Source organism: Cupressus sempervirens, chromosome 7, assembly GCF_028749045.1.
Source record: "Cupressus sempervirens isolate cs-2001-9-10 chromosome 7, ASM2874904v1, whole genome shotgun sequence".
Taxonomy (NCBI): Eukaryota; Viridiplantae; Streptophyta; class Pinopsida; order Cupressales; family Cupressaceae; genus Cupressus; species Cupressus sempervirens.
This window is the reverse complement of record NC_143124.1, coordinates 13,070,077-13,214,255: the sequence shown is the minus strand read 5'-3', so window position 1 is coordinate 13,214,255 and position 144,179 is coordinate 13,070,077. Positions and strand designations below refer to the sequence as shown.

Here is a 144,179-nt window from a genome sequence, read left to right as displayed (position 1 = left end):
TGGAGATTTTTGAGGTTATGGGATATGGGGAATGTTAATAAAATATTAATATGTCATTCCTGTGAGAACATAAAGGGAGATGGAAGTGAAGGAATTAAGGATATTAATTAATATTAAAATATTAATTAATTTAAAATATCTCAGATATTTCAGAGCCAATCAAGTTGCGACAAGTGGCAGGGGTAGAGAGGGATAAATTCAAAAGTGAAAATTTAGAAAGCTTTGATGCACATATTGAAAGTTTTGAATAAATTTAAAAGTTTTATATAGTCTTGACTATATAAATTTTAAATTTTTGAATTTTAATGCTCTGATCAGTAATGGAGGCCAAATTTTTAGAGTGATCTCAGGGGGGCAATTTTTGTCCAAAATGTGTAGTGTAATATACCGTTGGAACCGGGAGAGAGTGAACTCTCCATTTCTGCACTCAATTTTTGTACAGGTATCAGCTAGTGGCAGCTACAGGAGCTTTTTTGATTTTGGGGACATCATGGTGAAATGTGAAATTTAATGCTGTAGATGAAATTGCAACCAATTTTAGAGATATTTTCATCATTCTTAGCTTCTCCAACAAGTTTCAAGTTGATTAGATGGCTCTAAATGCAGTTGGAGCAATTATTGTTTTTGGTAACAACAGCAATATTTGAGTTTCACGGCAAAACAGGTTGAGACATGATGGAAATCAGATTTCTTGGGGCCTCAATACAGATTTGTAATGATTATGATATTTTCTTAAAAGAGATATTTGCATATTTTATGTGGAGATATACCGGATATTTTGCATCATTCATGGTTTTTCAAGTGTAGGTAGATGAAGGATGATCAATTTCAGCAACTCCATATTGAAGACATTCTCAGTGGGACAGATGTCAATTGCAGATTACATTTCCTGAGATATCTTCTTTCCTATATATCTCCTTTTTTTGCTCATTGTAAGGGTTCCAATTTTTATGACTTGTGAGACCACAAGGTTGGCTCCAGTCTTAAGTTGTGATACAATCTTCTTAGTATTTTTCCTATTATGAATAACATGCTATCTCTTTTGAAGCATAGTTATTTCACAATCATTCTTTGTGTATTTCCTGAGTTCTTGTATGCAGATGATGTATTTTTTTCAATGAAATTAATACAAAGAATTTCACCTTCTTAGTTTCATTCTGATTCTTGTCTCCTACTTTTGTTACTTCCAGTCTTCTGTGTTTGAGAACAAAGAGCTTAGACTCAGTTGCAATAAAGTTGTATATCAGAATAGATTTTCTATTGGATCAAGGATCCAAGTAAATGCTTGTTTATGCTGATAGGATTGTGGGTTACATTAGAAGGATTTTCATAAGCACGAGAGTTTGATGAATATTGATGTCTATTTGCAAGTCAAGTAGATAGATCATATGCCTGAAAATATGAGTTTGTTTCAGGTATCCTTCTGTATTTGAAGATTCAGTTAGTGCCCAATGGATAAGGGACTAGTCAGCTTGAAGGATACATGTCTTCTGTTGTTGCATACCTGGTTATGCTGAGAAACCAAATCAATTTTAAATGAATATCTTTCCTTTTGTGTTTAAAATTAAAAGAGTTTTCCCCCACTTTGTTTATCAGGTTCATGTGCTCTGTTATTAGCTATTTCATCCATGAATGCTTGTATAAACCTAGAAGATTAAGGGATTTTATCTATTTTTCTAGATTCAGTTGTATGCCTTTACACTGGTACCATATAAATAATCTGAGGTCCACCTGCCTAGGTCTAATAGAGCCTGAAGAAGAAGAAGGATTTATCCTTATAGTTGGCCAGAGACTGTAGTCAATTGCACCCATCATAGGAATTTTCTAACCTTAGGTGTATTGGTCTGGTTTCTTGGTTATTTCAAAAACTATTAAATCAGGAGCCAATAGGCTCTTGACTTAACAGTTTTGGAAATAACCAAGAAACCACACCAAAACATCTAAGGTTAGAAAATTACTATGATGGATGCACTTGGCTGCAGTCTTGGGCCAACTATAAGGATAAATCCTTCTTCTTCTTCAAGCTCTGTTAGACCTCGATGGGTGGACCTCAAACTCTTTATATGGTACCAGTGTAAAGGCATACAATTGAATCTAGAAAATAGATCAAATCCCTTAATCTTATATGTTTATGCAAGCATCCATGGATGAAATAGCTACTTAACAGAGCACATGAATGTGATAAATTAAGTGAGGGAAAACTCTTAATTCTTAAACACAAAGGAAATATATTCGATTAAGATTTGTATTTCAGCATAACTCGGGTATGCAACAACAGAGAACATGCATCCTTTAAGCTGACCAATCCCTTATCCATTGGGCATCAACTAAACCTTAACATGCAAATGGATACCTAAATTATACTCATACATTCAAGCATGTGATCTATCTATTTGACTTGCAAATAGACACCAGTCTTCATAACAACTCTCTTACTAATTGTAAAATCCTTCTGGTGTAACTTGCAACCCTATCAGTATAAACAAGCATTTACTTGGCTTCTCTGTTCCAACAGAAAATTCATCTGGATATACAACCTTAAGGGGTTGCAACTGAGTTCAAGACCTTAGTTCTTAAGCATAGAACATTGCAAGTAATAGAAGCAGGAGATGAGAATCAAAATGAAACTAAGAAGGTTAAACTCTTTGCATTAATTTCATTGAAAATAATACACCATTTGTATATCAAAATTTAGAAGAGAACACCAAGAATGATTGTATAATATGGAATGCTTCAAAAGAGATATAATATGTTGTTCATAACTTGCAAAGACTTGCTAAAGAATGCAATAGGCTGCTCATAACCTTCTTCATTTTTCTGTAACAATACTACAACAATAGTGTGAAATGAGGAAAAAGAAAATATATGCATTGGTTTGTCATAAATTGGAGCTCTAAGAACAAAGGCATCTTTAATAGCTTTCTTAATTTTTTGAAATGCAATACTAGGTTCACCATCCCATTTTATCTCAAATCCCTTCTTTAGAATTCTTGATATAGGCCTACTAATCTCTGCAAAATTTGTCACAAATCTCCTAAGAAAATTGATCTGTCCAAAGAATGACTAAATGCCTTTAACACTCTTGGGTTTTTGAATCTTATCTATTGCTTCTACCCTTTCAGGGTCAATCCTTACTTCATGTTTGCCAACTAGATGTCCTAACAATTTTCCTTTAGTGACACAAAAGATACATTTCCTTAGATTTAAATATATTCCATATTTAAGGGCTCTAATAAATACCTTTTCTAGGTGCATGCAATGATCATTTTCATCCTTGGAGTAAGCAGTAAGGTCATCTTGATACACAGCCATAAATTTGTCAATAATGTCAGCAAAAGCCACATCCATAGCCCTTTTAAAAGTAGCTCCAACATTAGTAAGCCCAAAAGGCATCCTGACATAAACATAAACACCCCATGGAGTAGTGAAAGTAGTTTTAAACTGTTTTGATTCTTTAACAACTACTTGATTATAACCCAAAAACCCATCCATCATTGATATAAGCTCTGAACCAATGACCCTTTGCAACATGGCTTCCATAATTGGAAATCCATAATTATCTTTTAAGGAAGATATATTGAGATTTCTGAAGTCAACACATAACCTTATGTCTCTGTTTTTCTTCCTAACAGGAACTAAATTGGATACCCAAGAAGAATGTCTAATAGGCTTTATGATCCCAACAACTCTTAACTTGATCAATTCTTCTTGCATTTTGGGAGCCAAGGTTGGGTTTATTAGCCTTTATTTTTGTCTAAAAGGTATAGCATCTGTTAGAAGTTGTAATCTTTCCTTGGTGTATCTATAAACCAAGGTTAGAACTCCTTTCTTTATTATTATAATATATTAGGATATAAGCCAAGGTCTCCTAATATATTTCTTTTTTGTCCTTTTTCCACTACATCTTATTTTGTCATCTAGTGGAATATGTAAGGACAAATATATATTGTAATTTCTAATTTTAGATTATTCCTCCTTAAGAGGAATCTCACACTTGGCCTCACACACTTATGAATGGTGGCATTCATAGACATGGGAGTTACATTCCAACTCCTCTCTCTCATCTCTATTTAAGAGATGACCCTCCTCTCTCATTCAACAACAATGAGGTTTCTTCCTCTTCTCAATTATTGTATGAGCATTGCTCTCTCTCTCTTTCTCTCTTCCTTCTTAGGCTTTTCATGCCTCATTCATAATGTCACAAGGGGTTTTCTTTGCTTTTCCCTTTCCAAATATCTTGTCTCATGGTGTTGGAGCTTGAAGCTTTCTCTCTCCTATTTTATGGTAATATCTTATCATGCATTTACTCACTTAGATTCTTTCCTGGTTTTGCTTATTTACATATTTCTTTTTCCATTTCTAACATGGTATCAGAGCAGTTTAATCTTTTTTTTGAGTGTTTGCATGAAGGTACGATTCGAAAGAGACTCTTGAGAGATATTTCAGTAATTTCTTTTTTAATCTTCTTAAGATGGAAGAAATTGATTTTTTTTTGAGTTTGGCTGGTTTACCGCCAAACCCGATTAACTTCTATTTGCTCTAATTTGTGCAGGTTACTTCTTATTTTCTATTTTTTTCATCTAACCCCCTTTGGAAGGCTTGCCGCCAAAGGGTTTTCCTCTAAAAAATTTAAATTTTTTTTTCTTACAAGCCTGGTGTTCTCTTGCTATATCTTATTATTCGGTGTTACTGACTCTAGAAAGTTTACATAATCTGCTAAGTGAAATGCTAGCATATCACTGTTTCCTGCAAGGCAAGGCTTGCAAACCCCATATGTGTTGATTTCATAGATCTCCGTAGCACTTTATTATTCAAATTCTACCATGCAGAACTCAACTTTTGTGATTATGAGCTTTTGTGTACCATAATTTTAGTACATTCATTTTCTCAAATTATTGTTGTATTAGAGAATGTGGACAGTTTTTTCTTGACCATTTGTAGGTCTTTTCAGCTCTATCTCGTGCACAGCTTCTCTTGATTGGCTTTTGTTTCCTTAAAACATCGGGGTTGTTCCTGAAATGATAGCCATGCAAATGGGCCATCTCCACAATCCCCATCAAGAGAAATATCTGTTGACGTAGTAGCTTGTTAAACCAGAAATGACATAGCATCTAGAAATTCATAGCAATCCTCACGTAAACTCTCTTTCACCCTACAGAGATGTCATGTCCATTCTCTTAACCGCAAACTTCTTCCATTTACATTATCTTCAACGATTTACTGAATGGGTTTCAACCACATCTGCCTATTTCGTCATCTTAAAATCGCTCTCCTTAATGCTAGACCATTGCTTTGTGATTCAAACTTTGGGGGTCTTTCTTGCCTCTCATTTAAATTTGAATCCCACTCTGTGCCGTAAATATGAGGCGGCAGATTCTTTGTGGTGAGCCAAATTCTACCGCCCAGAATGGGAATTGAGAGCAGAAATGTCACAAAGTTCAGCAACCCCACTATGTTGTTTGTCGCGTGGAACATGGCTACTGCTGTGAGTTTTCCCCCTTGGTTTTTGGTCTTGCCGAGTTTCAAACCGATGACCTTTAGTTTTTTTATGTTCTCAGATTCTGCTTGTGTTTGCTGGGATTCGAACTGAAGACCTGAACTAATTAATCTGCTGCTGATGATTCTGCCCATCACTTGTTCATTCATTTTTTTTTTTAAAAATAATAAGCGGCAAGATGAAGGAAATCTTGCAGGTTGCGACTCCCGCAGACAAGATTGTGGAGGAAGCCACTAACATGCAACTTGCAGGCGTCCTTAATAACACAAAATTCTATCCTCCATTTTAAAACCAGTAATTAAATCTAGGTTTAACACCATGGTCGTGCACAGGTTACATTCGCAGGAATATGAGTAATCTTAAGAATTTAATGGGGGATGCTAAATTTAGGTAGCCTGTCTTTTCATGCAAGATTCTTTTTCTTTTTTTAGCTCTTGACAGGAGTATCATTTACTTTTATTATTGCCTCTTGTCAACCTATTTTTGGCAGGTAATCATTCATTGTCAAGCTTTTATTCAAATTTTTTTAGAAAAGTTTTTTAACTTTTTTTAGTATATTTTTATCTGCCAGATCTAACCTCTATCATTAATTACTAAGTTTTTTTTAGTTATATTTCAAAAAAAAAAATTCTTTTTGAATCACTTCCAATCTTGAAGGCATAATATGAAAAAAATGGGGAGATCTTCTTGCCCCATGACTTTATGTTCTTATTACTTTAAGGTTATATTTTTGAACCAAGGTAAATATTGTGACTTTTTATAACTTGTGACTTTCCAAAATATTAAGTATGGAAAGGTGATTATTTTCTTTAACCAATTTATTTTCGTATATTTATTTGAGTATATATGGGGGCCCACATATATGCCCAGATAAATATATAAATTATGATTATAATGCTTTAGAAATTAATATATACCTTTGAAATTAATACTCATGTTTACCCTCAATGGAGTTTTATACTTGATATCTATATTTAGTTGATTTTCCTTAAATCTATGCATTTATCCTAATTCTGGTCGGATTATGAGTAATCTTACACATTTGCCTTCATTTTGATATTTTGATGTGCCCATAGTTGCACTTTTATGCTTTTATAGCATTTTTCTATGCCCATGTTGGCACTTTATGGTTTTATACCATTGATATACATGATTTATATGATATTTGTTTTGAGTTGCATAGGGAGCCAATTTTTTCAAGGTTAACTATGTAGGTCCCCTCAGTATAACTGATACATAGTTTCCTTATCTGGCCCATGGAGTATCCCTCCATCCTATATTGGTATGCACTCATTTTATATGGAGTTTCCCTCCATTTGGTCCTATCTGTTCCATTTTGATAGGATAATATTTTTATGGAATTTCCTTCCATGATTTTGTTCCTCAATGAAGAGGATGTTATTATTGGAGTTTTCTCTCCAAATTCAGATGATTTGATCCAATTTGAAGGCAATATGTTGTTATATCCTCATAATCCATTCTTTTGTTTATCTTAACAAATCATGATAATTCTATTTTGATCAGCATGTCTCTCCTTTATGTTATTTTCCTATACAATGTGATAATGTTCTGCATTCTTTATTGCCTAGATCATGGGTCATGTAGGTGATGGAGTCGCGACCCATTCACTTGTAGTGGGATGACTCATTAATGGACTATCTATATCCATGTGATTGACGCAATATTAATGCAGATTTCATTAGTTGGCCTTGTCTGTGGTCATTAGTGCATTAGTATGTTTCTTTCATGAGAGACTTATTGCATAAAGATTGGTCATTTTGACCCATATTATGCTCATTTTTGAGCTTATGACTTATTTTAGATATCATGTTAACTCCATTGCATGTTGGTGAACACATTCATTTATTTTTACTCAATTTGTCCTTGTTGACAATTTTTGAGCAGATACTTTATCTTGATATCAGGTTATCTCCATTGTTTTGTGGTAAAATGTTTTACTCATTATTTCTCTATGAGAATTTTATCCTTATTCAAAAGGATTTCGAATTTGCATATATGATGGCATTCTACTTGTGGATATTTGTCTTGTTGTTCCTTTTTTTTTTCAGGTGATCCATCAAGGAACCTTCTCGAAGATGTGTCTATGCTTCCACTTGATCACATTCAAAGGACTCATGTACTTCTCTTGGATCTACAAATGTTACATATGGCTTGAAGACAATCAAATTACTTCATATTGAAGATTAAGTTGCAGATTTTTGTAAATTATGGGTTTAATACCCTTTGATGTCATTACCCCAAGTAAAGATTAAAGGGGGGTGTTAGAAGTTGTAATCTTTCCTTGGTGTATCTATAAACCAAGGTTAGAACTCTTTTCTTTATTATTATAATATATTAGGATATAAGCCAAGGTATCCTAATATATTTCTTTTTTGTCCTTTTTCCACTACATCTTATTTTGTCATCTAGTGGAATATGTAAGGACAAATATATATTGTAATTTCTAATTTTAGATTATTCCTCCTTAAGAGGAATCTCACACTTGGCCTCACACACTTATGAATGGTGGCATTCATAGACATGGGAGTTACATTCCAACTCCTCTCTCTCATCCCTATTTAAGAGATGACCCTCCTCTCTCATTCAACAACAATGAGGTTTCTTCCTCTTCTCAATTATTGTATGAGCATTGCTCTCTCTCTCTCTCTTTCTCTCTTCCTTCTTAGGCTTTTCATGCCTCATTCATAATGTCACAAGGGGTTTTCTTTTCTTTTCCCTTTCCAAATATCTTGTCTCATGGTGTTGGAGCTTGAAGCTTTCTCTCTCCTATTTTATGGTAATATCTTATCATGCATTTACTCACTTAGATTCTTTCCTGGTTTTGCTTATTTACATATTTCTTTTTCCATTTCTAACAGCATCTGGTTTCAAAGGGACTTCATGTTGAAAAATATCTTCCCTATAGGCCTTTAGATCATCATATGACAATGCAAACACATGTCTATATTTCATTAGCAGGTTTATTAAATCTTTCCTAATTTTAGGAGGTAATTTCTTACCAATATATACCTTTTTAGGTGTTTCCTAAGTTCCCAAGTTCACCTCCTCTAAATCCTTGGAACTATATCCATTAGTGTCCATTTGTGACCTATCTTGGTTGTCAAAAATGGTTTCTAAAACAACCAGACCCTTTGGAATTTTATTTTTCTTCAATTGCACAACTTCCTACCCAAAAAAAGTATCTTCTCCATCTACATTTTTGACATAGGCTGCACAATCAATTTCTTGTCCTGACAACATATGCTCACAATTCAAAAATCTCAGAATATCCTTATCATCTTCAAACACTTGGCAATTTTGAACATTATCAGGGATAGAAGGTCTAGTTTGAATCTCAATTTTAGACACACCAGTAAATGTGATATCATCAGGTTTTATTGCTATATTTGCTAGTAAATCTTCCATGAACTCAGTGTGCAAATTGAAGAAAAGTTTATATGGCTTGAAGTAAGCACCTCGACAATGGTATTTGAAATTCGATAGTTTTATGATTAAGCATGGATATAATAGGTGGCATTCAGATCATTGTGTTTATTTTAAGAAGTTGGATGATGACAGCTACATTATTTTATGTTTGTATGTTGATGATATGCTTCTAGCTAGGTCTAACATGGATCACATTAATGGCTAAAATGCCAATTAGCACATGCATTTTCTATGAAGGATTTGGGGGCAGCAAAAAAAATCCTTGGTATGAAGATTTGCAAAGATGGGAAGAAAAAAACATTAATGCTATCTTAAGCTGATCATGTTGAGAAGGGGTTGGAACATTTCTCTATGGAGAATGCCAAAGCTGTCAGCACCCCTTTACTTGGTCATTTGAAGTTGACTAAGGAGATGTGTCCAATGACACATGAAGAGGAGGATAAGATATCCAAGGTACCCTATGCTTCAGCTGTATGAAGCTTGATGTATGCTATGGTATGTACTAGGCTAGATATTGCACATGCAATGGGAGTCATTAGCAGGTATATGAGTCATCTAAGAATTGAGCATTGGAATGTAGTCAAATGGATTCTCAGATATTTGATAGGAACATCCTAAAAGTGTTTACACTTTGGGGGCTCTACTACTAATTTACAGGGCTATGTTGACTCAGATTTGGTAGGGGATATTGATACTAGACGGAGTACTATAGGTTATGTCTTTACTGTTGGTGGGGCAACCATGAGCTGGGTTTCTAGGTTACAGAAGGTTAATGTTTTATCCACTACAGAGGCAGATTATGTAGCTTCTATATAGGTAGCCAAGGAGATGGTATGGCTTTAGTTCTTCTTGGAAGAATTGGGACACCCTCAAAAGGATAATTATTTGTTTACAGATAGTCAAAGTGTCATTCATCTTGCAAAGAATTCATCTGTGCATTCAAAGAACAAACACATACAAGTGTGGTACCATTTCATTCGACTTGTTTCAGAGGATGGATAGTTAAAGCTAGAGAAGATACATAAAAATGACAATCCAACATATATGTTGACAAAGGTAGTAACAAGGGAGAAGTTAAACTCCTCTTCAGCTTCGATTGGTCTTCTAGACTAAACATGAATAAAATAATAATAGAGTCTAAGGTGATTTGATCCAGTGGGAGCCTCATGGAGTAGTGGCATAGCTACAAGATCAGTCTCCAAGTGGGAGATTGTTGTTTAGTGTGGAGCCTGATCAGTCCCCAAGTGGGAGATTGTTAGATTGTGGTGACCGATTAGGAAAGTATTGTACATTCTAAAAAATTCTTTGGGGCTCAGGGCATCACCCTAAAAAAAAATTGGGCCCTATTTTATTGAGATTTTGGTCCAACATGTAATTATTAATTATAACCCTAAAGCGGTAAAAATACTTGTATAAAAGAGGTTAGGGTTAGGGATTGTTTTAGAGTTGTGATGCAAAATTGGTTCTTGCTACAGTATTGAGTTGTAAGGGATTACAGATTGTAATCAGGTTATAATCACTAGATCATAATAATATCAGACTTGTTTTTTGGTGGACGTAGTCTAGGGATTGGGTGAACGACGCTAAATCTTGGCATCTTGTGTGCTTTTCTGTGTGATCTATTATTTTTCTAATATTGGTTATATTTTCATGCAATTGTTATTTATGTCTATGGTTTAATCCTAATAGGTAGGATTATTTCCTACCAAGCATTTCAACAAGTTACCCAAGATTCTATTTAAAACTTCAGTTTGTCCATTAGTTTGAGGGTGAAATATAGAACTAAAATTAAGTTTAGTATTCAATATCTCCCAAAGTGTCTTCTAAAGTAACTAGTAAACTAAGATGCAATCCATTCATGATCTCAAAAGGTGTTTTCTTAGTACTTATGTTCATAGAGTTGTTATATGCAAATTCATCTTTTACCAAGATAGAATCCTAGTAGGTAGGATTATTTCCTACCAAGCATTTCAACAAGTTACCCAAGATTCTATTCAAAACTTCAGTTTATCCATTATTTTGAGGGTGAAATATAGAACTAAAATTAAGCTTACTATTCAATTTCTCCCAAAGTGTCTTCCAAAGTAACTAGTAAACTTAGTGAATCTATCTTAAAAAATTGTCTTTGGTAATCCATGCAACCATACTATCTCTTTGAAAAATCGTTCTTCTATATGTACTATATCATATGTTTTATTTTAAGGTATAAAATGTGCCATTTTAGAAAAAATATCCACTACTACAAGGATAGAATCAAAACCTTTCTGAGTTCTAGGAAAACCAAGTATAAATCCATGCTTATATCTTCCCAAGATCTGCTACGAATAGGTAAAGGTGAATACAATCCCAAATTATGACTAGTTCCTTTAGCTACTTGAAAACTCTACAACTTTTTATAGATTTCTAAACATCCTTATAAATCTATCACCAATAGTATCTTATTATGTCGTCGATTTCAAAATATCCAGCAAGTCCACCACTATGCTTCTCCTTAATGATATTTCTTCTCATAGATCCTCTAGGTATGAAATTTGAATTCCTTTAAACAACCTATTATCCTAAATAAAATAATCAATCCACTTATCTTTTTTATTTATCAAATGATACTTACAAGATTTCCAAGGTTCTACAAAATCAGGGTCAGTTTCATACATAGTCTTCAAATTATCAAAACCAAGCACTTCAACATTTATTTCTATTAGAAAAATTTGTGTCCTACTCAAAGCACCAAAAAAATTGTTTGATTTTCCACTTATATATTTCAACACAAAGGTGAAATTCTAAAAATATTCTATCTACTTCATCTATATCTGCTTCAACTTGTTCTTACTTCCAATTTACTACAAAGCTTTATGATATGTATGCAAGAAAAATCCTTAGGAAACAAATAGTGTCTCTATTTCTTCAAATCATGAACAATAACCTATAATTATTGATAATAAATTGAGTATTTCCTCTTAGCATCATTCAATTTCTCACTAAATAAAGCTATAAGTCTTCTTTCTTGACCCAAAACAACTCCAATTGCATTCCCACTAGCATCACACTCTACTTTCTTGGCAACCTTTTTTTTCAATGTTTCAAAACTTGTATTTGGTCCTTGTGTCCATTTAAAATCCTTTTTATCTCCTCTCATAGTCTTGGTCATAGAATTACATACTAAACTAATTTTTTTGATAAAGTTCCTATAAAAGCTTGCCAATCCATGAAATGATCTAACTTCTCCAACAGTCTCAGGTGTAGCCCAACCAAATATAGCTTGTACCTTTTCAAAATCCATCTTCAAACCTATTGGTGTTTTAAAACATCATGTTTCAAAAATCCCAATGAGAATAGAATACATCTAAGGGTAGCTACTTCCCATCTACAACATAACCGTTCAAACATCGGGGCCATCTATAAGGCTAGACCCTTCTTCTACTTTAGGCTCTATAAAACCTAGTCAGGTGTACCTCATATTCATTTATATGGTACCAGTGTTAAAGCATACACTTGAATCTAGCAAAGAAGATAGCCTTAATCTTCTAAAACTTATGCAAACAACATAGACATGAAATAGCTAGAATCATGACATATGAACTAGATAAGCTAAGTGAGGGAAACACTTTTCAGCTCTTCAACAAAAAGGAAAAAGGATTTTGACTATAAAGATTGATTTCAACATAAACTAGACATGAACAACATAACATGTTGATCCTGAAGATGATCACTGCCTTGTCTATTGGGAAATCCCACAAATCACTGACATACATCCTTGAAAATTGATACATTTCATATATCATGACTTCCTAATCTATCTGTTCACCTTGTAAATCAGAACTCTACATCTTTCTAAATCTCATACTCAACCTATTCCTTCATGAAATCTGGAGCCCTATGATGATAGACTAAGCATTTACATGACTCATTAAATCACAAGCAAACAATATCAACACATATAACCTAGAACAAATTGCAACTGAGTTTTATGCTCTTTGTTCACAAACCATAAAATATCATAGACAACATGAATAGGAAACAAGATTCAAACTGAAGATTAACTTGTTGCTACACTTTTATTTATTTCCTTGAAACAAATACAATAAGATGCATGAAATTGAATTATAAAACTGCCTAATAGACCATAACTATCTATATTCATTACTTGTTGTTCATTACATGAGAGAAATGTTGGGCATGAATGGTGGGATCACAACTAGAGCTCTGCTCGATAGTCTAGAAACAACCAAAAATCAAAAACCTTAGATAAAGAGAAGAGAAGATAAGAGATTAAGACATGAAGAATTCTTGAATTAGATAAGATGTTGTCATTTGTCCACTCAAAACTTCTCCATTTGCAGATGCAAAACATCTCTCTACTCTCTTTCTGTAACTGAAAATCAAATCTTTTCTTTTGCTACTCAAGAATACTTGAAAATATCTTCAGAATGAAGAAAAGTGTAACTGATTAACATGCCATATTTGATTTTACAAGGGAAAAAACACCTATAAAATGACTTCTAGAGGCAAAATAAAACTCCCAGAATCATTTTTCTCCAAATTCTAAAGCCAAAGAACTTTCATATCTATCTTTCAACTTATTTTGATGCTTAATGATAAATTTTTCCCATTTGACTAAGAATGCCCCAGAAATCATAAAACTACTTATAGCCTATACCAGTGAATACATGTGCATTTTCTGTCCCCATATTCAAATATTTCATCTTCTCTTGGTTCCGACGATATATTGCAGTGCATATTTTTTAATGAAAATTGCCCCTTAGGTGCTCATTTGAAAATTCAACCCCCATTTCATAGTTTTTTCATTAAATGAAAAATTTTAAATTTTGTATAGTTGAAACTATAAAAAAATTTAAAACATTCAAAAAAATTCATTTCCCATTCAAAAATTCAAATGAACTCAAAATTTTGGATCAAGAACAAAAAGAATTTTTTATTATTATTTCACATTTTGTCCCCTTTTTTGGAATTTGAGTCAACCCTCTATTGACTTCCATTTGGTAGCTCTTGATTTGTCTGATCTCCTACATAGTCATCACTACTCTATTACTGCCCTTGTCACGTGTCACCTTAGCATACCTTCACATCCATAACCCCTAATTTCACATTAACTCCAGTGACCATGCAAAAGTAAGCTTTTTGCAATGTTGCAACTCATCTCTGCTAACCATGGTTAACTTTGGCGACCATGAGAAATAGACCATTTCACATGGTCGCACCACTTTTCCCAACTTAACATTTTTTGCTCTAAAATCATGCCTAGTAGTTAGCTAACTACATGGCTCCATCACACGGTTAGTCTTTAACGATACGGTTATCACCACGATTTGCGATTGAATGTCACGTGTCCATTTTCTAACATCATCACCTATTTTCTTCTAACTACACCTTGCTTCAAAATTTTGTCTTATGTCATCCTTACATCACATCACAACTATTTGTCTACCATAGTTGGGGCCCCTTGTGCTAGCATGTGGCTTCAAAAGCATGTGTCTTTGTAGAAAACTTGAGGGTGAGTGCTAGGGCTTATAAACAAGAAACATTTCACCCACCTAAGCAATGTGGGGTAATAGATTATCCACAAAGGTTAGTTCCTACAACTCCATCTAAACCAAATCCTATAGCGACTAATCTCCTAGACCGGCTTAAACAAATGACCATCCAGATTCCCTTGATGCACTTAAGGAGAATTCCCTTTACAACAAATCTTTAAAAGAAGCATGTGTCAAGTAGTCTGATAGAAAGAAAAGGGATCCTCCTACTATCCATGTGTTGGGACAACTTTCTAATTTAATATTGTGCAAAGCCCTGACACCTAAGTATTCTGACCCAGGAAGTCCTATGGTTACCATACACATAAATGACATCCAAATTCAAAATGTTTTGATTGATATAGGAGCGTCAATTAATGTCATGACTAGAGAAGTCTTGTTAAGACTTAGCATTATTGGATTAAGGGACAATCCTCAATACTTCAGTTAACAGACAACTCAGTTGTCAAGCCTAATTGTATGACAAAAGATATCATTGTAACCTTGGATTCCCTAGAATTTCCTTTAGACTTTGTTATGATGTTACCTAGAGGCACCTTTGGAGGATATCCATTAATCTTAGGAAGACCTTGGTTGGAGGTTTGCATGTCGAGCAAGAAAAATGACAATATCAGATGGTGCCAAAACTAAAAAGTTAACTTTGTACTCTCCTACACAACCACAACTAAATCTTGACCAAGTTTCTTGGCCAAACCTTGGTGTTGATCATTCAGAAGTTAATTCTATTCAACAGCTCATGATGCTTGACATAAACCCATTTGTTGTATCCTAGGAAGAAGAAGATGTGCTGGCTGCAATCCTTACTAATCAATATGATTATGAGGAGTCCACTTTTGAAAATCCTACTTGATCTTTACAAACTATATTGCCTAAATGTGATGCATCTCAATCTCCTATAGCACCTAATTACCTTCATACATTATTACCCCATGAAATTAAATCTCCATCAATAGTAGAGGTTTTAAAGAGGGATAAGGTAAAGAGAGATGAGATTGCTACAAGAAAAGAGCTAAATATCAATAATGACCTTACTGCATCTTAGATGAGAAGTCTCATTAAATTATTGCAAGATAGTCAGCAAGCCTTTGCATGGGACTATATTGACATGAAGGACTTAGATCCTAGTCTTTGTACACATGGAATATTTATTAACTCAAAGTTTAAGCTAGTGAGACAACCCAAAGGAGAGTAAACCCAGCATTAAAAGATATAGTCAAAGTAGAGTTACAAAAACTTCTTAGTGTTGGATTTATCTATCCTATTTCTGATAGTCAGTGGGTGTCACCTCTAGTTATTGTTTCAAAGAAGGGAGGAAAATGGAGAGTATGTGTAGAATACAAGAAGCTTAATAAAGCCGCTAAAAAGGATCATTTTCCTCTGTCATTTATTCATCAAGTACTGGATAACCTAGTAGGAAGGAGATATTTCTTATTTTTAGATGGTTTTAGTGGCTATAATCAAATCCAAATCTCTCCATAAGATCAGGATAAGACAACGTTCACCTATCCATGGGGAACATTTTCTTACTCTGTCTTACCATTTGGATTATGTAATGCACCTACAAATTTTCAACATGTGGTACTTAGCATATTTTCTAACATAGTTGTTGATTGTGTTAAAATCTATATGGATTATTTCACCATTGACGACACATTTGAAAAAGCTCATTCCAACTTGGAGAAGTTGTTAAAAAGGTGTCAAGAATATAACCTTTCTCTTAATAGTGAGAAGTGTTATTTCATGATGGAAGAAGGAGTTGTTCTTGGCCACTACCTTTCCTCTTGTGCAATTCAAGTGGACCTATAAAGATCATTGTAATTAGAAATCTACCAACACAAACCAAACAAATAGATGTTAGAAGCTTTCTTGGACATGTCAATTACTACAAGCGGTTCATCAAAAACTTTAGTAAGCTTGCTGCCCCTTTGTACAACTTACTCAAGAAGATAGCTGAATTTGAGTGAACAAAAGACTGTGAAGCAGCATTCCAGCAATTAAAGTATGTTTTGACTACAACACCTATTCTTAGAGGACCTAATTAGAAGCTACCTTTTCACATTCACACTGATGCATCTAATACTGCTTTAGGAGTAGTTCTAGGACAAAAAGAAGGTACTATTGAGCATGCCATTTACTATATTAGTAAGAATTCACAGGGTGTTGAGATAAATTATACCGTCATTGAAAAAGAATTGCTTGTTTTTTATTAGATAAGCATGTTTTACAGGGATCCTGAAACCCAAGTTAAAACATTACAAAAGGCTAAAAATAAGAAATTAAAGCCAAGCCAAAGGACAATAGCCAAATAAAAGGCTAGTACAATAGATCACCAAACAAAAAGTGACCAATGTGGCAACACAACTAACACAAACACAAGTTTTGAATGGGCTCCTAAAACCCAATGAAGGAAAGGGAAAAAAGTCCCCAACCATGATACACAACAAAGAACAACAGGCCAAAATCTAGGGGACAAAACAAAGAACAACAAGCCAAAAAAACTAGTCAGGCTTTGCCATTTGATCCCTTCTTTTGATAACATAATGCCATATCAAAAGAGGTAGTGGAGGGCTTGACCTTTTTTCCTTTTATTGTGGTCCATCCATCCTCCACCAAACCAGTAACCTTTTGTCACTATAAATCAACAACGCCAGAGCCAATCCCAGAAATCCTTGAGACCAGGGAAGAGACCACAACTGGGACAACTACAACCTAAGAAGGAGCCACAGGAAGCTCCATCCTCGATAAAATAGAAGTGGAGGGAATGACCTTATTTCCTTTTAGTGTGGTCCTTCCAACCCCCAGCAAACCAATAACCTTTTGGCTCTATGAATTAGCAGAGCCACAACTAGACCCTGAAACCCCTGAAGCCAGGGAAAAAATTGCAGTAAAGGAAGTAACAATAGAAACATGAGAAGGAGCATCAACCTAAGATGGAGCTAAAGAGGGGGCTGCCCTCAAATCACTAGAAGAAAAACTAGCTACATCCATAGAAGGAGCCAAAGGAGGATCCTCCATCAAATCACCAGAAGATGGGATAGCAAAAACCAAAGACTGATCTGCTACAACCAACGGAGCCAAAGGACGATCCTTTGTCAAAATGCCAAGAACAACAGCTGAATCCTCCACCAAAATATCATGGAGTCATCATCCCCTATAGAGAGGACCTTGTGGACCGTGTAGTGATCTTCCGAGACCCCCTTCCACCAAGAAGGGGGCTTTTTTGGTCTAGATTTACTAGTATAGCAGCCTGCAGCCAGGTGACCAGCCTTGTGGCACTTCCTACAGTGGAGGGGATACCTTCATAGTCAAGAAGGATATTCCAAAATCCTAAAGTAGAAACCACTAAAATCATTTCTAGGAGTCCCTTAGAAATGTCAATCTCTACCAGAATATGAGCATATGTCGTTCGAAACACATTGATAGAAACCTTATCTATCAAGCAGAATCCACCAAGAGATTTCCCCACCTCCTCCAAAATAGGATCTACCCAAAGGTGAAGGGGGAGATTCAACAGCCTAAGCTAGATAGAGAACTTATTAAAAGATTATGTTAATGGGTTGAAATCATTATGCCAAGGTTTTTCCATCAAGGGAAACTTTGCTTCCCAATAGAAAATATGGCGAAGGATGACATCTCTATCTGTAACATATTCAAATTTAACAATGAAAAACCCCCTATGCATAGGGTAAATATGGGTAGTCTCTGAAATGATAAGGTCCCAAAAATGGGAAATCCATGCATGCAAGTCTGACAAAGAAGGCCAAAAACCCTTAAAATAAAAGATAGTAGCATTGGCTGAGAAATTAGCCATACAGATAGAGATCTCATCAACAATATTGGATTTTAAATCAATCTTTAATGGGTTACTTACTGCAATTAGCACCCTCGAACGCACAGTATCACAAAACCCTAACTTTTCAAAAAGATCACCACTACTAGCCTCAAAGGCAGCCACATCAAAATAGGAAATGGCTGAACCACCCACAACACCAGGAAAAAAAACCCTAGAAGCCGAAGGGACTGCTATAAAGCCAAACACTAGAAAAAAAACTAGAATTAAAGCCAAACATAGGATTCTAAGCATGACCCACATAGGAGCTAAAGCCAAAGCCAGGTGCAAAAGTCGAAGCTCAAGTTGAAGCTAGGCGTAGAGGCTAGAACAAAGCCAAGGGCCAAAGCCAAAGCTGAAGCCAGGCTGGAAAAAAATTTTAAAAAGGGAAGCGTGATCTTAAAGTGTCTTTTAAATGGCCAAACCACCCACAACACCAGGCAAACAAACCCTAGAAGCTGAAGGGACTACCATAAAGCTAAACATTGGAATAAAACCAAAATCGAAGCTAGACGTAGGATTCTAAGTAGGACCCATGTAGGAGCCAAAGCTAAAGCTAGGTGGAGAAGCTGAAGCCAAAGTCAAAGCTAGGCGTAGAGGCCGAAATGAAGCCAGGGGCAGAAGCCAAAGCCTAAGCCAGGTGCAAGGAGCCAACCAGGAAAAAAATTCAAAAAAAATCTTCAAAAGGATTGTTATTTCTACAAAAAAGAATTGCTTGTTATTGTGTATGTACTTAATAAATTTCGGCATTATATCACAAGCTATGAGTTTTTTGTCTACACTAATCACTTTGCTATCATATATTTGATGAACAAACCTGATATTTCTAGTAGATTAGCACGTTGGCTACTCCTTACATAGGAGTTTAATGTGAAGATAATAGATAAACTAGGCTGAGCCAATTTAGTAGCAGATTTTTGTCACAACTTCAAGTACCTAATGATTCAATAGCCATGGATGATAGATTCCCTGATGAGCATCTATTTTCAATAGAAAGTTATAACCCGTAGTTCACAAATATAGAAAATTACCTTGTTATAGGAAGAACACCACCAAACTTTTCACCCAAGCAGCATCATCTATTGGTGGAAAAGAGTTTCAATTTCTCGTGGATAGATGGATTGATGTTCTACACTAGACTAGATCAAGTAACTTGCTAGTGTCTGAGGGAAGATGAAACCTAATGATAAACCATGCGGGGGTCATTTTTTAGCAAAGAGAATAGCGTACAAGATTTTAACAACTGGATACTACTAGCCTACTTTCCACAAAGATGCAACAAAGTATACAAGGAAATGTGATTGATTCCAATGCATGGGAAGGCCCACTAAATCTAATAAAATGCCTTTATAACCATAGGTGGTGGTTACGCCTTTTGACAAGTGGGGTATTGACTTTGTCAGTCCAATAGAACCCTCTTCTCATGGAAAATTATACATCTTAGTATGTACTGATTATGCAACTAAATGGGTTGAAGCACAAGCTAGGACACATGTCAGAGATCACAAAGTAGCAGATTTTCTATATGACACAAAGATGCAACAAAGTATACAAGGCAATGTGATTGATTCCAAAGCATGGGAAGGCCCACTAAATTGTAACGCCCCGCTCGGGAACCCAAGAGAATTAAACCTAAGATGTTACAATGTTTACTGAACTATTTTTTTTTTTTAAGTTTAAAAAACATCAAATAACATTAATGCGGAAGCAATAAGAACATACATATCAAATACACATTTGCAATTACAGATACAGTTTCAATTCCTCAAGGATTCCTTTACGTTGAGTCACATTTAATAATTTTAAATTAATTAGTTTAAGTTCCAAGTACAATGTCTCAAGATCATAAAGGAATAATAGATACACATTCGCATAAGCAAATGCATAAGTATAAACAATACAATGAAAGTACATCCAATTAATAACATCAACTGCACATGTTGCAGGGTATGTGAGAATACATTCAATACATCAGAATACATGATAAGATATATACATCATTTGAAAAGAAGTCTCTAAGATAAGAAATAAGAATGATAAAGGTACATCTTCTGCAACGAACATCCAACAGCTAGCAATGTGAAGGGGGACCCAATGGTAAGAAGGCACTACCTCCCGACTGCGTGGTTACCTAGTCAGGCTTCCACTCCCACCGTGCAGGGAAGATAATGAACGATCCACATATGGCTATCAAACATAAAACATTCCTAGGCAAGGTACCCCTAATAGCCAAAACTACCTCAAAGGTAACACATGCTACTCAAGAAGATAAAATAATCCAAAAGTAAGAACACTCAATCCAATACTGACACCACATAATCAAACATCATACATGAACCAAGTATAAACCAAATAACAAGATTATAAGATAAAGTCAACAAAAGATAATCATCTCAAGTCAAAAGCCACATGTCAAAAGTACATCATCCATGAATCACCAATCATCATCAATGAAAGTAAATAACCATAATAAACACATCCGACAATAGATACACCACCAGAGATACACAAAAACTACAGAGGAGACTCAGGCTACACACTAGGGAGTGTCATCACATGGCTGCTTGAGTTACCCTGGACTGATCTCTTAATAGACCCCGGACCCTCAAGCGTTGAGTTACCCTGGACTGGTTACTCTGAACCCCGGAACCTCAACATCACACATATGGTAACTAGAAAGCCCTCTCAAGAAGACGAGGCACTCATCTCATTCCCATCCTTAGTCTATACAAGCACTAAAGGCATGGGTAGATCAAAAATCTCTAACTTATCTTTTTAGTGTGTTTCCCCCCATAAATTTTAATTACTAGATTATCACTTATTACATAACTTGCATTAGGTTACCCTGGCACTGACCACTTTGGGTCCCAGACCCCTATGCAAGCCACTCCCAAGTCACGTACTTAGACAACCTCTCCTAAGCACATAAAAACACAGTTGTGTCCCATACCACAACACCCATAAAGATCAAACTTGGTTCCTTAACAGGCAACCCGAAAGCAAATTGGTTCTCCAAACCCAAGTACACATAAATGTTCCATAGAGTAAACCTCATAAACATAATCTCAATATGAATCACAAAACACATCACAACATCTAGTCCCATAAATAGTATACAAGAAATCTCACAAAACCTCTGGTGTACATCCTAGACTGGTCAACACCTACTCGACTCCAAAATCCAAAGGCATAAATAACACAAGCAACACCACAATTTCATAGTTTGGTTTGATTTGATAATACACAATAAAGTCAAAAGTAAAGTTTCAATTCTCGTTTCAAAGTATGAACTTGATTGACAATATATTGTTGAGTTAATGATTAGTTCCCATTTTCAGTTGAACGTATGTTTTAATCAGATAATTCCCATAGTTTACCCTTGCAAAAATATCTTGTCCCTATATCCAAATGATTTCAAGTTAAGTCCCCAAGAGTGATAATTAAATTATTAATAATACTTATTGATCCATCAATATAATAATCTACGTTTTTCATTAAAATTTGGTATTATAACAATTTAATTATCTTTAATTTAATCCACTTCCTTTACTCAATTAAATCAAATTTTAATTAAACCAATTATTATTATTTTTCATAAGAATCTATATTATATTTACAAATAATTTATTTAATTACAAAATTATTAATAAATGATAATACAAATTCAATATAATTAAAACTTAATATATTTAAGTTTAATAATTTAAAATTTTAATATAATTAAAATATAATAAAAACTAAATTATAATTAAAAAAATTTAATGTATATATCAAGAAACATTTATAGCCCGCCGGCTAACACTACTGGCCGCAGCCCTTAGTGCGGTAGCTCTATCGTAGCAGGCTGCTACCATAGTAGCAGTACTATGTACTCACTGCTGCGACAGCGGCTGACCGCCGTGCGAGGAGGACAAGGGGACAGGGGTGGGTAAAACCCGCCCCTCCCCATATTTATTTATTTATTTTTTATAATATTTAAAACACCCACGTCTTTTTAAATAAATATTTTTAAAAAAAAAAATTAAGAATTGTTTTATTATTTGATAAATTTTTATTTCATTAAAATTTATGATTTTCATTTCAAACAAATTCTACAATAAAAATTATTTTAAATATATATATATATATATATATAATAATCTTTACATTAGTAGTCTGATAGGAAAAAAAAACTAAGTTTGACCATTCAAATTTCTAATTTTAAATCTTTCTTTTCCTTCAAACCCTACGTGATTTAATTAATTTCCTCTATGATTCTTCTGTATAAACAATGAGAAACTAATTTTAACCAATCAGATCTTGAAACAATCGAGATGATAAACATAATTTCAATCACCCAACAATCACGAAGAAAATAGATATTTCCAATTAAAATTGCATTCACGGGATTTCAAAACCCTACCTCATACTGATGCTAAAACTCTAACAGCTGGATGAAAATTTCTAGTGCAAGCAATATCCTTCAAGCTATGAAAAATTTCTTCTTTTCCAAACCCTCTGAATTGCTCTCCAAACCTGTGTGTGCCCTTGACACTTGTGTGTGTCTTGAAAACCTGTGTGTGCAATAATGACCCGAAAACCCTCTAATATAGAATCTAATTACCTTTAGGGTTTCTATCTCCACAACTCTAAAATAATAATTACTTTATTTAATTAATTCTTTCATGCACAATTAATTTTCTTTTTAAATTAAAATATTCTTTTATTATTCCTTCATGCACTTTAAGTGAATTGTTAAATTACTTTATTTAACTTTCCACTTTACTTTACTTTAATAAATTTATAACTTTAATCTCATGTGCACTTAATAAAATATCTTAATCAAGTTCACATATTTTATCTTTTAAATTAATCTATTATATTTAAAACTGATTCATGCGAACTTAAATCTTTTCCATAAATTAATATCTTTTCACTTTTAATTTCATTTTTTTTTTAGAAACTTAATTGATAAAATATTTATTAACTTAAATAACAATAATATTTAGCATTTATTTAAAAATGCACTCTAAATATATTATTATTAAATTAAATAAATATAATCATGTTCTAAATTTAATCTTAAAACTTTTATCTTCAATTTAATTCTTTATATTTAATTAATTTCTCAATTAATTAAATATAATTAAATATTCATAATATCATAATAATTCTCCATTAAATTAAATTATTAATTTAATCTATTAATTAGACTTAATTAATAGAAATTCATCAAAGACTCACAAAACAACATACGCACAAGATACTCACAGATTTAAAAAGGGTAGACAGTCTGTTACGAGTCCTCTTTGCAAGACAAGTATTTTAGGCTATGGCTAGGATTGGACCTGATCATTATCTTCCCATTCTCACCATTTGAGTATTTGTAATAGGGCACGCTCATCCTAGCAATTCAGGGAAGTCGATGCCCAGTACCTGCATCCTGCATAAAAGACGAGCATGTACATGTATATAATATATCTAAACTAAACAGACAATGGCGGGGAGTGGTTCATCGTGTAGATCCCGACTAGCAGGTGACTACGACTCCCTCCCTTAACCACATCAAACACGTCAGACAGAAAGATAAAATAAACACGCGCACCATACACATGCAAGTATGGGGTAAGTATCGTAAAAATCATAAGTCTAATATCAAATGCATACATATAATAATGCATCTCTATCAATACAACATAATCATCATTAAAGACATCATGTTAACATTTTTATGAAAGAAACCACATTTACTAACTAGGATCATCAAAATACCATTAACAACACATGAATGAAATCAACTAAGCAATAATAACCGATGCATTTGTAATTCAAGACATGAAATAATATCATAATATTGTAAATCCAATATCTCTAAACTAATCAATGCATAAAATCAACCTAAAAGAATTTGACAATGATAACAGAAATGCGAACTAGGGGCAAGCACTACATAAATCTAATAAAATGCCTCTATAACCATAGGTGGTGGTTACACCTTTTGACAAGTGGGGTATTGACTTTGTCGGTCCAATAGAACCCTCTTCTCATGGAAAATCATACATCTTGGTATGCACTGATTATGCAACTAAATGGGTTGAAGCACAAGCTAGGACACATGCCAGAGATCACAAAGTAGCAGATTTTCTATATGAAGCATATTCACCAGATTTGGAGTACCTAGAGAAATTTTCACAAATCAAGGAGCTCAATTCACATCCAATCTAATTGCAGAACTCATGAAGAAGTACTTGATCCATCATGGTACATCTTCCCCATACCATCCTCAAGCTAATGGTCAGGCAGAAATCACAAATAGAGAGATACAAGAAATCCTCACCAAGATAGTTGTTATTCACAAATGGGACTGGGTTACCCGACTTCCTGAAGCAATTTGGGCTTACAAGACTACATGGAAGAGCACCACTAGATTTACCCCATTTGAATTACTTTATGGTAAATCTACTTCCATGCCTATAGAATTTGAGCACAAGACTTTTAAAACTACTTTGGAATTGGATGTTGATCTTTCAAAGGCTAAAGAAGATAGGTTACTATTGCTAAATTTCCTTGATGAATACTACAAATCTACCCTACTTAAAACTGAGATAATTCAATAGTAGCGAAAGAAATTGCATGATAAGTTCATTTGTGACAGGAAGTTTTCTATTGGACATTGGGCCCTACTATATGATTCATGTTATAAGAAAACTTCGGGAAAATTCCAAACCCATTGGCTTGGACCATATGAAGTCATTTTTGTGTTTGAGAATGGTGCAGTGTAGCTCTCTACCATTGATCTTGTTTTCTTCAAACTACTTGTTAATGGGCACTGCTTAAAACTCTACCATAAGCCGTCTAGTCATGAAGAGTTCCTATAGCAATTCCAGCCATCTATTGATCCTACGATTCCTGCAACAATTGCAGATGAGTTTCCCACTCATTTGTCATCCTCTCTCTAAAAGTATTTCACTCATCATATTAAACTACTTTCTTTGTGAAAGTATTTTCTTCGTAATAATTCCACCTCACTCCACTTTTTCCCATCTTCCACCTCACCTCATCCTTCATCAACTTGCATGACAGTATCATTTGACAACATGAATTACAAGGTTCATAAACATACTCAAGCTCAAACTTTTTTTTAATGTGTTGTTCTATTTTTAATTACCTTTGTCACTAGCAATTGCAAGAGCTATTGCCTAATTTAATTGGGGGAAGGGGTATTATATCTCATTCGTTTTAATTTTTTTTGAGATCATTAAATGTTCATGTTATTCCTTATATGCTACCACACGATAAAAAGAATGATGTGATGTGACAGTTACCTTTATGTCACACATATTTTGCAAACTAGTAAGTACGAGTTCTAGCTGAGGTACTTAATGCAGAATTAAGTGATCTTAAATGCTAAAAATGTCAATTGCTTAAAACAAGTACTATCGCTTGTCTTCTCATCTTGTTACAAGTTTTTCCATTTTTGAAATTACTCCTGTAATCACTCTGAATGAACAATGGGGGGTGGTTTGAAAAGAAGAGAACAAGATGATCATACAACATTGTTGGGAGACCCTAAGTTTGCCTACCTATATTTCAAGCCATGGGTTGGATGAATTACATGTTCAAACTATCTACATGAGATGAGGAGCTTACCTTAGAATTTTCGTAGATGTTGAAGGATGGTTTTGCCATAGTCAGAGGAATAAGGGTTCTGTTTTCACCCAAAATTGTAGCTGACATAATGGAATTGCCTCTGGTAGGGGAGGAGTTTTCAAATGCATTGGACGAAATGTTGACCAAAGCCCAATTTACAGTACACATAGACCCATGGCTTCAAATAAACTAGAAACAAAGTACAATCTGCACATCTTTACCAAAACATTTAACGAATGTGCTATCTATATTGTGAGATATTTTACTTGTGAGGGGAGACATTCATGTTTGCATGCCACACACTTCAAATTTTTGAGCTACCTAAGACATGATGACTACCCTTTGAATGTTCCTCATTTTATGTATCACATTTTGTCAAAAAGAGTCATTGTAGTGCAAAAAGGAACCCCGAAAGATGTTTCACAGCACTGTTTTATTAATCTCATCATTGAAAAATCCCTCAGGGAACAACTTGGGATATCTTGGGATGATTTTGTTGAAAACAAAGTTAGGCAACCTACAGAGCAAGTTGAAGAGGAAAGAGAACCTCAAGAAAATCTTGTAAACCTAGCACTAGGCTCTTCCTCGTCTAGATCCAAGAGATCACAGAGAACCCCAATTTCCACTCTTATAGCTTCTACCTCTAGGTTAGGTTCAACATCTAATAAGGGTAAAAGGAAAGTTAAAATTTCCCCAAATATTGGCTCTTCTACAGTTCCTAGGGTTTGTAAGAAGAAGGGAATATACAAGAAACATCTTCAGAACTTCCTATAGCTTCAAAGGCAACAGAAGTACCCCTCAGGCATAGAACTTGAAGGAGTCAATCATCTGTAAAACCTGATGAGGGTGTGTCTTTTCAATCCCCTATGTCTGAAAATGTAACTTTTGAAAAAGAGCAATCCTCTTCTTCTGATAAGGATAAGATCATCATTGAAGAGGGTTCAAATGAAGAAAGTATAAAACACATACCTGCGACAACAAGAACATTCTTTGTCTAGTCGCCCATCATTTCCATAGATTTAAACAATGAAAAAAATGTATCTATTGGAGTTGTAGACTCTCCTCCTATTCTTCAGAGGAGAGAATTTCATGACAAGATATTGGAATAAATTTGGAAATAGTTAATACTATTGCTAAGTAGATTCTTTCGTAAGGACTTGATGTTTTAACCTCTACAGCCCAGTAAGCTATTCCTCTTGATCCTTCACCTGTGTCACATGTTACTTAGCATCTTGGTTCCACTATTTCATTGTTAAGCATTATTTCGTAGCTATCTAATCAATTAATTCAGGAGAGGAAAGAATGGAAAATTGAGAGAGAGAGAGCCTTGACAAAACCATCTTCAATCAAACTACAGAATTGATTGAAAAGGATGCAGAGATTGAACAATTCAGTGGAAGACTTACAAAAGTCACTACCATGATTCTTGAATTGATGTCTTGTTGCTCTCCTTCTCCTATTTATGCTCTCTTTTTGAAAGAACAATTTGTTAATTATCAGATGACCTGTGTAATGCAAGGTAAAAGTTTAACATTGAATACTCCTTAGGAATTCTTCCAAGTTTTTCATACTACCCCTGTAGGCATCAAAAATTTAATCTGTGAACTCTTTTTACATAATTTAGTAGTCCTTGACAACAGAGATTGGAACCCTCTACTTTATATGGGTGATATTCAACTCAAGGCATTGATGTCTTTGATCCAAAATGAAGTTAGTAGAGAAAATTAGGCCTGCCAATATAGGGAATTAGAGTATGAGATTCCATTTTTTCTTAGGCCTGAAACCAAAGATGCCAGAACAATTTACTATGATTGGTTGAAAGTTTCTCAATAAAAACCCAAAAAATGGATTATTTCTCCTTTAAGGGAGGTAGCCTATCAAGAATATAAAGCTATGGCAGAAACAGATCTTCCTGCAGTAAAGCAAGGAAATCAATGGCGTTGAATAGGATTGAGTGAAGACATGTAGAAGAAGGAACCTCATTCTCCATTGAATCTTATCATGGCTACTTGGCGAGCACCCTATTACATTAAACTAGGGGAAGAACGGAAAAGTGATTGGATTCCTTTAAGTTTTTAGCCTCCACTGTTATTATCCCCATTGCTCGCTAATAAGAAAGATTTAGAGAAATTTGATATGAAAAAAAAGCTCTACAAATGGGAAGGGTATAGGAAGAGTAAAGGTTTTTATTGAAACTATGCTACAGGTAGTAAAGGACAGAGTATTCCCTTAGATTTTAGGATGGCTACGAGGGTCAAAAATTCATGTTTCCTTGAGGACAAGTCAAAGCTTCAGTTGGGGGGATTGATGAGACCAGAATATGGTCTATTTTATCATTTCATTTTTAGTTGATTTTGCAAACTTTCTAAAAACTTTGATGTTTAAAAACGTGATGTTTATGATAATTTCAAACAAATGTGTGCATAATTACTTTCCAGGACTAAAATGAATATGCTATGAAATGATATGTCATCTGATTACAAAAATAGTGAGAATGATGTTTTTCTTCCTTAGCTAGGTTGGGTAGTTCTCCTGCAGTAATGTGACATAGGGTAAACTAATTTAGATGACATATTTTGAATTAGTCTTGATGTATGTTATTGCTATGAAGGCACTAATATTTTTTAGATTCAAAGGTAAAGTCAACTCAGCTAAGTAGAGTTAGCAGCCCAAGCAAACAATGGTAAATTTTATTAATGACCGTCCACATCACCAACCATTTCGTCCATAACAGCCAGTGCCCATTTTCAGGAAAGTGGGAGTCAAAGCAGGAAATCCAAGGGTCATGAGCTCCTAAATTCATGTTTCATTTGGTGCCAAAGTTAATACATCTCTTGTAATATTCAATGTCATCCATTGTTTTGGTAGTTGATGAAGTCTAAAATCTAGGAATTTTGTTCCTAGTTTGTGTTTAAATAGCTAGAAGTCTGTGTTCCAAAAGGAGGAATCTAATTAGTAGTTTTTAGTAGAAGGAAGAAGTTTTTTGATTTTTGAGTACTAAATGTAATCTTGTTGTTTATCAGTATGCATGTTTATTGTTGTTATGAATAAAAAGATCATTTTAGGTTTCCATCTTTGAGTAGTTCTACTTTACTTCTCTATGGGGGCTCACATAGGAAGTGAACTAATTAATTAGCATAGGATTTATCTTTAGTTAGTAGAACTAGCATAGACTCTATTGTTCCTATAGCCATTGATAGCAAAATTAGTGGGTTGTTCCTGCAGCATAGGTAGTTGAAGTAGTTCTTAGTTGTATTGTCATGCTTTGTTAAAATAGATTTGATTCTCAGCTCTAGTGTAGATTTCCGATAGCATAATCATTTGAATTTCTCTAGAATAATTCTTCAGTTGAGAGAATTTTGAAGCATATACTTTGTAGACACCAATTTAAGTTTACGTCCTTGGTTGATTAATTAAATGAGTCCATCTAAGTTGGGTTAGAAAGATTTGGGATGTCCAATCCTGGATTAAGTCTTCTCTATAGTATTTTGATCCCTTTCTTTGGCCAAGCACCAAGCACAGGGGACCATCTTTTATATCATGCATTGTGTCAAACAGTTCACATGTCGTCAAAACAAAGTTGTAGAGATTCAAAGTACTCGCATCAATAGAAGATTGTATGAGTGTCAAGTTCGATGAAGGTATAAGCCACAATCCTTTGTATGAGGAAGACACTATTTGTAATTTTAATCTGATCTAGTATCTAATTAAAGATCAAACAATTTGTCGAATAGTTCACATACAATCTGAGATCACTATTAACAGTTTTATAACAAAGATGGCTAGAACAGAGTAGATTGTAAGGAAGTCCATAGGAGATGGCAAGGTTCCTATAGAAACAAAGGAAGGAAGTGCACTAAATAGATGTGAGGTTATTTTCAGCAAGAGCCACTAACAACATCCTTGTCTCTATTCATGGCTCTAGTGACGGCTCTGTTAGTGGCCCTGTACACTTAGTCTTGATTTTGCATTTCAGTAGGACCTAAAATGTTTCCCTAAAAGAAGGAAAATGGGAAAGGGAGGAAGATAAACCTTGATGGTATCAAGGACCATATTGTTTCACACGTCTCAGAGCCATATACAACAAAGAAAATGTGGGACGCCATTTTAAATCTATACCAAAATGCGACCACCAATAGGGAGATGATTCTCATAGAAAAGTTGAAGAATACTTGGATGAATCAAGGAGAAGATGTCACAAGTTACCTCGCCAGGATTAGAATTGTCAAGGGTGAGTTACTAGTTGTTGGAGATAACACTAGTGATGATAAGCTAGTGTGAATAGCCCTAATTGGGTTTACTAGGCAGTGGGGTGTCTTTGTTCAAGTTGTTAGTAGATGAGACACCTTACCGAGTTGGGATCGACTATGGAGTGATTTCACTTAGGAGTAGTTTAGACTAAGTCTTGTCAATGGGCCCAACAAGAGTCATAAAAGTGAGGTGGAACAAGAAAACATTGGCCTAGTGGGAAAAGGGAAAGAAAAGAAGGGGTCTAGCAAACACAAAGTGAGAAGAAGAAGAAGAAGGGCCTGTCTAAGATCAAGTACTTTGGTTTTCATGAGTATGGTCACTATGTCAGTGATTGCTTGCAAAGGAAGAAGGGGAAGAAGAAGGTGGCAGCTTCAGCAAGTGCAGAAGAACTCTCTAGTAGAATGGAAGATGAGTTTGCACTCATATCTTGTATGGTTAGCTCATCCTCATAGTGTGTTTGGTATATAGACTGTGGGGCACCATTTCATATGACAAGACTTAGAGAGTACTTCTCTAGTTATAAGGAGGACACGTGTATCTAGATCTCTAGGGAAAACTTGTCCAAGCTAAACCTAGCTAGGAAAGGGAATATTTAGTTTTAGAGGGACAATGGAAAGATACTTTCACTTCATGATGCATTGCATATGTCAAGCTTAGGTATGAATCTGATTTTTGTATTTTCCCTTCAAGATAAGGGCTATAATGTACTCTTTAGAGGGGTGCATGTGCTAATCAAGCATAAGGATCAAAAATCACTCAAAACTATTAGAGTTAGGAGTGGTTGCCTTTATAGGTTACAGTTTGATACTTGTAAGGCACTCATGACTAGTAGTAATCCTAGAGATCTTGGAGAGCTATGGCATAGGAGGATGGGTCATATTTATCATGGAGCACTTTAATTGCTTTGTGAGACAATGACAAGTGTTCCAGAGGTGAGCACAGAGCATGATGATTTATGCAAGGGATGTGTATTAGGGAATTTTGTGAAAGCATCTTTTCCAAGGAGTGACACTATATCTGAGGGTGTTCTTGATCTAGTACATTCAGATGTTTGTAGACCAATGTCGATGAAGTCTCTCAAAAGATATGAGTACTATGCTATTTTTATTCATGATTTCTCCAGGAAGACTTGGATATATTTCTTCAAGACCAAGGATGAGGTTTTCAATCGATTCCAAGAGTTCAAGGCTCTTGTGGAGAATTTGACAGGAAGGAAGATAAAAGGTTGCTCAGTCAGATAATGGAGGCAAGTGCAGAGAAAATGACTTTCATGGATTTTGTACCAAAGAAGGAGTCAAGAGAGAGTAGATTGCTCCTTACAATCCACAACAGAATGGAATAGCTGAGAGGAAGAACCATTCTATATCAGAGGCAAAAAGGGCTATGCTATATGACTAGGAGATGCCCCACTACTTATGGGCAGAGGCCTATAGTATAATAGTATACATTTTGAAAAGGGTCCCATACAAGGTGCTAGGGAAGATGACACCAGAGGAAGCTTTCACAAGGAAGAAGTCAACTGTTGGTCACTTCGAGATATTTGGGAGTTTGGCATATTGCCATATTTCAGGTGATACACGTACCAAGTTAGATTTAACTGCAAAGAGGGGGTACTTTGTTGGGCACAATTAAACCTCAAAGGCATATAGGATTTTTATTCCAAGGACCAAAGAATTATAGCCAGACGTGATGTCAATTTCATGGAGAGCAAGGTATTTAGAAGGTCTACATATTTGTCAGCAGATGATCAGAGTGAGTAGCCAATAGAAGCTCCAAGGCCAAGTCAAGGGAAAAAAAAAAGCTCAAGTATAGTTGCTAGTACAAACATAGGCTCAGGTGGTGAAAATTCTTAGAATATGGAGCAACTAGTGCAGTGGGAAATGCATAAAGAAGATATAGAGGTTGATATGTCATCCTCTATAGTTGGCAGCAGGAACCGAGAGGTTCAAGATACAAAAAGGGCTACTCAGGAGTTTGTGGGAGCTCCTAGGAAGAGTATGAGATAGAGGAGGCAACCAACCAAGTTTAATGTTTATGTGGCATTAGTCGATCATTTGGTAGATAGTGATCCTTCTAGCTATGAAGAGGCTACACAATATCAGGTATGGTGAGATGTTATATATGGTTAAGGATTATACCTCAATAATGCATAATGATGTTTGGGAGGTAGTGCCTAGACCAATAGATATAACAATAGTTGGATCATGTTGGATCTATAAGATAAAGAATGGTGTAGATGGTAGCATCAAGAAATACAAGGCAAGGTTTGTGGCAAAGGGTTTCTCTTAGAAGGAGGGAATAGACTATGAGTAGACGTTTTCTCTAGTGAGTAGTTATACTCCAATACGAGCTATGATCTCATTTGTAGCACAAATAGGATGGAAAATCCATACAATGGATGTCAAGAAGACACTCCTTAATGGTGAATTGAAGGAGGAGGTATACATAGAACAACCAGAAGGCTTTGTAGCACACGACAAAGTGACACATGCATGCAAATTGAAGAGAGCCTTGTACACACTCAAGAAGGCTCCCAGAGTGTGGTATGAGCACATTGATACATCCTTGCAGGGAATGGGCTTTGTGAAAAGTGAACCAGATGCTAACCTCTACTACTTGGTGTTTGGGGGTGAGATTCTCATTCTTGTTCTATATGTGGATGACATGTTTCTTATAGGTTGACTAGGGCTCATAGAGGATTGCAAGAGGGACCTTACAAAAGAGTTAAAGATGAAGAATTTGGAACTTATGCAATATTTTCTAGGCATGGAGGTGTGGCAAACAAATGGAGAGATTTTCCTTGGTCAAGAGAAATATTGCATTGAAATTTTGAAGAGATTTGGGATGGAGGATTGCAAAGCCATGTCTATACCTATGATCACAAATTGGAGGAAGATAGATACATCTAGGGAGAAGGATGTAGATTTCACCTTATATAGGCAGTTGATTGATTCACTCATGTATTTAGCCAACATGAGGCCACATATAGCATTTGTATAAAACTATTTTAGTCAGTTTATGGTTGAACCAAAGAGAGTGCATTGGACAATAGTTAAGCATGTGTTGTGTTACTTGTGTGGTATAGTTGAGCATGGGATTAAATATGTTTGAAGTGAAGGAATCAAGTTGATAGGTTATACTGATGCAGATTGGGCTGGCAGTACAATGAACAAAAGGATAACTCCAAGGTGTTGTTTCAGTTTGGGATCAAAAGTTGTATCTTGGTTCAATAGGAACCAGAAGCCTGTTTCTCTAAGTTCAACAGAAGCACAATACATAGCAGCTAGCATGGCGACATGTGAAGCTATATGGTTTCAAAAGCTGTTAGTCACCTTGTTTGGTCGAAGGGTTGAGACTACTATGATACACTACGAAAATTAGAATTGCATCAAGTTTTTTGAGAATCCAATGTTTCATGATAGGTCTAAGCATACAGACACCAGATATCACTTCATCAGAGATTGCATATAGTGGGGTATTGCTTATCTACAGCACATACCTAAAAAGGAGCGAGTAGCAAACATTATGATTAAAGCATTGGGGAAGGAAAAATTCACCTTCTTCAAAGATAGTTGGGTGTCATGAAGAACTTCCTTGCTAAGAGGGAGTGTGTGTTAGTGTAGCTTGGGCAATTGTTTGTCAATTTGAAATTATTTGGCAAATAATAATTTCACCTACAAATTTGTTACAGTAGAGACAATTATTTTTTAAAATAATTGACCTCTTTTATAAGCAACTAGAAACCAATTTTTGTATTGGTTGTTGGGTTGTTTTTAATCTCAATTATTGATTAAGAATCAATCCTGTCTGTTGGTTTTCTAGTAGGAGCACTATAAAAGGGGGTCAATGGGGCATTTGGAGAACATAAGCTTGAGAAGTGCTTGTAGTGATAGCAGATAGTCTTTTAGTATTAGCAAAGGCGCAACTATAGCATCAGGGAGAGTAGTGGGGGAATATCAAAGGGACAAATTGGGTGATTGTCAAAGTTATGCCAATAAGAGGCAAGGGAATATCAAAGGGAGAAAGTGGGTGATTGTCAAAGTTATGCCAATAAGAGGCAAGAAATTTTTTATCTCTTAATTTGCTAAAGTTTAATATAACTCCTCACTTAGTAGCTTGGGCAATTGTTTATCAATTTGTAATTATTTGGCAAATAATAATTTCACTAACAAATTTGTTACAATAGAGACAATTATTTGTTAAATAATTAACCTCTTTTAGAAGCAACTAGAAACCAATTTTGTTATTGGTTGTTGGGTTGTTTTTTATCTCAATCATTGATTAAGAATCAATCTTGGTTGTTGGTTTTCCAATAGGAGTACTATAAAAGTGGGGCGGGGGCATTTGGAGAACACAAGTTTGAGAAGTGTTTGTAGTGATAGCAAATAGTCTTGCAATGTTAGCAAGGGCACAACTATAGCATCAGGGAGAGCAGTGGGGGAATATCAAAGGGAGAAATTGGGAGATTGTCAAAGTTTTATCAGTAAGAGACAAGGAATTTTTTATCTCTTGATTTGCTAAAGTTTAATATAACTCCTCACTTGAAAAATTGACAGCAACAATTTGTTTGAAAATATTGTGCTCATTGTGTTGCTTATTTTTTTCCATATTTTATTGGTGAAATAGTAGTTGTGTTATTTTTCAATATATTAGTTGTGAATTAACTTTCAATAGTTAAATAAACTTTTAAGATGAGATTAATAATAGTAGTTTTCACACTAGCCTCGTCATTTATAACATAATGTATACCATATTGCTCTTTTTCACAATCAAGAGTGAAAATCCTTTGTGTGTCCATGGGATGACAACACTACTAAAAAAAATAGTTAAATAGTTTCTTATTTATAACATAATAACTACAAAATAATTTTATTGTGCATTGTTGGCTACTATGTGTTGGCAAGAAATAGTCGTGGTTTCACTAGCTATTCTTAAACAAAGATGGTATTATTATCAATATCATGAACTAGTATAGATAGCTTCAATAAATCTATCTAACGAACTAAAAATATATTTTATTGGAATTAAAATTTTTATTATTATTTTGTTGAAATTTATTATTATTATATGTTAAGCGAAGGTAGATTCGAACCCAAGACCTTTCACATAAGAAGCTCACAAGTTACCGTTGCGTTGTAGGCTTAAAAGTGATTATTTATATATCCAAAACTCGTAAATTTTAGCAAATATTTTATGTGGTGTTTATTAAATTATTTTTAAAAGCATATTTTGTTTATAATTAGCATTAAAACTTTGATATGTAGATGATTGTCAATTTGAACTTTATTAACACACTCACACCTACCATTAATCACCATTCATTAATAACTATTTTAGATGCTCAAAATGTTGCCCATTTTAAAATAATTTCAATAGACATTCCCCTCATTTGTAATTCAAGCAAGTTACAAGAGCTTTCTATGTTGAACGAACTTCTGCTAAATTTTTTTTCAGCAGATGCACTTTACAAGCAGGTTACTCTGAAAGCCATTAATGGTATATCGCATCATTGTGCTCATAAATTACAACTCTCGTACATATCAATGCACCGTTCTCTTGCTTAGACTAGGAGAAGAAGAAATTGTTTCATGAAACAACCGCCAGCAGTCCTTAATAGCTCAATGCCAAGCGTCATCAAAATTTAGAAATGCCTAAAAAAGGCAGCAAAACCCAAACGCTAGAGAAAGCAGCACTCTCCAGTATGTGCATTATACATAGCTCATGACCATGAACCTGATCTCGCCTTCAAACTTCAAGTTCTACAAAATCGCAGAACTTATGATCTCGCCTTCAACTTTTACAATGTCACCTTTCTACCTGTGATTTAAGGCTGAAGTTCGTCCTGATAAAATGGATTGAGAGTCAACACTAATACCTGCTGCTATATAATCCTCAATGTATTAAAACTCATCAAAGTACTCTGGACAGAAGCCTTCATATGTTCATCATCTGCTCTCACTTGGCATTCACCATGAATATGCCCAAAAGAGTTAAATTTAAGCTGCTTCTCAGGTCAGAGGCCATGCAAGCAAATGATGTATACCACGAATAGGGTATGTACAGAGAACAAATCATAACATAAAATAATTAATGCCAGATTGCTTTGCATGACACCGAGGACAGGAGATGGACATTGTTAGCTAGTCTTCTTTCCCCACCATTTTTTCTTCGTCTTTTCTGCAACTGAGTCTACACTTCCAATCTTGTGTAGAATTCCCTTTGTCTCACGTAATCGAAATTTATAATCTTTTTTCCAAACATCGAATCTCTGTTTCAACTTTCTGAGTTCTTCATCAGGGTTAAGATTCGCTTCTGCCTGACCAGACTTCACCTCCACCAAAAAGTTAGCATCATCATTAAAAACTTGAGTTCTATGCTCAAACTCCTTTACCATGTGACCAACAACCGACCTGCCTGCATCCAGTTCCCTCACCAACCCATTATCAAAACTATGAGTGGGAAACTTATAGTCGGGTGTCTTCGTTCCATTTGAAGCAGCTTCATCCCAATCAAATTCATCATCATCGGGTGGCAAAGTCGACTTAACTGCATGATTATGTGAAGCTGTGATCTGATTACTCATGACATCATCCTGTTTTGTCGGCGGAATCAAAGAATCCTCAACAAGGCTTTTCTTAGCTGCAACCAGGCTCAGTTGTAATGATCTCATCTGTTTCTGCCACATGTCCTCCATAGAAGTCATTTTGACCTCATACTCTGACCATCTCGCTTCATACTGCTGTAACCTTTGTTGCAAGAGAGCATTAGCATCTTCCTTCTCTCTCAAAGCCATCTCCACTTCATGAACTCGCCTTTGAAGCTCTGCAAGATATGATACTTGAACCTTGATTGTGCCTTCGCTTTCAGAATCCTTCTCAGACAACAGCCATTCAGACTTGTGAGAATGCTATCACGAGGCAAAATGAATAGGCCAATAGTTTGAAAATGAATAGATTATAAGTTTTTAATCAAAAGGAAAACCATTAATCACTATAGACTATTGATACCTTTGACCCCTGCATGGGTAACCTTCTGTTAGCCCTTTCCACCAATTTGAACTCCTTGTCAACTTCATAATTTCTGTCAAGTGTGACATCAGCAACAGATCTCTCAACATCAACTTTTAAAGAAAAGGCCTCTTCATGCAATTGTCGTCGCATTATTTGTATTTGTCTTCTTGCAAGCCAGCCACGCAATACTGAAAGCAATCAGGAATAGTCTAGAATGTAAGTATGGGCCCCTCTTGTAACAGTCATAATAGCTAGAAGTGTTTTGAATGCCTGTAAGCACTGTATCTTACCTGCCTGAACAAGAATCACCATTTTTCTAGTAGTTAAAAATTTCCTTCTAGCTGTCATGGACCTCAATTCCTTTTGTATTGTGATAACTGCCTTGCGCCTCTCCATCAATAATTCATACTCTTTTCTTGATTGTTCACCTCGGATAACTGCATACACAAAAATTGCAAACCAAACAAGGTTCATTGAGCATACATTACAAGCAATCTAAGAATTACACACACAATAACCGACAAACACAAGCCATAGAGTAAGCCATCATCTCAATAAAACATAATTTAGAATAGCATACATGATTGCAAGGTTATAATTCCTCTTTTGATGTCTTTAAATTGGCAACGAGCTCTATATCCCCTGAAGACTTTTTGAACTCCAAGTATGCCGTGAAGAGTTTGAGTACGTGTGTCTTCCAGCTTGCCAATCTGTAGCCAAACACAACAATTTGAATTTGAATAAATCCAGAATAAGGTGAAGATTCTACGTAAAGATTATGCACATGTAAAACATGGAGTCTCATGGATTGTAACAACACAAGCACTACTAGATACAAGTTACTACACATAAAAATCCACATTTTTGTATAGGTCCAGTATTGTATTGTTTTCTTGAGGGAAGAAAACTTCAAAATGATGGAAATATTATATTATATTTGATAGTAATTACATAAAACTTCAAAATCCTGCTCTATATTGCTTTCACAAATTATTCAAAATAGATTATTCTGGTACTAATGCATATGTAATATTTGATCTGAAAAATATTCCCCAAAAAAATCCTGAGAATTCTAGATAAGATTTAGAATAGATCCTAGCTATGAAGATTCATATGGTAAAAGCCGTGATTTTGAAAGTTCTCCTGATATTTGTGGTGCATACATTCAGCTTTTAGAGAGCTCCTAAAGCAGCCTAAAACAATTCACATTGATTCATTAAGTGAATGAAGTACCCAATTCAAAAGTAAAGACATATCACATATGATGGGTAAGATAGCCAGAAGCATACACATATGCTGAGTACATCTTATATGAGCAATATCTAAGTGTGGCAGTTCAAGTAGATTATAGCAGATCGCAACATGCAAGTCAGTTCAGTTTAGTGGCAAAGATTAGACTTGAACCACCTACCTAAAGCACCCTATGTGACTTTTGCCTAATAAAGTGAAGCTCCACATTTTCCACAAAATCCTGAAGTGTCATGCAAAATCAATATGCCAAAGAAAACGTAGCATATAATCTTTCCTTTAAAATCTATTAACAACCATAATTACTGGGAGACTTGTCCCTGGAAGGTCTCTCCTATTTAGGAAATGAATCCCATCTCAGAGATCCATATGCTAACTTCTCCAGTCATTAATAAGACTTCCAAGGAAGCTTTTTGCATCTCCCTGTTTCCTAGCAGCATCCTTTCAAAGTTGGGAGACTTTCTATACACATTTTGCAGATATATACTTTGGGCTTTCCTAAGTGTTGAGGTGCCACTGGAAAGCTAAAAGAAATATACTAGCAGGCCCACAATTTTTCATTTTCTTCGCATGCATTTACAAGTTTTTTTGCAATTAAATTTTTTGTCATCAAATCTCAATGAGGTAATAGTATGGAGAGAGACAATAATGGAAACCTATTGAAAGAAAAGATTGCTGCAAATGTACTAACACTGTTTGTAATTTCTGTATTTTTCAAATTACATTCTCAATGAATATGTATATTACATTAAGAGACATGTCTGTTTAACTCTCGTTAGTTATCAATAACATTTTCTTATTATGATTAAGAATGATAATGTCTTCGATGAGTTTTATCCAACTGAGACTACACTAACATTAACACTGCCTCTTAGTTAGGGAGGATATATATATATATATATATATCTTCAATGAGTTTTATCTGACTGAAACTACACTAACAATAACACTCCCTCTTAGTAAGGGAGGATAAACACAGGAACAGATATTACCTCAACGTAATATCAGTAAAGGTAGTTTTAAGAATATCTTTGATTAGAAGGTATCTACCATTTAGATATCATCTCGTGATATCAAGAGTAATGACCTCCTAAACATTAAGCTGCAAGATATTCACCAAGTACTCTGAGTAATGGCCTCCTAAACTTTAAGTCACATGATAGTCACCAAGTAATCTAAGTAATGGCCTCCTAAACATCATGTTGCATAACATTCATCAAGTACTCAAAAATGTTCATAAGGTATGTGCACACCAAAGTAACGAGAATCAGAATCGGATCAGAATCAGCAAGGCTGAATCGAATCACAAATCGGCCATGAATCAGAATCAAATCGGCCACAAATCAGAAAATTTAAAAAACCCTTGAAATTTAGAGATTTTAACAATTTAAAACTTATTTCATACACCCTTTATTGAATATAACTTAAACACACTATAACATCATTAAATAGAAGTTTACATAAACATGGAACATAAATGATAAATCCATGCACATACATAACTACGTTACACGTAAAATGTAAATTGTAGGCTGTAGCTGAAGTTAATAGAAATCATGGGATCATAATGAGTCAAATCATAGAATGTATATAAGATGAAGATCTATAAGACATCAAATCATAAATGTATGTAAGAATCTAAGATCAAGATCCTCTCTTCTACTCATGCTAAACAATTAGAAGGCCCTTTAGGGTTAAAACAAAGAGGAAAGGTAGAAAATATATTAAAAAAACATGTGTTTTAATTAAAAAAATGTCTTCACTTTTGGCTGCCCACGTCGATTCATCAGGCTGATTTATGCGATTTTTTGCATGAATCACATGAATCAGCAATTCATGCGATTCATGACAAAAAATCGGTGATTCGATTCACCGGCTCCAAAAAAATTGTCAGGCATGAATTGAATCGCCAAACCGGCAATTCTAGCAATTTTAGGGCAATTCTCAAAACTATGGTGCACACGTATCCTCAATGATACTTACCATAGGAACATTCATGGTCTATTTAAGGAACTTGATCTACCATGCAAGATATAATCTATTATAATATGTTTCAAACATCATAAAATGTCTATCACAATAGTAGGTTGTGCTTTGTTTAAGGAACTCAATCCACCATGCAAGTTATAATCTATTATGATATGTTTTATACATCATAAAATGTCTATCACAATAGAAGATCAAGTTATTGTAAGATCATCACTTTTTAATAACTTCTACAAATACAAGTGAATCATTTGGAAGTCGTCACTTCCTCATGATTTACAAAAGGGGTAGGCCCATCAAAATCATGCAGTCACACATGAATTTTCACTCCCTCAAAATCTGATAACAATCTTCTTTTTCCTACAAGATCATCCCAAGAAAGGAAAAGATCAAGGCAAATAGCTCTTATAGTACCTATAGAAATATGAATGAGAGAATTACTTTATTAAAAATACGATACTTGAAATTCTACTCAAAAGAGAATACTTATCTCATGTAGTCAAACGATAATGCCCTCTAGATGACTTCTTCTAAAATTATAGAAAGGAATGCAATGTGTTTAATTATCTCCCATATCCCTTGGTTTCCAAATAATATTAAATCACCGATTACTTTATCATTTCCTCCTTCACACATGAATATCAATTGCAAATAGTAACTCACATTATCTCATACTATATGATTAGTACTCGACCAATTTAATATATCTCCAATTTTATAACTTTCATCCTCTCATTGAATATGATCAATGTTCTTGAATAGTTCATCGCTTAGCTCTCATCCTTTTGTGTCTTAGCAATATTATGGCGCGTTTCCGATACTCAAGTGTCAACTCAACTGCTTATCTTAGTTAGACTTTTCAAACTTCAATTCAAATTGCAGCCATAATAATATATTATGTTTGTTTATGTTCGATCTTAAATGAACTGTTTGAATCGACATTTATTGACTATCAGCCAAACCAAACACTATCTTCCAAAATACTTCCCTGCTTCATAAACGATCATTGTTGAAGAAGATTTACACACTAATGCCAAGTTGTTTCTAGAAAATACCAAGTGGAAGATGCTAAATTCATATAATTATCTTTTAATCACACTGTGAAACACACAAACTGGTAGCACAAAATTAAGTCGGTAATTTTCTACCCAGCCTGATCTAACACCAACAACCATGTAGATAGATGGATGTCATGATCAATATAAACTCTGGAGAAGAACCCTTGATGTGTAATGCACAGATCATATGCAGAATGTAGAGAACTATTAGAGTACCAAAAAGCAAAATTGAGTTTACCTCCACCATTGCCAATCAATGAATAGCACAGACAACACAAAATACTCCAGTATTATTGCACCACTACCAAGAAAAATGCTCTATCCCAGTGAATAGATTGATGAATCACCAGATGTGAAACACCAGCACCTTTGATGCCTAGTACTGTGACAAATACAAGTCTATGAAGAACAAATGCAAGAACAACAAAGAGTTCAAAGGATGATGATGTCATTGAATGCATAGACACAATCTTGAAGCCCATGAACTTGGATTAGGTTTTGCACTGACCAAGCTGCAATGGCTAACACCACTAATAGTTTGTCCAAAGTCAAACAAAGATTTGAATGCGAGATCCAATCTATGAGCGTCAATTTTGCAAGAAATCACAAGCCTTAGATGTCACCCACCCAAATGGAAGACTACTTCTGATCGATCAATGATTCCTCTATCTTGGCTAGTATTTGTCCAATACAATATGCTCTTATATTCCATTAGTCCTTAATGCTAGTGTAGAAAGCATTTTAATGTATTAGTTCTTAATACATTAAGCGAAATTCACAAAAAGACTTCATGCATCTTGACTGACTGAATGGAATCACAACAGAAGCAATCAAGGATGTGACTGAGATTGGAGCTCTGTATGGCTGCTACTGGCAATTGAGTTGTCATGTCCGCATTGTTATATCCTGTTATTATCTGAGTACATTAATGATTATGCACAATACTTAATCTTTAATGCCTTGTATGGAAGTCCATTCCCAACAATATATAGAATCTGCACTTTCGTTATTTGCAAACTTCACAGGTTGGTAGGGAACCTGCTCTGATATCATGTTGAAAAAAAGATTGCTACAAATGTACTAACACTATTTGTAATTTATGTGTTTTCCAAATTACATTCTCAATGCGTATGTATATGACATTAGGAGGCATGTCTCTTTAACTCTCATTAGTTGTCAATAACATTTTCTTATTATATATATATATATATATATATATATATATTCAATGAGTCTAATCCAACTGAAACTACACTAAAATTAACAAAACCTCCAAGTACCTCTGCCACATAATAAAATTAATGGCATTATCCTCCCATCTCAATCTGCCATGTCTAGGCAATCTTGCTTTAAAATTAAAAATATAATTTTTATGACAATGTGCTGAAATCTACTTCAAACTCCAAAATGCTATTATTTTTAAATTAAGCAGTTAAGTATTTTACATTCTTTAATGTAGCACATCCATTCTATGATTTGTTTTCTAGATCCAAACTATGCAAGTGAGGGGAACTATGTTGATAATGTGCTTGACTACAAATAGATTACATTTGCACTCCAATTGACTACATGGTATAAGAGCCAATCCTTTGAATGCCTGAAAGTGGCAACCATAAATCTGTTGGAGGCATCACATAGAAGTTCAACCTCATATTATGAAATGCAGACAATGTAATAGTGGTTTTAATCAAATAGATGAACTCATAGGTGGTTTCATTATTGTTGTGAGGTTTTCCCACCATCGCCCCATTGCGAATGGGGATCGCCTATTTTCACTTTGCCAATAGTGTAGCAATTTGTAGTGGTCGTAGATGGTCTTAGTTGCTAGCAATTTTCAAATCTCCAAGTTTGAGAGATGAGTTTGAGCAACCTTGGCTTGTTCGGAAGTCAAGTTTGTTAGCGTGTGTGAGTGGCAGCTAGGCTAAGCTAGCCAAGGATGCAGATTTGAAAGCAAGGGAGTTGTGATGAAATGAGTTAGAATCTATTGAAAATACTTGCTCCAACTTCATTTTTATCTTGGAAAGTCAAGAAAGATTGTGGGAGGTAACATTGATGGAGGTGTGTCGAATCTTGAAATTTGGCTAAGTCTAGAATTTTTTAGGAACTCCCAAAATCTAAAATCTTTACTATAACTCATATGAACCTGAAATCTATTTCAAACATCCTTACGTTGTTTTTATAAGATATAATTTGAAGTATAAGAAAGAAACTTAAATGTTAATTTTTTATAAATTATCCTACCCTCCTAGCCAAAGAAACTGAATTGAAGAATTAGAAATTACGTGGAAACAACACTTGGTAAAGGTTTTGCAAATGGGATTGCAAGATTTGGGTTTAAACATGGAGGAAACTCCATAGTTAAGCATGCTCAAGCTGGAGTAGCACTGGGGTGGGTGACCTCCAAGGAAGTCCCAGTGCTTCACCCCTGTGAGCATCACCTAGATCGAATGAGTGCTAAGTGTTCCATTTATTCTCATGAGAGATGGATTCATGTTGAATCACTACTCATGAAATATGGGTCAATGAGTTTGACTCAAAATCATACAGTTGAATCCTGATAGCAATATCACAATTTGACTTGTGGAAATTATCTCCTACTCAATTGATGAGCTTAAGGGGCTTTCTAATGAATGGTTCATAAGGCACAACACTTGGTGAAGGTTTTGCAAATGGGGTTGCAAGCTTTGGGTTTAACCATGGGGGAAACTCCGTAGTTAAGCGCGCTAAACTGTGATGGGTAACCTCCCGGGAAGTCCTAGAGCTTCACCCCTATGAGCATCACCTAGACCCAATGAGTGCTAAGTGTTCCATTTATTCTCATGGGAGATGGATTCATGTTGAATCACTACTCATGAAACATGTGTCAATGAGTTTGACTCAAAATCACACAGTTAAATCCTAATAGTAATGTCACAATTTGACTTGATGTGGAAATTATCTCCTACTCAATCTTTGATCAAGGTCGACCTATTCATGATCATAAAAGGCTTAATTTAAAATGATTTCATAGGCTTAAATAGAGACAAGTTGGCCCAAGAAGAGACGTGCTCTTTCATTTTGGGAGGTCACTATATAAGAAAGGGAGAGGGAAATTCATTTCTCTAGCAAAGATTGAGCAAATCCATCTCCTCTCTAAGAGGAAAATTAATTAAGGACAAGGCAGCAACATCTCATTAAGGAGCAGCAATTCTATAACCATGGGGAGACAATTTTAGGGAAGTTTAGAAAGCAAATTTCACTGATTTTGTAAGAAATCAGAATTTAAGTGTGTTGAAAAGAAACAAATCTAAGTAGAAAATTCATGACAAAAGTGCAATTGGTTTCCATATTTTGATATGAATCCCTGATCAAGTTGGTTTAGGAGGAGAAAATGTTGATACAAATCACAAACTAATACCATGCATTCATATGATCAGAACCAATTCCATAGATTCTAACATGTGCAGGCTCAGTACTTCGGAGCAAATTCTTATTTTAAATCTGCACTCATTTTACATCTGCAATTAGGCTCTGATACCATGTTAATTTTAGAGGATTGCTTGCAGATGTAGTAGCACTGTCTCTTCGGTATGTGTTTTTCAAATGCAGCAACCTCTAATATTTATATTGAGCATAAGCCATGAAGGGACATGTCTATTTGTTAATCAAATAATTAATATAATAATAAATTTAATCATATATCTCAAATATAATGAACACATATATAAATTATATCTCATATATAATTAAATATAGGTTTATCCGACTAAAGCTATCAAACATCAACAATATTTACTACTAATTCTAAGTTTTCTATGGGGACTCAAACATTATAGGATTCTAGCAGCATTTCTTGCCGTGGTTTTTTCTTATTGGGTTTCCATCTCATATTCGTGTGTTTTGTCTCTTGGATCATGATGCTTCTTTATATTCTTCATTTAATGTTTTAGTAACTACATGAAGTTGTGGATTGGATGGATGAAAAGTTTGAGATATATTTACCATAGTTGGAAAAATCACAATTTAATCGGCAATTAGATACAAATTGCCGAGTTTCTTTGTTGGGTGAGTTTTTCTCAGAAAAAATCATGGATTCCATAAATTGGCTGGCCCCAAAATCTCGCCAAGTAATCGTAAAGTAAAAAACTCACAATTTTTCACTAAAAACTCAGCCGCGCGTGAGTTCCAGCGATATAGGCAAAAACATTCTTTTTTTCAACTCCAGTTTTGTTTTGTGCATTTGGAGGCTTGAGAAGGGGAGAGAAGAAGGTTTCCAAGGCATTCTTAGGTGATTGCAAGCTATTGAAAGTGGATTTGAGTGGATTTGTAGAGGAGATACATCCACTTCCAAGACGCAAAGCCAGTCAGTAGGGATGCCAAGCGAGGAGGCACAGCCACGGACTTCATACTCATGTGGCTCACGACCAATACCAATGCAGCGCACCTCTTCAAGGACTAGACCCCTTCTCTTTTTGGCTAGTAGAGCTGAAAAGAGGAAGATGTGATTGTATTGATGTATTTACTATTTAGTATTAACTTCTAGACTTCTAGTTTGACAGGAACTATTTACTATTTTGCTTCTTGCCATCAACATTCCTCATGAGAATGCGGTTTTGTACTCACTATGCATTTATATATATCTAAACTCTAGCTTGTTTCTTTTGTGTTATCTTTAATTAACTCATTAGATGCATCTTCTCATTGAAATTTGCAAAAAAAAAAGTAATTTGAATTTAATTTTAGCAAGTTTTTCAGGTTCCCATGTTTTCCGGAGTTTTTTTTTTAAATGGCTGATTTTTTCCCAAATAAACTTTTAGGGGGCTTGACGAGTTGTTGCGTGTCTGAGTTTTCCAGCTATGATATTTACTACTAATTCAAGTTTGCAATCTTAAAGGATTGCAGATACAACACGGTGATTTGTGCGGTCAAGTTTTCTACAGGGATTCAGACATTATTTTATATCAGATTTAAATAGTATTATCAAGGTTGAACTAGTGTATGAGAATCTCATTGTACTTATGTCTGATCACAAAGTTGTAAAATTCAATTTGTAAGTCTCTAGTGAGTTGGTGCTCATTTCAAGCTCTTGAAGTTGTTTGGGTTGGTGCTCATATGAGGTAGTTGAGTTGATGCTCAGATTGTAAAGTTGATGCTTATGGTGTGAAGAGTTGAAACTTGATACTCTTAAGAAGAGAGAGGTTTGTTGACTCCTTAGGGTTAGAGCCCATAACATTGTAATTGGTTCTCAGAAGTGAGGCTGGATTGGGACAGTAGACCCTAGCAGCATTTCTCACCGTGGTTTTTCCCTGTTGGGTTTCCATGTCATATTCTTGTGTTTTGTCTCTTCGGCCATGGTGCTTCTTTATATTCTTCACTTGATGTTTAAGGTTTACAATGCAATCTGAAGTGACAACATGAAGTTGTGGATTGGATGGATGAAAAGTTTGAGTTATATTTACTACTAATTCAAGTTTCCTACAGGGATTCAAACATAATAACATTGTTACTAATTCAAGTTTGCAATCTTGAAGGATTGCAGATATAACACAGTGATTTGTGTGGTCAAGTTTCCACAGGGATTCAGACATTATTTTATATCAGATTTAAATAGTATTATCAAGATTGAACTGGTGTATGAGATTCTAATTGTACTTATGTCTGACGATGATCACAAAGTTGTAAAATTCAATTTGTATGTCTGTGGTGAGTTGGTGCACATTTAAGACTCTTGAAGTTGTTTGGGTTAATGCTCATATAAGGTAGTTGAGTTGATGCTCAGGTTGTGAAGTTGATGCTCAGATTGTGAAGTTGATGCTTATAGTGTTCTTCATTTGATGTTTTAGGTTTACAATGCAATCTGAGGTGACTACATGAAGTTGTGGATTGGATGGATGAAAAGTCTGAGTTATATTTACTACTAGTTCTAGTTTTCTACAGGAATTCAAACATTATAAGATTGCTACTAATTCAAGTTTGCAATCTTAAAGGATTGCAGATATAACACAGTGATTTGTGTGGTGAAGTTTCTACAGGGATTCAGACATTATTTTATGTCAGATTTAAATAGTATTATCAAGTTTGAACTGGTGTATGAGATTCTCATAGTACATATGTCTGATCACAAAGTTGTGAAATTCAATTTGTATGTCTGTGGTGGGTTGGTGCTCATTTAAGGCTCTTGAAGTTGTTTGGGTTAGTGCGCATATAAGGTAGTTGAGTTGATGCTCAGATTGTAAAGTTGATGCTTATAGTATGTAGAGTTCATACTCTTAAGAAGGGAGAGGTTTGTTGACTCCTTAGGGTCAAAGCCCTTAAAGTTGTAATTGGTTCTCGGAAGTGTGAGGCTGGATTGGGACAGTAGATCATAGCAGCATTTCTGACCGTGGTTTTTCCCTGTTGGGTTTCCACGTCATATTCTTGTGTTTTGTCTCTTGGGCCACGGTGCTTCTTTTATATTCTTCATTTGATGTTTTAGTTTTACAATGCTATCTGAAGTAACTACATGAAGTTGTGGGTTGGATGAAAAGTTTGAGTTATATTTACTACTAATTTACCCCACCCCCCCCCCCCCCCCCCCCCCCCGCCCAACTAAAGGAGTACTAGAAACTAAAGAGTCTCCAAGGAGAAACCTTTAAATATGTAATCAAAGAGAAGAAGAAGGGACCAGACATTTCTAATCCCCCTTTTCCTTTGAGGCATAAGTGAGACTCAATTAGAGTCCAAGGCATTTTGATTCCAGCTTTGTAAAGGAGAGAAGTCCCTCAGTAGTAAACTTGTGTTCTACACATACATTTTAAAGGAGTAATAGAAGCCAAAGAGCCTCTAGGGAGAAATCTTTAAATAGGTGATCAAAGAGAGGAAAAAGGGACCAGAATTTTCTAATCCCCCTTGTCCTTTAAGGCATAAAGGAGACTCAAAATCAGAGTCCAAGGCATTTTGATTCCAGTTTTGTAAAGGAAAGAAGGTGTTAGCAGTGGGCCAGCGTCCTTCGCAGGATTCGCGATATGGCTTAACCGCCTCCTGTGGTTCTATAAAACTATTGGTTGTATCGGGCATTAATAGGTCAATCTTTTGGTGCAACGGAAACCTTGTCCTTTCTAACAATTGGTATCAAAGCTTGATCATAGGTTCGAATCCTGTTGGCCATGGCGAATGACGCTAGGAGGGGGATTGTTGGCAGTGTGCCAACGTCCCTTGCAAGATTCACGACATGGCTTAACCGCCTCCTATGGTTCTATAAGACTATTGGTTGTATCAGGCATTAGTAGGTCAATCTTTTGGTGAAACGGCAACCCTGTCCTTTCTAACAGAAGGAAAATAAGTTTTATTTCAAACATGGTCATTGTACAATGATAAAATGGTCTTTCAGCCATTTGTTTTAATAAAGAAAGGAGATGTATGTTAAATCTTTGTGTCTATATGTATTACATTTAGCCTTAGTTATCAATTTAGTTGTAGATGCAAGAAGTGGATGCGCGGATGCACAAAATTTGTTTTTGGGGTATGCAGATACGTATGGATGCACGTGCGCACGTGTGTGTGTGTGTGTGTGTGTGTATAGATATATATAAAGACATACATATACATATAGATATAGATAAAGATATACACACACACAATTATACTATGTATACGCAAATAAAATTGTTTAGAAGCAAAAATTAGGTTGAAAATTACAATTCCCCAGTATGCTTTAAAGGAGTTTTATAGATATAGATATAGAAATACACACACACACACACAATTATACTATGTATATGCAACTAAAATTGTACTATGCATAGAAATACACACACACACACACAATTATACTATGTATATGCAACTAAAATTGTTTAGAAGCAAAAATTAGGTTGAAATTTACAATTCCCCAATATGCTTTAAAGGAGTTTGAAGTGGAAAAAAGAAAAAAATAGCTTGCCTTGTCCTCTGGGCTGATGGAGGCTGTTGGAGGCACCCAGATGCCGGCCGAAAGCCACTCCCAGCCAGCCAGATTTGCGTGGAAGCCACTCCCAGCCAGTCGGATGCACGCAGAAGCCACTATAGGATGCATCTGCTAAGGAGTCTACATCCGATGGTATCTACCTTCACCACGAAGGCCAGGAGGCAGGAATCGGTCTCTGAGCCTTAGCTATTAGATTGTCTGAGTTTTCACAAATATTCTTTGTTGTTTTCCTATTCTATTAGACTGCGCCTATGTTTATTGCAGAATCTTTGAAATCTGAGCCATTGGTACATTTGGAAAAGAATTATTGAATCTTTCTTTCATTTCTCCTTTATGAGTGCTAAGCGGATGATCATTTTGGCATTCTTCTCTATGTCCCTTTATTTCCAAATTCATAGTTACATTTATGTCAAGGCTATGCATAGATGTTAGTTTTCTATTATCACTTTCTAGTTAAAACCTTACCCCAAAAACTCAAACTATATCATTAGGAGTTGTACCTCTAAAATTCAAAGGAAGATCATTAAGAAAATAATGATCTCTAAATCTCTCTAACAGTTGGTTAGCAAATTGTCTTTATGCTTGGGCAAAGTGATAACCAATTTGTTAACTAACATTTGGTCTAAGTTTTACCTCAAGGGGAGAAGCTATTCCTTGTTCATTCTTTCCTAGAACTCCACCCTTGTAGCCCATCACATTTGCACTTAGTTTTAAATATCCATTTTGTACCCACAACTTCCATAGCAAGGTGGGCACTCAGTCCTAAGTTTCAATTTCCTTCAATGGATGTCATTTCACTCTTCTTGGCCACAACCAATTCTTCTTTTTCACTTGCTTGAGAAAAATTCTCTAGCTCATTAATAAGCACCATGATATCATCATTGAAAAACGACAATTTCTTCTTCCTCATAATAGCCAAAGGTATTAGTGATTTGCTTGCATATTCTTGAATGAGATGTATGGTTGTGTATTTTCTCCTATCTTCTTGTTGCTTTTGCTATGTCTATGCCTATCCATTTATAAAACAGATGGTACAATGCATGTTAATAAAGAAAATGTTTTACCATTGATGTGCATGGCATTTCATCTTTGGATAGAATGTTTTGTTTAGTAGTTGATTTCCAACTCACTCAATAAGATAATAAAAGAAACACCTGCATTGGTCCTAAAATTATGTTCCCTTCAAGTAAGTGGAGCTATTAATAGAAAGAACAAAACATGTCCTTGCATTAGACCTGCCAAAATTCAAACAAAAGCTGCCCAATTTCCATTTTGCACCAATTTCACTTTTGCTCGATTTCTAAATATCCTCTTATTATGAGTTGACAGATTATTCCATCCCATTTTAGTACTTGTGTTTTTAGATATTAGACTACTAGGATTGCAATCTTTCAACTTGTTATTTCTATGCTTCTTAGGCATTTTGTTCTTATAATGTACCTCCAGAAAGTTAGCCGTGTTAGTTATATAATGAAGTCCTCATTATTAGAAGAAAGGTCCGACAGAAAGAACAAGCTAAATGATACAAAAGGTTATTTTTATATACCTCTAACAAAATGAAGATTGTAGTAAGAAACAAAAAAAAAAAAAACAATTCTGCTAAGAAAAGTAAAACAATGTGATTGCAATGTGCAGAAGAAGAATATTCAATAAATATGGAAGCGATAAATTTTACCTGTCCTGTCCGGAAAAATAACTTCGTGAAACCAACTTGGTACATCTCAGGCAAGATATTGAACTGGTGAAGGATTGCCACAGAGACACTTAGTACCTCCTGACTAGCAACATTAGGTGGCAAGAGAAACCCATATCTGCACAATGAACCAAAGGAAGTAAGAGAAGATTGGAAATGTAGATGCTGCAGACTCTCAGACCTATTAAATTTTTTTAAATACCTTTTTGCAAATTGCTGGTGTGACATTCGAGTGGGATAACCTGAACGGGATATTCGCACTACTTCCAATACTCCACAGCAGCGCAACTGCTGCAAGACAAGCCCTTGCTCATAGACGCCGGGAAGTTGCAGCTTGTTTGGCTTGATACATCGAATGAAATGAGGTGAAGTATTTTCCAGTCTTTGCATCAGCTTGAAAAGTTGTCCCTATCAGAGTATTTTTTATTTTTTATTCACAGAGGACCAGATCAGTTCAAAGAAATGTGTTTATTACCTACACTATTATAGCTGAATGTATACAAATCAAAACACTTCTAGCTACCTTGAATTTGGTTGCAACACTCTGTCTCTGAGAGTCAGCGCCATTTGCTCGACGTCTAGGAGTTGCTTGAATCTGTGGTCCTTTGATGAAATTGGCTGCAAATAATTGTGGCAGACCAGTGCATGAAGACATAAGCTGAATCAAATCAGAATGCAGCAAGTCTCTATTTTTCTCCAAAAATGTAGTTGTATCATATACAACCTGCTCAAAGAAACCACGCTATGAATTAGATGCAAATCCATATGTCATTACAGTGAACTTTCATATCTGTAATTGCCAAATTACATAGCTTTCCAGTCTATACCTCCCCAGCATAATGGCAGACACAGAATGCACTGCCTCTTTCTCCTTTGAAGCAAGAGTTCCCATTTAAATGCTGCTTAAGTTTATTAGCCAAAGTTAAATCAGTTCCCTTGGGGAATGTGCACTCCTCATCCAACAAGGAAAGTAAACCTAATGGTCTCTGCAGGAAGCACGTCATTAACAGCCCGTTAGTTATGCCTTACTATACTAACTAATAGAAAGAAAATGAATTAGTGGAGAGCTCAGTTATTGCATTTATGCAGCTGACAAATAAACTAGTTCTTCTAACATCAATAAGTTATTTGAAGTAGAACAATTTTGGAAAAAAGGAAGAGAATCAATACACTTCCTAGGTTTCATTGTTTCCAACAGTGCATTAAGTATTTGAGAAATTCATGTAATGAGACATAAAATAGCACTCTTGACAAAAACAATGTTTTAAATGACACCTTACATCAGTTTTACTGATTGATCATTAGTAGAATTGTCAATAATTGGATTGCAAAATGCTGTGAAGAGAGAACAATATGCATTTTGTTCACAGTTATAATGCCATAAAATCTATAGAGGGTAAAAAATTCAAAATAACTCATTTTCCAACTCCTAAAGAGAAAATACACAACAAATATTGTCACCATGGGGAATATGAAGGTTAACACCAACATGAGCTGTTAAGAACAAAATCCTATGCTACCCCACATTTTGGGGATGGAGAAAAGAGAGGACAGGGGAACATGTTTTGAGGACAGGGACAAGAAGGAGCCATTTTGAAGGGATGGTAAGAAGAGGCTATTATAAAAATATGTAAAATATTAAAAAAATCAGATATTAATATGGCAGCATTCATAAGGCAATCATCATATACATCATAAAAATTTAACACGTAATTTTGAGAAGACAAATCATAGATCTAACATCTAGATCCTGAAGTCTGCCGCCATCTTGAACAGCAAAGGTTAGGGCTACAAGGAGGGGCTGATCCCATCTGGCACATTAGTTTGGTGGTATTTGCTGATTGTAGTGTGTGTACAATGTCTACTGTTATGTTTCATAGTATTGGTTATCCAGCAATGTATTAATTGTATGTACAGCAGTGTTTATCACTCTTGGGTAGTTACAGCATCAGTTGGTTGACGGTAGTGTTCTTCTTGGAAACTGCAAGTTCCTTTAAGTATATTGTTTATTGTCAAGGTACAATGTGGTGGGATCAACTGCAATCCTTGGCTGACCATCTTTGCTCTTCTTATCTGTAATAATTTCACGAGCGAATAAAGATATTTTATTTTCATTATCTGGAAAGCATTATCATCGTTATTATTATTTCATGTACTTAAACATGGTAGAAATAGTCAATTTCTAAGCACATTCTAAAGACCTGGGTTATTGCGACAATAATGCTGAGGGTTACATGTCTCAGGCAGTTGGTAGCCTAAAACAGTGTGATCAAATCTATAAATTTTACTTGGGATTTGTTCTGGAGGGGATAGTTGCATAAACTTTGAGGAAACTTGCAGCTGTTTATTCCCTGATGCCATCACTGCTTTGTAAGCTAGTGTAAACTCCATTTCATTCCCAGCTGTTATTACATTATGCAATTGGAACTTAATGTGAAATCTAGAGTATCTAAATTGGGAGCATTTCACTGTTAGTGTGCATTGGATGATGTTGTTGTTATGAACGTTCAAGTAAAACAAAAAGCAAAATCTGAATCTAGTTGACTCGTAGAGCGGATAGTTGCATAAACTTTGAGGAAACTTGCAGCTGTTTATTCCCTGATGCCGTGACTGCTTTGTAAGCTAGTGTAAACTCCATTTCATTCCCAGCTGTTATTACATTATGCAATTGGAACTTCATGTAAAATCTAGAGTATCTAAATTGGGAGCATTTGACTGCTAGTGTGGATTGGATGATGTTGTTGTTATGAACATTCAAGTAAAACAAAAAGCAAAATCCGAATCTAGTTGACTCGTAGAAGTAAAACCTAGGGGTTATTTCAAGATCACATCACTAAGCATAAATATACATTGAAGGGGCCAAAAAAGGCTTTCAAGAAGATCCAAGCATTCTTAAAATCTGAAAGTGGTCTAATGATTTTTTTTGAGTAGCAGATGTCTGTACAGCTGAGAGCAGCAATCAAGCATACTCAGTAAGTAAATAATCTACAATAATATAAGGCAGGAAAGGATTCAAATATATTAAGAACAAAGATTTGGCTTTGTAGAAAACTGTGTACATCACCAAACAGAATAGTAAGATATTTTTTGTGTGGTTTTATAAAAACAAAAATGAACTTTTACCTGCTGTGGTTGAAGGACGTCTAGACACACTTGCCCATCCCAGAGACAGTTGTCCCGATACTTTTCTAGGCATTTTGCAAATATACCGGGTGTTACCACTCCAGGACAGCCCCTTTTTTTGTTAGGAACACGCCCCATGGTTACATAGACAAGACATCAACCAGCTAAGGGAAAGCCTCAAGTACAAAGAAAGAGGGAAAAAATTGTATTAATGTCCATAGAGGACCACCAAAAGTAGGTCTTACATGTGCTTGAGAATCGATAATTCACCACCCTCTAGATAGAAGTATCTGTGATCAGTTTTCATGTCTCTAGCTCGGCCGGTATCAGCCAGAACCTGTCTTGCTACTCTTGGTCTTGGGATGGATCTTACTGGGAGATATCAGTGTAAAATAGAAAGTTCTAGGAAGAGAAAATCCTAGCAAGGTCTCAAGAAAGAGAAGAACAAGATACCCAAATTGCATAAGATGATTAGTACTAGAGAGATAGGATTCAAGTCTTATTGAATATTTTTGCCAAGGCCTAATGTCATTGTTAATTATTAATTTGTTGATGCAAGATTGATAGTGCTCATTGAGAAGTGCCTTGAGATTCGAAGGGCCAAGGTGGGGGGATCTACAAGTAATGAAGACTCTATCTTAGTATGTGCCTATCCTTGTGACTAGGGGCTAGCTAAAGAGAAGTAGACCTATGTTGTTGAGAAGGAATTTAGTCTCGCCATAAAAAAGAAATAACCATGTCAGGGCATAAGTTATATGAAATGTCATTTCAAGGGTCCAATCTGTGAAGGGGAGTATCCAATGGCTCTCTAGAGCCGTCATTTAGAAAATTAGAAGAACAATAACGTAAGTGTTCAGTATAGAAAGTATACATAGGATGGTCATTCAAAGTTCAAACCCTAGGGTTGATTCATTAAAAAGAAAGAAAAGACCACACATCAATTTTTACCATGCAAGTGTAAGAACTATCCACTGAACTCTTTTGTAATTGTTCATTTTGTGAAATAGTAAAGACCAAACTTCAATAAACTTCACTTTTCTGAGATATATGTTGAAAAACATGTGATATAGAAAATTGTTCTCTAATTGTTCACTTCAACCCTTACAAAGATCAATCTAAATGCACATTTCAACCATCAGAAGGACAATCCAGCTTTATGCCTAAGATTTCATTACTTTACATAAGAAATCCAAATAACTATAATTTATAAAGCTGGAGCCGACTCTTTCATCACATTTTCTGTTTGCGTAAAACATTTAAAACTTTTGGATAATTCCCAATTCCTAAATAACAGAAGACACAGCTTATGGTTGCAAAAGCTAGTTGCTCCAGAAAAACCTCAAAAGAATTCTACAACTGAAAGATATAAAAATTATGATTGAATAGACAAGAAATAAACTCTACCTTCACAGTTAGATCAGAAAACCTCTATCGTTTTCACTTATGCTTGGCATCTAAAACAAAGACAATGATACCAGACAACATGGTCTGTAGCTTTTTTCACTAAAGATAAGGCTTGTGCATTGTTTATAACTGCTAATGGACAACACCTACAGAAAAGTGAGCAAAAATAGCAAGCTTTAAATATTCCTGAGAAAAATTAAATCTTGTAATTTTTAATCAAAAATTAAATTTAGAAAACTATAGTAATTGAGTTGCTATTCTTTTTGCCAGATGCGAAGTAAAATGTATTTATATCTTCAAGGCACAATTAGTATCCAAACATCATCTAGACAGAAAGGTATTTAAGGAAATAACTGAACTACTTCTCCATGCTATAAATCTATACTAACCTTTTCAATAAGATCTAAACACTCCTGGTTGTCTTCAAATTCCACTCTTGTCCAGTCAATGCCATCCAGGCTATATTCCTGAAATGCATTCATGTATGTTATTTCCATTGCCAATGATATGATCCTTGCATTCAGTGTCTCAGATATAAAATCAAAATAAACTAATAGGCATTAAAGCTCAGCAGTGCACCAAGAAAGTTTTGAAATGCACTAGAAAGCACACATACATGTATATTCGTGAGTTATCTACAATACTAAAAAGATTCAACAACATTGCAGAATATGTTTGAGGCAATTGATATGCAAATCAAGCTAAAGCCAAGACTGCCATCTGGGATAATAAGTATAATTTGCCCAGGCTAAAATGTTTAATTATTGCATTGAAGTAATTATTTCAGATTTAAAGGCCTGTTAATGAGCTTAGTTGGGAATATCTGACCTATAGTAATAGAGATGTTATCAAATGGTGTAAGCATGAAGAAGGGTGGATAAAAACTAATTTTGAAAGGGCCTCGGAAGCAAGCTAAAGCCAAGACTGTCATCTGGGGTAATAACTATAATTCACCAAGGCTAAAACATTTAATTCTTGCATAAAAGTAAATATTTCAGACTTAAAGGCCCATTAAAGGGCTTAGCTGGGTATATCCGGCATATAGTAATAGAGATGTTACCAAATGGTGTAATCCTGAGAAAGAGAGGACAAAAATTTATTTTGATGGGGCCTCGAAAGGGAACCCAGGACCATCAGGAGTAGGAAGTGTTGCTTGGAATTGTGAAGGAAATATTTTGAGTTTGGAAGCAAAAAGAATCCATGATGGGGCAAATAATATAGCAGAAGCATCAGCTGCAGTAGAATGTAGGATCCACGCCACCTAATAACTATTAATCCTTCCCAACCAAAAATGCTGCTAGTACTCAAACACAGCTACCTCACACTTCAAGGAATTAGCCGCAGCCCTCAGCCCTCATACACGTCTCCCCAGAATTGACAATCACCATCACTGATTGCAGATTATACTAGCATCTCACACTGACACTTTGTTCTATAAATTGCAGATACTTTTACCTCCTAATGTACCATGCTAACTCACTACAAATTGCAGATTGGTAATGCCTATATGCAGTTACTTCTATTACCTTCAAGCGACAATTTGTGACAGAATTGAAGGCTAGATATAATGGTGTCCAAATCAGTATTAATTGTAACAATAATGTTAACAAATTGGTATACTTCAGCACCAATTTGCCAATCCCAGAATGTAAAATTAATCCTCAGAAAACAGAGCACGATTCACTATATGTTTCAATAGCTCAAAGTACAAAATGGATGGAGGAATCAGTCCTCTCAAACAGCTAACACTGAAAACCTCAAGAGCTCTCCAAAATCATAGAAAATGCAAATGTCAAGGAATGGGTCGGTTCTCCATGAAGTCTCTTTTATAATACAAAATGAAACTTGGCTGTTCCGATACACTTTTCACTAACAAGTCTTCAACAACACACCATTGAATTATTACATTATAATGATAAAATTATTCATTAAGATAGTCTTAATAAATAACTCACAATATGAAACTCCATTAATCAACCCAGTCAATCACAGAAGAAGCCAAATCACCAGGTGCCTCAACTGCACTACTAAAAATAGAAACCCTGCCAGAACTGACTTACTATAAATAGCAAGTCACACAACTGAGACCCTCAAAATACACCATCAGCTCACAAGGGTCACGATGATGAATTGACATTGCCAAGCTACAAGAACATGCTAAAATGGGGACATTACAAAAAACTACCTTAAAATCATCCATAACTCTGCTCTAGCCCTTCTCACAAAACTGCTATAATTCTGCTTGTAGATCTGCCATAACTTTCTTCTTCCCAAATATGCTTATTCTTGTATGGTATATCTATCATTCAACACCCCCACTTCTTTACAGATCACAAACTTTATTTATATTTTCATAAAAGGGAGTGAAACTCATGAAAAAACATGTCTTTTGCAAAGGGAAGCAACTCTTCAATTTAAAATAATTATAAATTATTTTCAATTCAGATTAAACTCCCTTGTGGGTACCCAAAAGTGTTGGTCGATGTTGAATAAAATCATTTTATTAATAGTTCTCTCATGAGCACTACCATAAGGAGGTCAGCTATAATAGCGTCGATTCATTATTTCACTGTCATTGTTGCCTTTGTTAAGGTAAATTATTTCCTTGGAGTGGTACAATTACTGGCCTTTAACCTTTGATTCACTTTAGCAACATCATAATATGATTCTCCTATGACATCAATGGCAATAATCCAATAGCCTCAAACACAAATTTCAACCAAGAACATTATGAAACCCTTCAATAAACAAAGATAACTCCTTACAATATTGTTATATAAATTAGTTACTGCTGTGACAGTCTTTTGCATATTTTACACTCTACACAAAAGAGGTAGTGATCTCCCAATCATGTAAAAGAAAGATAAAAGAGGTCAATGGCAATATCAAAGGGGAATTTGATAGGAAAAGAATAGATAATGACCCGCTATAAAGAATTATGTCTCCAAACCACCCAAGAACTCTATGCCTATCATACAAAGCCTCACATAAAAGTGTCCCTTGGATAAAGCATCAAAACCCTACCAAAATCGTCCACAAATGAAAGCATTCACTTCAAGAAACTCCCACAATTCCCCTACAAGAGTCACACCATCATTAAAAGATATAGGATCTTCAAGAAGAAGGGCACCCAACTATTTCAAATGAAATCACTAAGGTTTTAAATCCTTTCTAGAGCGTTGAAGTTTGGGAGAAACCCTACAAAGAAAGGCCTTGCTCCGCCTATGATGAATCTTAAAATAAAGCTCAAATCCTTGTTTTTGGCACCAAGAAAATAACTGGAAATACTATCTAGCCTAATATTAACTTTAAACTCCACAAAATCATAACCAATCATTGTAGAATAAAATGACAAACATTCAAAACAATAGTGAGGTCCAAATTAATCCATTTAATCAGCTACGTGAATTTTATCCACAAAAATGATGACCAAAATTGTTTTTGTCCTTTGAATGAAGAATGAATTAATTCAATATCCCAAATAAACAAGGGTTTCAAAAAAACTAGATTGAGGCTACTTTCCTCCAAATCCTCTTTTATAAGCATCTTTAAAATAATAAAATACTATTATCCGCATCCTCTTCATTTCTCCTGCAAAAAGTGACTTTAGATTGCTTTCAAAAAATTAACAGAAGTTGTCTTTTAATTTTTATTTTAAACAAAATAACATGTAAACCATTTAATTATTTTTTTTAAATTCGCACATCTAGCCAAAGTTGTGAAAATTTGTTTAAAATGGACCAAATATAAATTATGACCATACCAAAATATACTTAAGCTTATAAGATACAAAGCTTCTCCAAGAAGTGTGGAGAGTTCCCAAAATGTTGAAAGTTGAAACTACATCCAAAAATTATCATTGGACTTACCTTGATCTCGTAAACTCACTACCACTTTCAAATTCCTTTTTGATAAAGTTGGCAAACTCCCAAGAATATTGGAATGGATCAAAAAAAGGGACATTACATGATTTACACCAAAGATTAAAGCTTTTAATTGTAACCAAACACACTATTTCGTTGTAAGCATGAATGTTGATGGTATTCCTATGGGGGAGTATCCTAGCATTGTTGGAGACATGATACAATGGTTGTGTGTTGCATTCACAACAGAAATCATTGATGTCAACATACTGGTAATTTTGTGAAGAATAACAAAGATACGATAAAGATCGAGGTCGCGCGGTTTGAGGATTGAATATGAGATGTTGCACAGTTATGGATGTGTTCTACAAAGTGTCTTGATGATGTGGTTAAGTGCGTATGCAATAAGATAAAGACAAATGACACTTATTTGAGATTTACTAAAGATTATCTGAGATAGCATACACAAAAGACATGTTAGAGTAAAAGGTTTATTATCTTTTGCTTACTCTTAAGATTTAACTATTGGAGTATTGACTTTTGTCTCTTCATAAATGTGACATTTAATATTTGTTTTCTTCTATGGAATGTCACATTCTCTCTTTAGGGTTTCTTTAGGGTTTCCTTTTTGAGAATGGTTGATCTCCTTTTATAAGGATTAATCCCCTTGTATTTTGTAACACTTCTTTTGATTTTGTTCCTCATTTGAATACAATTTTCATCTTGAGAGCCACTCTTCTCTTCTTTGCTTCATTCTTCCATGTAATAGGTTATTTGCTTGCAAGTGATTGTTGTGGCTCCTATGAAGTTGGGTTTTGCATCTATTTTGCACAGCAACTTCTACATGGTATTAGAGCTCTTCTGCAACTTCATGTTATTGTTTGAAGGTTTTTGGTGAAGTTTTCGGATTGAAGGTTTCAAATACCCTTTTTCTGGGTTCTAAAGGGGGTCATTTTTTTGGTGCATTTTGAGTCCAAACCAACCTCACCGTTGGATTCAAAGAGCCCAAAAATGCCTATTTTTGTATAAAGTTTGTCCATTTTGGACAAAATTGTCGTTAGAGGCCTTTTTTCCCATCTCATTTTGCATGTTTTTATGAATCTAGTGGGGTCAAATTTATGGTGCACTTTGAGCCCAAACGAACCTCACCATTGGACTCAACGCACCTAAAAACCCCCATTTCCATATAAAAAACATCTCGTTTGGACATCGTTGGCCTTGGATGCACGGGCACACCTCATGAGACAAGGAAAAGAATTTAATCAAGAACTCTTTCACGAAGCTCCTGAAGAGTGCATGTGATGTGAGGTGGTTGTAGATGTACATTTGCACATCTCTCACAACGTTGACCACTCCTCTAATCTACTCAATATTTCCCATGTACTTGAGTGCATTGTTTATGGCATTCACTTAACATGGAGTCCACCAAATATGTTTCTATGCTGCCTCACTAAGCTTCACTGCAGCTTTGCACACATGTTTTATATCTATCACTACTTGGACCACACTTTGTGGCCCGATCTCCTCAATAACTAACCGAAGGATGTCAAAATTAAAAAATCAGCAGCTTTTCAATGCCCTAAACAATCAATCGCCTTGAGAAAGAATAGGCCCTTTGAGCATTTAACTATGATATTGATGAGTGGATGATCCTAAAGTCCATCCACCAATACATAACTATGTTGAATCTAGACTCCTCCCAATATGCCCTTATCGTCTTCATTGATGAATCGATATTGGCATAGTTGTTATCCAAGATCCTTGTCCTCAACTTATGCTCACCTAGTGGCGCATATGATGCACCTCCTTTCACTACCATCAATATTATCTCCTTATAATAAGGAGCTCAACCTAAATGAAATGGGATGCCATTGGCAAAAAAAAACCAGCCAATGGAATTATCTATCTGATCTCTCAAGTGCAAATTAAACAAATCAGCTATGGGGTTACTTTGAAATTTGCATCTTGTATTTCCCCTTGCCATGTTGGGATCAGACAGCACTATAAGTGGATGAAAGTCTTGAAGTTGACCCTAACAATGTTCCTACTCTTTGATGTGATGTAGTAGTAGAATATGTTGCTTCCCTTGCATTTGTCACCCCTAAATAACTGAATATTTTGAACATGTTGCCTACTAGAGAAGGTAGTAGGCATTGCAATTACCTTGTCATCTAACATACCCTAAAGCTTGTTGAACTCATTTTTGTAATGCGGATTTTTAGCCTCCTTCAAACATTCACATGCTCCCACACCTTTTCATGGGCAAAAGAGTAAGTGTACATTAACTCTAGCAACACTCCTAAACCATTCTGTACCACAAATGTTGCATTTCCATTTCCACATGCCACCAGCTAATGGTATTGAGGTTGTTATTCTTTTCAAAAAGTATCTAATCATAAGGGCCCTATCCCACTGTGCCAAAAGTTAGGAGGGCAAGTGACTAGCTATCTAGAACGAACCCATGGTCAACCCCCTTAATGGGTTCATCCTCATGCACAAGTTCAGATTCTGATCAACTTGCATTATGAGGAGGAGCTCTCATCTCATCCTCTCACCCATTTCATGATTGTGGGAGCTCATTTTGACATTGCATTGCACAAAATGAAGAAAAAAATCAATAAACACAATACTAGCCTATGCCCCACCTTAAAATTACAAATAAAATAAATCTATATTTTAAATTTTTAACAAATTTTAAATTGGAAAAAATAATCTAAATTAATTTAGAAAATGGCACAACAAGAAATGATTGAAAATCAGAAAATAAAATAAAAATAAGTTAAGAACCCTACCTTTTGCTTGAAAAATCTCTTTGGCAAGTAGAAGAATCTTCCTCTTCTTCTTCTTGCTCCTCGTCACTCCTCTTTCACTCGCAATGAATCCTTTCACACCTCCAATCACTCTTTTCTCAACTCTTCACTCTTCTTGTTGTTGCAAACAAATACAAATAAAAATGTGAATACAAATGAAGCTTGGAGGGCCTTTTGAAGGCATGGAAAGCCATTGATGGTGTTACATCCCAAATTTTGCCCTAAGTTTTAAAATTGATCATAGCCATTGGTTTAACGAATTATTTTCATGTGAATTGAGTTAGTTAATTATAGACGTTGCATCAATTTATTTATTTCCTGATCATGTGAAGTGAGTTAGTTAATTATAGACATTGTATTGATTTATTTCTTTCCTAATCATGTGAAGCGAGTTAGTTAAATTATATACGTTGTGTCAACTGATAATGAGTTATTTCATTCATGATCATGTGAAATGAGTTAGTTATTATAGATGTTGATGAAATCTATAACTGTCACTAGATGATCGACAATGGTTTTGAATAAACAAATAATATATCTTTGAATTAATGTCTTGGCAAGAATGTTTGTTTGGGTGATTGTAGGAAGAAGACTGAAGAGAGGGGAAGCATTGCTAAACAGGATCATCGAAAGGGGATGGTCGATTGGTCCAGTCATTAGAATTGACAGGTTTGACCTAAGACTATCCTGATAAGGATACTGGGACTTGACAACATGTTGCATTATAGGACCACATGAACTATTAGAAAAACAATAAAATAAAAACTTAATAATCTAAATTAAAATATGAAATTCACACCTTTGAAGATTTATTATTTGGATTTATTATTTAATTATTATTATTATTCACCCTCAAATACGAACACATATATATAAAAATAAGGTGACACCAATAAATTATAAGTTATAACCTAATGATGCCACTTTATCAAGCCATCTTCTTAATAGAGACTCTTTGATTGTATTTGGACATAGCCTATTTTCTCTCTTTGCTTTCGGTGGCTCTCTGTTCTCTACCTATACGTTTACACATAGGGAGGAGAATCTGATTGTTATTACCGACTTCATTCATTGGTCTTCTATTTTCCTATATCACTTTCACGTTTTCTTATCCGCGGGTTCTGAACAAGGAGTGAAGTCCATTCTTCCGGCCGCGAAGTACTAGGAGCAGACTGAGCTGTCATGTAGGAAATACTAAGCTGAATCATGCTGTGGATTTGTTATTATTATTTTATTCATATTGCTATGCCAGTCATATGTCATATTTTCATGAAAACCAAATACTGATGCCAACTTATTACAAACTGAATCAGGGTAGGCATTATATAGATTTCTAGTTCATAGAGTTTGTTTAACATATCACTGTTGTTCTTTAACTATAAACTTGTATCAACCATGTATATGAAGGATAAAATTGCAATGATAACCATGAACGAATAATTCTACTCAGAATTTAATTCTTCCATTTATACCCATACAGAGATGAAAATAATATCATGAAATCCAAACACCGAGGAATTCACCGGCAATGATGCCATTATAAGTGAAGAGGTGTAAAGCAAATATAGTGAATATTAACTCGCAAGCACCTAGGAATCACTGGCATGGTAGCCTGAAATGGTCAGGAGGTGTAGAGAGTCTGCACAAACAAGAATGGAATCAAATTAAATAAATAATAGACAAAATCTATACTAGCTCATGCATGTTCCGGTAATGAAATATGTTGTCAAGTTGAGTGGTGGAGATCAGGTTTACAAATCCAACTTTGAAATACTTGGCCAGGGTAGTTAAAGGCAGATGTGCTAAACATGAGATCTTTTTTGTTTGTCCAGACACTTTAGTTATTTTGGAGAATAACTGTTGGGACACTCAAACCACCTAATTACTCAGATGACTGAACTTATCAACATCCCAAGCCCGATTCCAAGGTAGGGAGGGCCGTTCTATTAAGTTAGGATGTGTGGGGATAAGTCATGGTCCGTGGTTGGGAGGTTAAGCTTATGTCAATGCTTGGACAACAAGATAAAGAGAATTCTTCACCATGGTTGTATGTTCTTTGCACTTTTACTTTTAAAATTATGAAAGCTTAAATAGGTAGCGTAAAATATATGCATGTTTAAAAATAGTAGTTGTTATTTTATTTTTAGTTAAGCATGTTAGATTGATTTATCTGTTATCAAAGTAATCATTTATTTATTTCCTTACATTCGTTGATGTTAAGATGCAATAGATTAGATAGCAGTTACTTCTTTCTAGTTATAATTAGTTAAATGAGATCATAGTCTTGTGAAAGGGTTTTGCTGTTAGAAGAATATTTGTTTTACAACGGTTATGAAAATTTGGTATGTTACAGATGGGCCCCACATACCCTTAGGGTTTGAATAGAACCAAAGAAATGATAATAACATGTGTTATTTTTTTAAACATGTGCTTAAAGTTGTCGTCATGAGGGACACATATTGTTGTTTGGTAGCTTCAGTTGGATAAAACTATGGCTATATATAATTATATATGAGATATAATTACATATAAGATATAAGTTTATTATGTGAGAGAAATTAATATCAGTCTTACACCGGCACGGGGGTGTGGTGATGCGTGGGGATGTCAGGACAAGTTTCGCGTGCGGAAAAAAAGGGCCTCAATTTGGGGACGATGGGGATGTGGCAAGGTGCGGAGGGGGGTGGGGGGAAGGTTGCAGAGTATACATATATGACTGAAAATGCTAATTATGAAATGTTACTTCAATATAATATACCAAATATAGTTGAATATATAAAATTGAAATGCGATTCACGACCCATAAGTTCAAACTTGAAACTTGAAACTTCACAACCATTACCAATGACCATTGAACTTAGTAAAAATATAAATACTAAAACTTTTAAACATAATAATGATAATGATAAATGAAAAATATAAACCCTACATACTATGGTGTATCGTGTAAGTCAACCATTGACCATCAAATTATCAAATGACAAAGATGAAAGATTCAAATTTCATTGTTCAAATATGAATTAAAAAAGTTCTCATACTTTAAAAAAAATAAAAACAAAAGCAAAAATGTTTTGTTTCATGCAACACGTCGGCTGTACCCTGGGCACACCCCGCGCGCACCCAAACGCGCACCCCTGCACCCAAGACACACCCCGCATCCCACCTGGGTGCTCCAACTGGTGCAACTGCGATGCGGCAGCGTTTTGGCCATGGTGGGGGTGCTTGAGTGTTCGAAGTACCCGCACCAGCGACGTAAGTGTAGCCGATGCATAGGGTTTTTGACCTAAGTGCACGAACCCAAGGGGTTACATTGATTAATATAATATTATATATATATATATATATATATGATTATATTTGTTAACATATTATCAAATTAATGAATAAACATATCCCTTTTTATCCTTATTCTCATTATAATTAAGAGGTTGCTACCATTTGGAACACACAAACCAAACATTATGGCAGTGCTTAGTACATTTGCAGAAGATCCTCGAAAAATCAACCTGGTATTAGAGCCAAGTTGCAGATGTAAAGAAGTTTGAGAGATCTATTCTTCAGAAATCAATCTCATCAGTTTGTCCAAAGGAGAATGACTCAACATAGGAGGATATGGGCTAGTACTGCAAAGTCACTCTAGACGACCTAGTTTATTCTCAAGATTGTCTCTAAGTTGGTTGTTGGATTTCTACACTTCCGGAAGAATGAATCAATCGACTATTGTGATCATATCAGATCAATATGGATTCTCGTGCTCAGAACTGATCATGCTTAACGATGGCCACTGGAATGAAAGGGTTGGATCAGAGTTGTGTGATGTCGTTGAGGTGCTATGGTCTTCTTGGCACACCTATGTAAGGCTCGCTGCAGATTTTCTGATCGAGCCAAATCAGATCAGACATGGACGGGCTTGGATCGTGCAGTCACTGTATGACAATTTTGATCTAAGGAAATGCGCATTGAGGATCAAATTATAGGCAAGCAAGATTACCAAGGAACTCTTCATTGCTTTGATAAGCCGTTAGTGGTTGTCACATCCAAATAACTATGAAGATTTCCAAGAAGAGTTTTCGCATGTTTTAGGCGACATGACTTTGGAAGGAGATAATCCTTTGCACATTGCTACTAGGGAAGGGCATGGAGAAATTGTTGAGTGGATTCTTCAACTAAAACCTCCCTTGTTTGGATATCGAAAGAAGGACGGCAATATAGGCCTTTTCTTAGAAACAACTTGCAATGAGCAGGTTGGACTGTGGAGAATTTGGAATCGCACAAAAACACACATATATATGAAATTAGAAGTCTCATGACATGGAGATCGGACCCACAAGATAGAGTGCTCCAAGGACGGGCTCAAGGTAATACGCAAATGATGATTAGACATGTATAGACCGACACAACTGCACATCGCTATTATGCAATCAGACGTTGGTTGAGGGAGGAAAATTTCTTGTCTCACTATTTTGGATTGGCTAGCAATCTACACGAGCAGATCTTCCATTACAGGGAGTACCAACAAAGAGAGCTAAGAAGAAAATATTGAGTGCATCGCATATATCTTCAATGATAGCAAATAAAAGGATTAAACATAAGTTAGTGTAAAATGATAACGTCAGACTCGTAAGCAGCAAGGACATCAAACATTAAGAGAATATTATTAAAGGTATGTATAATATGTCTTAATGTTCCTTTCTCATTCGATAAACAAACATTAGATGGGATGTTATAATTATATAATATATGTGACTATATATATGATATCCTTAACACATATGTATATAAGTGATCTTTTTAACTTGATATTGTATTTATTAAAGATATTTGATGTCTTTTGGATATCAGCATTCTCTCTTATGGTAAAGCTGATTGTGTATGTATATAAAGTATATATATAATGAAATCCTAAGAAATAATGAATGATTGAAATCCTACAAAATATTAATTGGAACTCAAGATAAGGAGAGAGGTAAGTCCTTGTTATTATTATATCTTTAGAACTAACTTTATTTACTTTTGTATATAATTTCTATTTCTATTTCTTTAAGAGTTATTTGCCTTGATCTTTCCTCCAAGAATGTTCTTGCAGGAAAAGGAGGATTGATATGAAGTTCATTGGGAGTTTAACACTCCATTAGAAGTGTTATTGGATGAGGAGCTTAGGAGATTGAGATTCAGAGGGATTCTGACATTTCATTAGAGGCAACCTTGAAAGAGAGGGAGCATATAGATAATATGATTTAGTCAACATTTGGTGATCTTGATCATATTGATTCAGAGGGAGTAAACCATGTTGAGATGGATCCTCTAATTATCAATAAATTGTAGCTGTCAAGAGGACTGTAATCCATAAATATATCTCGCGACTATGTGATTCTAATGGGCCTGCCCCCTATGTACATCATGAGGAAGTGACGACTTTCAAATGGTCATCACTTGTATTTGCAAAAGTTATTGAAAGGTGACGATCTTACAATAACTTAATTTTCTATTATGATGGATATCTTACGATGTCTATACAGATCAAGATAGATTATACCTTGCATGGTGGATGTTTATATGGTAAGCATTATGAGAATGTGTATGCACATACCATATAAACATTTTTTTAGTATATGGTGAATGTTATGCAAATTGATGTTCTAGAGGCCATTACACAGAGTATGTAGTGAATATCATACAACTTGATGTTCTAGAGACCATTACTCACAGTACTTGGTGAATATCTTTCATCTCATTCTGCTTATTTTCTATCTCCATTACTCTGATGCTTGGCAGTTTGGCCAAGGTGCGGGTGCAGATGCGCGGAGATGCATGGATGCTTTTGGAGACGTCACGAAGGTAGGTAGGAAGCATGGCTTCTGCCTGTGGGTGTTTGTGGGATTCTTGGGAAAGCATTCATCAAGCATTCGAGTGAATCTGCAAAGCATCCAAACTTTTTAGGTGCCAAGTCACTTAAGTGACATAATAAAACATGTGTTAAAATGGTTTTTTTAATTATATTTTGTCTACTTTTTGCCCCAAAACCCTAAAACGGCCCAATATAGGCCATTCATTGCTCATCCCTCTCATTTTGTTTGCAGCTGGGCTCTCTTCTCATTTGGTCTCCATTTTGGCATTTTGCATATCTATGGAATGGTTTATTTTTCATTTTGTATATTTTTTGCATTTCTTTGCATACATAAATTATTAAAAATATATATTTATATATGGATGCACCCAAACACATCCAAAATCTCCAAAAAAACAAAAATCCACGCATCAGCACCCCTCACCCACATCAATCAGAACCAACATCGGTCTCTCTCTCTCTCTCTCTCTCTCTCTCTCTCTCTCTCTCTCTATATATATATATATATATATATGATTTGATAAATCTGAATATATAAATCTAATTATTTCCACTTCATTTTTGATATCTAAATATTCTTTAATCTTTCAATTCCCTTTTTCTTTTTCACTTCTTATTACTGTCTTCCTTTTCTTTTTATATATTTATTTCATACTCACTTATCTTCACTTTTTAATTTTCAAATTACTTCACTTTATTTCTCTTATGATAAATATATAAATTAGATTGAAAATATAATTATTATACGTCCACTTCCTTTCCTTCGTTCTTGCTGCTGACTTCTCTTCTGCTTTCTTTCACTTATTCATTTCAATCTCTACATTCTTCTCAACTTCTTATTTTCTCAGCTTTTTCTTCCTCACTCTTACACCCTTTCTTATCTTCTATTACTCCAACTGCGTATTTTCTTTTGGCAAATGATACAAATCCTTTTAATATCCATTCATTCCAAATGATACGACTTCTGGCCAAAGGAAACATCTTTTTGTTTTGATCACACCTTTCCTTAAACAATGATTTTAATCGTGTCTTCTTTTAATTTGTTGTACTTTTATTTTAATATTAAACTTGAAATGTATCACTGATTTTGTTTTGCTATATTGTTGTTTATCATGTTCCGCTGTATACCAAAATGAAAGCCACCCCTTAGTCTGTGACGTGGAAAGTATCCAACTATGTTCTAGTAAAATCTGCTCCCGTCGAACTAATATTATTGCTGATTATGCATGCTATAGAAATCGCACCAATCTGAACAATATTAGACTTTACCACTGACCTTTATATTTTGTATCATTTACAATTAATACGATAATGAGTATGTTTCCACATCTGTCGTAGCACTTTAATTAGAAATTATTATCACTATGCCTTATCACTCCCTTTCAAACTTCACGGCATATTATCGCAGTCAAGTGTTCATTTCAAATTCATCTTAATAGCTTTGAAAAACCCACCTTTGTTGATGATCTACTGCAGCTTTTCACTATCTTCTATTGCTTCAATAGTTTATATAGCATCCTGATAAATACTACAATAAATGTTGAAACCCATGATAACATATGATTTGTTCAAATATTTCTGAGTCACCGTCTTCCAAAGAGACCAACGTTGCATACTCCAGACATATCCAAAACTGATGCTGCAAACTATCGAAATACTTTATTCTACATGAAGGTATCATTGAGCAATTTATACATATTCCAGCAACAAATTCAAGGGTCAATAGATAGAATTGCTTTGTTTATGATCTGTGCCACATACCTATCACTTTACTTCATGAATTTGTCGTGTTTGTGCTTTCCCAGTAATGGCATCAAACTGTTCGATTCTCCTATGCATTGCCATGCTAGTTTGCTGCATATATGTTTGACTCCATTGATTTATATTGTTCGATCTGTAGGGTTCAATCAGCTTTTTGACGGTTCTTCTTATCTCTATTGTTTAATGATACTCAAATGAGCCTTAAGAAACTTCTGTATCGTTATCTCTGTTGATTTGTCACTTTTGGACATGGCCTGAGCTTCTTACACAGACTTCAAATATAATTTGCTGCACACGCTGTATTGCCATAAGTATTGATAAATATATTTGAATGGAATCCCCTGTTGGTCGGATAAAATATCCTCCTTTGTGTTAAGAATATTAGCATGTGTGAAATTGAATCTATATTCTTTATCTATACTCAAACTAATATTACATAACTAATTTTATATATATATATATATATATATATATATATATATATATATATATATATATATAAGATTATATTTAAATCAAATAAAGTAATATTATTTTGTGTAGTATTGTACAGCCGATTGTATTTTGTTTCCACGTAAAGTCTGTCATCGGCAGTTCATAATGTATTGTTATTGACAGTTGATAACATCATTGTTATCAAACAATGTCATTATTGTTAATAACATTATTATTGAATAACGTTAAGTTATCAGCAGTCAATAAAACGATATTGTATCATCGTGACTTTCGGATATGAATGGTCATCGTGACTGTTCTTGGTAACAGTTCACTTCCTCTCCTGATCATATATATACTAGTCTGCGATGGAGAGTAGACCAATAACAACGGCAATCTTACTCTCTCATCGCAGACTACTATATATATCAGTTCCAGATATATTTAGCTTTCTACTTCAATACATTATTTCATTCTTCAATAAATACCAAGAAATAAGAATATAAACAGTACCACTGAAATTCAACTTCTGCATTATCAAGACATATTGAAATTGAGATTTACACCAATCAAGACCTCAGCATATTAAAAACTTTACACTTTGTATGTTAGTAGTCAATCCTTTTCATATATTCTCTATTTGCAGTCTTTATAATATGCAATTCACCACCTTATACAGCTATGAATCGAACCTTATTTTATCAATCTTTATTTGTGACTGGCTCCATCTTTCCAAGCCAGTGTTTTTACCAAAGCTTCAAACCTCCATGTATCATTTGCTCCTGTCCTGTAGATGTGCACATTCGAATAGTTCCAAATCTTGATAGCTAATAGTTTGACAATACTATTATCGGGATCACAGTTATCTTCTTTGTTGGTCTTTGATCCTTGACTCCAATATTATTAGGCTCCTCAGCATTGCTCTTAGCAAGTTTTAGTATTGTTAATCTTTTGCACATTACTGTTATTGTCTTACTGTAAATTCATACTGCTTACTGAATATGATTCATGATATTGATTTGATAGAAAGTTCTTCATTTCATGTAGTTCAATCCCTCTCTGTTTCTCTATGTCAAGAACTTTGATATTGATTGATCTCTTTGGTGCTGTTTTAATCTCCTATTCAAAAACTAAAGTTTCTTTCTTAATTATTTCCAAATTTGGCTTCTTGTATATTGACATCAATGACATCTATCTTGTTCTACCTTTGACATCAATGACAATATTTCCATCAAGTTCTCCACTTCGAACTTCTTTTTTCTTTGAGTGTAATGTCCCCAACCGGAACATTAAATTATTTAATATAGATTTTGTGATTTCCCTTCACAGATTAAATATCTCATTTTTTCCTTTTGTATTGCTATTTATCCATCACTACTTATACTTATTTCATTCTAAGAGTCATGACTTTACATAAATAATAAACATATTTGATAATATAATTATATTAAAAATTACGTTATATTGTATTATATGGTATTATAATATTATTACCATTTCATTAATTTTTATACTTTAATATTACTATTATAGTATGGTATATATGTCATACTTTAATGTAATTATAATATTATATTATTATTATTAACTTTATATATTCACTTTAATATAATTATATTATTTTATATACATTATCTATCCTTTTAATATTATAAACTTTATATATAATAATTGTTTATTATTAAATCATATCTCAAGGTAGGGATATCGCATTGACCCCTTTTTGTGAAGGCTTGGCCTTGTATTTCTCTTTCTTATTGCCTCCCCTTTCTTGCCTACTTTCCTTTTCACTACTAGTTTCTTGTTGTTCTTTGGATGGTTCCTTTATGGGGGAATTGTGTTTCAAAGTCTAACATCAATCATAGGTCAAGGGAATCAAGCATCCCCCTCAACATCTTGGGAATATTGGTACATCCCCACATTTCTGATGACAAGTGGAAAAATTGGTGACTACCCTAGAAAAGAAGGAATGTCATCCCCACATCTTGGGGGATTCCTTGTTCCAGGAATGCTCAGGATTTGGGGGGATACATACTCGTAGGAAACTACTTATTTGCAATTTGATCTTCTAGAATTCATGAATCTATTCCAACCTCATTTGGCATTTCACTCTCCCAGTTTTTGTCTTTTCTATGGTGGTTTTCCAATTTGAACTTCCTTTCTCTTTGACCCTTTTTTTGTAAAGTCTCAACCTTGTATTTCCCTCTTTTCACTACTAATTTGTTGTTGTTCTTTGGATGATTCCTCTCTGGGGGATTGTATTTCAAAGTCTAACATCAAACATAGGTCAAAGAAATCTTCCTTTCTTCTAGTTTGCTAACTTGATTATTCATCTATTCTCTAAGTTATGCCATAACATGTCTGGGCGATGCATCCAAATCTACCACTACTCCTTCACAGTCATGTTGAACATGATTCCCATCGTCCTCAAGTTGATCCAGAACAAACAATAATTGGCAAGTTCTAACCATTTGCACTGATAATTGGGAACACAATCTTGTCCTAATCTCAAAATCATCCTTGGCATATAGTCTTCAAGCTATGCCTCATGCTTGCATTTCCTCCCAAAAGCTAGTCGTATTTTATGATAAGGATCAAAGTTCATTCTTCATGCAAATGTCTCAAGGGAGCAAAATTGCAACTCTATTTCGGACACCTCAAGAATGATTGGAAAGGTTGCTCCACACTTGTGTTTGTCCTTTTGGATCTTGTAAAATACAACCAATTGTCTTGCAACCTCCAATAATATCATCTTGCTTGTAGAAAATCTTGGAAGTCTGTATGGAAAAGATGAAAGTCCTTGCACTCTAAGGTAAGTAAACTTGGGAAATTGATAATAGTCTAAGTCGACTCCTCCAACTTTTCCATCTATGGTATATATACCATATTTGTGTTCATACACTAATATACATCTTTAAATGTACTCCATAATACTAGCACTGAGAGAGGATTGTTCCATCAATATATTAGAAATCCAGTCTTACTCCATGTTTTCAAGACAATGACGGCAAGGGACGAGGGACAAGTTTTTGGGATGACAATTTTTTGGTTAAGTTTGGGGATGTCAAGGGGGCAGCAAAGGGGATGGCTTTATAAATATAGGAAAATTTATATATATATATATATAGAGGAATTTGCACATATAGATTACATTCATATGAAAGCATGCAAAAAGAGGGGTAAAAATTTATTAAGACAGAAAGGAATACAACAAAGAGAGCTCAACAAGGAGCTCGATCCTGAGCAACAAGATCATCAAATTCTTGCACCATCTCAAAGGACAGTTGCCCCCTATCCCTAATATTCCAACCCGGATCATGACTAGAAGCCCATTTGGCTAAACAATCAGCAGGTCTATTCCATTCTCGCGGAATATACTTGAACCTAATGAACTGAAAAGAGAAAGAGAAGAAAAGAATCTGCTTAACAACAGTGGCCAGCTGCCAACTAACATCCTCAAGCTCTTGCGAAGAAAGCATGTTCACCACCACCTGGGAATCAGACTCACAAATAATCTTACTCCATCCCCACAAGCAACACTGTTCCACAGCATATAAAATAGCTTGAGCTTCCATGAGATTGTTAGTATAATCACCCTTATGAATTGAGAAGAAAAATTTAACATTCCCAGAACTACAACGAGCCACTCCGCCAATACCAGCCGGACCAGGATTCCCACGAGAAGAACCATCAGTGTTAATTTTCAGAACTCCACAGGGAGGAGGAGTCCAGTGCCCATCCCGGTTAACCCGACCCTTCCTCTGATGGTGAAGCTGCCTGGACATAGAAGGAAACCTATGAGCCGCAACCCCATCCTGCAGATGAAAATTGAGGCGATTACAGATAGCAAGATCAACCGGATCCATACCCCCATCAAGCTCACACTTCACAAGAATAGTTTCCTGGAGAGAATGTGATATTTTCCACCAAAGATGCAAAACACCAAGCCGAACATCTTGGAATATGCGACGATTCCTCTCCAACCAGATATGCCAAAGCATGAAAGATGGGCCAGCAATCCAAGCAGCATGGAGAGAAGAAGACTTGGAGGGAGCCCTACCCAAGCGAGCCCAGAACTCAGGCAAAGAGGAAGCATGCCGACAAGAGCAACCCCAAGCGCTCCACCAAAGGTGCCATATCTGAGTAGAATAGGAGCAATGGAAGAACAGATGGGAGACAGACTCCTCTCCATTACCACACAAAACACAATAAAAGGGGCCCTGAAATCCACGTTTACAAAGATTATCCCAAGTAAGACAACGGTTGTGAGCCACTAGCCACATGAAAAAATTGCACTTGGACCAAGAAACTTTATTCCAGACTTGCTTCCACCAAGGGACCTCAGCATCCCCAAATAATTGTCTAGTTATCTCCTGATACCCAGCAGAGACATGATATTTACCAGACAAGGTACCGCCCCAAGCCAAAACATCTGGACCAAGCAAAGAGGAACACTCTCTAGAGGCCAGAATTTGAGAAAGCTCCTGACGATCCATGTCTGTACCTCCAGGAGGCCAATCAGAGGAATGCTTCCATCTATAACCAACAACAGGTCCCAATTGATAAGGAGTCTTGTAATGAGCCACTTTATCCCATCCAGTGGCCAGAAAAGAGTCACAAAGATGCTGAAGATGAGGGTATATGGATAAAATGGAAGGGAATCCATCCCAAGCATCAGACCAAAACAAAGCCTGAGAACCTCCTTTACATATCCAGAACAGACCCCTCTTCACCAACATCGCACCTGTCTTCAAAGTATGCCAAACCATTGAGCCACGACCTTCAAGAGGAAGTGCAGAAACAAAGCAAGGATCAGCACCATAAAAATATTTATGAGTGATAATACGAGCCCAAAGTTGATGTTGTCCAGAGCACCATCGCCAATAAAGTTTAGCAGCCAAAGCTTGTCTACTCAATAGAGCAGAACGAAGACTAAGACCACCCTCCTTTTTAGGCCTACAAACAGTTGCCCAATTAACCAAGCTCCATTTAGTACTACGCAAATTACCACTCCAAAGGAATTGTCGAGAAAGAGCATCAAACTCCTTGAGAAAGTAAATAGGTGCAGCATGAACCATGCTTCTATAAGTAGGAAGAGCTTGGATAACAGCTTGAAGAAGAGTAACCCGGGCAGCAGTAGAAAGCCATCTATGAGTCCAATGATTTACCTTATCCTGAAGCTTGGTAATCAAATTTTGCCAGAAGAGACGTGGCTGCCTGGAAACAGCAATAGGAATGCCAAGATAAGTCAAAGGAAGTGAACCTATCTGAAACCGTAGGATACCAACAATCCTGTGCTGAATAGAATCAGGAGTGTTAAAAAAGTAAATGAAAGATTTGTGCTCATTAACTTTTTGGCCTAAAGCTGCCAAATAAACGTCCAAAGCATGTCGAAAGGCTTCAGCTTCCTTGATCCTAGCAAGACCGGCAAGAGCAGAATCATCAACAAATTGAAGATGGGAAAGAGAAGGTAAGCCATTACCCCATCGCCAGCCTTGAATAGAATTCTGGGACACCTGATGCTTAATGAATCTGCCCAAGCCTTCAGCCATGATGATGAATAGATATGGGGAGAGAGGGTCACCCTGGCGGAGGCCTCTAGAAGCACCAAATAGTTGTGAAGGTTGACCATTAATAAGAATAGAAAAAGAGGCAGAAGTAACGCAACTCATAATCCAACTCACCCAGTCAGAGCTAAATCCAAAAGAAAGAAGAATACTCCTTAGGAAGCTCCATTTAACTCTATCGTAGGCCTTAGCCATATCCAGCTTAACAAACATGGCTCTCTCCCTTGAAGTAGCCATAGAGTGAATAGCCTCAGTAGCAATAACCACCCCATCCAAAATTTGTCTTCCAGCAACAAAACCACCTTGTTCTTCTGAGATAATAATGGGAAGCCACCTTTTCAGTCTCTCAGCAATCAGCTTAGTAATAACTTTGTAGACCACATTACATAAGGCAATTGGTCTAAAAAACTCCAATTGATTAGCACCCTCTCCCTTAGGAATAAGAGTCAAGAATGTAGAGTTCAAAGCTCGAAGCATCTGCTTGCTAGCATAGGATTCTTTAACCACCTCCAACAAATCATGATTTATGATGTCCCAAAATTCTTGAAAGAATTCAACTGGAAAACCATCAGGACCAGGAGCCTTCCCCTTAGGCATGCCAAAGACCACCGCCTCCAGCTCTTCCAAAGAGATAGGACGCATGAGATAATCATTCATTTCCTGAGTGATAAGGGAAGGAATACAAGACAAAATAATATTTTCTTCATTATCAGCAGGAGGAGAGTCCTCAGAGAAGAGGGTAGAGAAGTACGAAATAGCCTCCTGGAACAAAGCTGGCAAGGAATTCAGTTGGATACCTTGAGAATTAACCAAAGAAGAGATAGTGCTCTGATTCCGGCGAGATTGCACTGTTTTATGGAAAAAGGCAGTGTTTCGATCACCTTCCTGGAGCCAATCAACTCGAGCCTTTTGCTTCCAAAAAATTTCCTCTCGAAGTTCCCATTCTTCTAGAGCTCTAGAAGCAAGGGATTCAGCCTGGCCAAGATCCTCCGAGAAACCTCGATCTCTAATCTCCCTTGTGATGACATCAAGATTTTCTTGAGCAAGCCTCTTCATAAAGTGAAGATTCCCAAAGCATTCCCTATTCCATATCTTGAGCTGCCTTTTAACATATTGAAGCCTTTTAGAAAATGAGAACATTGCAGTACCATATGCAGGGGCACCATCTTTCCACCAACAAAAAACAAAATCATGAAGAGAGGAGTCACGAAGCCACATCAACTGGAACTTAAAAGGAGGATGCTTCGGAACATAAGCCCCTATAGCGGAAAATTTGATTGGCCAATGATCTGAACCCCTCCAATCAAGGATTTCTGAAGAGATAGTAAGGGTGCCACTAAGCCAGAAGCAAGAAACAAGAAATCTATCCAGGCGTTCTGAGATAGCAGCAACACCAGTGCTGCGATTATTCCAGGTATAGAGGCCATTAGAAGGCTTAACATCAGAGAGATGCAAAAGAGATATGTGTTGCCGAAGAAGAGCAGAAGAAGGCCCCAATCTAGCCAAACCACCATGCTTCTCTTCCAGACTTAAAACTGAATTGAAGTCCCCTGCTAACACCCAAGGATGATAGGGATGACAATTTCTAACATATTGAATATGTTCCCAAAGTTCCTCCTTTCCCACAAGATCAACAGGTGCATACACATTAGTAACCATGATTACCTCTCCTGAGTCTAGAGCAGAAGCTACCATAGAGAGAGCTAAGCGAGAAGACATCCAGCCAAGAGGAGAAATTTTTTGAGGATCCCAAAATATAGCTAAACCACCAGCACTGCCTGTTGCCCCAACACACTGGCATTGGCCACGAGACCAAATACTAGAGGCATGTTGGACCATAGACTCCACAGAGAGCTTAGTCTCTTGGATACAAAAAACATCAGGACTATGATCAACCACCAAGTTATGAATAGCCTTTTGTCTAGGGATGCTATTCAACCCCCTTACATTCCATGAGAGAATAATCATCATTGGGTAGATTTGGGAAAATGAGAATCCAAAGGTTTCACTGAACCAGACTCAATCAATATATCTCCTGTGAGTTTGATCTTCTCTTGGTCTGTTTTGCGCCCACTCCTTAGAGGGGAGAAGAAGAAGCCCGCTTAAAGGGTCGAGGCAGAAGGGTTTGTGGTAAACCTAGTGTGACTCGAACCGGAGTTGATGCGTAGCACCGGGATCATTAGCCTAACACTACGCCTCACGACTCGCCTTCACACCAACTCGGCTACTCACTCACCCTTTCATATGAAAGCATGGATAGTGTGCCATTTAAACATTATAGAACCTTAACATACAATGCTTCAACAGTCAAACTCGATACTCGATAATATGCATTCATAATTTGGAATTCATTGTTAAGAACAAGAACAATAACCCACCTTTCAAATTGAAGCACACTACTATTATTTAAGTCTGATGTAAATTAGTCGTGTACACATTATAGGCATTTATAGGCATAATGTTACAATTACTTTTGAAGAATTTGCATATTAGTGTTTGTACATTAAATAAAATTCCTATGAATTACTAACATTAAAACCTTGGAAACTATATTGAAGTTGACTGTTGCAAGTTTAACATTAACTCTAGAAAGGTTTGCTTCAGTCTAGACCAGAGTCACCAATTATCTAAATTGAGGTTACACCATTACACCCCTAAAACTACACCTCAAGTTCATTGTAAGTGGACTGATATTAATATGAACAGGTATGGTCTGTTACAATAGGATGGTACCTTGATGCAACCTCCAATATTCACTAAATCTTCCACCAAGGACCCAAATCAACACAAAACCAACCTAGTACTAATGTATTGCCACAAAATGACATAAAGATGCATGTTCAAGGTTTGTAATGCTCTTTTCATACTTTCCCAAAACCTTGCAAATAGCCTACTATATGATTATGAGCATGTAGCATGATTCTCACAACTCTTAATGTAAATGTTGCCAAATACTAATCAAAGAACCCAAAACACCAAGATGCTCTACTAAATAGTAATAAGCATAATAGGCCACTTGGGAGGAAAGGCCCACTTAAATATTAATAAAGAAAGAATTTATAAAAGAAAAATGAGCTTTTTTACATGCAGATGCAGCCTATCCTGTTGGGGGCACCTATCTATCTTGAGGACTTCCAAGGCATCCCCAACCGTTTGCAAGATGTACAATCATCCCTCCAGTTTTGGGTGACGTCCCCAAGATTCTGGGACGTCCCTTGTCATTTTTTGAAAATTGGGGATGGGGTGGGGATGTCCCCTACTCATACCCCCCCACCAAAAAAAGAAGAAGAATGTCCCCGGTACCAAGACATTTTCAGGTACAGATTTCAGGTTGGAGGCGTGTTGTCGGGTAACATTGCAGACATCCCTTTCATTCTCAGATTGGTGTATATATCTGAATTCTTGTTTGGGAATCAAAATTCACTATCTATAAAAAACTCAATCCTTATAATTATAAAGAATTCTGTGCATCTTGTGAATGAATTTATCATTTTTTTACAAGCCATTGGTTTAATAGATATTTATATTTATATCCATTTGTACAAATGAATATAATTCATTTGAATATTAATCACTAACAAATTAGACAAACTTAAAATAGCTCTACGAGGGACATTACACTTGTTCCTAACATACGACAAACCTCTAATCCACCATAACTTAGCTAGTTTTGGTACATTTTTCACCAAATTGAAATTAGAGATACTCATTTCGGCTTCTCCGAGATGGGATTGTTACTTGGTTGACTTGATTGTAAACATTTTCCCAAAAGTAATACCAATTGAAATACAAAACAAAGTTAAGTGGAAACTAAATGAAAACCTATAAAAAATTTGGGGTTTTGGGGGTGTATGTAATGTCCCCATTTTTAGTAGGTTCCTACAATTAGTTGACAATGGAATTTGAGGATCTCAGTTGTGGAGTTATTAGGCTTTCTAGTGGCCTATGGTGAGGTTTGGCTCTATTTCAAGGGACTTACTATTTATACTAAGTCAATAAATGGTTCCGATGAGCTCAATTGAGTTAGATAAGATAAGATAAGATAAGATGCAGGAGTTGAGTGATGCTCTCAACTTTTATTTCTGGCTTCTGGTTTGGGCTCTAAGAATCTTGGCATCTATTTGTAGTAAGTCACACCGTCATCTTCATTCATCGTTTTTCTTCATCAAGATCACTCCTGTGTTGTCAATTTTGATTCTGTCATTTTCATAAGATGGGTGAATTATAATTATTATTATTCAACTTAATATGTTGAGGTTGTTATTTTTGTTGGTATTTTATGTTGGCCACCTTAGTGTCATAGCTCATTGGAACCGAGTTGAAAAGTTTAAAATCTTGGGCACAAGAAACAATGACCTTGCGTGTCACAATATCATGATATGGTTGAAAAGGTCATTTTTGAGAGCCAAAAGGAAATTAATAAATTATATATTACGTGTCTAAGTATAAAGCAAAAAAGGCTTTTAAGTGAAAGGTGTATGTAGTTGAAGTTAAGTTGCACAATAACGATTATAAATATGGCTCCCATTAGGAGAATTGATCATCCAATTGCCTATCTTGCTTTCGTTATTTTCTGAGGGTTTCTGAGTTTCTGGTTTTCAAATCCCTTGCTAAGGTATAAGGGTATTGGTTTGATTTGATTTCCAATCTAAATTTAGTTTCTTCTCTTCTGTGATCTCTGTCATTGAGAAGAAGATTAGTTGTTAAAGAATTGATTTTTGGAGACTTCCTTCTGTGTTCTCTGTAACTGAGAAGTCAATCTATGCTGGTGAAATGTCTGATTCTTAAGGTTGAATTGTGAAGAGTTATCTGCTGAGACTACATTGCATATTCCTGTGCTTCTTGATTGGTTCTCAACCTGCATTCTGAAAGGCTGCCAACTCCTTACAAGGCAGTAAATTGTTCTTTTATTGATCGGCACCCAACTTGGGAGGCCTGCGCTTGCATTTGGGATGCCTATGTTTGCATTTATGAGGCCTGCGTTAGCTTTTGGAAGGCCCGCGTTAGCATTTGGAGGGTCTTCTTTGGAGTTTAAGAGGTCTGTGTTGGATTTTAGTGGAGGCTGTGATCAGACTGGGAGGCTGCACATGTACTGAATTTGTTGACCATGGTTGCTACAGAAAATTAACAGTATTTGTTGTGAGGCATGTTGGAATTTTGGAGTGGTTGCTGGGGCACATTGTTGTTTCTCCTAACTTTTATACTCTGCCTGTCATCCAGGTTCTCTTGTGAATACATTGAGTTTATGAATCTCAATTTCCAATTGTCATTGTTATGCAAAACAAAAAGAATGCATTAATAAGAGACATCTATATGTTGTTGAGTTCCTTCCTGGCCATTGCATATATATATCATTTTATATATGTTCCCATAAATACAAAAAAAATTGAAGACACAAGATTTCAAACCACAAACATCTTTGCTTTTATCAGCATTATCAGACTCCTTACAATGGTTGCTTGCGAAGTGTTTGACGAATCGTCAAACAACTGAATTATAAAGGAAATTGGTGCTTGTTAAGGTTATAACTGGCATAGGTTATTACAGTGTAGGATTGTCTGTGGACTTGGATACTCTTGCATCAATACCAAAGCTACCTGAAAACTCCTTCCTCCTTTATTTAACTAGCCACAATGAAATGTCAGTGCCTTGAAGCCAAAAAAGAAAATAGACATACAAACTTAAGTATGCAAATGCCTATACAAAGACAATCGTTTTCTATTCAAATTCACCAAGTGACTTGTTGGTCCAATTCATAGCAGAATAAAAGGCTTTCACTCTTTTAAATGCAAGTTTGCAAAAAGTTTTCAAGGATAAGTGTTCAAGGGATTCAAGTCATCATCATAAAGAAATTGTTCAAAAAGCTACTAAAATAAGCTTATAAGATATTGGCATACTATCAAACCAAGGGTATTCATCATGGCATCCATTTGGAAGATTCGATCAAACTATTGCCCAAACAAGAGGTTTCTAGTATCCTGGAGAGAAATATTTGTCAACTAATGAGTTTTCGACAAATTTCATTGGCTCGAAGGAAAAACTGTCAATTTAATTGATGCAATCAAATTTGGAAGTCAAGTTAGTTTAGATTTTAAAACATAAACTTTGTAAGATTTGGGGTATGAAGGCAGCCATCCAAAAATTATTGCCCAAACGAGAGGTTTCTAGTATCCTTGAGAGGATATTTATCAACTAATGAGTTTTTGACAAATTTCATTGGCTTGAAGGAAAAATTGTCAGTTTAGATGATGCAATCAAGTTTGGAGTCAAATTAGTTTAGATTTTAAAAATCATACTAATTTAGATTTTAAAAAATAAACTTTGAAGGATTTGACTATGAAGGCAGCCATCCAAGATATGGAGTTATATGACAAGAATAAACTATATTCCTATCAAGAATGCAATACAATCACTTGGAATGATCATTCGATAAAAGACCCCTTGGTTATATACCCAACCAAGGTGAGTACATAAGAGTGAATGAGACAATGACAACAGTTTTTGTCTCATTACATGATAATCAAGGTTGACAGTGATAAAGTGATAAGTGCACTAAAGGTGGAGTCAATACATAAAGTGGAATGTGATAACATGATAACACCACTTAAAAAGGAAATTCTCCTATCACTTTAAGTAAAGTGGTTCCCAAGGCAAGCTAAAGTATAATTAGGACCTAGGTAATAATTAAGCAAGGTAAAATACCTTAAACCAACAACCCCCTTAAGTGCAACAACTTAGGGCAAATGAACAGAAGATAATAATGTGAGATGGGTCTAGACTACTAAACTATGTTGGGCACCCACATACAATACAATGTAATCTCTCACAAACGGAGAACAAGAGAAAACCCAAGTAGGATAAAACTCCTCCCCAAAAGAGAGATGATAATGCTCTCAATGAGAAGAACAAAACCACATATGAGGAAAAAGACTATGAAGCACCCCCCAATGTGAATCTTTTGCAAAGATGGTTCAAGGTGAAGAAAATAGAGTCAATGTTGACCAAGAATGTCAAAGTGCAATAAAACTAGGTACCAATGTCAATGAAGAACTGATGATAAATCTCACTACAATATGATAGAGGTCAAGCACGGAGCTGCCCGCTTGACCATCAATTGGATAATCTTAATTGGTACATTCTAAGTCTTAACTAGAGTTGTGCACCAAGTCTCACAAGATACTCCCTAATCTACTAAATATAGGAGTACATCAAATATGTCATCCATGAAAAAGTTCAAATAAGGATGGCACTTTATATTAGTGTGATGCAAAGTTGGAAACTAAAGATGATACCAGCAAGAATGTGTTGCAAATAATCACTCACAATGCCCTTCAATTGGATTGATGTGCCAAGAAAATGTAGTGGTAATTGGTCCCCCTTGGCTGTTGGTTGGACGATGGATCGCTACAACAGATATGATAGGTGGACAAAAAAAAATCTTTAGGTTTTTTGATCTCCTCAATGTGATGCCAACCATTTGCACTGGCAAGGTCCAATTTTTTGGCAACAAAAAACCAACACCCCTCCCATTGATGTACCAAGAAAATGTAGAAGTAACTAACCCCCTGTGGCTATTGGTTGGAGGATGGATCACTACAACAAATATGATAGGTAGACAAAAACCAATCTTGAGGTTTTTGGATCTGCTCAATGTGATGCCAACCATGCCAACCATTTGCACCGACAAGCTCCCCCCAAACAATTCCACCAAAATACTCTCAAATGTAAAACGAATGGCACTTTATGAGCTTTGATACCATGTAAGGTTTGGTTAGGAGGGTAGTCAAGCAAGAGAGAATGAATATGACAAGAATAACCTATATCTTATCAAGAACGCAATACAATCAACTAGAATGATCATTACATAGAATACCCCTTTGGTTATATTACCAAGGTGAGTATAAAGAAGTGAATGAGGCATTGACAAGTGTTTTTGTCTCATTACATAATAATCAAGAGACAACTTATCATCTATCTAAGGTGGAATCACATGTCCACTAGAGGTTAATCATCCTCCAATGTGTAGTGAAGTATGTTGAACAAAGTTGGAAAGTGATAAGTGCACTAAAGGTGAAGTCAACACATGAAGTGAAATGTGATAACATGATAACACCACCTAAAGTGGAAATGCTCCTAGAAGCTCTTATGTAATTCCTTAAGTAAGATTATGTAAAGCGAAATTAGAACCTAGGTGACAAAACCAAGGTAAAATACCTTAATTACACTGACAAACATAAGTCGCAATAGTTCATTATTTCTAGATGGGATAGAGATGAGCCAAATAATAGGCCATCATATTTAATTATTTGTTTGAGAATTACATTGGCTTAAAAGTTTTTTTATTTCCTCTTTCCAAAAGATAGAGATATGGTCACAAGTGACCCTTGTATAGGTGTATAAATATTATTTTATCCATTAAAGGCCTCTAAGCCCTCTACAGAGCATATAAATAAATTCTTTGAACATGTTTATTGGAATAAGAGTTGATGCTAGGCTTATGCTATGAGAAAAATTATTCAACATAAGTCATTATTTTATTGGTATATCTAATAAAATAAAGACAAGAATTAACAATAAAGATGGCAATGCTTACCAAATACAAGAGTAAAACATATCTTTATTCGCACATTAAATTATTATAGATGAACACTAGAGCTGATCAGCCAAGATTTGAGGCTGATTCACCAAATCAACCTACTTTCCTTGATAATATAGAAAATATTTAAGGACTCAATGGCTGCCAAGAAGAACACAACTATCAACCAAGCAACTCCTATACCTACCAAAGGTGAACAGACAATGATGATACACAATTTATTTTAAGGACCCGACAATTGCCAAGAGGAACACTAACATCAACCAACCAATGCTTATAAACTACCAAAGTCCAACAAACACTCAATACAAACAATTAAAATAGCTAGAGCATCGCAATTGTCAACACAAAACAATAAACATGATACAATAACTACCTCGTCTCCCAAAAGACAAAATCATCTTCCATACAAGTAAACATAAAGTAATATTAGGGAAGACAAATAATTATATTGTAGACAACTTGTACATGAGCTTGGAAGTGTACCTTGCAAACTCGGACTTTTAGTATGCTTGGCAAATCAAATGCATGTAGTGGGCTCTGGGGGCAACACTCCCACTGGGGTAAGGGAATAGTGCCCCTTCTAAGGTTCTTATTAATTTGTCCAGTTATCTATTGTTGATAAATTGAACTCAAATGTCAAAGGCTGATAGGCCAGTTTGACATATGAATTATTCTATTACTTACATTAATAAATACTATTATTGTTCTGATTTACATCTTTTCTCTCAAATTAAAATTTACATGATAATCATTCTCTTAATCGCAAGAAATACCTTAGCTGATTCTAACTATTGAATTAGTTAGGTAGCGGTTCATGTGAAGGGTTGCCAGTTAAACCAAGGAGTCACACCCTCTCAGCCCTCAATCAATATATATAATATGTACGATCTCATTACAAGAAGTGTATATGAAGACTATCAAATCAAATCCTAATCAGATGTGAGTGAAGACGCAGTTTATACAAGAATATAGCAGAGGATACTTATAACACTGAAGTCATAGATCATTCATTATATAGCAGAAGATAAATCTTGAGGTCGTGGCACATATTATATCGCAAGGCATCTATTGTAATATCAGTTCATGCAATATATTTTGCAAAGATCATATTGGGGTTGCAGTATACATATATTATTGCAGAAGACATGCATATACAGATCATAGCTAGTATATATATATATATATATATTTCAAATTGTGATTCTACAGTAGTTTTAAATTAGTGTGAACCAATTTTATCTGATTTACCTTCAATCTGATATTTAAAATTCACAGTTCTAACCTTCAAAAGAAGCCAAAATTAATACTTGAAAAAGCCAAAAAAAAGAGATTTGAAGTGCCAATTTATGATGCCACCAAACCATACAATGCAAGCAATATGCATTCTGCAGTGTTTTACAAGACCTATGAATCAATGGGGGCACTGATGGAATATAGGCTGAAGATCGAGACCCAGCATCTGTTGAACTTTGTGGTTACTCCATTAGAAAAGGAATTATGCAACACATTTCTTGTGAGAGGATGGTTGATTGCAGCCAAGGCAGATCTCACAACAGGAACGCCATCCTTCCCTTCCCACAGAATTTGATGAACAACTTGTTGAAGGAGTACAAACCATCAACCTAAAGTTGGTGAAATACAAATGCAAAACATGGGGGAGAATCTGACGAACACCCATTGGTGGATCAAGAGTCAATTTACTATTGAAGGGCCTCTAGAAGCCAACCCTATGGCCATCAACTTTCCAATTAGTAGGCACTGACCAACATGGAATCCAATTCTGCTCCTTCTATGAGAAGGGAATGTTCTTGACGAGGCTGATCACAACCTGGAAATATGTGCTCTACATCTCCAACACCTAGAATTGGAGGTTCCTAAGGATAGCCAAACTCCAAAAAAAGTCTTTGCTATCTCTTTCCATCTCTCTTGCCCAGGTGACCATGAAGAAAAACAAGAAGAAACTACTGATAATAATGATGGACAGGACCTTTTTATGGTTACCCTGAAATTTGCAGGTGAATGGGGTAAATCAGATGATTGGATACCCCTCCTACTCTAGCTCGAGCCGCCTAGCAGCTTTGTTCAATCATGTGAAGCCCTATTTGGACTTTAGGGGTGTCAGTTTTGCTGTCCACCTTTTTTGTGTATGAGTAATACTTTATAATAGGTAATAAAGACACTCATTGATAAAAATAAATAAAAACATAATGAGTTTTCCTATTTTACAAAAGTTCTATATTTTCTTCTTCCATGATACATGCATCTTATATTCGTTCTCAATAAATATTGGAAAGTTATATTGGGGCAGCACCTTTGAGGAATCTTCTATCCATAAAAAACAGCAGCATTAACATCTTTAGTTTGGCACCTAAATGCAAATAATTTTCCCTTCTTTCTCCATTTACTTAATCTTTAAATACCAATAAATCGTATCCTATCGTTTTTATTAATTAATTGTATATATAAAAGTCTACCTCTTGTTCTAGCTTGAACAGATGCCGATTGAAATGTTGCTGAAGTCTTTCATTTGCATAGTTTATGCAAAGCTGCTCAAAACTATTCCTCTGTATAAACAGTTCCACATGAAGAAGTGAGCAACATTGGTCAATTTACATCCAACCTTTATTATTGTAAAAAATGAGAACCACGAATGAACTCACTTTAAAAGACTCAAAGCCATAAATATCCAGAATACTGATGGATCTTCCTGTACGGCGTTTGCCTACTTCCAGTGACTTATTGATATTTTCTACCAGCCAGTCGAACAAACTTGCATAGATTGCCTTTGCCAATGCATCTCGAGTATCTACTGCCTGATCCAAATGTCATAAGAGAGTACAGCCATCCAAACTAAATATGGTATTGCAAAACTAAAATTTGTGTGCTGATTTCAAATCTAAGTAAAGATTTCAAACCTGAGACAAAGTTAGCTTCTGCTCAATATTCTCATTTCCAGCACAAATCTTGCGGGTAGATAACGCTTTCATGAGCTCTAAAACATTACAACCTAGCAATGTTGCAGCATTTCTAACTCCTGTTATAGAGATGGATGCAAAACACAATTTGTCAATGGCCACAGCTAGAATCATAAACATAGCACTAATGCAATTGGTCATGTAAAAATTCTATAAGAAGTTACAGCTAGAGAAGACATCTTAAATGTGTTTAATATCCCAATTGCCTTTCTAACTAGAATTTATAGAAAAAATGAAGCAAATTTAACTAACACATGGATGCCAATGAATCTTGTGGGTAGATAATGCTTTCATGAGCTCTAAAACATTACAACCTAGCAATGTTGCAGCATTTCTAACTCCTCTTATAGAGATTGATACAAAACAAAACTTGTCAATGGCCACAGCTAGAATCATAAACATAGCACTAACACAATCGGTCATATAACTGAAAATTCTATAAGAAGTTACAGCTAGAGAAGCCATCTTAAATGTGTTTAATATCCCAGATTGCCTTTCTAACTAGAATTTATAGAAAAAGTGAAGCAAATTTAACTAACACATGCATGCCAACTTACATGTTACATTTATCCAAGTTCAGTTGTGTTATAAATTAATAAGCCAAAATCTTACATGTGCTTCAGACAAAAAAGGTTTAATTGCAAAGCAACCTAAACCAACCAACCATTTACCTATATTGAAATAAAAGATTTGGTATTGATTAATCAAACAGTGACGACAACATAATCTGCTGTTAGAAAACAATCTCTATCCTTCACAAATAAAAGATAACTCCTTCACTAATGAGAAAAACTGTCTTCTCAACTTAAAAACGATATGGCTTGGACTTGTACAATCTGCAACTGAATTAACAAGGAGTGCCATAACTTTACAAAAAGCAGTGCAATAATCAATATAAATAAACAATGTAAGGTATGACGATCATCAACAAGAGTTCTCTCTTTAAGCTAGCCCTCAGATTAGTAATCCAAAACAAATCAAGATCTGTCACATAGAAGTTGGAACACCACGACTCCAATAAGAAAGACTGAAAGAGCTCCAAGCTATTATAAGCACAAGGTATGGTAGATGTGGATATAGAGCTGAATGGATACATAATGCATGTAAGATTGCCACAGAATTCAGCAAGAAAATAGGTAAAACCTTGATAACTCTTTGTGGAAACAAAAAGAGTAGACTATGTTCTACAATACTCAAAAAATATGATGTGCTACAAGTCCTAGGAACTTAGATTATCAAGTTCTACATTGTGTGAAAACAGGGAAACTCAACAATGGTAATAAACGATGAATCTTAAGAAAATAATTAACATTTTCATAATCTCAGAAGTAACATTTTTCTTACCTTCACAATTCTCAACTTCAACATGATTTTCATTATCAATTACAGAAAATTGAACATTTCCAAGCCATAATACTGCTGCAAGCATTGCAAACGTACTTCTCTGATCCTCTTTACTAATCTGGACAACATTCAAAGCTTCCTGAACACAAACATATAGAAACCAATGAATTGCATAATAATAAAAGCCTAATAACAGATTTTGCAAAAATGTAATTCAAAAAACAACCAATTGAATCTATAAATTTAATAAAAAGTATATAAACTTGTATAAGTCAAATTACACATCTTCAGAAAAAGTTTAAATTAATGACCAAATATTGGGTCAAATTTCATTAGAGTTCAGAACTTACAAGAATACTCTTAAACCTCTGTGCATCATCAACTTCATCAATTGTCAGACAGTTACTCTGGTTCAGGTAGAAATACTCTTCAGCTGGCTTTAAATTTAATTGTTCTGCAGTAAACACAACAAGACACTTAAATAAATTATGAACACATTAACAACAAAGAGACAGTTCAGAATACTTTCATATTTTCCATATTTCAGTCCACATTATTTGGGACATTGGACAATATCTTGACCTGATGCTTTTTTATGGAACATATAGCATGGAGATTGGTAAGCAAACAGCCTGGAACTCAAATTTCTAAATTCTATAATCTGTATTAGAAAAGATATGTCTTTGTACTCACATTGCATAGAAGTAGAACATTCCTACTTTAAATATTGATGGTAATGGTGTTCTATTAAAGGGGACATCGTGGAGTAATTATTCCCATGTTGTGAAAGACAAATTGTACCCTATACATTATTTGCCGATGCATACCAAAAAAGATCATTCTAAGAAAATATCAGGTAGTTGTCCTTACGGATTTGATCAAAAGTTCCATACAACCTTATTTCTCCATTCTCTATCTAACTAGAACAAGATTCTGATACCCAGTAAAAATGTCTAATAGATTTGATGATGTACCATTCCATGGCCTTTGCTTCTGTTGGAAGGGCTTAGCATTAGGATGGAAGGGACTTGTATGCTTAAAAAACTTTTGGTTTTGTCAATTTTTTGAATAAAATTGAGGGTTTCTTTCTTACAGTAAACATCAAAGTTTTTATAGAAAAATCACATGACATGTTTCTATAGAAATTTGGGTTTTTTTGCTCAAAAATCGTAATATTTCCTAGCCATACATCATTCTTCTATTTTTCCACAACAGATGAGGGGTTATCTGCAGGCATTTAGGATTTCTTGCTCACACAACTGGTTTTTTCCACAGCAGCCATGGTCTTTCCGTGATGGCCCAAGGTTTTCCCACAACGGACCACAATTTTTCCACGTCATAACTGGTTTCTTCTGCTCGTGCATCAAGGGTTCTCTCAAAGGTGTGTCCAGCTTTTGGGTACAAGCTGTGGGAGTGATTTTTGTACAAAATCATGATTTTTCAAGAACTGTAAGGATTTTTGGCAATTTTTTCCCAAAAAATTGTGGTGCTCTTTGCATAGCTAGAGTTTGCAAGTTTTGATTGGTGCTGGGCTTGCTATTTTTTTTTGCAGCACTCTTGTTGACAAAGGGGTGCTAAAGCTTGCCGAAAATCCAGCCTTCCACAAGCATATAGAACATGTAGATCTTCGTTGTGTTTTCATATGCCAATTTGTAGAATATGGATCAGTGATCTTGCAATATGTTCCAACTAAGGGTCAAACTGTGTAATGTCCCCTTTTTTCTGGGACATTATAATTCAGTGTTGCTGGCTCACTTTGCCTAGGTTTTGGGGGGCGAGAAGGTTCTTTACGAGGTTCCGTTCGAGATTTGACCTAGATATTTGCAGTTTCAAACCCATCAGAGTAGTTTTGGCAGGTTGTCTAGATGCTTACTATTTTTAGTAAGTAAACAGAGCTCAGTATTCTTGATATCTCAGTGTTGGTTTGGAAGCATCTCACCAAGAGCTTTCCAACGAGCTATTGCATGTGCTTATCCAAGTTCGTTTAGTCAGTTATTTTAATGCCTGACGATTATATGGTTTATTGGCTAAGTGACTTTTAAAGTTCATTTAACTTGTCACTTTATTTTTTTAAAGGTACTATGTTCACTTAGGTGACTAAAGGACAAAAATCACATTGTTTAAAAGAGCATGCGTCACATTGGGAAAAGTGATAAAAGTACAACAGGCTCCACATGGGAAGTAATGAAGATATAATATTTAAAACAAATATTAATCTGGGAGCTGGAAACAGTTGCTGGTTATTTCTTCGAGGACGCAAACCCTTGAAGAAGCTTTGGAGGTTGGACATAAAACTATCCTTCTTACAAGTTTTATCTGCATCTACCAATCTAACTGTTTTTTACTGTTTGTAAGATTGGATGATTTGGATATTTGCATATTATTGTATTGCTGTTGTAAAATACAGTAACGCATTTGATGGTTATCTGAGTTAACTCCTAGTTTATATATGCACTTTCTAAACATTGGAGGAATAAACAAAGCTTTTCTAAGTTTTATTGTATGTAAATCTGCTGATTAGAAATCAATTTAAATTCTGGAATTTATATTGGATATTGGTTTATTGTTCGGATTTAAAACTGCAAGTATATATCTCGGGTTTTTGGTAAAATATCTGGAAAGGGATATTACAGTGGTACAGAGCTAAAAGTCCTACCATCCTGTGTGGAATTTATCCAAAAAACTTTTATCAAAGCAAAAGACTCTACCATCTTGCGGTGTTTGTTGAGAAACAAAGAAATTGTGCAGACTAGCCTTCTTCAAAATTTAGCTACAAGGATTATTCATATACAATTTGATATGTTTTTGAAGAAAGTATCGTTAAAAGACACTAGCAAAAGAATAAATCAATTCCAGTCAAATAATTGCCAAAAGTAAAGAAAGATATGATGTATGCCAATGGGAAATGAATTGGATAAAACATATGCGCTCAATGACAGGCTCGAAACCCACACCAAGTGCTGAAAGATTCTCGTAATATATACTTGTGTATATGTCTGATTGGTGTAGAAACTATCCTGCGGGTTGAAAGATTCTTTATCTAATAACAACAACCACAAATATATATGAATCAATGCCGTTTAGGGAGGAGTAAAAACGACAGAGAAGGATAAGATTCGTTAATGGAAGGAGCCCGATAGACTTGGAAGACGAATAGCAAAGTGATTTGAATGCTATAACGGCAAGCAGGGATGAAAAATGCCATCGTATGTGGCACAAAAACAACAGTTAGACAATTATCTTGTTGCCAAGTCAAGACAAGAATCTCTCGTAAAAAATATGGAAGAGTGGTTTGAAGACACGCGTTTGAGAGGAAGCTATAGACGGGAGGTACACAGCACAAGGGTAATAGAGACAAATACAGGTGGTTGTCTATCGGCAATACATAGACCCGCGAGCATGAGAATATTTCCAGTCGGATAGATGGTGAGGGGACACCACTACTATAGGTCATGCTTACTGGCGTTACTGGGAAAGAATCCGCATGGGTGTGTTTTGGTAAACCGCGGCATCAATATTGGACTCGCAGTGAAGAGCTACTGATTCCATCTCCAGGCAGTGTTTATACCATATCACAGAGTGTAAATTCTAGAGAATACAAGATTCTCTTTCCATCTGACAGTCACACATTATCGGGTAGTTCTTTTGTTATTTCCAGGCCACGAGAAGGTTGAGAAAGGTAGGAACGGGAGAGGTATCATATTGTTCTTTCTTAGAAAGAGGAGGACTTCACCAGATTGGTTTATGGGAATCTGAATGTGGATGTAGAGAACCAATATTATATTCTGATGCTTTCAGTACATGAAAAAAAAAAAGCACAAGAGAAGAACCATGAATGCGTCATTTTTTCTTCCAAGATAAAAGGCAGTTGGAATTTAGGAAGTGAAATGTGCCCTTGCACAGATCCTGAAAGTCCCTTATCTACAGTTCTGATGAATTGGGCTGATTACTACAGTTGGAGGTGCCTCCCTCTTGATTCACCAGTCGCTTTACTGCTCCACTAGGTCCTGACAAGGAACTTCATCAGCTTCCAGTTTTTGCAAAGTTATGTGCTCTTTTTCCTGGTGTTCAATTGCATATAGATTTTCTTGGACCTTCCATACCAGATTTCAGGGATCAGATTCATAGCTAGGCTATGCACAAAAATTTAAAATATTCTTCAGCAAAGGATACATATCCTACACCTCATTAGTATTGAGAGCCATTTGATTTGATACCCCTATCAAGGGGTATTATTTTCCCATCAGAACTTAGGGTTATTATTTTCCCATCAGAAAAAGTGCTCCATTATTGTTTCATTCCAGCAAAGAATATTATTGTTTGCATGATAACTGTTGTCAAAATACCCCAATTCCAGAATCAGAACTTAGTGGACAGATTTAGTAAAGCTCATTGCACTGGTATCAGATTTAGTAAATTACCACAGTGGGATAGTTAATCTTTAGTAGTTTAGTGCATGCCAACTAGTCAGCTACGCTAATCAAAATAGGTGCACTTTGCAAAAGTAAGCCTATAGAGAGATCATATGAAATAAGATTGGGTCCATCTCGAGCACTTGAAAAGCTACATGGCAGAAGAAGTAGGACGAGATTTCCAACTCGATATTAGGACAAAAGTAAGGAGATTGTACGATGATTATAACAAATTTCTGTCAAAACTTCAAAAAGAATTTTCTTTCATTAATTATGTGGACTTTCAGCTAGAGCTGCAAAACAAGACGGAAACGATGAGAAACAAATACCATCCATTGGCTCGAGATCTCCTTGCAGAGGACAGTTACAAAAATTTGCATAGGACCGATATCAATCAACTAGATAGTAGCACTAAAAACGGCACAAGTATACTAACAGGTAATGGGGAGACAGAAATATCTTATGGAGTTGTTTACACTAGTCCTTTTGATGAGCATATTGATGGCCTAGGTGGAAGAGTTGACCAAACTGCCAACATTGGCAACTCCCCATTTTTTTTAGACAAGAAAAACACCAGGATCTTATTTGGGGACATGGAAATTAACTTGGATGAAATTCATGATGATACTAGGCTGGAAATTATGTCAAATTTCGAGGAGGAGCAAATTGACCGCAATGTTGGCAGGATAGATGATCTAGCACACGTTGAGTTAGAGGATATATCTGAAAATGTTGTTCCCCTAAGTGATGAAAAATCTAAAAATTCTATGGAGAGCAGCCCACTTGTGTTTGAAGGAGATGATCAAAAACCATTGTCACTCCTTGACTTATTGAATATGCTTTTGGTCAAAGAGGACCAGATTGTCCAAGTGTTGATGAGGATGGATGATTATTCCAATTTGATTGAGGATCTCATATGGAAGATTGTGATAGAAGAGAGGCATGGAAATGCATGTGGTGTCACAAGTCCTCTTTTACATACTATTTCTGAAACCTTGAAAATGATGAAGTATGAGTACTTGCAACTATTAATGGATAGAGATTTAGCAATAAAATGCGGAAGGGACAAGGAGAGTGAGGTAGATGAGCTATGCCTTCAATTGAGCTTAACACATTATTCCATCCACAAAGCTGAAAATCAAACGAGTGGGCCAGCCACTTATGAAGAAGATAACAGTGGTTCAAGGGCACAAGAAATCACGCAAATCACTGAAGAAATTCATAAAGTGGGTAGATGGGAAGGCAAACAATGTAATTCAATCACGTGTTTTCCGTTTGAGACTTTCCATGATGAGAAAAATTCTATGGACCAGCAAGTTGATGAGTCTGAAAATTCTGAATTATATGACAACAGCTGTACAATTTCACATGAGCACATGGTAAGTGATACCACAAGTGAGGATAATTCAAAAATTTCAAGTAATGGTGAACCTTCCTTTTATGAAGACCTTGACATAGGCAAGAGTACTTATGGTGGAGTAGGAAGTTTATATTTATCCTTAGCATGCTCTGAGGGATTTTTCAACTTACCCAGAGTTTTATCACCTAGCTCTTATGAGGTGGCCATGACCTACTTGTTGATTGGTGATTTTACTAGTTGGTATATTCCAGCTATAAGTGATTTGCCTGCGTGTGTTAGTAGTATTTTTGCTGATTCTAATTGGCCTTCAAGGGTCAGTGAATTATTTGCAAATGAGTGTGGAGAACACACATTATCCTACGTTCCTCATGAGGTGTCTACATTTTTTATTCGGCAGTATCTTGAAGACAGTGTTAGCCTTCATGATGTTGGTGATTCACCGACCACTCTTCCCTTTATCCAGGATCATGTTGATTGGGTGATCAGGTATCCAAGTGTTAATAGTATCTTACTTCTGGTGGATTATGTCGTGTTGTTACACAGTCACAGGATTATGATTTGTGTGTTTCAGCGTTCTAACACATCAATATTCGAGAGATTAGGATTACTTCGTTTTCACTAGGGTGATATAGTGGTGGAGCTAGATTGGCCAGATCTATCATTTTCATCAGTACGGACATTACAAGAGTGGTACAATGGTATAGTGGTACAGATATTACAGGAGCTGGTTAGTGGTATTTCAGACAGCGCAGGAGTTCTCACTTGGGATCCAGGGGGAGCATCTTTATGTATTGCCTTCTATTAGGGAGCTAGGAGGAGAGTTTCAGTGTTATCATCTTGTGGTGGATATTGGTATATTGCTGAGCTTCCATCTTCACTTGATAGTAGAGACTTGCAAGGTCACTCATGGAGTGAGATATTCATTCTGACTGAGGGTATTGGTACACAGGGCAACAACACATGGCAGTTGGTGTCCCTTTATGGTTAGACGTGGGATCCTGGCATTTAGTTATTTGGCACATTGATTCCTATTGTACTATTTCACCATTCTGAGTTTGGGAAGATGCAAGCCGGGGTACATCGACTGAGGAGTAGAACCTCATTCTCAAGGCGAGTATGGGATCCTGGCATTTGATTTCTGCAGGTATAAGCGGATTGCTTGAGGGCAAGCAATCTTTGAGAAGGGAGGCTTTGTAATGTCCCCTTTTTCTGGGACATTATAATTCAGTGTTGTTGGCTCACTTTGCCTAGGTTTCGGGGGGCGAGAAGGTTCTTTACGAGGTTTCATTCGAGATTTGACCTAGACATTTCCAGTTTCAGACCCATCAGAGCAGTTTTGGCAAGTTGTCTAGATGCTTAATATTTTTACTAAGTAAACACAGCTCAATATTCTTGATATCTTAGTGTTGGTTTGGAAGCGTCTCATTGAGAGCTTTCCAACGAGCTATTGCACGTACTTATCTGAATTTGTTTAGTCAATTATTTTAATGCTAGACGATTATATGGTTTACTAGCTAAGTGACTTTTAAAGTTCATTTAACTTGTCACTTTATTTTTAAAAAGGTACTATGTTCACTTAAGTGACTAAAGGGCAAAAAAGGTGCTTTATTCCACATTGTTTAAAAGAGCGTGCATCACATTGAGAAAAGTGATAAAGGTACAACAAGCTCCACATGGGAAGTAATGAAGATATAATATTTAAAATAAATATTAATCTAGGCGCTGGAAACAGTCGCTAGTTATTTCTTCGAGAAAGCAAACCCTTGAAGAAGCTTTGGAGGTTGAACGCAAACCTAGCCTTCTTACAGGTTTTATCTACATCTACCAATTTGACTGTTTTTTACTGTTTGTAAGATTGGATCATTTAGATATTTGCATGTTATTGTATTGCTGTTGTAAAATACAGTAATGCATTTGATGGTTATCTGAGTTAACTCCTAGTTTATATATGCACTTTCTGAACATTGGAGGAATGAACAAAGCTTTTCTGAGTTTTATTGTATGTAAATCTACTAATTAGAAATCTATTTAAATTTTGGTTTACTATCCGGATTTAAAACTGCAAGTATATATCTCCGGTTTTTGGTAAAATATCCGGAAAGGGATATTACAAACTGCACACATTCTTATCGAGTCCTTAAGTCCAAACAAATTTGCAAAATTTTGGAACAAACTTGGTGTACTTAGTAGATTGACCATTGAGGGAGAGTATTAACATAACTTTGTTATATTTAGTATAATGGTCAATTATGCCAGCTAGTATTTAGAAACTTTCTTTGATTCTTTCAATTTAATTTGCTTTGTTAAGTTATCGATTGTTTTTGTTATGGAAAGATCTTTCATAATCTCTTATCTAAATAGCCTTAAGTTCCTTTGTTTAATATTGATTATCTCAATCATTGCACCTTCTATAAAGTCCAGCGTCATTTTTACTCTCTATTCTCAAACTTTGGAAGATTTTCAACTTCTTAGTTGAAAGAAAGATCACAACTACAAGAGTATTATGAAGTTTGATCTTCAGCTTGAGAATGGAAAAACATGCAGATGTTTAAATAAAGACAAAAAGAAAGTTGATCGTTATTATTGCAAGAAAATGGCTTACACAAATTGGAACTATAGAATTTGAGCAAATGACGTTCTCAAGAAAAATCACAAAGACAAACCAAATGAAGTTAACATAGACATTGTTAAAGCTCCGATAAATGCTCATAGTGGTAAGAAGTTAATGTATAAAGATGACCACTTTGAAGACATGAAGGGATCTAGTGTAGTTGAATCTTAGCATGGATAACAAATACAACAATTACAGAAATTGATCTTCAATTTAAGAATGGGAACAATTGTAGAAAATCAAATAAAGATGAACAGGAAGTTGAGAGTTATTATTGCAAGAAAATAGGTCATACAAATCAAAGTATAGAGCTTAAGCAAATAATGTTCTCAATGAAAAGCTCAAAGACAAACCAAATGTAGTAAAAGTAGCCATTGTTAAAGGTCCAATAAATGTTGATAGTAGAGAAGAATTCATATATTAACAAGCCCTCTATGAAGATAGGAAGGGATCTATTGAAGTTGAAGGTTAGCATGGATCACTACTTAGATATATCAAGAGTTTGTGATCTTGAGATGTATACCTTTGGACAACTACAACAATTATAAAGATTGATCTTTAATTTAAGAATGGGAACGATTGTACAAGATCAAATAAAGATGATCAGTAAGTTGACAGTTACTATTGCAAGAATATATGTCATACAAATTAAACTGTAAAACTTACGAAAATAATGTTATCAATGAAAAGCTCAAAGACAAACCAAATTTAGTAAACGTAGTCGTTGTTAAAGGTCCTATAAATGTTGATAGGAAAGAAGAATTCATATATTAACAATCCCACTATGAAGATGGTAAGGGATCTATCGAAGTTGAATCTTAGCATGGATCGCTAACTGTACATATCAAGAGTTTGCAATCTTCGGAAGTATACCTTTATGAAGGTTATGATGTCACATCCCTCCTGACTACTAAAAATTTTTATGTTTTGATTATATGATGCCCTTGTTGATGTTATTTTAGCTATGGTTGGATTCCTTCAAGGTGGAATAGAAGTTAGCAAATCTTTCATAATATGTAGGAGCAAGATGATATCTTTTATCAATAAATTCATCATTTTTTTTAAAGCTAAGAATATCCTTTTATTCGTTCTTTCTTCAATATTATTATTCATTCTTCCTTTAATATTAGTTGACCAGTCCCCTATGCCCATGGTCAGATGCCAAGATAGAAGTTGAAAGTGAATATTTATTCATTGCAAAGCAATGTCTTATCCTTCATCTTATAATTTGGTGGGTTGTCACTGAGTTGTTTCCCCCTTTATTATACGCCTTCGTCCTTTTTTGGTAGTGATGCGGTGAATATCTTACCTTCTTTTATATGACTTGGTGTCATTTCTTTTTAATGTTATCTTTGCATTTTAACATTGTACAAATGATCATATTGTCATCTTTTCTTCTTTATGTCTCCATGAATCAACTTAGCTCAACTTTCATCTTATTCCACACCAATCAAAGGGATTGGTTGTTCCGATTCTCTTCATAATAATAAAGTGTATTGCTTCATATCATAGTAGCTTAAACCATTGATGTTGAATTTGTATAATAATTAACAAATTTGATCACTGCCCTTAACTGTGCAAGTGTAATCTCAACTATTTATATAATGCAAATGATGATCTTTCATGCTCAGTGGATGTCTTGGCTTGATTGCAATTTGACACTTGACTATTGTTTTATTTCCATTTAAAACAATTGAGATTGTATCTTTTCCATCTTATTCGTAAAGGCCTTCAAAATGTATATAGTCAACCATGGATTATTAATGATGTAAAGGGAAAGACTATACTTATAGTTAATAGTAAATGAGGTTGCTTACACAAATTTTGTACCCTCTTATGCTCAATAAATCGTGCATATCTTACACTGGTCATAGGTTTCTTAGTCTGTGGCTGTGTACCAATTCATTTGCAAGATATCATTAACATTTATTGGCATACGATTTTGCATTATTGATTGGTTTTACATTTATTTGTACAAACAAACCCATGCACATTGCCTGCTACAATATATTAGATCGGGCAATCTATTCATCATGTTGCATTTCCTTTAATCAACCCTCAACACATTTGGCTACTGCATTTTCCATATTACAAGTGTGTTTATTTGTTGCAGGCCTATGATTTAGATCAAGTGCATTTAGTTCTCATCGATCCGATACCTCTGTCGTGGTGACAGGCTCATTATAATGGCCAAGCATTCTTTGTGCAATGTCCTCTCAAGAACAATAAATTTTTTATGTTTAATTGCAACGCTCAAATAAGTTGTAATGTCTCCTTACTTAAAATTTGGAACTATTTATTATAGCTTCTATAGATTTCTTTCCATTGAAACTTTTGCAATTGCAAAGTTAATTCCCTTAATACTCCGCTCGAATCAAATTGATGATCAACTTGGAGATTTTTATACTTGCCCAAGTGTGTAATGTGCCCATTTGTTGCCAGCATCAGAATTTCAGGGATTAGCCTAATATTGGACCCTCGTAGGCTAATGAGGATGGTTAGAGGGTCTTCTGAGGATTGATTCATCTCCAACATTCAAGGATTTATGGATTTGGCCTTCATTATCATTTGGACTTCATTTGCCATACTTACTATGTATAGTAAGTCAAGAGTATTAGAGATGGACCCTTTCTATTTTTAGAAAGTGTACTTGATCACATGGGGCATTATGAGGAGAGATTCTTATTTTAGACGGCATGGCAATCAGACAAGTATTTCAAGAGATATTAAAGTTCAAGTGACTGAAGTGATTTATTTAAATATTTTAATGTTATTATAAAGTTTTAATGTAACTTATAATAATAAAGTGACTATAATATTATAAAGTGCAAATATAAAGTTACTTTATGATTTAAAGTCACTTTATGACAAAAGAAACTTAAGTGACTAAAAGGCGAAATAGTCTTTTATCCCACATTGCTAAGTTGTTCGTACCTCTCCTTATTTCGAAATTATAAAGGAAAGCATTTACATTGGGATTGTCACAATGAATATATGTTATTTTACAAATCCTAAAGGTTGCTTAAATGTGACTGGATATTTCCTAAGGACGAAACCCCTTAAGGAAAATAGTGAGTCTGGATGCAAACCTAGTAGTACTCACATTGCATTTTCAGAGCTGAGAGTTGAATTGATACATTGGTGTACTAGAAGTTGGAGTCTCCATAGTAGGTAGAAGCAATAGAGATTCGAAGGTCATACCAGATAGTGGTAGCGTATAGGTAGCAAGTTCAGACAAGTTGGAGTTCATAGTAGAAAGAAGATTGGTCATGAGAAATCAATCTAGAACAATGGCACGTATAGGACATGGTCTGGTCGTTTGGAGTTAGAACAGCAATCAAACTGGAAAGCCATCACATAACTGAGACAGAGTTGGCGTGAGTCCAGTTCCAAGTCATACACAGGCCTTCACTGTCTACGTTCCTCCCAGCAGTGAACCGACAGTAGTATATGTGTGTGACAATGGACAGCAGTTGGCTGGCACCTAGCTATTCTACAGGGTACACTTCACACGAGGTCACCTTCAGTGCAGCAGTAGCAGTTAGGAGTTGATGGTGAGACAGCAGGCAGATTGAAGAAGATTACGGGAGTCATATGTTGGACTAACAGGGACTCCACCCAGCAGTGAACCGACAGTAGTATATGTGTGTGACAATGGACAGCAATTGGCTGGCACCTAGCTATTCTATGGGGTACACTTCACACGAGGTCACCTTCAGTGCAGCAGTAGCAGTTAGGAGTTGACGGTGAGACAGCAGGCAGATTAAAGAAGATTACGGGAGTCATATGTTGGTCTAACAGGGACTCCATACAGAAGCCGCAAGGATAGTCCATTCCCCAACCACTGGTAAATCTGCATTCATTGAAATGGCTAGATTATGATTATTTAATCTAGATATTATATTTTATTGTTTTATGTAATAAAATTTAATTCTCATACTTTAATCTTAATATCTTATAAAATATTATAATATGATTATAATAAATTATAACTATAGCATTATATTATCATTATTATTTTATTTATTTATCATTTATCTATTCATTTATATTTTAATTGCATAGATCTTATTTTGATGGGAATATTACACCATTCAAGGATAAGACAATAGTTGAAGCCTACACTCATGCTGAATAAAGACTAGGAAGTGTAAATTTTGAAACTGAATAAATAACTACTCAAGTGATTAAAGGTTAGTGTAATTGGTTGAAGACAACCAATGCATGTAGTGCAAGAAGGTTTGTAGAGTATTCTATAGTGGTGCAGATTTTAGCATACTCAAGAATATAAGTTAAAGGTACCGGTTGCAAAGTACTATAATCACTAGACCAGAATAGGGAACTAAATTATGACATCATGGTAAGAGAATCCAATACAAAAATACTCCAAGATAGAATGGATTAGTTAATCATACTGGCTTTATTGACAAACATGCCAATATTATAGTGAACAAATAAGAACCTCTATGTTGATTATGTTCTTCAATCAAAGCATATGACTACGAAACTCATTTATATATTGTATAGCAAGAGTATAATGACTAGTACTAGTTAAGTCAAGAGTCCTATGCAATTATGATATTAGATAACAGAAATCCTATTAGGAAGTGGAACCAAGTCAAATAGGGTGAGATCTAGACTAGACATCTTGTATGTGCTTGCATCTTAAAACCTTGGCCAATGTAAACTAAGTAATGCTAGTGTGTGTCAGTTCATAAGGCTCTAGATACATCCCTAGTTAAGTTAGCAGTTGCTATTGGGTGTGTGTGACCGACTAAGGTTTGTAGGATTTACACTAGTTTCAGAATGGCTATATCAAGTATTTCATTCTTTACAAAGGGTTGAGCCCACTTTGAGTAGAAAGTGAGCAAGGGGGATTGGTAATAGCATAGTTGGCATAATCACCTAGTAATCAGTGATTAGCAACTAATCGTCAAGTTTTTCACCCAGGCAAGTAAATCCTGGAAAACATCGCAACTCAGCAGGTATTAAAACTCACCAATTTTTTGTGTTTCCTGGCAGATTAATCATCAGTTTTCCTTATGGCAACGACACGCCTGCGCGAACGAACAGCAGATTAAGGGGAAAACAGTTTTTTTTTTTTACACCAGTTTGTGTATCAGTGTTTCGAGGCTTGAGCAGTGGAGAGAAGAAAGGTTCCTAGGCATTCTTAGGTGATTGCAAGCTAATGAAGGCGGATTTGAGTGGATTACAAAAGGAAGATGTGATTGTATTGATGTATTTAGTATTTACTTCTAGTTTGACAGAAACTATTTACTATTTTGCTTCCCGCCATCAGCATTCCACATCAGAATGCAATTTTGTATCCATTGTGCATTTATATTTATCTAAACCCTGCTTGTTTCCTGTGTGTTCTCTTTAATTAACTCATTACATGCATCTTCTCATTGAATTTTGCAAAAAAAAATGTATTTTTAATTAAATTTAAGTGGTTTTTTAGGTTCTTGAGTTTTTCCCCAATGTTTTTGAAAAACTGGCCGGTTTTTTCCCAAATAAACTTTTTGGGGCCTGGCGAGTTGTTGACGAATCAGTTTTCCAACTATGGGTGATAGATCCATGGTTGGGTGGTAAAACGCCTTAGTGATACTTTCTCCCCTATGTTGCATTGCGGCACCTAAAGCAAAAGAAATGGAAACCATATTGCTAATTATGATGAGTAAGATCTCTTTCCTCTTTCTTAGTATTTTATTTCAAGTTGAGCAAAAGATAATGCATATTGAGGATCTTCTATAAATTTTATGTTTTCAATTTGATGTATTGTGATGTATTGTAATCTTTGTTAAAAAAACATCAGCAATTGCATGTTAGTTTAATTTGATCTTACAACTTAATTGTTAGTTTAATTTAATCTTACAACTTCATTCTTAGTTTAAGGTTTTATATCAGTTAGTTGTCATTCATTTTGCTTAGACGTAACAACATGTTATATGTGAGAAAATTTAACTAAAAACTATGAAAACAGCTGAATTTGGATAATTATCCAATAATTTAGAAAATTTCTATGCAAGAGTTTGGGAAAATGGAATACAAGAACTCAAGAATTCAACTCGAGAGTTGCTTAATGGTGTTGTGCCTAATCCAAGAATTGTTTTCGAAGAGAACCTTTCAACAAATATGTGGTTCTATTTGGTTTTTATATGCTTTCAATATTAGGTTCACCTAAAGAGGAGATGTTTATATAAAAGGTTTTCCTTTTGTAATATGTAATAAAGTTAACTATAGATAAATTTAATGGGCATATTTGTTTTGTCAGTTGTAAAATATTTTGGATAATTATTATTTGAAAACACTTCAGAAAATTTATTATAACTAATAAAAAATCCAACCTGATGAATGCTATAGAATTCAATTTATTCAAGCAATTTTCTCTTTCCAAATGCATTTTTCGAGTCTATTTAGATGTTTTGTCTTTAAGTCACTTTGGTAATTTCACATACATGCTCGTTCGAGTCAATTAGATAATTTCACAGTCTAATATGTTGGTGGCATATACATCATACTTAAGTGGATTTCTGACTTAATGTTCACTAAAACATGATATTTTCCCTCCTTGGTGCACTTAAGTACATCTTACTAAAGTGTCGTTTCTACTTAAGATTCACTAAAACATGATATTTCTGGGTGCACTTGTGTATGCCCAACAGACTTAAAATCCTCATAAAGTACCTCTTCTATGTCAAGATGCCTTGTAGAAACTGTGATGACCTTCCTGGTATATAAGAATGCCTTTGTTATTCTTTCATTTTTTCCAAGCTTTAATGTTCAACCTGGCTAATTTGGTGGATAATTTCTTTTGTTGGCCCTATAAAGTGTTGGCTAAAACAACATTGAAAACCAATGGGAACATGGAGTCAAATTTAACTTACCACTGAGTAACAACAAGATCTTGGCTTACAACTTTACATAATACTTTAACAAAAGCCTTGCTAACAGCTTTGCACAATACATTAAACAAAAGGCCAAAGCACTTAGGATCCAACAAATAAACTATTTTGGTATTTCAAAACCTTCATTGTCATCTTTGCTTTTTACATTTTCCTACCCAAATGATTGTTAAAAAGGGGCTTTTGCTGGGGAGTTGTTTAGAACTATTAATCATATAAGAACACAAATCAGTCAATAACTCTGTAAAATGATCAATATGTTTTCTTTTTAGCAATTATCTTCAGTTGATAGACCCTCACTCAAGATTTTGAAAATGGAGAAATGGGAAAAGCTTTTTGACAAAAAATAAGACTAGTTTCATTAAGCAAGACTGGAAAGAGCCTTTGAAACCTCAATGAAAATTTATAGCAGCTAGGGAGCATAATTTTTGCAGTAATGTGTTCACAAAAGGAACTTTGACACAGAAATGTGCAGGGTCTTTTCTTTTCACAAATCAAATGTCTATGTCAACAGATAATTGGAAGTTGAAAAATAAAACTCTTGAAGCTAATTAAGTATTCCAAACAATTAACTTTTAAACAAGGCATCAATAGCATACCTCGCAAGTCAGGTGGAGCCCCAGCACAAAGTTGGTAAAATATATGATATGACCGTTCACCTTGAGACTGTTGAACAACTCTTGACTACAAACAATCCATAAAAAATCATATTAATGACAACTCTAAAGACTAAAAAGATTATAAGAATAAAAATTGAATTATTATGTGAAATGATCGCTAACCTTCTCAAGCAAGTCTTTCCATGACAAAGATGCAGCAACATAGGCAATGCAAAAACAAATTGCACCAATGACATCAGTATCAGTGTATAATCACAATATATAGCTAAATAGTGAACATAGTCAATTGATTATAAGCTAGCGAACTCTGCGAGATCACACAGAGAAAAGGATAAACATAATAATGACCCATCTAGAATCTCTAATATTCACTGAATATGAAAAAGATGAATGAACACTCACAGGTTTGAATCTTTGCACCACAAATTCTTCCAGAATTACCAAAATGAATGTCAATTAGCTTTCCCTGCATGTATTTGAAAAGAAAATCAGCATGTTTTTGGTACCTTTCTGTTGAAGTCTCTGACATTCAGCGTCATGAGTTTAGCTGTAAAATAACTTACAAATCGACTTGAATTATCATTTCTTGATGTTTTTGCATTGCCAAATGCTTCAAGTATTGGATTTGTCTGTAAAATTTCATTCTCTATTCCATTACCACCTCCAAGAGCTGCCAAATACTGCATTGCTATTTTTGCTGTCTCTGTTTTCCCTGCACCACTCTCGCCACTGAATTGTATATTGCGTATCAGTAAAGAAAAACATTAAGAATATAAAAGACAGAAAGGTCTTCATAAAAAGGAAAGAACGGGAAAAACGGAAAAAGAACTTCCAGATCTGATACATATTAAACATTAAGCAATATCATATTGTAAGTGAACGAAAATTATTCAATATTTTGTTAGTGACAAAAAGATATTATAAATAAGTTCATTGGAGGCAAGAACAAAATCCTGATTCTCTGCTTACATCTCCTTCCTGAATCCTACAAACGCTTGTTGGTAACAAACAATGATTTGAGAGAGCTATACATTTATATCAAATGCAGACTTAGAGAAGGACAATCTCTATAAATGTGTAGAAAAATATTAGCCCTATTGATTTCTAATCATTCATATAATGTTCAACAATATTTGACACCTAAGATGGCAGTTGCCATTCCAACTGGAATAATTTTCAAAGATTTTGAGATGGCATTCAATGCTGGTTTTTCATATTCTTGTCTGGACTTCACAATTCATGCATGATGATGAATTAGTCAAAACAAGCAGCCTACAAATGCTTGATCCTAATAGATTATGAATTGAGAAAGTTCTATGTTTATCTCAAATTTAGAATCAGAAAAATGCTTTTGTTGTGCCAAATACGGAAGTGTTATTGCCACAATTACCATTAATAATATTACACAACAAAGTACATTAATAACAGAACGACAAGAAAGCAGTAGCCATACAACACATTTCAATGGCAGAATATTATTCTCCTTGATTGTGCCAGAGTCTTACATTAAAGCATAAGCATAATATAGTTCCAACATTCACCATACCGTCACTTGTTCCTGATTCCATACAAATAGATTCGACACAAATGGTTAAGTCTCCAACCGTCGCCAATTGACAACACAACTGACACCCCTTCAAAACATTGTATATTTTGGAGATTTGAGATTTGATGTCATTGTATACTCAACTTATATATCAAATTGGCCTCATGATGATATGGTTATCAATGTTCGCTTTGGATATGTAGAATGACTTGTTGGGTCTACAAGTTTTGCAGTGTTGTAAGCGGTCTATACTTACAAGTTGCATTTATGACTTGGATATGGGTTGTCTTTACCCATTGATCTTTCATTATTGTTAGTTTTTAGAGGTCAACTACAAATGTATTCGCATTGCCATGTTTTTGGTATATGTTTTCCAAATGGCAGGGACCTCTTATATATATAAGAAAGTGATTAAAAAATAGACACGTCCCTTCATGGAACATGTTTGTTCATTAACATAATTACAATCTTATAATTAATTATATATATATAGTACAATTTATCTGAGTGAAGCTACAAAACATGAACACTCCCTCTTAGCTAGGGAGGATAAACACAGGACATGTATTACACCATTGGTAATATTAGGTACAGCAAAATATATCTTTGATCAGATGCTATCTATCGTTTTGATATTAGGAGTATTGGCCTCCTAGAATATCAAAGATATTCACCAAGTATTCAAAAGGTTTTGATATCAAGAGTATTGGCCTCCCAGAATATCGACATCCGATATTCACCAAGTACTCAAATAAGGTGTGATATCACATTTGACATCACGAGTATTGGTCTCCTAAAATATCATAAGATATTCACCAATTACTCAAAATAAGGTTTGATATCACATTTGATATCGAAAGTATTGGCCTCCCAAAATATCAATGATATTCACCAAGTACTCTTTGAGTAATGGCCTTCCAGAATGTTGAGATGCAAGACATTCACCGTATACTCAATTTGTTTGATCTCATAATACAAGTTATTGTAAGATCATCAGCTTACAATAACTTCTACAAATACAAGTGACATCATTTGAAAGTCGTCACTTCCTCATGATACACACAGGGGGTAGGCCCATTAAAATCACATAGTCAAGAGGCATATTCATGAATCATTGTCCTCTTGTTTGCTAGAATTTATTGATCACGGAGAATCATCACAACATGATTTACTCCCTCTTAATCAATATGAACGAGATTACCGAAAGTTGATTGAATCACATCATCTATCTGCTCCCTCTTTTTCAAGGTTTCCTGAAATATCAATCTCCCTCTTTTTCCTGCAATAACATTCTCGGAGGAAAAGATCAAGGCAAATAACTCTTCTAATACATACAAAATTCCAATTAAGAAGTTGACCACAAAAAATAATAATAAGAAGAATAATAAATTCTATTATCCATTTTCACAATAATGACAGTGGTATTTACATTAATAAACAATGATATCTCTATTTTCAAAATAACATTATTATTTTATTTATGCAAAATACATAATTAGGATATGAACATATATTCAATACCCACCATTGATTAAAATTTGTTAGTTTACATACCAAATTATTATTTGTTATATCAATTACAAATATATATATAAAGGCATTAGAATATACCTACAATGCATTGGTAGGATAGATGTAACTCTTCATTCCTTCTTTGCATTCTAATAGACCATCGGTATGAATTATGTTTGCACAACTTCATTCTAAGCGGTGTTTGATTTTGTGTGAGTGTCACCTAGGTATGCTTGCACTACGGGAATAGGAGGATCATTTTCACCACTCCCTCAATGTAGGTTATTGAAAAACGTAATGAGTGTTGACCATTGGCTAAGTCATGCCATATTTTATCTTTTCTGCATGGTCCTCTACGAATAATTTAATTTGTTTGACCTCCTGTCAAAGCACTTCATATGCCTCATGTCCTTTTCGTGGAGTGGGTCTATGTGAAATCATTTAATGCTAACAAGCATCCACGTCAATGGTCAATTGTCCCTTGTTCGGAAGCACGCAGACACATATATATGTTCTGATTTTTATTTTTTAATTGTTTGCTCACTAAAAGTGTTGTTGTTGTTGCAAGCAACGACACATGTTTGAATGGTAGTGTACACATGTTTGAATGGTAGTGTTCTCCATATCCAAAGTCTTGAAGAGCAAGGAAAAGCTACGTTTTGACAAGGAAGAAGCGAGGAGGCCATTTGCCACATTGAACGAAGGAATATTTCCCACCAAAAGGTTCAACTTGTGTGTTATCCCAAAAAACACTCTGCCCAACAAACCACTCACCACGCACAATGATTTGCTGCCATCTCCCCACCTTCTCTACTTTTGCTTCTCCATCTACTTCTACATTTGAAAACAACATTGCCCTCTCCATCTCTTTCCCTTTCTCCTACCAATCTACCTGGGAGTATTCCTTTCGACGCAAGGTGGAAAGGATATGATTCTCTCGCCACCTTTAATGGAAGAGTCCAAGCATATTAACAACGCCTACATTTTAATTCTTCTATCTACTGACTGTTCAATTGAATCTTCTCTAAGACTCTTCCTTTTAACCATATCTCTACTTCGAAAGTTGTTTCTCTATCAAAGTATTCAGGGCTTTAGGATCTTCCTTAAGTGGTAAAGCTTTCTTCAAAAGAACATGGCTCTAATACCATGTTATTTTTTAGAGGTCAACTATAAATGTATCTGCATTGCCATGTTTTTGGTATATGTTTTCCAAATGGCAGCGACCTCTTATATATATAAGAAAGTGACTAAAGAATAGACACGTCCCTTCATGGGACATGTTTGTTTGTTAAAATAATTACAATCTTATAATTAATTTTATATATATATGCTACAAATTATCCAATTCAACCTACAAAAGATCAACAATTATTGATGCATATTCATATTTTGTGGATTGGACTTGGGTTGTTTATGCCCTTAGTCACATGATTTGTTGATTTTTCTTCATGTAGAAGGGATGAGATGTTGTTACCAGGTACAATCGTGGTGGAGGATTGTGGTTGACTATTTTATATTGACGGGTTGGACACTTTGAGATTTAGATGTTCAGTTATGGATGTGATCATGGTGTCATGGATTTTGGCATAACATGATTGGATATACAAGTACATCCTTGATTTTCATTGGTTTGGATTCTTGATTTGGTTACGGTGGTATAGCTTCTTGGTTGAGGAGCATGGTTATTTGATTTTCTTTTAAGGAGCTCATGATATGCACTTTGAGTTCTTTGCTGGTTTGATGTCTTGGTTGATTTTCTTGAATAGAGGGTGTTTTTCATCATGATGTCATGGATAGCTTGGATTCTAGATTTAGTGGGAGCTTGTGACTATGAAGAGGTAGCAGTGCAGGATTGATTCCTGGTTTGGTTCTATCTTCTTGGTTTGTAGATCTTGGTTTCACTTGGTACAAACACTTTGGTTGTGTAAGTGTAGACTAGGAGGATCTTCATGTAGGCGATGGATTTTATGATGCCATGGGTGACTCGGTACCATGTTTGAGTGGGAGTTATTGGCATTGATATATTTATTGAGTGTTTCCAGATGTTGGAAGATGTCTTAAATCTTGTTTCTACAAAAGCTTCTTTGACATTTGCATGGCGCTCTTGGTTCTTCATGGTGTGTGGAGATAGGTTTTCATGGTGTATGAAGATGGTTGCATCTTGAGGACTCATGGGGTTCTTGGTAAAGGTGTGGTTTATGCTTTCATTTGATATGTTATCCTTGGTGTTAGGATGGTTTCATTATTATGTCATGGTATACTCTTGATACACATTTAGAGTTTTGACATGTTATGGTATGTTCATATGGACCATGTTATCTCTTTGGTTAAGATGGTTCAGATCATGCTGACATGTTTATGTTCCTAAGGCCATGGTTAGAACTTTGACATTGATCTTGGTTTAATTTCTCGGTATTGAGTACATTGATCATTTGCTAGATACTTCATGATATTGCTATGTTGCATTTAGAGTTGGCATGGATTGATTGGTTACAAGTGCTCATGGATACCTAGAGACGGTGGTGATGTTAATTTCTCTTGGATTAGAGAAGTATTTGTTGGGACAGTTGCTGGTTTCAATAGGATGTTCGAGGCACATTCACCTAGTATGGACTTGAGAGGAGATTGTTCTTAGATTAGTCTTTGTTGGAGACTTGGGTACCTTGATGAGAATTCTTATTCCCCACTCTTGGTCTACTTGGTGGTTTACTACTTGAGAGGTATAGCCCATTATTTCTCTCAGGTGCATTATATTTATACTTTTCTTTCATTGATGTGGATCTTGAGCTATGGTACATGAGTTAGTTTTGGAAGGTTCATTTGAAAGATGGTTTAGCATTGGTTATCTTCTTGTACAAATGTTATTATGTTCTTTAAGTTTGGGAGATGGTTTTATATTGGACATATCCCTTAGATTAGGAATGGTTATTCCTTGAGTTAGGAATGGTTTATGAGTTTGATCTTCTTGTGAGAGGCTTACATTCATTATTAGCTATATGCTATGGTTTGGGTGTTGTTGTGGCTTCTTGGTTGGGGTTTTATGAAGATCTTACTTGGCACAGTTTACATCTAGAGATGTGTATAGAAAGACATGATACAGGTTATGATTTGCATGATTTCTCTTTGGTCTTGGTTATCTTTCTAAATGTTTGGTTTCACTTGCATTGAATTTGAGATTGGCTAGATATTTTGATCACTGGCTTCTGTTCATGTATATCATGTGAGAGATGACATGGTTATTCCTTTATCTATTTCCTTTATTTTTGTATAGAACTTGGGAGAGTGTTGGAGACTTGTTATGAGAGTTGTTCTTGTAGGTTATTGGTTTATATATGTTGTGGATGTCCTTGACACTCACTACATGGATTCACTTCTTTGAGATGTTGTGAGTGGATTAGTTACAGATTTGACATTATCTTTTGCAGTGGGAGCTTCTTGGTATATATGTGGCAAGTATAGCTCTTGAGGCTTGTGATTGTAGGTTATAGATTGGATATGTTGTTGATGTGAGATTCACCTGGTATACCTTTGGAGGTATGGATAGTTGGATGGATTTGGCACGTGTTGTGGGTGTTATTTAAGGCCCCGTTTGTTTGCTGGAATTAACCTGGAATAGAGAAACGAGAATAGGAAAATTGGAATAAATCTATTCCAATTTTGGCCCAAAATGAGAATAAATCGAATTCCAAAAAAAAATTAGAATTCGATTTATTCTCATTTTGGGCCAAAATTGGAATAGATTTATTCCAATTTTCCTATTCCTGTTTCCCTATTCCAGGTTAATTCCAGCAAACAAACAGGGCCTAAGTTATGAATTTTGACAACTACAAATACATGCAATTACCTTTGGATCAGATGTTTGTGCTTGACATTTCAGTTGTTACAAGATTTTATGATTCTTATGTGACAAGTTGGGTGGCTTTCTCTTTGGATGGCTCCTATGTATGTCTGGTGGCAATGGCATAATAGGAGGTGGGATCATTCATGTTCGAAATGACAGACACTATGATTTTACTGAGGGTACCAGGATGGAGCACATAGTGTACTTTGATTCATGATGGTGGATGTGCTAGGAGGGATTGTTTCCTTGTTTATTTATGTGGCTACGGGTTGACCCTATGCAATGTATACAAGTGGGAGATTGTTGAGATTATAGGTGTTGCACACATTGCATAATATTGTTGTATTATTTTATTTTATTATGTAATGTTGCACCTAGGAGCACCTAGATAGACATTAAACATGGAGAGATTCCCATGTAATATTCTTGATGAGTTGTATTATTTGATGTAATTATTTAATATTGGTGAAAAGAATTAAATGTCTAATATTAAATGTGGGGTCAATGAGTTAGGTAGCACGTGGTTTTGTGGGATCTTGCTAATCAACCACAAGGGTAGTATGAGAAAGGGAACAGAAAGGCGAAAAGGAAAGTCGAGCAAGACAAGGTTTGACAGGTTAGCCAAGGGAGCATTTGTGAAGGTTGAAAGCATAGTTGGAAAAATCGAACTCAGCAACAACTCATCAGGCCCCCTAAAAGTTTATTCGGGAAAAAATCGATCATTTTTTAAAAAACTTTGAAAAACTCAAGAACCTAAAAAAGCCGCTAAAATTTAATTCAAAATACATTTTTTTGCAAATTTCAATGAGAACATGCATCTAATGAGTTAATTAAAGAGAACACAAAAGAAACAAGCAGAGTTTAGATATATATAAATGCATAGTGGGTACAAAATCGCATTCTCATGAGGAATGTTGATGGCGAGAAGCAAAATAGTAAATAGTTTCTATCAAACTAGAAATCTAGAATGTTTTTTCCTATATCGCAGGAACTCACACACGGCCGAGTTTTTAGTGAAAAATCGCGAGTTTTTGGGGCCGGCCAATTTATGGAATCCATGATTTTTTCTAAGAAAAACTTGGCCAACAAAGAAACTCGGCAATTTGTATCTAATCACAAATTAAACTACGATTTTTACAACTATGGTTGAAAGCATGGCATGAGATGTTTGGATTCATGCTTGTTCACATGGATTTCTTGGTTGTAGCCATGGCTTTGAAGGCTTCCATGGTTGTATTCCAATGGTTTTTTGTTGAATAATACATGGTGATGGATACTTTTGGAGGCTGGGTTTTTCCCTCAATGAGAGTTTTCCAAGACATATCTTGTCACATTTTTGTGGGTATGTTCTCTATTCTCTTGTATGTGGATTTCAATTATATATTTATATCAAATCTATTATGGGTTATGTGGAAATGAAAAAATATTTCTTGTTGCAAATTTCCTAACATTCACTAGGTATCATCCAAAAGTTTCCCCTCACACTTTGCTTGTTCCAAAAGTCTTTACAATTTGACACTCCTATGTAGATTTGCCTCCAACCTACATCTCATACGGTTCAATACTCCCTTTCTAATTTGCCTCCAGTCTATGATTCATACTTCCATACGGTTCAAAACTCCCTTTCTGATTTTCCTTAACCGTACAATTTGGTGCATGTTCATTCACCCCATAATTTCTTCATCCACTGCCCTTTCCTTTGTCATTGATCTACCTTCTTCATGCTTGTCACTTTCTTTCAGTGTGGTTGCCTTCTTAAAAGATCTCCCTTCTAGGGTTACAGTTGGCCCTTTACTTTTATTATTGTCTCCTCATGTTTATCCCCGTTCCCCTCTATTTCTCAAATTTCCAACATGTGGCAACTAGGTTTGAATACCTCATAATCCTCTATTTTCCAGTGGAACAACCCGTTAAGCAAAATGGTTTTATTTTCTAAGCAACTTCCCAATCTTGTGATGCCCTTGTCATCTGGCTCCATCCCCCAATTCTTATCGTACTCCCCCTGCAATTCGAAGTCGGATGCCAACTCTTGGCTTACTGTTTAGCTTCTAAGGTCAATGATGTATATCTTCCCTTCACTCTTAATAGATAGCATGTTCTTTTTCCAGTTATGGTTGGCTTTTGCTGTGATGAGCCAACCTCTGCCAAAGAGAGTGTTGAATTCCTTTTTCTCCAAAGTAATGACCACGAAGTAAAGAAAAAATTGTTGTGTTCCCAAGATCACTTTCTACACCATGAGTGTCCCTAGTAGCTTTATGTCATGTTGGTCTACTCCTACGAATTGGAATGTTGGCGGCCAAAGTATCAATTTGCCCAGTGTCTTCCATGTCTCTTTGAGGAGTACATGTACTCCTGATCCTCCTCCATCTACGATGGTATTGGTGAGTGTGTGTCCTATGATCTCCATTTCTACTAGAGCAGGGGTCCTTCCTACCCCAACTGTAAGCAACATTGGTTCCATTGGGTGGGGTCTTCTTGGGCATTTCTCCTCCCACCTCCGTCATCTGTGTTGTTGTCCTTCCCCTAGTTTCCCTTGGTATCTTCCATGTTGGAAATAAAAACTTTCGATTGCAACAATGTTTCCAGTAGGTCTGTCACTTGTACTGGTATAGTGGCCTACAACATTTGTTTTATGATGTTAGCCTCAAATGTTGCCCAAATTGGGGTACTTGTGGCAACTAGGTTTGTGTGTGTTCTTTTCCCATTGCCATCTCTATTTCCCTTCTAGCCTCCTTTAGCCTTTCCTTCTCTATGTGTGGATCTGGGTATGGCTTTCTTGGTTTGGGATCTAATGATTGCTTAAACTTTCTCTACCGGATTTGTTACTGCTACCAAGTTCACGACCTTCAAGTTATTACAGTCAACATCTTCATGGTTCCCCAGACCACAACATATTGTTGCCACCTTGATTGCTTTGGCATTCCCATGTGAAGTGGCTCTATTCACTGCCTTCTACATTGTATCATTGGCTGCCCCTTTGCGTACTCAATGTGGCTTTGTGGCGTATTGTTATTATTTTTGCCTCCACGCTTATTGTTTTGGTAGCCTCCTTGGGAGGTATTCAAGGTGGTGTTTTTTGGTGGCATGGTATGTTGGCCTATTTGGCTGTTAAGAGAACTTGGTAACTTCTTACTTTTAAATTGTATGTGCACTCTTTGATCGAGTGTCCCAGTACTTGATAGATGTTGCTAAATGATTTTTTCAAACAATTGGCTCTTGTATGCCCCTAATTTCTACATTTCATACATTACAGTTCTTTGTTTTCTTTGACCTATTTTTTCCTCCTTGTTTCCTTCATCATCTGCATCATGTCTTTGTGCAGTGCTTGGATTGTTCGAGATTCCCCTTTGTTGTCTTCATCGTTGTTGTCGTCGCTTACTTTCTTTTTATTTCTTGACGTCTTGTTCTCATTTTCAATATCCATTGCCCGATCGTAGACCTCCTTATGTGGAGGGAGGCACCACCTTCATTTTCTTCCGAATTAAAGGAGTTAGGCCTTCTATGAACCATCACTTTTCTAATCCATCTACTGGTTGATTTTCTAGCTTGCCTATTAACTCCTTCAACCTACAGTCATAGGCCTAGACAATCTCATTCTTTCCTTGGTGTGTATTGTGTATTGTATATTTTGGCTACTACCACATTGTCATCCAATAACAACCTAAACTCTGTCTTAAAGGCTCTTTTCAGATTGTTCCAAGTTGTCCTCTAGGTGGCAGGAAGGTCAGTTACCAATCAATCGCCATACCTTAGAGGGTGGTTGGAAAGGCCTTTAACCAATAATCTTCGTCTTCTTGCCCAATTGCCTCTCAAATAGTCACATGTCTTGCAATGCCTTGCCTAATCTTCTGACCTATCACCACAAAACTTGGGAAGTTTTTGTTTGTTCTAAGTGTTTGACATCTTTCTCCCTTGATTAGTGCCCTGTGCGTTCTAGAAGCTAAGTGGGTTGGCTATTCCTCCATCGCTCGCTTTCTTTTTATTTTTTGACGTCTTGTTCCCACTTTCAATATCCATTGCCTAATCACAGACCTCCTTATATACGTGGAGGTGTTAAGATTATAGCTACAGTCAAATTGATTTAATCATAAGATACAATGTTGATATATATATATATAATACACATGTTATATTGTGATTTATATTATTAATATATATTAACTAATAATGATTAATCATAGAGATGTGTCTCTTCATGAGACATGTCTCCTACTCTTATAAGAGATTGGGATCTGCATTTGGAACATACCTATAACAATGGCAGTGTAATTACATTTGCAGAAACCAATCCATGTTACTCAACATGGTATCACAGCCAACTGCAAATGTAACAAAGAAGAGTACAAAGGATTATTGGAGAAAAAACAATAATAACTTGCAAACAAGTATAATATATTTTTGATATGTAATGTTGAAGGTGAGTTAAAAGTATCGAGAGAACTACAAAAGGAGATCGCAATTATATAGAAGACATCTCGTATTAAGAAACCACAGTATGTATTTAAAAAGATCGCAGCTCATAATAGGGATAACGGTTTAACATAAAGACTAGAATTCAAATGATTACAAAATTGGCAAGTGGGGGAAGTCATGATGAACAGCAATGATACATCTCCTGGGAAGACCAACGACCAATATCGGCCATTCCAAAATCTTCTCCACTCCTAATTGTATTGATTTAACGAAGTCAATACAGGCTCACAAGGATTACTAGATGACGAGATAAAAATGCATTGAAGATTATTGTGTAAAGAACTTGAGCATATAAGCACCAAAGAAGAGGTTGATAACTGAAGACAGACGAAGTAGTTGTAACATAGAAACTAGTGCCAAAACACGAGCACATATCAAAGAGGGAGATAAGAATATAAAATGAGCAACTAATTTGGTGATTAGAATGAATCTGTGCAATTGTGTGGCAAGGATACAATAGAGTATTCAATACTCCTACGTCACTTGAGAGCATTAATATTTGCCCATGAAATACAAGCACATAGCAAGTGCAGACCAATTGGAAGAACTTGTGGGCCACACATTGCTTACATGGCATCTACACAACACTGCATACTAAGACAAAGGAACATGGAGCCGAAAGAGAGAATATAGCCGCACACCAGTCACAGTATCAAGATCGCCAACGTAGCAAGGTCATCAAACCCCATCGCATAGAAAGCATACGTTCAAGTCAATATAACCACACTCAAAGGAAAAAGGAAAGGGAATTCACTTAAGTCTCAAATCTAGTATCTTCCATTTGCCAAACTAAAAGAACAAGGAAGTTAACTAGCAATGTCAACCAATAAGGAGGAAACATTATAACCTTGATCAAATCAATTATTCATGAAGAGGATATATTATCAGATATGATCTATGTGTAGCAATGTTGATTGATTGGCTGACAAGGCATATGCAATGAAAGAAATGTAACAACATTGAGGCCTTTTGATAAGTATCTGTTTGGAGATACAAAATAGCAATATGAATTATGCTAACTAACTATACGGGAAGTTACGACCTTAGGTCATTACCTGACATATAATGAATACACCATAATGACTGTGGACAAAATATTGATCACTTAATAAGCACTAATCGTCGAGTATTAAGAGTATCATTACTAAGCATCATTTATTAATTATTAGGAGATGTAGTATCAATTAAACACATGCAAGATGATGATTGCACTTTGTATCTGATATGCCCGCAAGTAAGTGATGTTATCAATATTCAACAATATTAAATATTATCAAGGTGAAGAGATACAATATCAATCAATGGTCAATGATTGCAAATGAAGAGGAATGTTTAAAGCAGCAACCTACAAAGAGACTAAATTGATTATGCATCATAGGATTATGCAAACCAATTTGGATTAGAATAATTAGTTATTGAAGGAAGGTGATGACATGAGGTATGTCCCTTACTACATGTCTTATCACTCCAAAGCACACGATAGATATAAGAAGACAGTCTCTAATCACTCAGGGATTGTTGAATGGGGAATTACAGATGATATGCAGTAGATCAACAAGTCCATAATTGATCAGCTGACAAGGTGAAACAAAAAATTAGTAAGCTACAATACATCTATGTATAAATAAATATTATTGATAGAATATTACATCTAAATGCCTATTTGTATGTGCTTTATCCATTAATTTGTTAGATGATTTATATGATTACTTATTTAGCCTTATAGTCTCTCTCTGTTGTATTTCTATGTGACTTTTATGTACTATAAGAATTATGTTCCTTGATCTTTTCCTTTGAGAATGTTATTACAGGAAGAAGGAGATTGAAATCTAAAGGGGGCTTGACATTTTGTTTGAGGCAACCTTAAAAGAGAGGGAGCATATAGAGGATATGATTCAGTCAACCTTTGGTGATCTTGATCATATTAATTCAGAGGGAGTAAACCACTTTGTGATAGATTCACTAATGATATAAATTTGGAATACACAAATTGCAAGATGTGTGTAATATAGGTTTAATCAAAAGATCAAACAAATACCTTTTCATGAACAAAGGAAATTTGAGTTGTTGTGAGATGTTAATGAAGCTTTTTAGAATTCATTTGAACCATCTACGAGTCTGTCTTTGATGAATGAAACTCAACATATGAGTTGTAGATTCATACATGTGGCACAATTATACTCAATTAAGATATTGGCATATTGTGGACGTGTTTGAGAAAATGGAAGGACATGCTCGCTTATACTGTTAAGTTAAATGAATGTTTGGACCTTTAATGGATGAAAAGAGCAAGTTGGAACTTAGAAAGGAGTTGTCATATTTGATACAAAATGGTTCAACAATATAAGAATGAGTGGAAATTTTACATTGTGGGGGGAATAATAGTCAATGTTCCATTGCCTTATTTAGACAGATGTTTCATTCTCAAATAATCTAAAAAGACAATTTCTGAATCTTCATGTGTAGATAAGTATTCTTATCTTTTACATTTATCTACTCTTTGTAGTCTCTCTCTTATTTGTAATTCTATATATACTATAAGGGTTATTTGCCTTGATCTTTTCCTTTATGTTTGAGGATATTGTTACGGGAAAAGAAGGTTGGTACTTTAAGTAAGCATCTTTGATGATTGAGATTATGAGTCTTCTACATTAAGAGGAAGTATGACACTTCTTCTAAAGCAACGCAAGAGCTTAGAAGATTGATACTCAGGGATTCTAGAAATACATATATGTGACTGCATGATTTTGATGGGCCTACTCCTATGTATATCATGACTTATCACCAGAAAATTAGATATCAAATTCATAGTGAGTTTGACAAGAATCCTTGGCGAAGAGAGTCTCTAAGGGAGTAACTACTGGACCTCACTTCCCAGGATCATTGTTTAGAGGGAGAATTTTTGAGGTGCAATCCTTTGTGAATGATATCTTCTCTATGAGGAGAAGTTCTAAGTGAAACTCCTTATAATGCATTCTTCTTTGTGAGAGAAAATTAAGGTGAAAGCCTTTGTACTACCCTCTGACTGGGTTCATGGTGGTTATTATTTCACATATGACATGTAATGAAAGGTGACAATCTTTCATTGACATATATAAACAAAAGGTAACCATTGTAAGGTGAGGATCATATAAATGGTAGACCTGTTATCATGACAAACTTCATTAAGTTGTTGTCCCAAAGTGTTGGAAGTCATGATAATGAATGTATCAACCAGAAGGTCATTATTGTAAGGTGGTGACTTTATCAATAGTTGATCTATCTCCTAACACCAAAATGTGTTGGAGCAAGTGTTATTATGGTTCTTCAGGCCGGATTTCGTCGGACACCTTGATAACCAACTCTTCATGGTTCTTCAAACTAGATTTTGCTGGACACCATGAAAATCAATTGTTATTGTTCTTCGGGCCGAATCTTGCCGAACACCATGAAAATCAATTGTTATGGTTCTTCAGGCCGGATCTTGCCATACACCATAACTTAAATCTGTCATAGACCACACTTAAGGTGGTGTTCAAGTCTTGTATTATAATTGCTTCAATTCTATTTTGCTAAAGAGGGAGTGTTGAGAAATTTAGCCTTATAGTGAATTGAATATCACACTAAAATGATATCTCTTCATATACTTGAGAACATAATGTGTTCTACAAATCCTCCCTAGCTAAGAGGGAGTGTTAAGATTATAGCTATAGTCGGAATGATTTAAGATACAATGTTGATATATATATCATATATATAATATTATATTTATACTATATTATAATATATTATATTATATATATATATATATATATAATACATATGTTATATTTTGATTTATATTATTAATATATACTAACTAATAATGATTAATCATGGAGACATGTCTCCTACTCTTATATTTATAAGAAATTAGGATCTACATTTGGAACATACCTATAACAATGGCAATGTAATTACATTTGCAAAAACCGATCCATGTTACTCAACAAGAGGGAGGCACCACCTTCATTTTCTTCTCACCACAAACTTGGGAAGTTTCTGATTGTTTAGGGTGTTTGACATCTTTCTCCCTTGGTTGGTGCCCTGTGCGTTCTAGTTTAAGTGGGTCAGCTATACCTCCGTTGCTTACGTTCTTTTTATTTCTTGACATCTTGTGCTCACTTTCAACATCCATTGCCCAATCACAGACCACCTTATATATGTGGAGGGAGGCACCACCTTCATTTTCTTCCCATTGAAAAGAGTTAGGCCTTCTATGAACCATCTCTTTTTTAATCCATCTATTGGTTGATTTTCCAGCTTGCCTATTAACTCCTTCAGCCTATGGTAGGCCCGGACAATCTCGTTCTTTCCTTAGTGTGTATTGTGTATTGTATATTTCAGCTACAACCCGTCATCCAATAACAACCTGAACTCTGCTTTAAAGTCTATTTTCAGATTGGTTCAGGTTGTCCTCTAGGTGGCTGGAAGGTCACTTACCAATCAATCGCCATACCTCGAAGGATGGTCGAAAAGGCCTTCAACCAATAATCCTCGTCCACTTGCCCAGTTGCCTCCCAAATAGTCACAAATGTCTTGCAATGCCTTGCAAGATCTTCTAACCCGTCACCACAAAACTTGGGAATTTTCTATTTGTTCAAGGTGTTTGACATCTTTCTCCCTTGATTGGTGCCTTGTGTGTTCTAGAAGTTAAGTGGGTCGGTTATTCCTCTGTGCGCCCCCCCCCCCTAGTACTGCTTTGATAAATTCACACTGGCATGAGACATCCCTTCTCTCACCTTCGTCGTATGTACCTTAGTAGTATTAATACTCCCTCCTTCCCTACTTCATTAGGTATCAAGAGCCCTCTTATACGGTGTATCGTATTCTCGAATAGGTTGGCTACCTCTCCTTCCAGTTTCTTCACTATCCTTTGTGAAGTACAACGATGGCGTTGTTGCACCAAACTCACTTCCCCAACAATCTATGTCTCCCTTGTTTGGGGCATGTAATAGCAACTCAGCCTTGGCAACAGTTGCAAGTGGCAACTCCTCTGCATAGTTCTCACTTCATTTGTCAGAGCTAAAGGACCCTTCTATTTGTTGCTAGATTCATAGGGATCGTCCGACTTCTGCATTGTTTCACTCAGGTTGTGTCTCCCTCTTATGACACCTTTGCATTTCGTCCTTATTCAACAAAAGGGACATTAACTGTTGTAGTTACTGCACTTGTTTGTGTCATGAACCTCCTCTCATTAGTTCCTTTCTTGGTAACATTGAAGTATTTGTTGTCTACGTTGTTCTCTTTGGGTTGCTTCCTACTATCCTTCTACTTCCACCAGCCTGTGTGCCAATAACCTCGAAAGGATTCCCATGAGATCATACACCGCCTCGTTCATCGTGAGTTTGGCATGTACCATACCAGTGGGGAGAGCCCTCTTCTTTGCCTCCCGTTGTACATACTAGCCTACCGCTACGTCCCACACCTGAACAAGGTCTTGTGTCAATTGATCCTCCCTGGTCACTTCTTCCACCTCAACATTACTATCGATTATCAATACTTGTTGGTTGAAAGTGCAACCCATTATGCCTTCATCCTTCCACCTATCATTGTGCCAACCTCTAGGTTCAAACTTTCGGCAACGGGGCCAGAAATGTTGTGCACCAAATATGGAAGTGTTATTGCCACAGTAACCCTTAATAATATTACACAACAAAGTACCTTAAGAATAGAATGACAAGAAAGAAGTAACCATATAACACATTCGAATGGTAGAATATTATTCTCATTGATTGTGCCAGAGTCTTACACTAAATCTAAGCATAATAGTTCCAACATTTACCATGTCCTCACATGTCCCTGATTCCATACAAATAGACTCGACATGGTTAAGTCTCCAACTGTGACCAGCTGACAACACAACTGACACTCCTTCGAAACAATGTTGTATTAACTAACAAAAGTCTTATTACCTATTCATGGCATAATTGTCGATTACAAAAGTCTTATTACCTATTCACATACAGCTTTTGGTATAGAAATTAGTTAAAAACAAATGGTCTCTAGCATTTTCTAACTATCATATGGTAGTGCCCCTAATTTGAGCCAAGTTTTTGCACGCTTTTCCTTTCCCACTGATAAAATTTGTCAAACAGTTTTGCTTGACAATGTGATGTATTGTTTTGTTTTTAGCAATGATAATGAAATGTATTTGAGCAGATGTAATTGAGCAGGGGTAAGTAGACAATTTTGAACTGAAACAAGACTATTTCTTAATTTGCAACAGCTATAGAAGTTTACAAAATATATATTTTCTGACCTGTTAAAACCAAATTAGCTTAGATGAATAGCAGAAGAAGCATATACAGACTAAAGCGTCCAAAAGCAAATAGATGCACATTAACCTTGCCAGAGGTTTTACCGAATCGATCCTCAACCAATTGAGATATGAAGTTCATCCACACGATTCCTTCTCAAGACCAATTGCTCGAGCTAAGAGCTCACAATCATCACGAGATTGCTTTGATCTGTCTCTTATCACTGTGCTCTGTTTCTAATCATAGAGCTCATGTCTAGCATAAGGTTTAACCAAAGCACATTCTTCACGTCAAATATTGGTCATTAATGTCAAAGCTAGTCAACAACTTTCTTAATTAGTGGCAATAATATTTTATGTGAGTATCGTTTGCTGAAATAAACATCATTTGCTAGACATGAGATTTAGTGATGCGATCTGGTATTATTCTTGGCATATCGTGGATGCACTTTTAGACTTCGATACTCTATATTTTGACAGTTTAAGACTTTGATTCTTGATGGCTCATTGATTTATTTTGTAACGTCTCCTTTCTGAAATAGGATTTAATAATAAAGTGGGTTTTCCATCAAAAATTTCAAATTCATGGCCATCTTGGGATTCCCTAGATATGAGTTTAACTTCCCATGCTAATTTTACATGAATCCCAGCTTTGAGGATGGCAAAAGTAATTTTTTCAGCATTTGAGAAACTGTTAACAATAAAATATCTTTCTAGCTTGGATAAGCCCAATCATCAAGACCATTGGAATCAATTTTCCCTTGAAGCACTGGAATATCAAAATGAACCCTAAACCCTGAAACCTTAACTTAGTTAATTTCATAAGAGATATGCACTATCATGATCTCCATAGACATCATCCATATGAAATTCATCATGATAGCAAATTAAACTATTGTTAAGATTGTCACCTTACAATAGTAACCAAAATCAAATATCAATGAAAGATTGTCACCTTCCATGATGTTTCTACAAAATCATGAAGTAACTCACATGATAAGAAAAGAGTATACACAAATATCTTTTAAAATTAAAAATTAACTGAGACTCAACCTCAAAAAATATAATTACATTTTTATCATACCAAGTTTACCTCTAAAGTGATCCACTTTTAATTTCGAGGGGGGCTTGAAAGAATATCAGTAGTTTGCTCATCTCTACTAATGTGCCTCATTTGTATGACATTTTTTTCCCACCGTGTCCTTGATATAATGATAGGGGATTTCAATGTGTTTCAATCTATTATGAAATACAGGATTCATTGAAAATTTTATACAACTTTGATCATCACAATGTATAATAGTGGGGTCCATGGATTGTCCAAATAACTCTACCAGTAGTTTCCTCAATCATACTGCTTCTCGAACTCCCATTGATGTTGCCATGTACTCAGCTTCCATAGAACTCTGTGCAACTAAAGATTGCATTCTGTTGAACCAAGATATCATAGCAGATCCTAAGCTGAAACAGCACCCCGAGGTACTTTATCGATCAACAACATTACCAGCCCAATCTAAGTCAGAATATCCATGTAGACATATATCTACATTATCATATTTTAATCCTAATCCAATAGTTCCACGTAGATACCTCATGATATGTTTTGTTGCTACAAGGTGTATTTCCTCATTTCACACATGAAAGCGTTTATTGAATAACAAATGTTTGGCCTAGTAATCACCAAATACATCAAGGATCCAATTATTTGTCGATAGAGAGTTGGATCAGCTAATTCTGACTCGGAGGCTGCATCCTTTAGTTTATGCAGATTTTTTTTCCATGGACATAGACATAGGTTTGTTGTCCATCATTCCAAATCTATTTAAATTATCAATAGTGTATTTACCTTGATTTAGAATGATACAGTTGTCTTCTTTCAAGTAATGCAAGAGACCCAAATCCTTCATATCAAGTTCAGAAGGAAGACATTGTTTGCATTTCATGATGAGATGATCTTCACCTATGATTAGTAATTCATCAACATAAAGAACGAGGATTAACATGTCACCATTTGTTACCTTGAAGTAGAGGTTAGGATCTGCTTCTTTCTTGGAGAATCTCAACTTGGTAAGGTAACTGTCTATCCATTCATATCAGGCTCTAAGTGCTTGTTTTAGCACCGATTTGTTTGGTTTTTCTGGGTTGTTCTCCTCAAACCCTTAGAGAATGTTGTTATTTATGGTTACTGCTTGCTTCAATTTCAATCATCACCCTTCAGCTTCAGCTATGTTTTGACATGTTCGATTTCCTTTTCCAGTGTCTTCGTGAATTTTACAGAAAATGACTGGTATTATGTAATATTTGCACTGCAGTAATAAAGTGACGTCTAATTATTTGCTTAAGCGTTTACATCACGAGCATTTTTTAAATGAAGGCTTAACAGGCCATCACTTGGAAACTCCAGTTGTATAGCCAGCTTAAAGAACACCTGAAACAACTTCAAAAAACACCACAAAATCTCTACAAATATCAAAGAATGAATCTAGAAACAAAGCTAGATATCAACAATCAAAATACATTTGAATATTTTAATTTCTTTTGTAGAAGCCTGAATCCCAAACTCCGTGAAAGACAATGTATTTCCTGAGTGAAAATACCAGACCAGAACAGAATTATCGTTCACCACAGGAACCTGACAAGGTTGACGAAGGTTTTAGTCCTCGACAACACCTAGATGAATTCTTTTGTTTATTTTGACAGCACCTCCTTGAGTCTGTAAACTCTAAGTCTATGAAATGACAATCAAAGTCCAATTGGTGGAGTTCAAAAGGAAATAAGGCATTTGAAATTTCAAATATTCTGTTTTCCCTTGAAAATGCCCCAATACTCCAAAAGAAAAGACACATATACCTTTTCCAATGTAGGCTCAACTGGTCCTCATGATCATCCACACACTATCTCCAATGAACCTGGCAAGGTTGACAAAAGTTTTAGTCATCAACAACACCTAGACGAATTCTTTTGTTTATTTTGACAGCACCTCCTTGAGTGTGTAATAAGTCTATGAAATGACAGTCATTGTCCAATTGGTGGAGTTCAAAAGGAAATAAGGCATTTAAAATTTCAAATATTCTGTTTTCGCTTGAAACCACCCCAATACTCCAAAAGAAAACACGTTTACCATTCCCAATGTAGGCTCAACTGGTCATAATGATCATCCACACACTATCTCCAATAAGCACACTTTACAATCCTCAAGTGCATCAATCTAGAGCATTAACCCAATCAGCCAGTGACCACCACTCTGTCACTTCTGCTGAAGCTCAACCACTGAAACTCTGGAGTCTGATACTTCACGTGTTCCATTCCTTAACTTCCAAACTGCAAGCCATAACTCTCAAGTGCAGCAGAATAGTGCAACTAGGTACTCATACCAGATCTGGCCAATAGGCCTCAAAAACATCTCACATACCTTTCCAAATCACCCTAAACAATTGGAATAGATGCAAGATGACATTACAAACATTTTGCAGCAGATCTCATCAATGTGACTTGTCACTACTCTTCCAAAGCTCAAATGCTCAGACATAGACATGACAGTACTTGCACTCCTCCGAATATCTTGCACTCTTTTGGATGCCTTGACATCAATGACAGAACTGACCAGCACCTTTGGCATTACTGACAACCTTTGTCCAGCACATATCAATCACCAAACTTCACTCATATTGCACATTATAATTGACCCACCTGTGGTAGAGTAAATAGAATAGGGAGCTAGGGGACTTAACAGGAGTAGCACAAATAGTATGTAGGACTTTAAGAATCATGCTTGAAACTTTACTGCAGACCTAGATCAAACACTCAGGAACATGTACCTACCTGACTTTGGCCCTTTTGTTTCAAAATTTCAATCTAAGACATCAACCATTTGAATGCCAACTCTCTGTTCAAAAGAGCGAACATTGTACCAAACCATCAATAAGTTCCCTTTAGTTAAGTATCTCATTTCCATGACTCTTGTTTATGCTCGTTATTTATGCCGGTTGACATGTTTCTTTATTCACTGTGTTATATGATTAGTCATTTTTAATATCCTAATACATGTTACCGCTTATACAGTTTCTCCTTTGAGCGTAAGGTAATGAAGAGCTACTTCATTACATATTTAGGAGCTTGTTTAGTAGAATCATCTCTCTAGCAATATAGCAAAAATAAGTAACTAAAAAGTTAAAAATCTTAAGTTGGTTTAACAAGAAAGTATGGATCCAAAAAACTACAAAATTAGGCCGACATGGTGAACAGTAATATAAATACTGTGTAATAAATATATGAGGCTTTATGGCCGAAAGGTGGTTTGGAATTTGCTTGACCACTCTGGTTTTCACTGAAGAGTCTGGTCCAGTGACCTCTTAAACTGCTAATTTACTTGAAGCATTTATAATAAGCAGATAAGGGGAATTCCTGAGACATCAAGGAAAGGCTATTTAATAGGTCATATCAAACATACCTTATAATAATAGATTGATTTACGCCATCTGCACAAATCCATGACCAAAAACAACAGAAAAATATTGAATAAGTATCTAAGACAAAATAAAGCATGCCTGAAAGGGCAGTAATTGCTCAAGGTTAAATGAAAATTGTTGTATCAGTCTAGGATTTTAGAGACAATTGTATGGATGTTTTCACTTACCCCTCATCATTGCTCCAAAAGCAGCATCTGCCATCATGTATACGTGAGGATTCTCGGTAAGTTTAAGTCTGTATTCCCTGATAAACTCCTTCCCATAGAGACATACATCTTTGAACGGATTTATTGCGACCAAAACTGGTCCTGCCTTAGTCTGCAATCTCAAAAGTGAATGCATAAACAAAACAGTTGAGATATAAAAAATTGAACAAATAAGCATAGAAAGTCTTACTGTACGCATATTGCTCACTCACATAAATCATATCTTGAGCATAACGGTACTGAAGATTATGCAGGACGGATGGCTCATTCAAGTAACTCAATTGTATCAAATCATCCACACCTTCTAGAATGTCTGGATTTGCAGGTAATAACTTGTCAGCTGCTATCTTGACAATCTGCACATAGAGGTGATCAAGAAAAAGAATGTTAATAATAAAATTAACTCTTAAAATCAAATCAAATCAAATGTTTGAGAGATGCCCACATTGCCATCTAAAAGGAGCACATCAGATTCAGTCTCGGTGCTTAATTGGATCGCTCCTAATTTCCAGTCATTTTCTGAAAGCATGCACCAAACACGAGATTTCTGCAACCAATTCAAACAAATTGTGTTAGAATCAACATTTAAATTTAAGATTAGACTTCTACTAGAATTTACAAGCACTTAGCACCTGTACATACTGCATGAATTACTCTGTGCCTGGTTCCAGAAACCAAGTGTATGCAAACACAAAAGATTTTTACTAACAAAAACCTAATATATAAAGGCAATAATGAAAGGAGCATTAGCCTTGGAGACAAAACACAAAACGAAAAAACCAGTACAAACTCCTGGAGAAAAAAAAATCAAAAATAACAATATTGAAGCACGCAGCAGCAGTATACCCTGTAAGGCTGATTGTGAGAGATGATGATCTAAAGTCCAAGGCTGCCAATTAAGAGAACATTTAGCTACATGATGGTGGTAATGGATTCATTTTCTGTGTATGCAATGGCTGTTACTGAAATGATATGCAAATAAGAGTTTTTGTCATTTATATTCCATGGCTGTGTTTTGACAAATTGCAAGGAGTGAGAAGATTATTAAAAGAACTGTTTGATGCTCTATTGTGACCAACATCCTTTATATGGTCCCAACCAACAAATTTGAAAATTCCAATTTTTCTGCAACAATTAAATTTAAAAAACTAACTGCCCAAGGTGGAAGTTCATTCTCCATGGATGCTTGTCATGCCATAACTTCTGCTATTGCTGCATAACCTTCATGGCCCATTGTGTCTTCAGTCTACGCCCGTCCAACTTGTTGAGGGTAACAATGCATCTGTTCAAGCTTTTGGCATCACCAAGACAGTTCTTGAAAGCAATGCAAAGACTTAAAACCATGTACTTGGTGGGCACCACTACCCTTGCTCATACATTCCTTGAAACAGAGTATGTCCTATTGTCACTTTGTACACCATACCATATGCCCATAGTACAGTCAGTAGTCTCTCCTTTCAGTCTCCCTCTTCAAAATCTTAAGACTTATATATCACCAAGACCAATACCTCATTTGTTGATTTTGCCTAAACATTGGCTCGTGGGTATTACAGATTTGAAGGGGAGTGAAAATTTTTGAACCTAATTGTCATCAATTGGATGACATGGTTCACAAAACGTACCACCCCATTTCACTTGTGCTTTTGCCTAAACATTGGCTCATGGGTAGTATAGACTTGATAGGGTGTGAAAATTTTTGAAGCTGGTTGTCATCAATTGGTTGACATGGTTCACAAAACATTACCCCACTTCACTTGTGATTTGAATTGGAACTTTGTACGTTGTGAAAATCTGCTAATAAATGAATCTCGTTGTACTAATTGGCAGTATTATCAGGCAATGCACTCACCTCCACCCACTTTTTGAGGTACTTCGTCATGACCACAATATATATTCACCTGTGTCTGGCTTACTTTCAATGTTCTAACAAAATCTAAAACCCACCTCTTAAACAATTCCCAGGGATGCGAGGGAAACAGCCATGAAATCATGCTTCAATAATTTTCCAGCTCTTTGACATGTATCATTCTCCTACCCACTCATAGCCATTGATGTGCAATATTGGCAACCACAGCCCTACTAGCAAATAGCTTTAGGTGGTGGCGTCTGGTTCCATTTAGCAACCAGCCAAGCCTTCGTGTGCTTTCTTCAATACTCTTGGGATCTCCCTCGCATGACATATCATTATAGCATGTGTTTGGGACCCATCTTGTAGAGCAGCCCATTGATGAGCTAAAAAGTTTTACTTTGACAACTTTCTCCTATCACGCAGTTGGATCTCCTTTGGAGAGGTCAAGGTGGATAGGTACTCCCTAATGTTTCCATACCATGGTAGAGGTGTTGCAATTTCAAAAAGGTGAGTATATAGAATGTCTTCAATCCCCCTTTTGGCAGCTGCCCTAACTTGACCCAAGACAACTAATCAATAATGATAACATTTTCCTAGTCTTCTGCTAATTGTAAATGTGAACTCTTGTAGAAGGAGCAACCATCTATTCACCTACCTTGGATAACGGGCTTGTCCACAAGGTACATGAGGGTTGGTGATCCACATAGAACGTGAAGGGTGTCGACAGGAAGCAGTTACAAAACTTTTGTGAGCACACTATACCCAATGCCTCCCTCTCAATTGTGTTATAATTACTTTCAACATTTGCAAGTAGGTGGTTGGCAAAAAATACTAGGTGGTCCAGTTCTTCAATGCCCCCTTGCATAAACGTAGCCCCAATTGCGTAGTTAGAGGCATCTATGTGCACATGAAATTCCTTGTTCCAATCTAGGTATGTCATGATAAATGTGTTCACCAATATTGATCTTAGTTCATCAAATGCCTCATTCTACTCACCGCCCCATGTAAACGATCATCCCCTCCTTGTTAGCATGTCGAAGGGATCGAAAATTTGGGCAAAGCTTTTAATGAATCTTCGATAGTATCCAAAATGCCTGTGAAATGATTCAATGTCTATTATATCCTCTGGGGCTTCCATCTAGATGATTATCCCTACCTTGACAGGGTCTCTTTCCACTCCTTCCTTGTAAACTCTGTAGCTGAGAAATTTCCCTTGAGATACCATAAATCTGCACTTCTTGGGGTTCAAGGACAACCTTTCCCTTTGACACCTCTCCATGCATTCACGAAGAGAGGTGAGATGAGTTTCCTACTTGTTGTATTTTGACCAAATGTCCACGAATGCCTTAAAGTTTCCCATCGACATCTTGTAAAAAATGTGTAGTATTAAGCATTAAAATGTAGGCAAGCTATTGCACAAGCCAAATGACCTCTTGTTCTATGTGTACACCCCATCTACCATGAAGATAGTCTTCAATTTGTCCTCCTTTGTAACACTTATTTGATTTTACCTTAAAAATATGTCCATAAAGGAGTAAATTTTGTGGCTTGCAACTTCCTTAAGTATAGTGTAGGTGAACATGATTGAGAAAAGATCCTTAATTGTCACTGCATTTAGGCATCGAAAGTCCACACAGATCCTTATTTTGTTTGCCTTGTTCTTGAGGGATAACGACAATTGTTGAGACCCAATGCCTTGTTTCCATCTTGAATATTATACATGCTTCCAAGAAAAGTTCAATTTCTTTATGGCATTGTGGGACTGTAGTTTTTATTCATTCACTAGGGCCTCTTCTCTACAATTTATGCACCCAATACGAGGGAAATTCTATGTACGCAAAGTTCGAGCGGCATCTCCTTTAGGTCGTTGTATGTCCACACAAAGGTGTACTTGTACTCCATGACTATTTTGAATGCAACTTCCTTCAATACAAGGTTCCAATCATCATCAACTAGGATCTCCTTTGAAATGTCTTCATTGCCAGGATTGCCCTTCTTCGCACTTGGCTCCTTGTATTTTATGGTCTTGTCCCTTTCGAAATGGTGGACAAGTGTCTTGTCCACATGTGCTACTCACTATTTATACTCTTCTACTTTAGGGAAAACCTCTCCTACCTTAGATAACTTCTTTTGTCTCCTTGACCTACAACATGTTGCATTCAACATAAAAAACCATTGAGAGAGCTCATTTCATTTTTGGAGCAATCTTCAAATTCAAGTTTCCCTTTGCCATTAGGTTCCATTGCCTTCATTCATTTGTGCCGAAATCTCCTTCAAATTTTGAGTTTGGGGATGTCAATTCTTCGCTCACCACATAATTCATTTGGTTAATGACGTACTTCTTCCCTTCACTTTCGATGGATAATGTGTTTTGCCCCCAATTGTGTGGTTTGCCTTGGCATTGACCAAGTCACCAACCAATCCCTCCTGAGAAGAGCATCGTACACAATCTCCAACAAGATAACTCCAAAGTCCAAGAAAAAGCATTGTGTCCCACAAGGACCTAAAGGAGATGTCGCTTGAACTTTGCATACATAGAATTTCCCTCGTATTGTGTGCATAAATTGTAGAGAAGAGGCCCTAGTGAATGAATAAAGCATTGTATCCCAATTGTAACCTTTTGTGCCATCAATGTTCCCAAAGACTTATAGCCATGTTGGTTGGCACCTACCAAGTGGAAGGTTGGTAGCCAAAGTGTTGGCTTCCTAAGGCACTTTCGGGTTTCCTTTGGCAACATTGACTCTCGAGACCAACCAATCCCTCTCAAGAAGAGCATTGTATACCTTCATCTCCAATGGGATTAATCCAAAGTCAAAGAAAATGCATTGTGTCCCAATTGTAACCTTTTGTGGTTGGCACCCAAGAAGAGCAACCAATCCATCCTCAAAAGAGCATTGTACACTTTCATCTCCAATGGGATTAACTCAAAGTCCAAGAAAAAACATCATGTCCCAATTGTAACTTTTTGCGTCATCAATGTTCCCAAAGGCTTAAAGTCATGTTGGTTGGCACCTACTAAGTGAATGTTGGTGGGCAAAGTGGGTGCTTCCAGGTTCCCTCTAACAACACATTAATTCTTGAGCCTCCATCAACAATGGTGTTTGTCAATTTATTCCTATGGTTTCCATCTTAATAATGGTTGGCTTCCTCTTTTTGCTCACTGCCAATAGCATTGGATCACTGGCCTTGTCCCCTTTACGTGGTAGTTTCTCTTGTTGTGAACACTACTAGTGATTGGATGTATCATCACCAACTATATTTGTGATCGCCAATTTTTATTGTGGCATATTTATAGGCAAATAACTTTATTGTTTGTCGCATCTTTCTTAACATATTCTTTTCAAACTCCAGCCATAATGGAGTAATGTCAACTTCATTTGAGGCTCTTCTTCCATCTACCATTGCTCGTTCCATGTTGGTTTTAGCTTCCCTAGGTGTCTCCTTTATGCATAAATCTAGGTATATTGTTTTTTTTTGTAGCTTGTGATCATTGATCGGTAGCATTTCACTCTCTTCACTAATCATGACATGCCAAATGCAATGAGATCTGAGTTTATTGGTTTTGCATGCTCCAATGATGAGGGACAAGTATATGATTGATGCTCATAGTTGGTGGTGCTTCCATGGTGAAACATACACAACGTTGCAACCTCTTACGAATAAAATCTCTTCAACTTTAAAATTTTATTTATAATTCAAATATATAAATTTTGCAATACTTCTCTAATTTTGTCTTAATAGGTTGATTCATCTACATCTAAGAGGAATTGGAGCACATAATCCTCCATCCTCACAATAAAACATAACAAACTACAATAAATAAGGCAAAGGAATTGGTGTAAGTAAATTCAAACATGCAACTCCTTATACACAAACAAACTTCAAAGAAGGGGAAACAAAGAAGGGGAAACAAGGAAGGGGGTATCAAGGCAATGTATTAAATTGATGATGACTACAAGCCAACTAGCGAGCTTGACAGTGCTAGTGCTAATGCTAGTAGAGGTGGTGTACCAATGGCATTATTTGGTTCTTCAAATTTGCCACTAAATACATCATCTAATATAGATGGTGGGGGTGATTTTTTGATGACCCATATAATATTTGATGGCTCGTTATAAACACTTGACATTATTATGTTTTGTCCTTATATATGTGTGTGTGTGTGTGTACATATATAATGCCCAAGCTTGACTCATGTTTGAGTATTAATATTGTGTATTTTGCTATATTATTGGACTATTAATGTGCTGGTATATTTTGAGGGCAATTATTGATGTGAATATATATAATAAGAAAGGAATGTTTTCATGGCATGAGAGAGTACAAAAAGATTTTGAAAACATCAAAAGATGTATGGAGTTCTTATCCCACATAAGTCATCCCGAATTTCTCACTCTCATTTGAATTAAAATTTGATGCTTCAAGATAAGGCATTGGAGCAATATTAACGTAAAATAAACACCCAATAGCATTCAAGCATGGCTCGCTAGCATCAGGAATCCAAGAACTACTTTATTTATGAAACAAAAATGCTTACCAAGTTACTGTAATGCATGCATTAGCAAAATACAAGTTGTACTTGGTTTGTGGTTCATTGTTGCAAACTTGGAAGAAGGCACTAAATATAGGGTTATTCTCCTCAAGACTTGGTCTATTGTAGAAAGAAAGCATTGAATGGAGATTATAGTTACAATTGAACGATCAATAATGAAACTTATGAGTCAATTATGTACAACATAGATGAGTATCTCCTTCATGGAGTTGTTGGGTGTATTACATAAATAGTGCCTTTTAGGGCACTATGGAGTTACAATTTTTCTATAAGAGGAATGAGATAAAAAGATGCTTGTGGTGATTGCTCTCTATCTTGAGACTACAATGCCTCCTTCCTAAGCATTGATAGCATTATGATTGTCACCCTATATAGAGGAGGGTTAGGGAACTCTTGGGGGTTGTGATCAACCTATACAACTATTCTGGCGTTAGGAGGTGTTGCCTTGAGCTCTAGTTGTTAAGTTTTGCATTATGACAATTTTTGGAGGGAGGTTTCAAGTACTTTGTCCATTTTTTTCTATTTATAGTAAGTGACAAAATGGGCACCAACTTGGTCAATTGGCACTAGTACTACCTCAAATTAATCACTAATTGAAATTAATGTTAATAATTTGGAGATTTGTGATGTTCAAAGTTGTTCTTAAGGTTATTTAATTTTATAAAGCTATTACGATATTAAATAGTTTCTATTTACACTCTCTTCTATCTTTTTCTAATGGCCACTCTTTTTGTAATGTTTCCATAATCTCCTTTTGTTCGTTATGAAAACTTTCTCTTTTTCTTCAAAATGTTTCTATTTCTCTCTTTCTTCATTATAGATCATTTATGATCCCCATTTAATAACACATTCATTATTTTACCATAATATGGTATCAAAGCAAATTCTTGGCCTCTTCGAAAAAATTTAATTTCTTTTTTGAAATTATTAGTTCAAAATTTTCAAAAAATTTCCCTGAGTGTGTTCAAAATTAGCATCTTTTTTTCCTCCAAACCCATCTAGTGATTCGGTGTCCAATTTATTTTTTGCAAATATCTAAGCTTTCATGACCACCTCTAGTACCTACACTTTCGGCTAGGGTTTCTACCCTTCAGGTCAAGCTGAAATTTTATTTTAATTGCAGATTCAAACTGGGTTTTTCCAGATCTCAACTAGGTTGGTCTCCATTTTTTTTGGGTGCATTGTTTTTCGCGCCTCAATTTTTGAGCCAGCAGGTTCAAAATCTAATTTCAGATTTTTTTTGAGTTTTTCGTGCTCTCTTCTGGGTGTCCTTTCATATTTTTTGGTCTTCCGTCAATCTGCCTCGAAGTTTGTGCCATTTCAATTTTTCACACTTTTTCATTGAAAAACGTGCAATGGCATCTCTCACCAATCTTATGTTGGAAGGCGGTTAGCATTTCAATGGAAAGAACCACAACACTTGGAAGTAGAGAATGATGACAATCTTTGAGTACTGTCGCCTTGAGGAGCTTGTTCTGGGTATCGAGACTTGTCCTACCACTATCAATGCTACCACAGACCAATATTGCAAAACATGTAGAACTCTCTGATTAACCCAAGGCTGCCTTTTACGCTTTTTGAGGACATGCAAATTTCTATTTTTTGAAGATAGATTAACCATTAAGGGAAGGTATTACAATATTTGATAGTTTCTATTTACTCTCTCTAAAGGTCACTCTTTGTGTAATGTTTCCATTAACTCCTTTTGTTCGTTATGGAAACTTTATTTTTCTCTCTTCAGAATGTTTCTATTTCTCTCTCTTTGTTCGTTATAGAAACATTCTTGTGTATACTTATATATAGATCATTTATGATCCCTATTTAATAACACATTCATTATTTTACCATAATAAAAGCAACACAACTTGGGTACCTAGGGAATATAAGGTGTTATTTTATAATGTTAAATAAAGTGGTTCCTAGGGTTAGACGCCTACATGGGAGACAAGGTATATTACATTAAAAAAAATTGCAACCTTGACTGTGGCATGAGTTTTGGTTGTGGATATTAAAATAAGCCCCTTGAGCTCATTTCTCTCATTCAAACTTTGGAGACTTTGATAATAGAGTTATGTTGGATTGGATATGGTTCAACCCAAAGCTTTATGAGGATTGAAACCTTGACAAAGCACATCTAATTCAATGGTGAAAGATTCTTCCAGGTATATTTGTTTGGTGGTCTCATCTAGAGATCACGTTTGAGCTTCATTGTCAAAATTCAGTTTACATCTACTATTTTGGATTGAGGGAATTAGACAACAATTTGGTGGAGATAAGGAAGGCAGAATTGAAGGTTTATGTGGCCCATATTTCATCCCATCTGCTAGTCGCCGCTTCCCTTTGATGGTCGTACAAGCCAAAATAATGCATGGAGTTGTGAAGAGTCCAGGTGTCTCATCTAAATCTACTATTTTGGATTGAGGAAATTAGAGGATAGATTGGTGGACATAAGAAAGGCAAATTTGGAGGAGGTTTATTTGGCCCATATTTTATCCTATTTGTAATGTCCCCTCTTTGCACTTAATGAGATGGTTAATTCATTAGCCTATTTCAAATCTCCAATAGGCTAAGTGGTAAAGGTTAAGGGACCCTACGTCTGAGTTGAGTTTGTGTAAGAGTTTCTACAACTTTTTGCAGTGTTTCTATTTTTTAGTAGGGAGCTATTTTGAGCACTTACTATTTATAGTCTTAGTTATTGGATGCATGCACCCTACCCACATATCTGAATGCTAGTGTGTTATGGTGAGGCATGTGGGTGCTAGTATGTTTGGATACTCACAAAGAGCGCTTTTCTCCCTGTCGATGCATCCAAATGAGCATCCAAGTGCAACCATGCACATCTAGATGCACCCAAATGCCCAGCGCTAAGAGTTTTCAATAAAATCTTTTAAAAAGTGACTTTTCACTAAACACGCGCTTTAAAAGTGACTTTTTCCCCACAAAACCCTAAAACAATCCTCAATGAGGCTATCGATTGGCATTTAATATTTATCTTTGGCATTTGGCAGTGAACAATGATGACGTATCATACTATCAAATACTTTAATTCTATATATGTCTTGCATTTTTTTTTGTATATATATATATATATAGATATATAAATAAATGTACCCAAAAACATCCAACCCCCCCACCCCCCAAAGAAAAAAAAATTCACATATCCACGTGTTAAGTTCTTGTACCCAGATCCGCATCTAGATTCGAACCATCAACTTAGTTTATAGTTAGTAAGCCATCAAATTTTTAGTAGTGTTGTGCCCAAACACATCCAAAACCCCCAAAAAAATTCATGTATCCACATCTTAGGTTCTCGTACCCACATCCAGACCCGAATTCAAACTAGTAACTTAGTTCATAGTAAGCCAACAGGCATCCATTTCTTTGTGGAGCAAAACTTATATCTATATCTTTGGTTACTTAATAGGTTTTGAAGAAATATTTGATTCTTGTTCTTATTAATCTTTTAAGTGTTTCCATTAAGTCTTTGGATAAAGTACCACATGTCCTAGTCAAATAACATTATTTTAAATGGGGGCCAATGTATTTCCTTGACATGAGGCTAACATTATGCCTTTGAGAGTGGATACCTAAGGTAAAGGGCAAATATGTTTTACAAAGTGCAATTTAAAAGGCAAAGGAGGGTGACCGCCTAGGAAGGGAGATATAACGAGACTAGTATAAAATTCAAAGAAATCTAACAAGGATGAGTAGATTTGGAGGTAAACATGGTTTTGAACTTGTGTCCCCCTAGTTCTCTCTTTTCTTCTTTAAAAGAGCATTTTGGCTCTCATTTGAGCATCTTGTTTTTGACAACATAGTGAAATGCTGCTGGAGTATTTCCAGGAAGGACAATCTACTGTTTTGAGAATGAATACCCTTGGCTGGGACACCAGTTTCTGTGGTGAAAGACCCACTCAAGCTGGTTATTGTTAGAAGATCAGAGTTTTGAAGTTTATCAGTGTGTACTTTGGGGTCGAAGATGAAGATTTTCAGCATGTTTCAATGTGTGTTTTCAGTCTACAATTTGGAGTGCGTGTTTTTCAGTGTGTTAGTGATCGGGATCAATCTTCATTTTGGAGTGAGTTAGGGTGTGCTTGGCTTTGATTTCAGTCTACTGGAGTTTATTAACAGATTTCTGGAAGTGATTATTCAAGGTGGCTGAAGCACATTGTTTATCATAATTCTTAGAAAGGTTTGAATCCACTTCTGAGTAATTTTTTTTAAGGACTCCTTGCTGCTAGGCAATGAGGACTGACACATTGAATGAGGATTTTTCAAAGCACTGTTGTTTCTAGCACTATCAGCCCTAGGAGGTAGCGCCCAGGTTGGTAGTGCTGAACCTGCATTTTTTGGCATTGGAGTTTGATATTGCTCACTGCAAACCAAGATTTCTGGTGTAGATGTGGAGATGTTTCACACATATAATACCACCTCATAGAAATTCCCTTTGTCATACTTGAGATCTAGGAGGTGCTGGATCTAATTTCTGAGTTTTATCTCTCATGCCTGGAGGTGGTTCGTAACAGGTCTGCAATATGTTTAAATTTGATTTGTTAATCTTTGAAAATGTTTAATGATGATTGAATGAAGACAAGTTCTTATCAGCTCACTGCTTATATATTATGTTGCATGTATGTTCATTATTAAGGAAAAAAAATATGATTGCACCAAACAGCAAACTACTTTCATTGGATCCATAAACTTGCAAACATTTTTATTCTTATTTTTTGAAAATCAAGGCTGGTCATCATTACACTATCTACTAGCCACCTTTTCCCACTGCTGATCATAAAAGCCAGAGTGAGGCCTGGGAGTTGTGAAGAGGCCAGACATCCAGTTTGTTGCTGCATTTGGGCGTAAATAAGGTACTAGCCACCTTTTCCCATTGCTGGTCATAAAAACCAGAGCCAGGCCTGGGTGCTGTGAAGAGGCCGGGCATCCAGTTTGAGGGGGTTTGTTGCTGCATTTGGGCGTAAATAGGGTTTATCTACAAAGTGACATTCAGTTCATGGGAGGAGTTGTCCTCAAAGTGTGGTGTCCATGTTTGTGAGCTAAGTTTGTTGTTTTAGAGCGCAAATCAGACTTGCAAATATTCAGATCATACAGGTATACTTATATACATTATTGGTCTCTGACATATTTTAGAAGCTTTCAGAAGGGTTGCTACAAGATTCCTACCAAACTAAAGCAAGAGTTGAGTGCATTGCAGTTGATGGTGGATTTTTTTTTCCAAGGAGTTTCTCCACGTAAATCTAGTGTCATCTTTTGTATTCTTGTTTCAAACTTGCTGCTTCTTATTTTCATTGTATGATTTATCACATGTTCTTAACAGGTCTATTCACTATACATCATTTGTTGCTTACCCAGTTTCTCAACATCCTGTAGTTTTAAAATAATTGCATAAAAGTATGGTGGCATTTCAATATATGACAGATATTTGTAACCCATCTAGTCTAATGTCAACTAAAACAAACTAGGGATCAAGATGAATCAATCATTTGTAATTTAACAAGAGAAACAAAAAGCAGAAGATACTCCTTAATTTTAAAATACCCAGGCCGGGGATGATCAAAGAGCTTCCTAGTTTTACACTCTAGAACAACATGTAAAGATTCTGCTATAAAACTGTTGCAAATGCAAGAAACCTAAGAGAGATATAAGGGACCACTGGGTTTCAGGACTTTTTTGAAATATACAATCTAGGTTCTATTGTAACATGCTTATTACAATTTGCTTACATGACATGCTTTTTATTTTATTTTCCTGCAGCATGTTACAACATGCATATAAAAACATGTAAGATATTTTTGAATGGGATGTTTCGTTTTTGATTGATTTTACCGTATTTATTACAAAACAAAACTTTACTGTACATAGGTTTGTGTGGGAAGTGAATGTAAGCTGCTAGATAGGCTATTCCTTCATTAGACCCCTTGCTCTAGATTGTCCTTGTAACTAACACTTTCATTGCTTCATCCATCAATATCTCAGCTTACTAAGACTTTGATTCTGGTTAACAGCCACCATAAACCCGCCTACTCTCAGTTAAGTCCAGCTGAAGTGAGGGGAACTCCCTGGCGGATAGAATTCAAAGTGCCAGCCTCTAACTAGCAAGCACTCAGTAGCTGCTAATTGGTATCTAGTGTTTCTGATTCAGGTCAGCAGCCACAATAACCTGGCCTATTCTCAGTAAAGTCCAGCTGAAGTGAGGGAAACTCCGAGAGGCATAGGATTCGACCTGCCAACCTCTTAACGACCAAGCACTTAGTAGCTATCAATTGGTCTATAGACATAAGACATACCCTTAGGACATAAATCTGAAATTCCCAGTAAATTTCTTCAAATTCTTCTTGCTGATGCCAAAGATAGCAGTTACATGGTTCAGCCACAATTTCTGCCAACATCTGCTCTGACAAACATTTTACAAATATAAAAACTAAAAATGTGATACAGCTGCAATTAAAGTCTCTATCCTAGAAAATATTATATTTGTATAGTTATTGAGATTAATGATTTGATTCAGTCAAAATGTATGGAGTTTAAATACTAAGGCATTTATCCATTTTCTTGGCAGAAATTCTTACTAGCATCAACTTTTACACTGAAAGTTATAATATTAATAAGTGACTAAAATGATGATACATCCAACTTATTAGAAAAGAAAAGTTGAAAGCACTTATAGAATTGTCAGCATGAACTCATAACAAAGGATAACAAAGAATCTCAGTGATTCAACCTGTTAAAGAATACTTCACAATAGAGAATCTTCGATATCCAATAGCTCTTTTGAACAAAAGAAACAATAGAAGTCAAAAAGATGTTTAATCGGATTAAAAACCATTGAATACAACCAAGCAAGCACGTATTCCATTATTGCGCAACTGTTTATTTTTACTAAAGGAGTTATCAGGGACATTTGTTTGTTTCCTGGAAGTGAAAATGTGTTCATCGTAAAGACCTTAACAGAGAGAATCTCACCTTTTGTATGCCAGACATGTCCACCCATTTGTGATCTCCATGGTCATCTGCAGATACGGTGGACAAGTCACCAGCATCTGAATCATCACTTTCACCAGAACGCTCCGATGCATTTTCATTTTTACTGTATGGTGATTCAACAGAACTCCCCTTGAGCCCAATTTTATTCGGTGTATTACCGTTGCAAACCGTCTCCAGATCAGGTTCACGATTGCTTCCACCTTTTGTACTATTGATAGATTTGACAAAAAAATTGTTAACCTCTGCACAGCAAAGTTTTTTATCGCCTGGTACGGAATTTGCTGATTTTTCACCAGGAATCTTCTTAGAAAACAAATTTGAAGGCGCAGGACGGCTATGATCTTCGCCATTAATGAAATTATTCTGTGTCTGCAAAACATTTCCTGTTCTGATTGCTGAAGGAAGTCTTCCTTTCGAAGTCGGTCGCTGAGGCAATGCAGGAGGGATATTAGTGGATCGATCCTCGTGCTTCTTCATTGAATCGAGCATTTCCTCCATAAAACTGAACCTTCGCTCAATTGGGACATCCATACTTTTCATCATTTGAACTGTTTTTCAATTCCAAATGAGTGAAAACGTTCGGATTGTTAGTTTTATATGAAGATAGGAAAGCCAGCTCGATTTCACCTGTTCCCCACAAATTGTGAACGATCATTGGCTAGTCTTTTCAGTTTCAGTAAAAACCAAAACTCCCTTTGTTAACTATAGCCTGATAGTAGATTCAGAACACACAGACGGACGCACAGCCTTCCTGCAGTCAAAACAGAGGCGACAGGGAATCATTCACAGTTTCACCATTTCTAGCTTCATTGGTTTGTTTTGTTATTCTATACCTACCCTATCCAGAGAATTCTTTCAGATTTCGCTTCCCTTTTACTATACATTTTGAGAGATTTCCTATCTAAGTATAGGAAACATCAACTACCAATACATAACCTACCAAACAACGACGCAGCCAAATATCATATTGTAATATACAGAAATTTAAGATTAAAATCTGCGACTACTGAACAAAGGAAAATCAGACCGCGGAGATCACATCAGCACACACAGGATTCACATTCAATACCTCGGGTCATTAGAAATGTACCGTTTATGTGCGATGTTACAAAAAACTAGGATTATTACAAGTCGTACGGTTCAAATTTACAATCTGCACATTAAAACGGCGAATGTAACAGACAGAAGCTAAATAATTCCATATATCGCAAAAATTTACTTAAATAGTCTCCAATTGTTCAAAAAGCGGAGCTGAACATGAAAACTATCAACTAATAGCTTTTCATAATCATTTGCATAACACTACTAGCGCCTAAACCTGAGAGAATAACCGAAAACCTGAAAATGGTGGAAATCTCAATTCTGATGTCAGGAAAAGCTACAAATAGCTTGAGATTTTCTTCCGGGAGTTTCATATTACAGAATAATGTCTAATTCGACAATCCTGGCAAATAAACTCGAAAAGCCGGCCGTAAAAAAATGACGATCAGTTGCAGGTTCGATTCCCGATACAGCCAATGTAGAGCAAGCTCTTTTTGCACAAAATTAGTGTACAAATAAAATGTATTATTGGGCGCTTGAAACACCGGTGTCCTGCGCGCTACATCCTCACCATATCCTAGTAGCAAAAATTACAGCCCAATTTACCCTTTGGATACGTGTAATTAGCTCAAGAAAATATAGGTTTCCGTGTGCTTTCAAACTCAAACGTAATTTTTTCACATTGTTTACGTTTAGGTAATCAGGGTCCCGTCAACTACTCACATCCATTAACGGCATGGTGGAGTGTTTTGTATTTCCTATGGAGGAGTACGGGGATTCGAGCATGTGACCTGTTCGTTGCAAGCCCAATGCTGAGCTCTGCCACGTCTGACCCTGTCTCTGACGTGGACCCCTTCGCCTAATTAACTAGACGGCAACTTATGTCTTGGATGCCGTCCGATGCGAAAAACCTGCGCACTTTTAATCCTCCACTAAACCGAAGAGCGCGGAGCCGGATCACGTGCTCGACTCCTCAACGGCAAAATAGCCGGCCTGTTTTTAACGTAGGATGCATCGTTAAACCGTACGCATCTGTCCAACCGCTCGACCGTTGGATTCTTTTGATTTGCGCACTATTTAACCGGAGCATGACAGCAGCTACCAGACAAACTGTCTGTCGAAAAAGCCTGCAGGCCTGAATCGTTAAATGATGCGCAGCTCTTTTACTTCCAACGACTACTTCTAAGTATTTTCCTTTTCCTATCATACTAGGGGAGTCAGATGTGCGAGCCATTTAACGGGAGAGATAAAGTCAGCAGAGTAGAAGTTTTGCGCCGTATTCGACGGGAAAAAGTCGTAAATAATATTTTGAATTTTGACCGTATTTTGAATTATTGTAATTATTGCAGAAAAGTCGTAAATAAAATAATTATTTAGTAGGCCGTATTTTGACAATATTGTTATAATGTATTAGTTTGTTTTGTTTTGTTTTTTGCCGCAACGGTCATATTTTTTTATTAACCTCGGTAGATGCCAAGTAGTAATTCAAAGGAAATGATGAGATTATGGTTTCACTTTATTTAGCTACGTGATGATGGGAAACATAGCCGTTTAGGATGCCCTATCCTTTTCAGTTGAAAATTATTTTTTATATGCTTTTTAGGTTGAATATTCTAATGAACGCATGTTCTAGGTGTAATTTGTTTGAGCATGAATCTAGATGCATCTCCTAGAGATTCAAGGACTTTGAAAAAGAGCCTTTTGGGGCGTCTCTTCTCAATTGAATAATGGTCTTCCATGTGCTCTTCGATGGTACAATACTATTTGGATGGATAGTACTATACTATTTGGTTGACATTTGTGTGAGGAATTTCTTTATATATAGTTTAGTTTATTATGTCTATCATTTGAACTGTATTATGCTTCTTTTTAGGTAATAGTTCATTTGACCAAAGAATACATTTCATTAACGAGATAATATCACTTTTTACATCTCCATTTGTGGTCTATGATTCGAATATATGATATAAATGTATATATGTGTTGCATATATATGTCAATGTTATGTATGTATATATATATGGAGGTATAGAGTTTTGAGTAGAAGTATAAAAAAATTAATCAATTATTAAATAATTATTAAAAATGAATAAGAAGGTTGGGATATTTAGTTATATATTTAATGAAAAATGTTAATTTTTTATGTTAAATTTTATATGTCATTGGGACAAGAAAATAGTTCTTTTTGTTGGTATTATATTAATAAACCAAAAAAAATTAAAAAGAATAATTTGCCAATTTTTTTGGAATTCAAGTCTAAAAGACTAAGCTTTTATTAATTTTGAATCTAATTTATAATAGAAATTGAATCATAAGGGATGAGACCAGGATCGTGCCCCAAGTGATTTTGATGGCGTGGATGCCTCTTGATTCTTGGCTCTAAGTCAAAGAGGTTTCAGGCACAAGTGGGCCTGTGTCAGGTCCCTAAAAAGTCTATGTGGTGGCCTTTGTTGGTTGGTAGCTCGTAGGCTTTGTGCCTCGCCAGGTTGCCTCGCAAGTCTAAACCCTCCATCAAAACAAATGGTACAATGCATATGCCGTGTTTCTTAATGCACCTAATTTGTTACCATTTTTTATTTTGTTTAAAGAGCACAAGTGGTGCTTAAGAATTAATGTTGTTTTCAAATTTCAATAATGGAGTTCTCTAAAGTCA

General features: G+C 35.6%; 1 protein-coding gene across 1 annotated transcript; it reads right to left on the bottom strand.

Moving 5' to 3' along the window:
* Positions 1 to 35,561: 35,561 nt before the first annotated feature.
* Positions 35,562 to 142,307, bottom strand: LOC149545165 (myosin-1-like). Its single transcript, XM_089790545.1, has 25 exons — positions 141,824 to 142,307; positions 141,576 to 141,638; positions 140,465 to 141,236; positions 127,531 to 127,632; positions 127,298 to 127,441; positions 127,047 to 127,197; positions 126,861 to 126,888; positions 105,325 to 105,490; positions 105,164 to 105,227; positions 104,924 to 104,937; positions 104,741 to 104,825; positions 89,204 to 89,307; positions 88,854 to 88,992; positions 87,450 to 87,568; positions 87,195 to 87,347; positions 87,009 to 87,098; positions 56,041 to 56,118; positions 51,952 to 52,110; positions 51,648 to 51,848; positions 51,327 to 51,532; positions 51,107 to 51,242; positions 37,796 to 37,925; positions 37,506 to 37,652; positions 37,213 to 37,403; positions 35,562 to 37,076 (listed from the first exon to the last, which is right to left on the bottom strand). The coding sequence occupies exons 3-25, from the start codon at positions 141,026 to 141,028 to the stop codon at positions 36,342 to 36,344; spliced, it is 3,906 nt and encodes a 1,301-aa protein (XP_089646671.1). The 5' UTR covers positions 141,029 to 141,236; positions 141,576 to 141,638; positions 141,824 to 142,307; the 3' UTR covers positions 35,562 to 36,341.
* Between the last annotated feature and the right edge of the window lie 1,872 nt (positions 142,308 to 144,179).

What these genes read in the sequence shown, in the direction of transcription:
- LOC149545165 (XM_089790545.1), bottom strand. Translation starts at nt 141,028, where the DNA reads ATGATGAAAAGTATGGATGTCCCAATTGAGCGAAGGTTCAGTTTTATG. An exon ending in GTTTAGATCTTATTGAAAAG is followed by an intron (nt 52,111 to 56,040) that starts GTTAGTATAGAT and finishes TGCTTCCTGCAG; the next exon opens with AGACCATTAGGTTTACTTTC. An exon ending in CACCAGCAATTTGCAAAAAG is followed by an intron (nt 51,243 to 51,326) that starts GTATTTAAAAAA and finishes TTCATTGTGCAG; the next exon opens with ATATGGGTTTCTCTTGCCAC.